We start from the raw sequence: 144,179 nt of genomic DNA, 5'->3' as shown, positions 1-144,179 counted from the left end.
AAGTTACAGGGGCCACTGGTCGAAGAGGGGGTGGAAGATGTAGAGGCACGGCGAGAGGTACTGGCGTGTGTTGCCAGTCCGGTCCGGCCTGTTCCTGATCCCCACGTAGGGCCAGTGGTGTGTGTTCCCAGTACGGTCCGGCCTGTTCCTGCCACTCGCACCAAGTCTACGGTGCGCATCGCCAGCTCGGTCCGGCCCATTCCTGCTCCCCGCACCAAGTCAGTGGTGCGTTTCGTCAGCCCTGTCCGGCCCGTTCCTGCTCTCCGCACCAAGTCTGTGGTGCGGCGTCGCCAGCCCAGTCCGGCCCATTCCTGCTCCCGCACCAAGTCAGTGGTGCGTTTGCGTCAGCCCTGTCCGGCCCGTTCCTGCTCTCCGCACCAAGTCTGTGGTGCGCGTCGCCAGCCCAGTCCGGCCCATTCCTGCTCCCCGCACCAAGTCTGTGGTGCGTTTCGTCAGCCCTGTCCGGCCCGTTCCTGCTCTCCGCACCAAGTCTGTGGTGCGCGTCGCCAGCCCAGTCCGGCCCATCCAAGCTCCCCGCACCAAGTCAGTGGTGCGCCCGTCAGCCCGGTCCGGCCCGCTCCTGCTCCCCGCACCAAGTCAGTGGTGCGTTTCGTCAGCCCGGCTCGGTCCGCTCCTGCTCCCCACACCAAGCCAGTGGTGTGCGTCGTCAGTCCGGCACGGCCCGTGCCTGTTCCACCGGTGGCGGGTCCGGCACCGGTCAGGTGCTGCGTCACGCCGGAGCTAGAGCAATCCGCTCCACCAGTGTTCAGTTCAGCTCTGGTCAGCAGGGCCAGACCGGACCAGGGGTACTTTGGGGGGTTAGAGAAGGAGTGGGGGTCATGTCCGGAGCCGGATCCGCCGCCAAGGCGGAGTGCCCACCCGGTCCCTCCCCCTGTGGTATTTAGTTGGCGCGGTCGGAGTCCGCGCCTTTAGGGGGGGGGGTACTGTCACGCCCTGGCTCTGGGGACACTGTTATGTTGAGCCAGGGTGTGTAATTCTATGTTTGTATTTCTATGTTGGCCTGAGTGACTCCCAATCAGAGGCAACGAGTGTCAGCTGGTTGTCTCTGATTGGGAGCCATATTTAACTGTCTGTCTTTCACTTTGTGTTTGTGGTTTCTTGTTCTTATTTGGTTTGTTTATGTAACCAGAGACATCACGTTTTCGTCTGTTATTTTGATCGTGTGATCATACCCTAATAAATATAAATATGTTCACCTTCAACGCTGCGCATTGGTCCTCCTCCTTAGACGAGCGTGACAAAATGTTTTCACACTTTTACAGTGTTAGTTTCACAGGAGGCTGCTGAGGGGAGAACGACTCATAATAATGGCCGGAACGGAGCAAATGGAATGGCATCAAACACCTCGAAACCATGTGTTTGATCTATTTGATACCATTACACTATTCCGCTCCAGTCATTAACACGAGCCCGTTCTTCCCGATTCAGGTGCCACCAACCTCCAGTGGTTAGTTTAATCAGCTGTTGTACAATGAGATATAACACAGGAAAAACAGAATTTTGACTGCACTGGGCCTTTAAGGACAGCACACCTCCCTCCTCAACAGACTAAGAAACATAGGAAGAGTGGCCTGTGTGGTCCAGTGGGTGTAACCGCTGACCCCGGCACAAATGTATGCCAGAGACAGAATGGGTTTGAATCCTAGCCCACTGCCCTTTGACTCACTCTACCCCCAACTTTCCAATGCCGTTCTGTCTCTTCAATAAAGCTGAAAAATTACAAATGGTGTGGGACTGCCCCACTCCTTAAAAAAGACCTAGGAAGAAACTTAAGAACCTTGTTAAAGAATAGCAACTTTTTATAAGTTTATTCTTAAGTATAAACTTAAGGAAAAAATGGCAATTCAATTTCTTCTTAAGAGGGTTTTGTGAATTTGGGCCCAGGTGCCGCAAATCAGCAGTTGGCTGCACGTCACATCACATATTTTACAAGAAGAAATAATTCCTCAATGAAATATCATTGATAAAAGGTAAGCTACCAGCATTGGTGACCTGTGTACCTTTTTGATCAGTGTGCTTTGTAGGTATTTGTGAAATGTAATCAGATTACAGCAAATGAGGCTCATAGCATTTTATTCCTTCAACGTTGTCAGCAGCTTTCCCTGCTGCCTGTCTTCCCCTCGTTTAGCACCGGAGGCGGGGCCATCGGTGACGTCGCCAAACAGTGTCTCAGACCGGGCGCGATCCAGGACGGGGAGCTGTGCGGATCTGGATATGGCCATACAGAGATGTTTATTTTATTTTGTGGGGATATGGTTCTCGTCGGGCCCTAGAAATCGAGAACTTATCGCCACCCTTTCTATATGTTGTCTTGTCTGTCTTTCCCCCTCCCTATTTTGTGCCATAGCAGTAGAGAGCCCTTTAGAGGGGTTGGCAGAGTAGGGCAGGGCCAAGGGTGGGTCCCATATTGTGTGCAGCACTAGAGCGAGATTGTAGTGCCTTTCACCATATTGTTTGCAGTGCCTTCCCTTAGAATAACTATCTTGTTGCAGTGATATTTTCCTGAGGGAGTTAGGAGGAGGGTAACCTACCTGAGGGGAGGCTCTATTGTGTTGACAGTCCGGGAAATAGTGCAGTCTGCTGTGGGAGGTGGGGAAACGGGCTCCGATCCATGTTAACCCATGATTTTAAAATAAAACTTACCTTGAGCATACTTACCTGTCCTGTTCTTCTGTGTTGGGGTTGTGTGCTGGAGAACATTAAATCCTGTGTTGGGTGGAGTTAAAAGGGGTTCACACTAAATTGTGACAGCTCCTCAAAGAACCAAATTGAAAACAACACTCCTTCAGGCGCTGTATGACAGACTCAGCAGCCAAACTATGTAATTCAACTGTATTATTCTTATAGACTGTATGTTGTAGTTTTTGGGGGAAAATTGACCTAATATTACAGTATGTAGCCTACCATACATAATATGCAATTTTGTACAGGTTTCACTAATTATATAGTTTCCCCCAAGGTATCCTAGCAGCAAACAATAGAGGTTATTTTCCTGTTTGTCACCAGATATCCCTTCATGAAGGTTAAAATGGGATCTGGTTATATAAGTACAGAGAAATACAGTATGTATGTTTCATAATGTACAAAAACTAAATTAATTTCAAAAGCACCAAGTTAACTAGCCCTTGGTTATAGGACGCTTTGTATCAGTCTTTGAAAAATACATTTAAGAAGGAGAGGCGCCCACTGATCGATGACGAGAAGGTGCAAGAAATGAGGGCCAAATTTGCTGTGACAGGGTCTGGCAGGAAGCGCTGCATGTCACATCCGCCGACTGAGCCGAGCCAGCTTGTACTATAACTAGGCCAGCTGTAAGTACACTGAACAAAACTATTAATGCAACATGTAAAGTGTTGGTCTCATGTTTCATGAGCTGAAATAAAAGATCCCAGAACTTTTCCTTAAAAAAATGAAAAACATATTTCTCTCCAATTCTGTGCACAAATGTGTTTACATCCCTGCTAGTGAGCATTTCTCCTTTGCCAAGATAATGGCATATCAAGAAGCTGATTAAACAGCATGATCATTACACAGGTGCACCTTGTGCTGGGGACAATAGAAGGCCACTCTAAAATGTGAAGTTTTGTCACACACAATGTCGGAGGCCTGTATCCTGTGAAGAGTGGGAGTGGGCGGATTTCCTCGTCCTTCTCGCTGCCCGTGATTTTGGGCAGCTCCATGGTAAGGAATGTGACCATTCCGGGTGCAAAAACAATGTCCTATCCCGGAGCTCGAGTAAATTACATTACTAAGCTGCTCCCGAATTAACTAAGTCAGGACATGGAAATCAATTCTATCGTAGTCCATGTGGGTTTTAATGACATTATGAAGGGCAGCTCTGAACAGTTGAAACTGAATTTTAAAGAACTGATTGACTCTCTGTTAGACACTAACAAAAAACCCATCATATCTGGCCCTGTGCCCTCTCTGAATCGTGGCATTGAACGCTTTAGCAGGATTCTAGCTCTTCATAATTGCCTACATGATTAAAGCAGCTCAATGGGTGTAACTATTGTTGACAATTTCTATACCTTTTGGAAACAAAACACGTTTTATAAGGAGGATGGGATCCACCCAAATCATTTGGGTTCCTGGATCCTTTCACAGCATTATAAGGCTGCGTTGAGACAATGTCTTAGAAATGACCCAAGCCCAGCTCAGCTAATCCCTACCATTGTGACGCAGAGTTATCAAAATGCTTCAGCAAATGTACATTACACCAGGGGCGACGGTAGACACAATATAAGTAACCTAATTTATGTCCCTCTAACTGCCCTGAATGCCTCTGCTGATCCTATAGCAATTGTATGCAGTAATCATGTGCCTAAGAACCAGATTTATACTGTTAGCACTGAGCCGGTGTGCCCGATGAGGAAGGCCACTGTGTGCAGCTAACCCTGCACTAACATAAAGAACATGACTACATCTACTGCTGCTAAGCTTCCCAATAAAGCAATAAAAACATGTGAGCATCCCAGAAGAAAAGTGCTCAAAATAGCCCACGTTAACATACAGTGGGGAGAACAAGTATTTGATACACTGCCGATATTTTTTTCCTACTTACAAAGCATGTAGAGGTCTGTAATTTTTATCATATGTACACTTCAATTGTGAGAGACGGAATCTAAAACAAAAATCCAGAACATCACATTGTATGATTTTTAAGTAATTAATTTGCATTTTATTGCATGACATAAGTATTTGATACATCAGAAAAGCAGAACTTAATATTTGGTCCAGAAACTTTTGTTTGCAATTACAGAGATCATATGTTTCCTGTAGGTCTTGACCAGGTTTGCACACACTGCAGCAGGGATTTTGGCCCACTCCTCCATACAGACCTTCTCCAGATCCTTCAGGTTTCGGGGCTGTCGCTGGGCAATACGGACTTTCAGCTCCCTCCAAAGATTTTCTATTGGGTTCAGGTCTGGAGACTGGCTAGGCCACTCCAGGACCTTGAGATGCTTCTTACGGAGCCACTCCTTAGTTGCCCTGGCTGTGTGTTTCGGGTCATTGTCATGCTGGAAGACCCAGCCACGACCCATCTTCAATGCTCTTACTGAGGGAAGGAGGTTGTTGGCCAAGATCTCGCGATACATGGCCCCATCCATCCTCCCCTCAATATGGTGCAGTCATCCTGTCCCCTTTGCAGAAAAGCATCCCCAAAGAATGATGTTTCCACCGCCATGCTTCACGGTTGGGATGGTGTTCTTGGGATTGTACTCATCCTTCTTCTTCCTCCAAACACGGCGAGTGGAGTTTAGACCAAAAAGCTCTATTTTTGTCTCATCAGACCACATGACCTTCTCCCATTCCTCCTCTGGATCATCCATCATAAACTTCTTCCATTTTCGAATAATTGCGGCAACAGTTGTTGCCTTCTCATCAAGCTGCTTGCGTATTGTGCTGTAGCCCATCCCAGCCTTGTGCAGGACTACAATGTTATCCCTGATGTCCTTACACAGCTCTCTGGTCTTGGCCATTGTGGAGAGGTTGGAGTCTGTTTGATTGAGTTTGTGGACAGGTGTCTTTTATACAGGTAACGAGTTCAAACAGGTGCAGTTAATACAGGTAATGAGTGGAGAACAGGAGGACTTCTTAAAGAAAAACTAACAGGTCTGTGAGAGCCAGAATTCTTTCTGGTTGGTAGGTGATCAAATACTTATGTCATGCAATAAAATGCAAATTAATTACTTAAAAATCATACAATGTGATTTTCTGGATTTTTGTTTTAGATTCTGTCTCTCACAGTTGAAGTGTACCTATGATAAAAATTACAGACCTCTACATGCTTTGTAAGTAGGAAAACCTGCAAAATCTGCAGTGTATCAAATACTTGTTCTCCCCAAGTGTGTTTAATTGCACTTTTGTATTCCTGGCTACCAGTCTGTTTAGCTTATACAGTGCCTTGGAAAAGTATTCATCCCCCTTGGCGTTTTTCCTATTTTGTTGCATTACAATCTGTAATTTAAATTGATTTTTAGCTTAAGAAACAAGGTTCATGAAATCAATAATTTGCTAGTAACAGATGACATTCATATTCTGACTATCTCTGAAACTCACTTAGATAATACCTTTGAGGATACAGTTGTAGTAATACAAGGTTATAACATTTACAGACGTGTACTCCGAGCATGCGCTGACCAACTGGCAAGTGTCTTCACTGACATTTTCAACATGTCCCTGACTTAGTCTGTAATACCAACATGTTTCAAGCAGACCACCATAGTCCCTGTGCCCAAGAATACTAAGATAACCTGCCTAAATGACTACCGACCCGTAGCACTCACATCGGTAGCCTTGAAGTGCTTTGAAAGGCTGGTCATGGCTCACATCAAAACCATTATCCCAGAAACCCTAGACCCACTCCAATTTGCATACCGCCCCAACAGATCCACAGATGATGCAATCTCCATTGCACTCCACACCGCCCTTTCACACCTGGACAAGAGGAACACCTATGTGAGAATGCTATTCATTGACTACATCTCAGTGTTCAACACCATAGTGCCCTCAAAGCTCATCACTAAGCTAAGGACCCTGGGACTAAAAACCTCTCTCTGCAACTGGATCCTGGACTTCCTGACGGGCCGCCCCCAGGTGGTAAGGGTAGGTAACAACACATCTGCCATGCTGATCCTCAACACGGGGGCCCCTCAGGGGTGCGTGCTCAGTCCCCTCCTGTACTCCCTGTTCACCCATGACTGCATGGCCAGGCACGGCTCCAACACCATCATTAAGTTTGCCGATGACACAACAGTGGTAGGCCTGATCACCGACAACGATGAGACAGCCTATAGGGAGGAGGTCAGAGACCTGGCTGTGTGGTGCCAGGATAACAACCTCTCCCTCAACGTAATCAAGACAAAGGAGATGATTGTGGACTACAGGAAAAAAAAGAGGACTGAGCACACCCCCATTCTCATCGACAGGGCTGTAGTGGAACAGCGTGAGAGCTTCAAGTTCCTTGGTGTCCACATCACCAACAAACTATCATGGTCCAAACACACCAAGACAGTCGTGAAGAGGGCACAACAAAGGCTATTTCCCCGAGACTGAAAAGATTTGGCATGGGTCCTCAGATCCTCAAAAAGTTCAACAGCTGCACCATCGAGAGCATCCTGACGGTTTATCACCGGCTGGTATGGCAATTGCTCGGCCTCCGACAGAGGGTAGTGCATATGGCCAAGTACATCACTGGGGCCAAGCTTCCTGCCATCCAGGACCTCTATACCAGGCGGTGTCAGAGGAAAGCCCTAAAAATTGTCAAAGACTCCAGCCACCCTAGTCATAGACTGTTCTATCTGCTACGTTACGGCAAGCCGTACCGGAGAGCCAAGTCTAGGTCCAAAAGGCTTCTTAACAGCTTCTACTCTCAAGCCATAAGACTCCTGAACAGCTAATCATGGCTATGGCTTAAAAACTGCATTGTTGGTTAAGACCTGTTGTATTCGGCGCATGTGGCAAATACATTTTTATTTTTATTTTATTTGAAATCTATTTGAAACACATACAAGCGTTATGGACCATCTGTCCTTGCATCCATATGTGTTTATGCATTTGAAAATTGTTACATTTCCCCAGCCCCATGTCCCTTGACTTAGTGCCTAATCTTGGTGGTGTGCTGTCATTGGCACTGTGCTTTGTTGAATGCACTATAGGCAGAAGAGGACATAAACTGTGGGGAGGATGGGAGGAGCATCCAGGCTCATCTTCAAAAAATCTCCACAGAGATGCCTAGGTGCGCCCAGATGTGAAACTTTTACAGTAAGAAATGAACAGGATGAGATTTTACAGGAGAAAGTTCATGGTGGATGCCCAGACTACTGAAATCCTGGAAAGGTTTCCAGCACTTCAGCTTCCAAGCATTCTTTTAATGTGTTTAATTGCACTTTTGTATTCCTGGCTACCAGTCTGTTTAGCTTATACAGTGCCTTGGAAAAGTATTTATCCCCCTTGGCGTTTTTCCTATTTTGTTGCATTACAACCTGTAATTTAAATTGATTTTTATTTGGATTTCATGTAATGGACTTACACAAAATAGTCCAAATTGGTGAAATGAAAAAAATAACTTGTTTCAAAAAATTCTAAAAAATAAATAACGGTAAAGTGGTGCGTGCATATGTATTCACCCCCTTTGCCATGAAGCCCCTAAATAAGATCTGGTGCAACCAATTACCTTCAGAAGTCACATAATTAGTTAAATAAAGTCCACCTGTGTGCAATCTAAGTGTCACATGATCTGTCACATGATCTCAGTATATATACACCTGTTCTGAAAGGCCCCAGAGTCTGCAACACCACTAAGCAAGGGGCACCACCAAGCAAGCGGCACCATGAAGACCAAGGAGCTCTCCAAACAGGTCAGGGACAAATTTGTGGAGAAGTACAGATCAGCCTTGAGTTATAAAAAAATATCTGAAACTTTGAACATCCCACGGAGCACCATTAAATCCATTATTAAAAATGGAAATAATAGGGCACCACAACAAACCTGCCAAGAGAGGGCCACCCAGCAAACTCACGGACCAGGCAAGGAGGGCATTAATCAGAGAGGCAACAAAGAGACCAAAGATAACTCTGAAGGAGCTGCAAAGCTCCACAGCGGAGATTGGAGTATCTGTCCATAGGGCCACTTTAAGCCGTACACTCCACAGAGCTGGGCTTTACTGAAGAGTGGCCAGAAAAAAGCCATTGCTTAAAGAAAAAAATAGTTATGCATGCTCAAGTTCTTTTTTTTGGTCTATTTCTTGTTTGTTTCACAAAAAAAAATATTTTGCATCTTCAAAGTGGTAGGCATGTTGTGTTGTAAGGCAACAAAGTAGGAAAAATGCCAGGGGGGTGAATACTTTTGCAAGACACTGTATTTCACTCTGTAGGAGTGGCTAGCACACTGTATCAGTAAAAAAAAAATCCACCTCCTCTCAGCTTCTATGGGAGATGACGCAAGTCTACCAGGTGGATACCAACCGCAAAATCCTAACAGAGCTGGCACCAATGGCAGCTAATAGCCTTCAGCGGGCACCAAAGGACGAGATGAAGGAGCGCTGCCAAAGTGCAATTGATGACTGTCTGGAGGAATCTGAGAGACGACGTAGCTGCTGTTTGGTTTCAAAATAAACTGATCATAATGTATGTTCTTAAAATATGTTTGTTTGTTTTGGCTGACATGAGGACAAGTGTTATCTTTCATCAGGACTCATTCTGTCTGCAGACATCCTCCTGTTGCCTTAATTTTTTAAGGACGACCTCACCTTTCTGTTCTGCATGGAAAAGGTATTCATAGAATTAGAATGATCATCTCATCATTCTAATGTAATGATCTAAATCATTGTCATTCTCTGTGTGTATTAACACGTGAGGTTTTATTTTTGTTTTATTTGGTGATATATAACACCACTGGTGACTATGTTGTTTGTGCTGTTTCTCAGGAGCCAAATGTACCTACCGCTGTTATGTCCCTGCAGAGGACCAAGGAGGGCAACCCACTGCGGTCTAAGGCACTGCATCTCAGTGCTTGAGGCGTCACTATAGACACTCTGGTTCGATTCCAGGCTATTATCACAACCGCCTGTGATTGGGAGTCCCATAGGGCGGTGCACAATTGGCCCAGCATCGTCTGGGTGTTAAATAAAGATTAAATAAAAAAAGTGTGTCTGACCACTTTGACAGTAGCGAAATGTTCAAGGACAACACCATGGACATACCTATTGCCATTATTTCTATTTATTTAGTTTTTGGAATTAAATATCCAAAGGAGCTGTCAAAAACCCTTATTTTTTGGGGAGATATTTGTTTTTGGTATCAAAGACAACAGCACCATCCTAATATCAGTGAAGAGGCTATATACCTCTGTGGGTCACAAATAGAATCTTGCTTTGCGGCCCGGGAGGCCAGCAACTACCTTGATTTGAAGGATAATTTTTTTTAATGTATATTTTAATGCTACATTATTTCTCAATTGTTTGTATTATATTTTATTTATGGTTTAAGTAACGTGGGGGGAAATTTGTGGTCAGTTAGTATGGGTTTTGAACCTGTCCCAATTGTTTTTATTTTTTTTATTTTGTGCTTTTGTGATGTAAATGAATGAAATCCTCTTGACTAAAACGATTGGTTGTTTATTTAAGTAATAATCCACTAGGAAATCTTTTTTTTAAATTAGTATTTATTTATACAGTCCCAAAAAAGTGTGCATGTCAACAAACAAGTTGTCAAACTAGCACTTTCAAGAAGCAATGTACAGTTGAAGTCGGAGGTTTACATACACTTAGGTTGGAGTCATTAAAACTCGTTTTTCAACCATTCCACAGATTTCTTGTTAACACACTATAGTTTTGGCAAGTCGGTTAGGACATCTACTTTGTGCATGACACAAGTAATTGTTCAAACAATTGTTTACAGACAGATTATTTCACTTATAATTCACTGTATCACTATTCCAGTGGGTCAGAAGTTGACATACACTAAGTTGACTGTGCCTTTAAACAGCTTGGAAAATTCCAGAAAATGATGTCATGGTTTTAGAAGCTTCTGATAGGCTAATTGACATCATTTCAGTCAATTGAAGGTGTACCTGTGGATGTATTTCAAGGCCTACCTTCAAACTCAGTGCCTCTTTGCTTGACATCATGGGAAAATCAAAAGAAATCAGCCAAGACCTCAGAAAAGTCTGGTTCATCCTTGGGAGCAATTTCTAAACGCCTGAAGGTATCACGTTCATCTGTACAAACAATAGTACGCAACCGTCAAACTGCTCAGGAAGGAGACACGTTCTGTCTCCTAGAGATTAACGTACTTTGGTGCGAAAAGTGCAAATCAATCCCAGAACAACAGCAAAGGACTTTGTGAAGATGCTGGAGGAAACAGGTACAAAAGTATCTATATCCACAGTAAAACGAGTCCTATATCGACAACCTGAAAGGCCGCTCAGCAAAGAAGAAGCCACTGCTCCAAAACCACCATAAAAAAGCCAGATTACGGTTTGCAACTGCACATGGGGACAAAGATCGTACTTTTTGGAGAAATGTTCTCTGGTCAGATGAAACAAAAATAGAACTGTTCGGCCATAATGACCATCGTTATGTTTGGAGGAAAAAGGGGGTAGCTTGCAAGCCAAAGAACACCATCCCAACCCTGAAACATGGGTGTGGCAGCATCATGCTGTGGGGGTGCTTTGCTGCAGGAGGGTCTGGTGCACTTCACAAAACAGATGGCATCATGAGGAAGGAAAATTATGTGGATATATTGAAGCAACATCTCAAGACATCAGTCAGGAATTTAAAGCGTGGTTGCAAATGGGTCTTCCTATTGGACAATGACCCCAAGCATACTTCCAAAGTTGAGGCAAAATGGCTTAAGGACAACAAGTCAAGGTATTGGAGTGGCCATCACAAAGCCCTGACCTCAATCCCATAGAACATTTGTGGGCAGAACTGAAAAAGTGTGTGTGAGCAAGGAAGCCTACGAACCTGACTCAGTAACTCCAGCTCTGTCAGGAGGAATGGGCCAAAATTCACCCAACTTATTGTGGGAAGCTTGTGGAAGGCTACCCGAAACGTTTGACCCATGTTAAACAATTTAAAGGCAATGCTACCAAATAGTAATTGAGTGTATGTAAACTTCTGACCCACTGGGAATGTGATGAAAGAAATAAAAGCTTAAATAAATGTCACAATCGTTTACGAACGAGAAGGACCAAGGCGAAGCGTGATAAGCATACATGTTTATTTAACGAATAAACACCACGACAAAACACCAAACGAAACGTGAAGTCCAAGGTAGCATACACACAACATACCTTACACGGAACAAGATCCCACAACCCACAAGTGCCAACAGGCTACCTAAGTATGGTCCCCAATCAGAGACAACGAGCTACAGCTGCCTCTGATTGGGAACCACCCTGGCCAACATAGATCTAAACGATCTAGAAACTAAACATAGAAAACACAACATAGAAACTACACACCCTGGCTCAACATTTAAGAGTCCCCAGAGCCAGGGCGTGACAATAAATCATTCTCTACTATTATACTGACATTTCACATTCCTAAAATACAGTGGCGATCCTAACTGACAGCGAATTGTTACTAGGATTAAATGTCTGGAATTGTGAAAAACTGAGTTTAAATGTATTTGGCTAAGGTTTATGTAAACCTCCGACTTCAACTGTACATCTTAAAAACTTTATATAAATGTTTAAATGGAAGAACCCTTCAAAGATAAAAGGGTTCTTGGACGAACCGTCAGAGGGTTATAGGAAGAACCATTTCGGAGCGTTGTATGAAGAACCTTTAGAGGATAAAAGGGTTCTTGGTAGAACCCTTCATAGAGGGTTCTAAGCAGAACCCTTCACAGATGGTGCTAGGAAGAACCCTTAATAGAGGGTTCTATGAAGAACCCTACATAGAGTGTTCAAGGTAGAACCCCCTGCAAATGGTTCTACCTAGCACCAAAAAGGGTTCCCGTATGGGTACAAACTGAAGAACATTGTTCTACATCGCACCTTTTTTTCGAAGAGTGTACGTGTGCCATTTAGGGGGTGAATGGGCAAGACAAAATATTTAAGTGCCTTTGAATGCGGTATGGTAGTAGGTGCCATACACACCGGTTTTAGTGTGTCAAGAATTGCAACGCTGCTGGGTTTTTCACGCTCAACAGTTTCCTGTGTGTATCAACAATGGTCCACCACCCAAAGGACATCCAGCCATCTTGACACAACTGTGGGAAGCATTGGAGTCAACATGGGCCAACATCCCTTTGGAACGCATTTGACACCTTGTAGTCCATGCCCCGATTAATTTAGGCTGTTCTGAGGGCAAAAGGGGGTACAACTCAATATTAGGAAGGTGTTCCTAATGTTTTGTACACTCAGTGTGCATATTATGTATACCTCACATGCGACCCATGATAAGGCTAAGCAATTAGCCTATTAAAATGTTTATCTGACTCCATAAAGATAATACAGCAATATGCAAGAGACTACAGTTGAGTTAGAGTAATAGGCAATCAAGAAATGTCTGAGAATGGAATTCTAAATACAAGTGTATTTAATTACTTTGTCAAATGAATGATTACATTATACAAGGCATAATCTTAAATTACTGTACAAAGCATTCTACAACGGGTTGGTCAAAACAAACATTGTGATTGGCTAAGATGCATTCTAAGCCATACTAAAAAGCCTGTTTAGCATGGGTAAGCTTATGACGCAAAATGGGCATTTTGTTTTCTGTTCCATCTGAGAAATCCTTCCGCATCCACCGTCCCATCAACACAGCCAGCCAATTCATCTACTTGATCACCACTGTAAAAAGCATCTGGACATTATTTCCTCTTGCTTCCAGCCTAACATTTGGTTTGCAACATCGGGGGTTTGTACAAACGTTCCTGTTTGTCTTTCAACATTTGCAACATTGTTTCAATATTGAAATTCGATCTCCACTATCCTATTGAGAATTAACGAGTCAGGAAGAGATGGACATCTTTTATCAGCCAGTCTAAATCATGAATTAGCATCCTTTTTATGGATATATACAAAGAAATGCCAATAGAAACACAGGTCAAACGAAATGAAATGCAGCTACTTCGCTGTTATTCTATCTGCACGGTTTGACCTGACTGTTAGCCGTAGTTGGCTAGCTAGCAAGCAAGGGATAAGAGCGTTGCCGAACATTTAGAACAAACTACTGGGTCGCGTCCATAGATATAGAATAAAAAGACTTCATGACTGGGTCGCGTCACGTCTCTGGCAACCTAACTGATAGAATGAATGGCCAGCCGGCTTGGCTAGCAACCAAAGATGTGTCGGGACTAGGCCTATATTTTCGTTGAGGGATGAAATAGTAGCCTATGAATACATTTATCAAAATATTTGTATTTATTTAATTGGAAACCCATTGTAGAAAAGCAATTGTACACTCGAGGTTGTGCAAAATGACTTGAGAGAGCTTACAGTGGCTTGCGAAAGGGGGGTTTGTATCATTTGATTTACACAACATGCCTACCACTTTGAAGATGCAAAATATTTTTTTTGTGTGAAACAAACAAGAAATAAGACAAGAAAACAGAAAACTTGAGCGTGCATAACTATTCACCCCCCCCCCCAAAGTCAATACTTTGTAGAGCCACCTTTTGCAGCAATTACAGCTGCAAGTCTCTTGGGGTATGTCTCTATAAGCTTGTCACATCTAGCCACTGGGATTTTTGCCCATTCTTCAAGGCAAAACTGCTCCAGCTCCTTCAAGTTGGATGGGTTCCGATGGTGTACAGCAATCTTTAAGTCATACCACATATTCTCAATTGGATTAAGGTCTGGGCTTTGACTACATTTAAATGTTTCCCCTTAAACCACTAAAGTGTTGATTTAGCAGTATGCTTAGGGTCATTGTCCTGCTGGAAGGTGAACCTCCGTCCCAGTCTCAAATCTCTGGAAGACTGAAACAGGTTTCCCTCAATAATTTCCCTGTATTTAGTGCCATTCATCATTTCTTCAATTCTGACCAATTTCCAGTCTATGCCAATGAAAAACATCCCCACAGGCTGCCACCACCATGCTTCACTGTGGGGATGGTGTTCTCGCGGTAATGAGAGGTGTTGGGTTTGCGCCAGATATAGCGTTTTCCTTGATGGACAAAAAGCTCAATTTTAGTCTCATCTGACCAGAGTACCTTCTTCCATATGTTTAGGGAGTCTCCCACTTGCCTTTTGGCAAAAACCAAACGTGTTTGCTTATTTTTTTGTTTAAGCAATGGCTTTTTTCTGGCCACTCTTCTGTAAAGCCCAGCTCTGTGGAGTGTACGGCTTAAAGTGGTCCTATGGACAGATACTCCAATCTCCGCTGTGGAGCTTTGCAGCTCCTTCAGGGTTATCTTTGGTCTCTTTGTTGCCTCTCTGATTAATGCCCTCCTTGCCTGGTCCGAGAGATTTGGTGGGCAGCCCTCTCTTGAAAGGTTTGTTGTGGTGCCACATTCTTTCTATTTTTTTTATAATGGATTTAATGGTGCTCATTGGGATGTTCAAAGTTTCTGATATTTTTTTATAACCCAACCCTGATCTGTACTTCTCCACAACTTTGTACCTGACCTGTTTGGAGAGCTCCTTGGTCTTCATGGTGCCGCTTGCTTGGGGGTGCCCCTTGCTTAGTGGTGTTGCAGACTCTGGGGCCTTTCAGAACAGGTGTACAGTGAGGGAAAAAAGTATTTGATCCCCTGCTGATTTTGTACGTTTGCCCACTGACAAAGACATGATCAGTCTATAATTTTACTGGTAGGTTTATTTGAACAGTGAGAGAGAGAATAACAACAATAAAATCCAGAAAAACGCATGTAAAAAATGTTATACATTTATTTGCATTTTAATGAGGGAAATAAGTATTTGACCCCTCTGCAAAACATGACTTAGTACTTGATGGCAAAACCCTTCACAATCACAGAGGTCAGATGTTTCTTGTAGTTGGCCACCAGGTTTGCACACATCTCAGGAGGGATTTTGTCCCACTCCTCTTTGCAGATCTTCTCCAAGTCATTAAGGTTTCGAGGCTGACGTTTGGCAACTCGAACCTTCAGCTCCCTCCACTGATTTTCTATGGGATTAAGGTCTGGAGACTGGCTAGGCCACTCCAGGACCTTAATGTGCTTCTTCTTGAGCCACTCCTTTGTTGCCTTGGCCGTGTGTTTTGGGTCATTGTCATGCTGGAATACCCATCCACGACCCATTTTCAATGCCCTGGTTGAGGGAAGGAGGTTCTCACCCAAGATTTGACGGTACATGGCCCCATCCATCGTCCCTTTGATGCGGTGAAGTTGTCCTGACCCCTTAGCAGAAAAACACCCCCAGAGCATAATGTTTCCACCTCCATGTTTGACGGTGGGGATGGTGTTCTTGGGGTCATAGGCAGCATTCCTCCTCCTCCAAACATGGCGAGTTGAGTTGATGCCAAAGAGCTCGATTTTGGTCTCATCTGACCACAAAACTTTCACCCAGTTCTCCTCTGAATCATTCAGATGTTCATTGGCAAACTTCAGACGGGCCTGTATATGTGCTTTCTTGAGCAGGGGGACCTTGCAGGCGCTGCAGGATTTCAGTCCTTCACAGCGTAGTGTGTTACCAATTGTTTTCTTGGTGACTATGGTCCCAGCTGCCTTGAGATCATTGACAAGATCCTCCCGTGTAGTTCTGGGCTCATTCCTCACCGTTCTCATGATCATTGCAACTCCACAAGGTGAGATCTTGCATGGAGCCCCAGGCCGAGGGAGATTGACAGTTATTTTGTGTGTATTCCATTTGCGAATAATCGCACCAACTGTTGTCACCTTCTCACCAAGCTGCTTGGCGATGGTCTTGTAGCCCATTCCAGCCTTGTGTAGGTCTACAATCTTGTCCCTGACATCCTTGGAGAGCTCTTTGGTTTTGGCCATTGTGGAGAGTTTGGAATCTGATTGATTGATTGCTTCTGTGGACAGGTGTCTTTTATACAGGTAACAAACTGAGATTAGGAGCACTCCCTTTAAGAGTGTGCTCCTAATCTCAGCTTGTTACCTGTATAAAAGACACCTGGGAGTCTAATTGAGAGGGGGTCAAATACTTATTTCCCTAATTAAAATGTAAATCAATTTATAAAATGTTTTTCTGGATTTTTTTGTTGTTATTCTGTCTCTCACTGTTCAAATAAACCTACCATTAAAATTATAGACTGATCATTTCTTTGTCAGTGGGCAAACGTACAAAATCAGCAGGGGATCAAATACTTTTTTCCCTCACTGTATATATACTGAGATCATGTGACAGATCATATGACACTTAGATTGCACACATGTGGACTTTATTTAACTAATTATGTGACTTCTGAAGGTAATTGGTTGCACCAGATCTTATTTAGGGACTTCATAGCAAAGGGGGTGAATATATCTTTAGAAAAAAAAAAAAATCACTTCACCAATTTTGACTATTTTGATTATGTCCATTACATTAAATCCAAATTAAAATCCATTTAAATTACAGGTTGTAATGCAACAAAATAGGAAAAATGCCAAGGGGGATGAATACTTTTGCAAGGCACTGTATCTCACCAGCACAGGTCAGGAACAAAGGAAGAGAAAGAGACAACGAATCTAAGACCCTTGATAATATCTGGATTATTATTATTATTTGGATTCAAAATCTGAGTTGTTGACCAATGGCATTATTGGTAACCTCCAATCAGACATAATACCTACAGGGTGTAAAGACAACAGATCCTCTGCTACCGAGAATGGTGCCGGAGGATATTTTAGAATGGCGCCGGAGGAGATGGTTGCCGTTTTACGGGCTCCTAACCAATTGTGCTATTCTGTGTGTTTTTTCGCGTTATTTGTAACTTATTTTGTACATAATGTTTCTTTCACCGTCTCTTATGAACGAAAATAGCTTCTGGATATCAGGACAGCGATTACTCACCTCGTGCTGGACAAAGATTTTTTCTTTAACGAGTCGGACGCAAAATATTTTCTTCAGACACCCAACAAGGCCCAAATCCCTGTCATTCGCATGAGAAAGAGATAGAGATATCAGGGAAGCAGGTCGGGGTGCCTTGTAAGGATCCAACAGCGAGTGGGTAATTTGCCTCTACCATCAGTCCTATTAGCCAACGTACAATCATCGGATAACAAAACAGACATCACTACTACTACTATTATGGTAATATTTTATGTATCATTAAGGAAAATGTTGGGAAATGTCAAAGATAAAATATAGTAAACATAATTGACATTTTATAATCCAGGTGCATGTCTAAATAAGGAATATAGTCAATACAATGTGTAAACATGCTTTGATTAATGTACAGTGGGGAAAAAAAGTATTTAGTCAGCCACCGATTGTGCAAGTTCTCCCACTTAAAAAGATGAGAGAGGCCTGTAATTTTCATCATAGGTACACGTCAACTATGACAGACAAAATGAGAAAAAAAAATCCAGAAAATCACATTGTAGGATTTTTTATGAATTTGTTTGCAAATTATGGTGGAAAATAAGTATTTGGTCAATAACAAAAGTTTCTCAATACTTTGTTATATACCCTTTGTTGGCAATGACACAGGTCAAACATTTTCTGTAAGTCTTCACAAGGTTTTCACACACTGTTGCTGGTATTTTGGCCCATTCCTCCATGCAGATCTCCTCTAGAGCAGTGATGTTTTGGGGCTGTTGCTGGGCAACACAGACTTTCAACTCCCTCCAAAGATTTTCTATGGGGTTGAGATCTGGAGACTGGCTAGGCCACTCCAGGACCTTGAAATGCTTCTTACGAAGCCACTCCTTCGTTGCCCGGGCAGTGTGTTTGGGATCATTGTCATGCTGAAAGACCCAGCCACGTTTCATCTTCAATGCCCTTGCTGATGGAAGGAGGTTTTCACTCAAAATCTCACGATACATGGCCCCATTCATTCTTTCCTTTACACGGATCAGTCGTCCTGGTCCCTTTGCAGAAAAAACAGCCCCAAAGCATGATGTTTCCACCCCCATGCTTCACAGTAGGTATGGTGTTCTTTGGATGCAACTCAGCATTCTTTGTCCTCCAAACACGACGAGTTTAGTTTTTACCAAAAAGTTCTATTTTGGTTTCATCTGACCATATGACATTCTCCCAATCCTCTTCTGGATCATCCAAATGCACTCTAGCAAACTTCAGATCGGCCTGGACATGTACTGGCTTAAGCAGGGGGACACATCTCGCACTGCAGGATTTGAGTCCCTGGCGGCGTAGTGTGTTACTGATGGTAGGCTTTGTTACTTTGGTCCCAGCTCTCTGCAGGTCATTCACTAGGTCCCCCTGTGTGGTTCTGGGATTTTTTGCTCACCGTTCTTGTGATCATTTTGACCCCACGGGGTGAGATCTTGCGTGGAGCCCCAGATCGAGGGAGATTATCAGTGGTCTTGTATGTCTTCCATTTCCTAATAATTGCTCCCACAGTTGATTTCTTCAAACCAAGCTGCTTACCTATTGCAGATTCAGTCTTCCCAGCCTGGTGCAGGTCTACAGTTTTGTTTCTGGTGTCCTTTGACAGCTCTTTGGTCTTGGCCATAGTGGAGTTTGGAGTGTGACTGTTTGAGGTTGTGGACAGGTGTCTTTTATACTGATAACAAGTTCAAACAGGTGCCATTAATACAGGTAACGAGTGGAGGACAGAGGAGCCTCTTAAAGAAGAAGTTACAGGTCTGTGAGAGCCAGAAATCTTGCTTGTTTGTAGGTGACCAAATACTTATTTTCCACCATAATTTGCAAATAAATTCATTAAAAATCCTACAATGTGATTTTCTGGATTTTTTTTCCCTCATTTTATCTGTCATAGTTGACGTGTACCTATGATGAAAATTACAGGCCTCTCTCATCTTTTTAAGTGGGAGAACTTGCACAATTGGTCGCTGACTAAATACTTTTTTCCCCCACTGTATGTATTTAATTTTTTTAAGTGTCTGAGCCATGCCACCAATATAATGAGATAAGGGAAAGAGGAAAAGCGCCTATGGCCGTTTTGAGTAAACAACATGTGTTATTGGACTTTGAAAGATAATAGTGGCGTGGCAGTTAAAGATGTTAATCAGTGATCTTAAGGGGAGTAGCTTTATAAGCTATGTATACATGACTATGCATTTGTGTGTGTATAAAAGAGATCTCTGAGCCAAAGAGAGACAGCCGTTCCATGGAGTGGCTCGGCTTTGTTACGCACTAATAAAGTCAAATTTCTGGATTCACAAGCTCCAGTCTCTTGAGAGATATTTTTTTGTTGACTATTTTTTTGTCAAATATTTCTACGACATATTTGGCGAGCTAGCCAGGAGTTGAAAAAAGGGTCCAGAGACGGTGTACATCTGCAGTTATGAAACGGCTTGGACGGACCATACAAACAAAAGCGGCCGCTTTTAAAAGGTAAGCCAAGTTCTTACTAATATAGTATAAATGTTTGTGTGGTTCGATCCGGGGCACGGCATCAGCTGCAGAAATACCAAGTAGGTCTCTCCAAATTTAAGAACCATAAAATTAGAGACTGGGAGCTTTTGAATTTAAGAATACATGTCGATGTCACTCTGTTGTTCGTCTGAACCGTCTGTTCAATTGATTTGATTCATTTGATTCATTTGATTCATTTGATTCATCCTGCTGATCGCTCTGTCTGGGTCATTTCGGCACGGGTGGTTGTCCATCTGGTTGACCGATCAGACAATAACATGTTAAGTCCTACGATTACCGCTATAAACATGTCGAGGAAGTGTATCGTTTATAGGCTGCTTAGGTAGGCAGAAATCCTGTGCAATACTGATTATTTTCTGTGTCGAGGAAGTGAATCAGAGAAGAAGGGAAGAATTTACAGGTCGCTTAGGAAAGCGTAGGATAGGTAGACGTCCAGGTGTGTCGAGGAAGTGTATCACCTAGGGGGCTAAATAAATAGAAATCGTCTTTCTTGTGTCGGGGAAGTGAATCAGAAAGGGTCGATCAGGTAAAAAGATAGGTCATCCTGAGTAGGTGAACGGGTTAAACAGTCACTAAGGCTTCAAAATATAGAGAAAGTGTTAAATAGAGTAGGTCTGATCATGTGGATGAGTGGTTTGCTTGGGCTACTGTGAGTCATTAAACTGTCTGATTCATTTGGGCACAAGTGGCTGCTCATCTGTGTGAGTGAGAATAATAAGAAATCCTGCAAGTAAATAGCCTTTCTGTAAGGAATGGAAATATATTTGAGGTCGTTTGAAGCTTCTGTCTGATGGAGAAAAGGGCGTGCCCAATCTCACATTAGGAAAGAGAAGAATAAATGGTGCGTGGATATTCATTGACCAACTGAGTGTAGAAAATTCACGTTACCAGGAGGGGTAGAATAAATCCTGTTGGAGGAACAGATCACATGTACCGGTGTGATCATATGAGGTCTATGCATTGTATTTTGATCAATATTTTAGGGTATGTTTCTAAAATTATATTTAGAGGTGATGTAGTATTATGATAAATTGACAACAGTAAAATAATAACTGGGATAGGGTTAACATTCCAAATTTGGGCCCTTTGATAGAATAAAATATTCCTGTAGGTTATACAAATAGTAATTAAGCGCGTTTGAGAACAACATTGTATAAATATGGAATGAGAGTGGTATAAATGGTGTAAATGAGTCGCACTCTGAAGTTTAAATGATGAGATATAGAGGTGTGTATGATAATTATATCTACAGTGGGGGAAAAAAGTATTTAGTCAGCCACCAATTGTGCAAGTTCTCCCACTTAAAAAGATGAGAGAGGCCTGTAATATTCATCATAGGTACACGTCAACTATGACAGACAAAATGAGGAAAGAAAATCCAGAAAATCACATTGTAGGATTTTTAATGAATTTATTTGCAAATTATGGTGGAAAATAAGTATTTGGTCAATAACAAAAGTTTCTCAATACTTTGTTATATACCCTTTGTTGGCAATGACACAGGTCAAACGTTTTCTGTAAGTCTTCACAAGGTTTTCACACACTGTTGCTGGTATTTTGGCCCATTCCTCCATGCAGATCTCCTCTAGAGCAGTGATGTTTTGGGGCTGTCGCTGGGCAACACAGACTTTCAACTCCCTCCAAAGATGTTCTATGGGGTTGAGATCTGGAGACTGGCTAGGCCACTCCAGGACCTTGAAATGCTTCTTACGAAGCCACTCCTTCGTTGCCCGGGTGGTGTGTTTGGGATCATTGTCATCATTGTCAGCCACGTTTCATCTTCAATGCCCTTGCTGATGGAAGGAGGTTTTCACTCAAAATCTCACGATACATGGCCCCATTCATTCTTTCCTTTACACGGATCAGTCGTCCTGGTCCCTTTGCAGAAAAACAGCCCCAAAGCATGATGTTTCCACCCCCATGCTTCACAGTAGGTATGGTGTTCTTTGGATGCAACTCAGCATTCTTTGTCCTCCAAACACGACGAGTTTAGTTTTTACCAAAAAGTTCTATTTTGGTTTCATCTGACCATATGACATTCTCCCAATCCTCTTCTGGATCATCCAAATGCACTCTAGCAAACTTCAGACGGGCCTGGACATGTACTGGCTTAAGCAGGGGGACACGTCTGGCACTGAAGGATTTGAGTCCCTGGCGGCGTAGTATGTTACTGATGGTAGGCTTTGTTACTTTGGTCCCAGCTCTCTGCAGGTCATTCACTAGGTCCCCCCGTGTGGTTCTGGGATTTTTGCTCACTGTTCTTGTGATCATTTTGACCCCACGGGGTGAGATCTTGCATGGAGCCCCAGATCGAGGGAGATTAACAGTGGTCTTGTATGTCTTCCATTTCCTAATAATTGCTCCCACAGTTGATTTCTTCAAACCAAGCTGCTTACCTATTGCAGATTCAGTCTTCCCAGCCTGGTGCAGGTCTACAATTTTTGTTTCGGGTGTCCTTTGACAGTTCTTTGGTCTTGGCCATAGTGGAGTTTGGAGTGTGACTGTTTGAGGTTGTGGACAGGTGTCTTTTATACTGATAACACGTTCAAACAGGTGCCATTAATACAGGTAACGAGTGGAGGACAGAGGAGCCTCTTAAAGAAGAAGTTACAGGTCTGTGAGAGCCAGAAATCTTGCTTGTTTGTAGGTGACCAAATACTTATTTTCCACCATAATTTGCAAATAAATTCATTAAAAATCCTACAATGTGATTTTCTGGAATTTTTTTCCTCAATTTGTCTGTCATAGTTGACATGTACCTATGATGAAAATTACAGGCCTCTTTCATCTTTTTAAGTGGGAGAACTTGCACAATTGGTGGCTGACTAAATACTTTTTTTCCCCACTGTACGTTGGAATAATAAGCTTTTCTTGTAAATTATATCTTGGAGTTTCGTACAACAATGCCTGTCATAGGATTTCGTAAGATCAGTGAATAGTGACCAGCATATACGATTCTGGGAGGATTCTATGACTGAGGGGAAGGATTTGGGTAATTTGTTGTTCGTTCCGCTGAGACTAGATTGTGATTAACTGATTTGTGGCAATAAAGAATCATTAGAAACATGAATGGTTTGGTAGATATGAATATATTGGAATAGAATGAATTTTATGTGAGTGTAATTTAATACGAGAGATTGGATAAAATTATGGGCGTTGACTTGCACGCCCAAACACGTAGACATACGTGGAAATGGGAGAAAGTACATAGGTGTCACGCCCTGACTCTGAGGACTTGTATTTGTTGAGTCAGGGTGTGTATTTTCTGTGTTGTGTTTGCTATGTTGTTTTCTATGTTTCAGATCTAGTATGTGTAGATCTATGTTGGCCGGGGTGGTTCCCAATCAGAGGAAGCTGTAGCTCGTTGTCTCTGATTGGGGACAATACTTAGGCAGCCTTTTGGCACCTGTTAGTTGTGGGATCTTGTTCCGTGTAAGGTATGTTGTGTGTATGCTACCTTGGACTTCACGTTTCGTTTGTTGTTTTGTCGTGGTGTTTAAGTTTAAATAAACATGTATGCTTATCACGCTGCGCCTTGGTCCGTCCCGTTCGTCAACGATCGTGACAGAAGATCCCACCAAAATAGGACCAAGCAGCGTGTTCAGGAGCAAACGCCGGGAATTAAACAGGAGGTGACTTTAGTAGATGTCCTCCTCGGTTGGGAGAGAATTACGAAGGAGGAGGCCATCCGCTACCGGAAGGCGATGAAGGAGGATGCCCAGGTAGGAGAGGTGAAACGGCGCCAACTGGGGGGGCACACGGTGTGGACGACGAGGCAGCAGGAGGCACCGACAGGGCGATTCTGCAGGTTAGGAGAGGAGGCCACCAGGTTACGGGGGCTATTGGTTCAGAGGGAGCAGGAGTTATTTGGTCAGAGGGAGGAGCTACAGGAGGCTATAAGGGAGAAGGAGAGTGTAGAGGCACGGCGAGAGGAGCTGGTTAGGCAGCAGAAGGAGCGGGGGTTTATAAGGGAACCCAGTCCCGCTCCTCGCACCAAGCAAGTGGAGCGTGTCGCCAGTCCGGTCCGGCTCGTTCCTGATCCCCGCACTAAGCCAGTGGTGCGTGTTCCCAGTATGGCCCGACCCATTCCTGCTTCCCACACAAGGCCAGTGGTGTGTGTTCCCAGTACGGTCCGGCCCGTTCCTGTCCCTCACACCAAGCCAGTGGTGAGCATCGCCAGCCCGGTCCAGCCTGTTCCTGTCCCTCGCACCAAGCCAGTGGTGCGCGTCGCCAGCCCGGTCCGGCCTGTTCCTGTCCCTCACACCAAGCCAGTGGTGCACGTCGCCAGCCCGGTCCGGCCGGTTCCTGTCCCTCGCACCAAGACAGTGGTGCGCGTCGCCAGCCCGGCCCGACCTGTTCCTGCTCCCCGCACCAGGCCAGTGGTGCGCATTGCCAGTCCGGTACGGCCGTTCCTGCTCCCCGCACCAAGCCAGTGGTGCGCGTCGTCAGCCCGGTCCGGCTCGTTCCTGCTCCCCGCACCAAGCCAGTGGTGCATGTGTCCAGTCCGGCACGGCCCATGCCTGTTCCACCGGTGCCTGGTCCGGCACCGGTCAGCTGCTCCACTCCGGAGCCAGAGCAATCCGCTCCACCGGGGTCTGGTCCAACTCCGGTCAGCGGATCCACTCCGGAGCCAGAGCATTCCGCTCCACCGCGGTCCAGTCCAGCTCCGGTCAGCCGCTCCACTCCGGAGCCAGAGCAGTCTGCTCCACCGGTGCCTGATCCAGCTCCGGTCAGCGGTTCCACTCCGGAGCCAGAGCAGTTCGATCCACCGTCGGCGGGTCCAGCTCCAGTCAGTGGTTCCAGTCCAGACCCAGACGTCAGCCCCTCTCCAGGTTCGGGGTCTCCCACACCAGGGTCCAGACAGGGCTTGGTACGTCGTGGGAGGAAGGAGAGGGGAAGCAGCGCGCCGAGGTCCAGACCAGACCAGGGGTGCAACAGGGAGGTGGAGAGTAAGTGGTGGTCACGCCCGGAGGCGGAATGCCCACCCGGCCCCTACCCTGTTATGTTTATGTGGCGCGGTCGGAGTCCGTACCTTTGGGGGGGGTACGTACTGTCACGCCCTGACTCTGAGGACTTGTATTTGTTGAGTCAGGGTGTTTATTTTCTGTGTTGTGTTTGCTATGTTGTTTTCTATGTTTCAGATCTAGTATGTGTAGATCTATGTTGGCCGGGGTGGTTCCCAATCAGAGGCAGCTGTAGCTTGTTGTCTCTGATTGGGGACCATACTTAGGCAGCCTTTTGGCACCTGTTAGTTGTGGGATCTTGTTCCGTGTAAGGTATGTTGTGTGTATGCTACCTTGGACTTCACGTTTCGTTTGTTGTTCTGTCGTGGTGTTTATTCGTTAAATAAACATGTATGCTTATCACGCTGCGCCTTGGTCCTTCTCGTTCGTAAATGATCGTGACAATAGGGCATGTGGTAGAATTAAGCATTATAATAAACTATCTATTATTTCAGAAGCAGAGGTGATATAGTCAAGGAATTTTAGGATATTAGGGGAAAATATAATTCATTTGGTTAGGTCGTTAGATCTGGTTCCAAATCAATGAATGTTGGGTTTGACTCGTTGACTGTTAAGTTGTTTACGATGAGCGTGTGAGATCTGTGTCCTTCAAAGCAATTTTCTGATAAAGTGTGGTATGTGCCAGATACTAAAACTACTGACCATTATCATTGGAATAAAGGAGGATTAACTTGTCATTTAAATAAAGCATAGATTCTGCATCGCTGATTAGAGTCTAGGTTTTCTAAGTATAGTTCAGCTATGGTTGTGGGTTGTTTAGATTGAAGGAACAGTCAGGATCAGTCAATTGCCTTCTCTTTTGTGCCTTTTCTCTCAAGAATGTGACAGGAGTCCATGCGGAGTGAGCAGGAGGAGAGAGGTTTATGCAAATGCAACGTTCTTCCTAGTTTGGGTATACTGGTTTGCAAATGGACAAAACAGAATGATGGTGGAGGTGGGGCGGTTCAGGTGTGACATTGGAATTGGGACATTGCCATGGGTAATCCAAGATTAACTATGAAGCTATCTGAAGAACATAATGAAGACGCCAGAAGATTGAGTGCCGGTAGAGGAAGGGACTGTTAGTTGAGGTAGTATGTTGATTAAGGAGGTATTATACACTACTAATTTTATAGTAATTTGGACTAGGAATGCATTAAGATACTGATCTGTTGTAATTCTCGTTATGAGGAAGTTAATGCTAGAATTATTATAATATACATATACATTCTGCCAGTGTCAATATGTGCCAAGGTGAGAGTTTTAACTTTGAATGATGGAACAAAGGTGACTAACTAAGAATTGTCATTCTAAAGTTGTTTTGGGTAATTAATTTGATTATGATTATAAATTATAAGTGGACTGATTGATCTGAATAAGTTATTAATATTAATGCTTAGTGATGTTGACATTGCAATTAATGGATTAGATATTGATATTGATTATTTTGATTGTTATAATACTTGTGATATGGGTGAAAAAGGTTATGTAAGCTAAAGATATTGACACCATTCTTAACATGTCCTAGATATTATTGTTAAGACAAAGTTGCATATGTTGATGTGATAGGATACTAACACATATATGGGAAATGCTATAACTAAACAAAAGTGGGGAGCAATGTTTATAAGAAATACACCCAGTTCAGGGAGCTCCAGGACAGTAGGTAAATGAATATGGGACATTGTGGGAATTTGGGAATCCTGAATGTATGTATGAAGTTGTTCCTGGGGGTGGATGGGCCTGCCATTGTTACAAAGCCTAATAGAAAAACTTGGAGGTTAATTTAGAGGAAAACCTTCCAAACTTGTATCCAATACCTGACTGGGCTCTGGGTCCTCATCAGGATGGGTCAAACAATGAGGAATATATATTGGTTTAAATATATGCATATGAAAAGTAACCACATATGGCAAGGCTAAGAATAAGTAAATGCACAGGCTTACATTCATTTTAAAGTACATCTTTGTATTTTTGGGACATTGTTGGAATGTCCCAAAGAGGGGATATATGGTAATATTTTATGTATCATTAAGGAACATTTCTGGAAATGTCAAAGATAAAATATAGTAAACATACAGTGGGGAAAAAAAGTATTTAGTCAGCCACCAATTGTGCATGTTCTCCCACTTAAAAAGATGAGAGAGGCCTGTAATTTTCATCATAGGTACACGTCAACTATGACAGACAAAATGAGAAAAAAAAATCCAGAAAATCACATTGTAGGATTTTCTATGAATTTATTTGCTAATTATGGTGGAAAATAAGTATTTGGTCAATAACAAAAGTTTCTCACTTTGTTATATACCCTTTGTTGGCAATGACACAGGTCAAACGTTTTCTGTAAGTCTTCACATGGTTTTCACACACTGTTGCTGGTATTTTGGCCCATTCCTCCATGCAGATCTCCTCTAGAGTAGTGATGTTTTGGGGCTGTCGCTGGGTAACACGGACTTTCAACTCCCTCCAAAGATTCTCTATGGGGTTGAGATCTGGAGACTGGCTAGGCCACTCCAGGACCTTGAAATGCTTCTTACGAAGCCACTCCTTCATTGCCCGGGCGGTGTGTTTGGGATCATTGTCATGCTGAAAGACCCAGCCACGTTTCATCTTCAATGCCCTTGCTGATGGAAGGAGGTTTTCACTTAAAATCTCACGATACATGGCCCCATTCATTCTTTCCTTTACACGGATCAGTCGTCCTGGTCCCTTTGCAGAAAAACAGCCCCAAAGCATGATGTTTCCACCCCCATGCTTCACAGTAGGTATGGTGTTCTTTGGATGCAACTCAGCATTCTTTGTCCTCCAAACACGATGAGTTTAGTTTTTACCAAAAAGTTCTATTTTGGTTTCATCTGACCATATGACATTCTCCCAATCCTCTTCTGGATCATCCAAATGCACTCTAGCAAACTTCAGACGGGCCTGGACATGTACTGGCTTAAGCAGAGGGACACGTCTGGCACTGAAGGATTTGAGTCCCTGGCGGCGTAGTGTGTTACTGATGGTAGGCTTTGTTACTTTGGTCCCAGCTTTCTGCAGGTCATTCACTAGGTCCCCCCGTGTGGTTCTGGGATTTCTGCTCACCGTTCTTGTGATCATTTTGACCCCACGGGGTGAGATCTTGCGTGGAGCCCCAGATCGAGGGAGATTATCAGTGGTCTTATATGTCTTCCATTTCCTAATAATTGCTCCCACAGTTGATTTCTTCAAACCAAGCTGCTTACCTATTGCAGATTCAGTCTTCCCACCCTGGTGCAGGTCTACAATTTTGTTTCTGGTGTCCTTTGACAGCTCTTTGGTCTTGGCCATAGTGGAGTTTGGAGTGTGACTGTTTGAGGTTGTGGACAGGTGTCTTTTATACTGATAACAAGTTCAAACAAGTGCCATTAACACAGGTAACGAGTGGAGGACAGAGGAGCCTCTTAAAGAAGAAGTTACAGGTCTGTGAGAGCCAGAAATCTTGCTTGTTTGTAGGTGACCAAATACTTATTTTCCACCATAATTTGCAAATAAATTCATTACAAATCCTACAATGTGATTTTCTGGATATTTTTTTCTCAATTTGTCTGTCATAATTGACGTGTACCTATGATAAAAATTACAGGCCTCTCTCATCTTTTTAAATGGGAGAACTTGCACAATTGGTGGCTGACGAAATACTTTTTTTCCCCACTGTATGTGTTATTTCATAGTGTTGATGTCTTCACTATTATTCTACAATGTAGAAAATAGTAAAAATTAAGAAAAACCCTTGAACGCGTAGGTGTGTCCAAACTTTTGACTGGTACTGTAGATGACGAGTACCTTATACAGAAAATCCCAGGAGTCGTCAGTGCACATCGCCTGACCCATATGGTAAATCGATGGAAGGAGAAAAGCCTATTGATACTATTGTTGTTTGAGGAGACTCTACCTGAACATGTGAAGCTTGGATATGTGAGGTACAGTATGTGGTGAGAGCATTTGTGTCCAAACCACTACAGTGTGGGAATTGTAAAAGATATGGTCCAATGTCAAATGTTTGTAGCCAGGAAACGTATGGTACTGAAAAATCTGTGAATGGAAAATGTTGCAACTGTGGTGGGGATAATACCCCGGACTTCCTTGGGTGCCTTGTTAGGGTGAAAGAGGTTGAGGTGTCAAGGATCTGGGCTGTACAGTAGATCTCCTATGTACAGTGAGGGAAAAAAGTATTTGATCCCTTGCTGATTTTGTACGTTTGCCCACTGACAAAGACATGATCAGTCTATAATTTTAATGGTAGGTTTATTTGAACAGTGAGAGACAGAATAACAACAAAAAAATCCAGAAAAACGCATGTCAATAAATGGTATAAATTGATTTGCATTTTAATGAGGGAAATAAGTATTTGACCCCACTGCAAAACATGACTTAGTACTTGGTGGCAAAACCCTTGTTGGCAATCACAGAGGTCAGACGTTTCTTGTAGTTGGCCACCAGGTTTGCACACATCTCAGGAGGGATTTTGTCCCACTCCTCTTTGCAGATCTTCTCCAAGTCATTAAGGTTTCGAGGCTGACGTTTGGCAACTCGAACCTTCAGCTCCCTCCACAGATTTTCTATGGGATTAAGGTCTGGAGACTGGCTAGGCCACTCCAGGACCTTAATGTGCTTCTTCTTGAGCCACTCCTTTGTTGCCTTGGCCGTGTGTTTTGGTTCATTGTCATGCTGGAATACCCATCCACGACCCATTTTCAATGCCCTGGCTGAGGGAAGGAGGTTCTCACCCAAGATTTGACGGTACATGGTCCCTTTGATGCGGTGAAGTTATCCTGTCCCCTTAGAAGAAAAACACCTCCAAAGCACAATGTTTCCACCTCCATGTTTGACAGTGGGAATGTTTATTTTATTTTTTTTGTCATTAACAGACGCTCTTATCCAGAGCGACTTACAGGAGCAATTAGGGTTAAGTGCCTTGCTCAAGGGCACATCGACAGATTTTTCACCTAGTCGGCTCGGGATTAGAACCAGCAACCTTTCAGTTACTGACACAATGCTCTTAACCACTAAGCTACCTGTTCTTGGGGTCATAGGCAGCATTCCTCCTCCTCCAAACATGGCGAGTTGAGTTGATGCCAAAGAGCTCGATTTTGGTCTCTTCTGACCACAACACTTTCACCCAGTTCCCCTCTGAATCATTCAGATGTTCATTGGCAAACTTCAGACGGGCCTGTATATGTGCTTTCTTGAGCAGGGGGACCTTGCGGGCGCTGCAGGTTTTCAGTCCTTCACGGCGTAGTGTGTTACCAATTGTTTTCTTGGTGACTATGGTCCCAGCTGCCTTGAGATCATTGACAAGATCCTCCCATGTAGTTCTGGGCTGATTCCTCACCGTTCTCATGATCATTGCAACTCCACGAGGTGAGATCTTGCATGGAGCCCCAGGCCGAGGGAGATTGACAGTTATTTTGTGTTTCTTCCATTTGCGAATAATCGCACCAACTGTTGTCACCTTCTCACCAAGCTGCTTGGCGATTGTCTTGTAGCCCATTCCAGCCTTGTGTAGGTCTACAATCTTTTCCCTGACATCCTTGGATAGCTCTTTGGTCTTGGCCATGGTGGAGAGTTTGGAATCTGATTGATTGATTGCTTCTGTGGACAGGTGTCTTTTATACAGGTAACAAGCTGAGATTAGGAGCACTCCCTTTAAGAGTGTGCTCCTAATCTCAGCTTGTTACCTGTATAAAAGACACCTGGGAGCCAGAAATCTTTCTGATTGAGAGGGGGTCAAATACTTATTTCCCTCATTAAAATGCAAATCAATTTATAACATTTTTGACATGCGTTTTCTGGATTTGTTTGTTGTTATTCTGTCTCTCACTGTTCAAATAAACCTACCATTAAAATGATAGACTGATAATTTCTTTGTCAGTGGGCAAACATACAAAATCAGCAGGGGATCAAATACTTTTTTCCCTCACTGTAGAGGCGGTGAAGAAAGTCAAAGGGGCAAGAGGCCACAGTGTTGAAGAAGATATGGCGGTGGATGCATCGCAACCAGTTGCTAATGTTTTAAGTCAGTCAAGTGATATGTGAAGGTGCATTTTGTAGCATTTATAGCCAGTGATTAATTGTACTCCAAGGCAGAAGCACTGCAATGACTATTGTCGCCAGGAAATGTCCCACCCTCACAGGAGTCTTCTGAGCCTGTGTAGGGACCTGATTAGCATTTGGTATTTAATTATTTTACAGAAAAGCAGGTTGATTTTGTTTAGTTAAAACCATTTTTTGATAGTTTGTATGATATGTTATTTATTTTTGGGAACCTTATTATCCACCCGCACAGTATGTGGCAGAATGCACATCCAATTGTGAGGAATGCCATTATACCATAGAAGAAGAAAAAAACAAAACCGCAGTGTTGTCAACTATTTTGCAAGGAAAGTAGCATTTGGTTGCTCCATTTGTCATGAAAGCTAACCATCATACTCGCATGAGTTGAATGTTTGAAGAACAAAAAGGAACCGATTTTTATAATTAAACAGTACATAACAGTAAGGTAGGTAACTTTTTTTGTTGTTGAAAAAAGTTGTATTTTGTTTTATTTATGGCTCAGAGAGCTGTGTTATCATTTAACAACAAGGAATCGATGTAATAAATTCACTTCACTCGCTGTATTGAAGAAGCAGGGAGAGAACGGAGGGGCTAGAGCAGAGATAAGTGGGGTAGGGAGCAAGTAATGGTGCACACACACGCAGGAGGAGACTGCAGAGTAACACTGCTGAGCGGGCACACACACGTTAACAAGGAAGTCGCTAAATCAACCAAAAGTCGCTGGGGCAGCCTTAAAAAGTTGCAAAATTTGTCGAAAACTCGCTATATAAGGCAACACTGGAAAATGGTTGAATTGTTGCTCCTTGCATGCGATTGGCTGTAGTCTTGTGGGCGGCACGCAGCCTGGGAGACAGAGCTGTCAGAGGGGTTTCGGTCCAGAGCTTAAATATTGACCACAATCAAAACCGAAAGGCAGTCGGGACTCGGAAGGAGGCAAGATCAGGTGGGACCGTTCTAGCTAATGAGAGGACAGATACACTGTGAATAACAGGCACAACTCCGACATAAAGTGAGTTTTCTCAAAGTTGCCGGTATGTCACGTGTGCTACTTATATCAGTAACAACATAAGCATTACAAAACGTATTTTCGATCAAATAAGCCACACGTCGCAAACAAGTCATTCAATGTATTTGTTTTACCAAATGCGACAATCTCTGACCTTTATACAAAAACTCCTCGCTTGATGAGCGAAAAAAAACTAAGCGCCACCTGCTGGAGAAGACAGATTCTGGACCCAGTTATCCGTCTCGCTTCGCCTTTTCCTCTCTGTCTTAACCCTCCCGTTGTCCTAGGGTCAAAATGACCCGCCACTGTGTTGAACCAACTTTATTTAATTTTTATATTTTTGGGATAATTTGTGAGAAGGAGGCAGTGAGACTTTAAAGAAAGTATCACTGCCTCCTTCTCACAAATGATCCAAAAAATATAAAAATTAAATAAAGTTGGTTCAACACAGTGGCGGGTCATTTTGACCCTAGGACAACGGGAGGGTTAAATGCCTAATGAGCCAGTGGCACAGACCCACAGGAAGTGCGTTTAAATCATCCAATCATCGAGCGCATCCCACCACTTTCATAACCAATCCATGGGTAAGCTTTGTGGAACTGACATTTTCAAATGAAATAATTTTTCTGCGCTAGTGGGTGTTCAGCCAGGGCAGCTGTCGTGCAGAGAAATAATACATGTTTTCTTGCCTTTCATTTCGTAAACGACTAGCTACATATTGCAGAGGCAAGTGAGGTAAGATTTGCATTGCTTGAATGAATGTCCCTAGTTAGATTGGTTTTTCATTATACGTTTAGCTAGCCTGGTAAAGTCGAGCCGCTAGTATACGTTAGCTAGTCATCTACCTAGCTACTGTTGCTAACAAACTAGCTTAGCCTAAGCTAGTTTGTTAGCTAACAGTAGCTAGGTAGATGACTAGCTGTGAAGTGTCAATGTTACAATACACAACTTGCGAGCTAGCCCTACTGTTGTCTAACGTTAATAGGCTACTTAAGTTAATTAGCTAACGTTACGTTTGTTAACAACAGCACATAGTTACCGTTAGCTAAAGTTCTCAACAATGGCACTCTAAAGCAAGCCAGGAAAACAATCGAATTTGCTAATATGGATTATTGTCATCGAACCGTGGTTGGGACAATCTAGAAAAGGGTTTTCTCCCTGTTGGTGCTGTCATCTTCAGGACAGGAATACCGGCTTACTTAACGGAGGAATAAACACACATGTTCGTTGTTGGTGTTTCAACCAGAACGCGGGAATGCCCTTTCTTTATTTTCGCACATGCGCAGTTGTACATCTCTCATAGGGCATAACTGTACCAGTGTAAGAACACAATTTATAACATATTAGTCTATATGTTAACACCCCCACTTGCTCTTATACTGTACAAGTCGTATTCAACCTAACTATCAACACATTTAGCTTACAGTTATACATCTCACAAATGTCAGTTTACATTCCAAACATATAACCCAATAATTTTTCATTTTTGAACTTCGTTACAGGTTTAGTCAAAACATCTGCAACCATGTCTGCCGTTGGACAATATTCAATACTTATTTTGCCATCACTGAGTGCAGATCGAATGAAATGATAACTGATGTCAACATGTTTACATCTCTGACGACATACTGGGTTCTTTGACAGAGCAATTGCACCTTGGTTATCTTCAAAGATTGTTACTGGTGCATATTGGCACTCACTATCCATCTGGCCCAATAACTGTACAAGGTACAAACTTTCTTGTGTAGTAGCAGCCAGTGCCATGTACTCTGCTTCACATGTAGATAAAGCTACTGTTGGCTGCTTCTTAGACCTCCATGAAATAACAGGTCCACATTTAGTTAAACTAAAACAATACCCTGTTATGCTTCGTCTGTCACTTTGATCTGCTGCCCAATCAGCATCACTATATGCTACGAGGTTGAGTTTTTCCACCCCCTTTTTGTAACACAACTCCTGATTCATTGTCCCCTTCAAGTACCTCAACACATGTTTAGCTGTTATCCAGTGTTGCTCTTTTGGTTCTGATAGGTATTGTGACAGCTTGCTGACAATCCAACTGATATCCGGTCTTGTACATGTCATAACATATATCAAGCTGCCTATCACTTCACGATACCTTTTTGAATCAATAGGTTCACCATCACCATCAAAGTTTTGTTTTTGTTCACATGGTGTTGACCTTGTTTTACAGTCTGACATACCAAACCTTTCCAGTATCTTGGTTATGTACCTTGTTTGGTTCATCTTTATTTTCCCTTCACTTTGTGTAAAATCAATGCCTAGGAAATGTCCAAGCCTCCCAAGACCTTTCATCTTAAATGTTTCACTTAACATTTCTTTTACACTTGTGAGTGAGTCACTATCACTAGCAGCGATAATTAGATCATCGACCCAAATTATCAAAATGATCCTTTCTGTTGCAGTTTGTTTGTTATAAACACAGTGATCAGCTGGGTTCTGTGTAAAACGATTTTCACTAAGGTGATCATGCAACATTTTGTTCCAGTTCCTTCCTGACTGTTTCAGGCCGTACAGTGACTTGTTCAGTTTGCAGACTAGTTGCTCACCTGTATCTGACCTGACTTCAAAACCCTCTGGTTGCTCCATGTACACTTCAGTCAATAGGAGCATGTAGATATGCTGTTTTGACATCCATCTGATGTAACTAAGTCATACTGAGCTGCTAGCTGCATCAAACAACTTACTGATGTCATATTTGCAGTTGGAGAAAAAGTCTCCTTATAGTCTATTCCTGCCACTTGACTATACCCCTTTGCAACATATCTTGCCTTGTATGTCTCAGTCTCATCTGAATTGTTTTTGACCGCATAGACCCACCTGCCCCCCACTGCATTTTTACCCTCTGGCAGTGTGGTCAATGTGAATGTATCATTTTCCCTAAGGGAATCCATCTCCTCCTTCATAGCAGTAGCCCAAATCTCTGATTTTGGTGAAATCATTGCTTCTTTGAAGGTTTGTGGTGCATTGCACATTACTCTGTAGCAGTAGTCAACACTAGGTGGTCTCTGGTCATCACACTTCACTTTACACTCATAGTCTTTTAAGTACTGGGGCTTCTTCCTCGCTCTGTCTGGATAGCGTGGACTCTGACTATCTGAAGTCTCGATTTGCACATATTGTGTCTCTTTGGAATTTTGATCTGCCATCTTGGCTTTTGGCATGGGGGATTCAAATCTCTCCCCATGAAGATCATCACTCATTTCCAAATCTGTCTGAGTTTGGCGTTCGACTACACCTTTTGTAACGAACTTGACTAATCTGTTTTTAAGAACTTTTCCAGTGTCTGGGTAGTAGACTAGGTATGCTGGACTATTTTTATCATACCCGACAAAAATACCCTTTTTACATCTTGAGTCCAACTTTTTCTTGTTCTGTCTGTATGCATAGCAAACAGATCCAAATTCTTTCATCTTTGAAAGATCAGGCTTTCTCCCAGTAAACATGTAGTGTGGAGTCTGTCCTACACGCTTATTGTAACACCTATTGCGAATTACTGCAGCAGTCATTACAGCATATGTCCACAATTTCTTTGGTAGGTTGCTTTCAAGTAGCATGCATCTTGCCATTTCAAACAGTGTTCTCCAATTTCTCTCAGCGGTCCCATTTTGATGGGGTGAGTAAGGGGCTGAAGTTTCATGTCTTATGGCATTCTTACTGAGCAGTGACTGGAACTCTTTGGCTGTGTACTCTGTGCCATTATCTGACCTGACACACTTTATTTTTCCTTAAGGGGCCACATCGGCAATAAACTTCTCAGTAGCTTTTACAGTATCACTCTTTGCTTTTAGGAAATACACAAAAACTGCCCCTGAATAATCATCCGTAAATGCTAGAGTATATCTGAACCCATCTTTCGCCTCTGGCTCAATAGGGCCAGCCATATCAGTGTGCACAAGCTCAAGAGCTGCTTTTGCCTTTTCATCAGGCTCTCTGTTTCTGCTCTGAACAAATTTTCCCTGTGTGCAGATTTCACAGTTGAGTGTAGATTTGTCAATCTTACCTGTGATTTTCATTCCCTCTGTCACATTTTCTAACTTTGACACATCCTCAAAATTACAGTGGCCAAGAATTTTGTGCCATGTGTGAATATCATAGCACCCATGACATCATCATCATTTTCATCACTTACAGTGTTAAGATAGTAAAGTCTATCGTACTCCTCGATGTCAAAAGTGGTACCGTTCTTGTGGATGAGCTTGTTACACCCTTGTCGAAAGTTGACTGAAGCTCCTTTGGCTGTCGCTGCTTTAACAGAGAAAATGTCCTGTGGAAACAACGACACGTACAGCGCCTTCGTCAGCGTTGTTTTCACCCGACGACCCGTGTTGTCTCTCAGGTAAACCTCCGCTGCACCTCTCCTCTCTGCGACACCATTCGTTCTTGTTCCGTCAGCCAGCTCCACTGAATGTTTTTCCGGTTTGAAAGTCTCGTCAAACTCCTTAAACTTCCCGATGTCCGTGACTATATGTGACGTTGCTCCCGTATCAACCATCAGCCCTTTTTGTTTCAGTCCAGAAACCTGACAGTCACTTATTCTGAATGCAAATGTGTGGCCTTCAGCATCTGTTGCTTGTTTCACATTGTCTCTTCTTTTTCGTCTGCAATTTGCGTCAGTATGAGTGGAGCTCTTGCAAAAACTACACCACTGTCTCCGTTCTCTGCGCTCTCCAGTAACGGTACATTCCCGGGCCTTGTGCCCTTTCTGGCCACAGTTGAAGCAGGTTATCTCGGTCCCTTTATCTCTTCCTCTTGGCCAGCTAACTTTAATGTTACTTGCCTTCATCACGTTGTCGTCAGTGGAAATGGCGCTAAACTTCTCGGTGCTTTCATAGCTCCTCAACTTGGTTTTGAACTTGCCATAAGTTGTCGGCTCGTCACTCTGCGTTATGTGGATGGCAAACGGCTTAAATGATTCGGGCAAACCTTTCAGAATCATTGCAATCAACAGCCCATCACTTAAAGTCTCTTCAGCATTCCTCAGTGCTGTAATAGCCGTCTCAGCACGAATGATATAATCCGTAACACTTTTGTCAGCAGCTTTCTGAAGAGAAGTTAGCTCAGTGTAGAGGCTAATCACACGTGGCTTCCCTTTACCTGCATAATGTTCCCTCAATATCTTCAACGCTTTTCTCCCATCATCTGCTGCCTCTCTCATTATCAGGGAAATACTTTTATCATCCAAAACCTGTATCAATTCGGCGTAGGCTTCTTCATTTTTCTCTCCGTCTTCTTCATCTTCATCCACGCTCAATATGGTGGCCTTTAGCCCTAGCAAACCCAAGTGCCCCAAAAACTTTGTCTCCCATAACTCGTAGTTTTTTTTCATCTCCGTCGAAACATAATCTATTCCATCGGCTTCCATGTTCCCTCCTGGGCCCATAACCTGTTGGTGCTGTCATCTTCAGGACAGGAATACCGGCTTACTTAACGGAGGAATAAACACACATGTTCATCGTTGGTGTTTCAACCAGAACGCGGGAATGCCCTTTCTTTATTTTCGCACATGCGCAGTTGTACATCTCTCATAGGGCATAACTGTACCAGTGTAAGAACACAATTTATAACATATTAGTCTATGTTAACACTCCCGTTTCTTTTGTTCATTAGACAGCTCTGCAAGCGTTGTAATTAACATTTACATCATTTAGCAGACGCACTTATCCAGACCGACTTACAAATGTCAATACGTTCGTTTCTCACCAAATATGGCGTTTCGCTTAAACTATCTTTATTTACTCTCGTTACGGCAGGTATGTAACGTTACTTCCAAAAAAAGGTCTAAATCAAAATGTACACGCAACCGAAAAAATTGCTATTCGGACCTCCAAATCACTTATTACTGCCACCCACAGGTTGGAAATCTACAACGGTTCAATACATTGGAGGTGCATGGTACGCAGCTATAATTGTCTTTCTCAAACCGAACGTGCTGACCACACAGTGCGCGAGCGTTGCAAAATAAATTTACACGTGATTGGGAGTCCCGTAGGGCAGCGCACAATTGGCCCAGCGTCGTCCGGGTTAGGCCGTCATTGTAAATAAGAATTTGTTCTTAACTGACTTGCCTAGTTAAATAAAGGTTAAGTAAAACATTTAAAATTCAATTATTGCACCCACACTGCTCATGCGCATCAACTTGCATCTGTGTAGCCAGTTGCTAAAATAGAACTTCGTTCTATTTGTGACGCTTGACCCGCTGCAAGTCCCGCCTCTCCCATCTCCTCATTGGTTTTTAGAAGCATATACCCACGTGGGTGATTGAAAGATGAACTGAGCTCCACACTCCAGTCCAGTTGGTGGTGATAATGCACCTTAAAGTTAGTTGCCAACCGCCATATAAAGTCCAAAGAAGAAGCTTGACGGAGGAGAGATTCCTAGAAATGAACTCTGTTTACTCTTTTATCTGTGGATTAATTGTCGGAGTAGAGGACTTAGCATTTCAGGTAAAATAACAACCCCATGTTTATATCCCAGGACAAATTAGCTAGAAACAGTAAGGTAGCTAAATTGCCATAAATGTTTAATGCTTTTCGTCCTGTCCCCAAATTGAATATAGTTGGTTCAGAGTTCATTTTGATATTTCAACCTGCGTTTCCTGGTGTGGATGGACAAAATCAACATGCGAGCGATCTAGTCAGCATGTAATTCGGGGAGGTCTCTTAAAGTTGCTGGCCATCACCAACATGGGTTTGCCCTGCCTACTGACAGCCACCGGGGTCCATTTTTAGTAAGCAGGGCAAACCCGTTTTGGCGATTTTCTGCTATATCATCAAAATAAATAAATCGCAGCACGTTTTTTGACATTCAGCAGTTTTTGCCTGATAAAGTACAATGCCATTGGAAATTAATGTTGAGAGTTCAATTTACTCTGAACATACAGTGCATTCGGAAAGTATTCAGACCCCTTGACTTTTTCCACATTTTGTTACGTTACAGCTTTATTCTAAAGTTGATTAAATTGTTTCCCCCCCCTCATCAATCTACACACAGTACCCCATAATGACAAAGCAAAAGAAAGTTTTTAGAAAATGTTGCAAATGTGTATAAAAAAAAAAAATATATATTGGAAATATCACATTTTACATAAGTGTTGAGACCCTTTACTCAGTACTTTGTTAATGCACATTTGGCAGCGATTACAGACAACTCTTCTTGGGTATGACGCTACATTCTTGGCAGACCTGTATTTGGGGAGTTTCTCCCATTCTTCTCTGCAGGTCCTCTCAAGTTCTGTCAGGTTGGATGGGGAGGGTCGTTGCACAACTATTTTTCAGATCTCTCCAGAGATGTTTGGTTCAAGTCCGGGCTCTGGCTGGGTCACTCAAGGACATTCAGAGACTTGTCCAGAAGCCACTCCTGTGTTGTCTTGGCTGTGTTCTTAGGATCGTTGTCCTGTTGGAAGGCGAACATTCACCCCAGTCTGAGGTCCTGAGCTCTCTGGAGCAGGTTTTCATCAAGGATCTCTCTGTACTTTGCTCCGTTCATCTTTCCCTCGATCCTGACTAGTCTCCCAGTCCGTGCCGCTGAAAAGCATGCATCACAATTGATCTTGTTAACTTTCGCTTGTAAATGTCCACACTCACAGAAAATGACATTCGATAGCTACTAGCTATGCTTGTATAACGTTATGAGCTGGGTTTGCCGGTCTTTGCAATTAGTTTGTTTGGAGGTAATAGAGGCTTTTCTTGCGTTTTTAGTGCCCCCTTGTGTGATATGCTGCTAATACTGTAAATCCTAGGATGCGTGAAGGACGATATGACGATATGAAAATCTGGATACCGCCCAAGCCTACTTTAAACATTAATTTCCAATGGCAATGTACTTAATTGGTTAACTGCTGAATGACTCCAAAAACGTGATTTGATTTTGATGACATACTAGAAATCCTCAACTGGTTTGCCCTGCGTACAACTGTTGGCCAGTGTTGGAATCTGGCTAGTTTTTGTCAAACGACAAAGTGCATGCAGACAAGTCTGATACGTCTTCATACTAGCAAGGTCAGAGAACTGAATATTTCTAGCTAATGTTAGCTAACTATTCTAGCTAAGACCCTCACAATTCTTTTTGTTGTTGTTGTTGCAATGAATATGTGCCAGTGTTTTCTCCTTTCAACAGTATCTAGCTTGGCTATATCGTTTTGAAGTGAATCCACACAAATCATCATGGGAGATGACAGTGACTGGATGAAGTTACCAGTCGATCAGAAATGTGAACATAAGGTGATTCTCATTTGTTATACTTTGGCTCCTGTAGGGTCCCTTTTTGTGATGCAGGTTGAAGGGTAGAATTCAGTTGGTTGTGGGTAAAACACCATAAAAGCAAATTAACAACATTAGCTATATAGCTAACGTTACTCTAGCACTGTTCCGCTTTTAACCCCTTCATTGTCCCTCCTTGCTGTCCCAGGTATGGAAGTCCAGGCTGAATGGGTATGAGGAGGCCCTGAAGCTCTTCCAGAGGATTGACGATAAGAGTCCAGAATGGGCCAAGTACCAGGGAATCATCAAGAAGTTTGTGACTGACTCAAACGCAGTGGCCCAGCTCAAAGGACTGGAGGCTGCTCTGGCTTATGTAGAGAATGCACACGTGGCTTCTAGGTAAGGGGATGAAAAAATATATAACAGTTAGACATGGGCTGAATACTAAATATTGTGTAGGACTAGATTATTATGAATTAATAAAATAGAAATATCAAAACTCCACTTTCAACAACTCCAAAGAAATGACCTGTCTATGGTGCGGGAACCGCTGACTCGCTGCCTTTTTTCTATTATAAAGACATCTGCTGGTAACTCTAACTGTTTAGGACAGCTCATGAGGTCTCCTAAATATCTGTCGACTAGGACTGCTATGACTAAAGAGGCTTCATGCATAGCTTTTATTTTTACAAATAAGAGTAGGAGTAAAATTGACAAATGTTCTACTGTGAGACGCTTTGTGGATACGGCCCCGGGAGTTTCTTCTGACCAACTAGACCTATGGCCTGGATTATTTCCTTCTGGTCATATGGTCAGGTAGAACTCCTGGATCCTAGTCCTTGCAAAAGAGAATTGATTCTTAATCCCACCTGTTTGAATGAACATTAGATTAGCTATTCTTGTTGTATAACCTACTATCTGTTGTTGCTCTGCAGGACGGTGGGTGAGGTGGTGTCAGGTGTGGTGTGTAAGGTATTCAACCAGCCTAAGGCGCGGGCCAAAGAGCTGGGCTCAGACATCTGCCTCATGTACATAGAGATTGAGAAAGGCGACACTGTACAGGAGGAGCTCATTAAAGGATTAGAGAACAAGAACCCGAAAATAGTCGTTGCTTGTGTGGAGACCATACGCAGAGCACTCTGGTGAGACAGAGCTGGAGCAGTAGAGAAGGAAGTGTCCTTCTCCCTTATCCTAGATAAGTACTAAATACTGGTACTTTTAAATACTGTTAATGATTGCGAAGATGTGACATGTTGGGTCTTTTACCAAAGACAACACACACATGCCCAATTTTGGGATTAAGACCTGCTCATGTCTTGCATGTACAACCTGCTTTGATTTAAGTGTAACTCAAAACAAAAATGAAACTTAATTAATATGCTTATCTGCCTCCCCAGTGAATTTGGATCCAAGACTGTGACCCTAAAGCCCATAGTTAAAGTGTTGCCAAAGCTCTTTGAGTCCAGAGAAAAGGCAGTCCGAGATGAGGCCAAACTGCTGGCTGTGGAGGTCTACAGGTGGATCAGGGACTCACTAAGACCTCCTCTTCAAAACATAAACTCTGTACAGGTGAGGGTTAAGGGTCGATCCAAAACATGGTATTTCATCATTACCTGAATGCGAAGAGTGGACCAGCGTTGTCGCTGTATATTGGAAAGTCTTCTAAGATGTCTTTGAACAGTATTTTGGATAGAATCTCTCAGGACATCTTTGCTGTAGGGCAGGGTTTCCCAAACTCAGTCCTGGGGCCCCTCCTGGGTGCATGTTTTGGTGTTTGCCCTAGCACTACACAGCTAATTCAAATAATCAAAGCTTGATGGAGAGTTGGTTATTTGAATCAGCTGTGTAGTGCTAGTGCAAAAACCAAAATGTGCACCGGGGGTGTTTAAAGCTGCAATATTTAACTTTGTAGGTGACCCGACCAAATTCACATAGAAATGTTAGTTATAGATCTGTTCTGTGCGCTATTTATGTTTCCCGTTTTAAGTATCGTTTTTGCTTCTTACTTTCGGTATTGTACACCAGCTGAAAATACAATATTTTTGGTTATGGAAAATACATTTCACAGTGTTTAGATGGTGTAAGGATTTTCTACACAATGACTACTTGTTTCAATGACTACTATTTTGAATTTTAGCAACCAGGAAATTGTGATTTTTGCATACTGCACCTTTTAATAAGTTTTCGTCTTGGTTACTCACTATGCTGGGGAATTCAGAATCCTTTCCTGTGAAGGCCCTTTTGCTTTTGACAAACTTGATAATTGTTGTGAGTGGTGTTTTTATACAATAGCCCTTTTTTGTAACTATGTATCTGCAAACAAGCATGCACCACTCTGCCTGTGTTGTATATGTCCCCAGTTGAAGGAGCTGGAGGAGGAGTGGGTGACGGTGCCGTCGTCGGCCCCCAGACAAAGTCGTTTCCTACGCTCCCAGCAGGACCTGAGGGCCAAGTTTGAGGAACAGCAGGCCGAGGCAGGGTCCGACGGAGACTGTGAGGACGTAGCAGACTCTGCTCCTCAGGTCGACCCCTATGAGCTTCTGGACCCAGTGGAGATCCTCTCCAAACTGCCCAAAGACTTCTACGAGAAGATTGTAAGCACCTACCTTACTGAACATGTTGGATGTATTACAAGGTGCCTATGGCCGTTAGAGTTGGGCGGTATCCAGATTTTCATATTGTCATACCGTCCTTCTCTCATCCCGGCATTTACGGTATTATCGGCTTAGTACACAAGGTTTGCGCGGTTATATTTTGTTTGCTGACCCCATAGGCCCGAAGTGCTGACCGTAGTCTAAGATATAGAAGAATGACGACCCTTGCAAATCAAGATGAAGTTCCTGAAAACTAAGAAGAGCCTTTAAGTTGAATATGTCCCCTAGATTATTGACCCCTTTTCCAGACCAGGCTCTAGACTCAAAAGGTTTATTACCGGAAGTAATTTCCAGTTACCACCTACTCACTTCTCAACCTTCCTAAAATTCTCTGTTGTATTAGAAATAATAGGACCAAAATATAGCATGCATTTCTTATTAGATATACCAGAAAATAGCATATCCTGCAATCTAGTAGGTGAAACAAGTTATTTCTCAATAGTTCTCCAAGAGACTGATGTAGACTGATCAAACCATGCTCTAAGTGGGCGTAACTGGAAAGACTGGTGGTAAAAAGGTAATGCAAGGAAGGGCACCATTACACTTCTGTCATTGTAACACCTCAAACCTAATCTTTGGATGTTTGCCATTCCAAAGGTATTTACGTATTCGTTTATCAATCATTCCCCAATAGCCTACTGGTTGAGGGAGTGGGATCATCATGCTCAGGAAACTAAAGCTCTGTCAGGTTGGATGGGGAGCGTCGCTGCACAGCTATTTACAGGTCTCTCCAGAGATGTTTGATCGGGTTCAAGTCCGGGCTCTGGCTGGGCCACTCAAGGACATTCAGAGACTTGTCCCGAAGCCACTCCTGCGTTGTCTTGGCTGTGTGCTTAGGGTTGTTGTCCTGTTGGAAGGTGAACCTTTGCCCCAGTCTGATGTCCTGAGCGCTCTGGAGCAGGTTTTCATCAAGGATCTCTCTGTACTTTGCTCCGTTCATCTTTGCCTCGATCCTGACTAGTCTCCCTGCAGCTGAAAAACATCCCCACAGCATTACACTGCCACCACCGTGCTTCGCGGTAGGGATGGTTCCAGGTTTCCTCCAGACGTGATGCTTGGCATTCAGGCCAAAGAGTTGAATCTTGTTTTCATCAGACCAGAGAATCTTGTTTCTCATGGTCTGAGAGTCTAGGTGCCTTTTGGCAAACTCCAAGCAGGCTGTCATGTGCCTTTTTTACTGAGGAGTGGCTTCCATCTGGCCACTCTACCATAAAGGCCTGATTGGTGGAGTGCTGCAGAGATGGTTGTCCTTCTGGAAGGTTCTCCCATCTCCACAGAGGAGCTCTGTCAGAGTGACCATCGAGTTCTTGGTCAACTCCCTGACCAAGAACCTTCTCCCCCGATTGCTCAGTTTGGCCGGGCGGCCAGCTCTAGGAAGAGTCTTGGTAGATCCAAACTTCTTCCATTTAATAATGATGGCGGCCACTGTGTTCTTGGGGACCTTCAATGCTGCAGAAATTCTTTGGTACCCTTCCCCAGATCTGTGCCTTGACACAATCCTGTCTCGGAGCTCTATGCACAATTCCTTCGACCTCATGGCTTGGTTTTGCTCTGACATGCACTGTCAACTGTGGAACCTTATAGACGGGCGTGTGCCTTTCCAAATCATTCCCAATCAATTGAATTTTCCACAAGTGGACTCCAATCAAGTTGTAGAAACATCTCAAGGATTATCAGTGGAAACAGGATGCACCTGAGCTCAATTTCGTGTCGCATAGCAAAGGATCTGAATACTTACAGTTGAAGTCGGAAGTTTACATACACTTAGGTTGGAGTCATTAACTCGTTTTTCAACCACTCCACAACTTTCTTGTAAAGAAACTATGGTTTTGGCAAGTTGGTTAGGACATCTACTTTGTGCATGACACACATAATTTTTCCAACAATTGTTTACAGACAGATTATTTCACTTATAATTCACTGTATCACAATTCCAGTGGGTCAGAAGTGTACATAAACTAAGTTGACTGTGCCTTTTTTAAACAGCTTGGAAAATTCCAGAAAATGATGTCATGGCTTTAGAAGCTTCTGATAGGCTAATTGACATTATTTGAATCAATTGGAGGTGTACCTGTGGATGTATTTCATGGCCTACCTTCAAACTCAGTGCCTCTTTGCTTGACATCATGGGAAAATCAAAAGATTTCCAGACCTCAGAAAAATTATTGTAGACCTCCACAAGTCTGGTTCATCCTTTGGAGCAATTTCCAAACGCCTGAAAGTACAATGTTCATCTGTACAAACAATAGTATGCAAGTATAAACACCATGGGACCACGCAGCAGTCATACCGCTCGGGAAGGAGACGCGTTCTGTCAAAGTGCAAATCAATCCCAGAACAACAGCAAAGGAACCTGTGAAGATGGTAGAGGAAACGGGTACAAAAGTATCTATATCCACAGTAAAACAAGTCTTATATCGACAACCTGAAAGGCCGCTCAGCAAGAAAGAAGCCACTGCTCCAAATCAGCCATAAAAAAGCCAGACTACGGTTTGCAACTGCACATGGGGACAAAGATTGTACTTTTTGGAGAAATGTCCTCTGGTCTGATGAAACAAAAATAGAACTGTTTGGCCATAATGACCATTTATGTTTGGAGAAAAAAGGGGGAGCATGCAAGCTGAAGAACACCATCCCAACCATGAAGCATGGGGGTGGCAGTATCATGCTTTGGGGGTACTTTGCTGCAGGAGGGACTGGTGCACTTCACAAAATAGATGGCATCATGAGGAAGGAAAATTATGTGGATATATTTAAGCAATCTAAGACATCAGTCAGGAAGTTAAAGCTTGGTCACAAATGGGTCTTCCAAATGGACAATGACCCCAAGCATACTTCCAAAGTTATGGCAAAATGGCTTAAGGACAACAAAGTCAAGGTATTGGAGTGGCCATCAAAAAGCCTAGACCTAAATCCTATAGAACATTTGTGGGCAGAACTGAAAAAGCGTGTGCGAGCAAGGAGGCCTACAAACCTGACTCAGTTACACCAGCTCTGTCAGGAGGAATGGGCCAAAATTCACCCAACTTATTGTGGGACGCTTGTGGAAGGCTACGCAATACGTTTGACCCAAGTTAAACAATTTAAAGGCAATGCTACCAAATACTAATTGAGTGTATGTAAACTTCTGACCCACTGGGAATGTGATGAGAAATAAAAGCTGAAATAAATCATTCTCTCTGCTATTATTCTGACATTTTCACATTCTTAAAATAAAGTGGTGATCCTAACTAACCTAAGACAGGGAACTTTTACTAGGATCAAATGTCAGGAATTGTGTAAAACTGAGTTTAAATTTATTTGGCTAAGGTGTATGTAAACTTCCGACTTCAACTGTATGCATTTCTGTTTTTTTATTTTTAATAAATATGTAAACATTTCTAAAAGCCGGTTTTGACTTTGTCATTGTGGGGTACTGTGTGTAGATTGCTGAAGATGTTTTTTTATTTAATCAATTTTAGAATAAGGCTGTAACGTAACAAAATGTTGAAAAAGTCAAGGGTTCTGAATACTTTCCGAAGGCACTGAATACAGGAGGAAAATATCTGCGTATGGCGCAGTGGTCTAAGGCACTAGCAGTGCTAACTGTGCCACTAGAGATCCTGTTTCGAATCCAGGCTCTGTCGCGACCGGGAGGCACATGGGCGGCGCACAATTGGCCCAGCGTCGTCCAGGGTAGGGGAGGGAATGGCCGGCAGGGATGTAGCTCAGTTGATAGAGCATGGCGTTTGCAATGCCAGGGTTGTGGGTTCGATTCCCACGGGGGGCCAGTATAAAAAAAATATGTATTCACTAACTGTAAGTCGCTCTGGATAAGAGCGTCTGCTAAATGACTAAAATGTAATGTAATGTAAAATGTAGTGGCAGGTGGTGGTAAATTGCGTCACTGTCATTGCACCACACTTCACCAGAGGGAGTTAGAGCGCTGATCTATCGGTAGTCTAAACTGTGGCACAAGTTGACTGTCTTTTCGTAAATTAATGGAATTGTTTTTTGTCCTTGAGTCTCTCTTCTCTGGCACTAGAGTCCTGCATCAGGCAAAACATATATACACTGCTCAAAAAAATAAAGGGATCACTTAAACAACAGAATGTAACTCCAAGTCAATCACACTTCTGTGAAATCAAACTGTCCACTTAGGAAGCAACACTGATTGACAATAAATTGCACATGCTGTTGTGCAAATGGAATAGACAACAGGTGGAAATTATAGGCAATTAGCAAGACACCCCCCAATAAAGGACTGGTTTTGCAGGTGGTGACCACAGACCACTTCTCAGTTCCTATGCTTCCTGGCTGATGTTTTGGTCACTTTTGAATGCTGGCAGTGCTTTCATTCTAGTGGTAGCATGAGACGGAGTCTACAACCCACACAAGTGGCTCAGGTAGTGCAGCTCATCCAGGATGGCACATCAATTCGAGCTGTGGCAAGAAGGTTTGCTGTGTCTGTCAGCGTAGTGTCCAGAGCATGGAGGTGCTACCAGGAGACAGGCCAGTACATCAGGAGACGTGGAGGAGGCCGTAGGAGGGCAACAACCCAGCAGCAGGACTGCTACCTCCGCCTTTGTGCAAGGAGGAGCAGGAGGAGCACTGCCAGAGCACTGCAAAATGACCTCCAGCAGGCCACAAATGTGCATGTGTCTGCTCAAACGGTCAGAAACAGACTCCATGAGGGTGGTATGAGGGCCCGACGTCCACAGGTGGGGGTTGTACTTAAAGCCCAACACCGTGCAGGACGTTTGGCATTTGCCAGAGAACACCAAGATTGGCAAATTCGCCACTGGCGCCCTGTGCTCTTCACAGATGAAAGCAGGTTCACACTGAGCACATGTGACAGACGTGACAGAGTCTGGAGAAGCCGTGGAGAACGTTCTGCTGCCTGCAACATCCTCCAGCATGACCGGTTTGGCGGTGGGTCAGTCATGGTGTGGGGTGGCATTTCTTTGGGGTCCGCACAGCCCTCCATGTGCTCGCCAGAGGTAGCCTGACTGCCATTAGGTACCGAGATGAGATCCTCAGAACCCTTGTGAGACCATATGCTGGTGCGGTTGGCCCTGAGTTCCTCCTAATGCAAGACAATGCTAGACCTTATGTGGCTGGAGTGTGTCAGCAGTTCCTGCAAGAGGAAGGCATTGATGCTATGGCCCGCCCGTTCCCCAGACCTGATTCCAATTGAGCACATCTGGGACATCATGTCTCGCTCCATCCACCAACCCCCCGTTGCACCACAGACTGTCCAGGAGTTGGCGGATGCTTTAGTCCAGGTCTGGGAGGAGATCCCTCAGGAGACCATCCGCCACCTCATCAGGAGCATGCCCAGGCGTTGTAGGGAGGTCATACAGGCACGTGGAGGCCACACACACTACTGAGCCTCATTTTGACGACATTACATCAAAGTTGGATCAGCCTGTAGTGTGGTTTTCCACTTTAATTTTGAGGGTGACTCCAAATCCAGACCTCCATGGGTTGATACATTTGATTTCCATTGATAATTTTTGTGTGATTTTGTTGTCAGCACATTCAACTATGTAAAGAAAATAGTATTTAATAAGATTATTTCATTCATTCAGATCTAGGATGTGTTATTTTAGTGTTCCCTTAATTTTTTTGAGCAGTGTATGTAGCTGGCGGTGGTCCTGGAGTTGAGAGAGAACTTGGGTAAATACAATGGGGGAATTAAAGCTAACATGTGGACTGATGATTTTTGAAAAATAGGCACGTGGGCTTTTGGTTTCTCTCCCTCTAAAAACATAAATCATTCTAAATAACAAACTGGCTTAATTTACCACAGTGTGAAAGACTGATAGCCCCTCTATATAAAGTGAGTTTCTGAAGCACGGAGTCCTTCTTTGCTGATGTGAAGAAGAAACGTAATGAAAGAATCCAGCGAGGATTTGTCAGCATAAAGCTGAGTGACTCACTCATGGTGATATTAGAGGAAGATTTAATCATTATAGGAGAAGAAATTACATTCTGCCTTAGATGTTGTGCTGAAGGCTCTAGCGACAAAATGAAAAACTTTGGGGATAGGCAGTCTCCTTGTCTACATCCCCGAAAAATAGGGAATGGACTTGAGTGTATGCCATTTAGTAAAAACCATAGCAACAGGGTTAGCATATAACAGAGACCATATCGCTAAAATTATTTCCCAAACCAAATTAATCCAAGACCACAAGTACTGCCATTCAAGCCTGTCAAAATCCTTCTCGGCATCTAGAGACAGCACACTGTCCAGCTGTTTTGTTTCATGTACACTACCGTTCAGAAGTTTAGGGTCACTTAGAAATGTCCTTGTTTTTGAAAGTAAAGCAATTTTTTTGTCCATTTTAAAATTACATCAAATTGATCAGAAATACAGTGTAGACATTGTTAATGTTGTAAATGTATATTGTAGCTGGAAACGGCAGATTTTTTATGGAATATCTACGTAGGCGTACAGAGGCCCATTATCAGCAACCATCAGTCCTGTGTTCCAATGGCATGTTGTGTTTGCTAATCCAATTGTATCATTTTAAAAGGCTAATTGATCATAAGAAAACCCTTTTTCAATTATGTTAGCACAGCTGAAAACTGTTGTGCTGATTAGAAGCAATAAAACAGCCCTTCTTGAGACGAGTTGAGTATCTGGAGCATCAGCAATTGTGGGTTCAATTACAGGATCAAAATGGCCAGAAACCAAAAACTTTCTTCTGAAACTCGTCAGTCTGTTCTTGTTCTGAGAAATGAAGGCTATTCCGTGCGAGAAATTGCCAAGAAACTGAAAATCTCATACAACGCTGTGTACTACTCCCTTCACAGAACAGCGCAAACTGGCTCTAACCAGAATAGAAAGGAGTGGGAGTACCCCCCCCCCCCCTGTTTCTGAGAAGCGTGACATCCACACAACCCAGCTCTATAGGTCTCCAGAACTCGGCCCTATCCCTCCTAAATAAAATCTATTCCCATCAGGTTATCCAAAACAAAAAAAGTAGAAAGTAGAAAAATTAAAGGTGATATAACCAAGAGAAATTACACTTGTGAAGCTGTGCAGCCAGACTTGAAAACACAACCTGGCTACAGTGGTTTAGGGAAATAGGGACACAATGTAGTGATTTTTAAGGTTAATCACCCCAAAAGCTAGCAACATCAACCCGTACTGATCACGTTCCAACTTCAACATACCTCCATTTTAAATATCGTTGAAACATTAGGTATTCCGATTGCTGCAAATCCATGCGTTCAAACAGTGATAACATTACCATATTTGTTGCTTACTGCATAAATGTTTACTAAACAGTACATTCTAAATAATATGTAGTAGTACACAGTATGTAATTTAGTTGTAGTAAACAAGACATTTCGGACACTGCCTGTCTTCATAAAATCTAATCTTTCCTGCTAAGATAAGAGCTTACACAATAAACTAAAGCTATAGAGCCGATACTCTATTTGTCATTGTTGTGTATTGGGCCTGTGGCTGAGCCTCCCTCTCTCTGTCACTGCAGGAGGCAAAGAAATGGCAGGAGAGGAAAGAGGCCCTGGAAGCCTTGGAGAAGTTGGCTAAACACCCCAAACTGGATAATGGAGACTATGGAGATGTGGTTCGAGCACTCAAAAGGGTAGGCAACTCTTTGGTTAACTCTGAGTGAGTGAAGTTACAGTATGTGTACAGTGCACTGAATAGCCACTTAAACTCTGTTTGCCTATTGTAGGTCATTGGTAAAGACACAAATGTCATGCTGGTGTCTCTAGCTGCAAAATGCCTGGCTGGATTGGCCTCTGGTCTCCGGAAGAAGTTTGGGACGTATGCCGGCCAGGTAAGTTCTCCCTTTAGACAGTGACTGAGAAACTAGAGATACTTAAGATTATTGCTTTATTGTGCAAGACTCTTCTACAATGGAAACTGTTTGCTAATCTCCAATTTTGACTGATTTGGTTATTTAAAATGTTTATTTTCCTCAAGGTGGTGCCAACTATTTTGGACAAATTTAAGGAGAAGAAACCTGCTGTGGTCCAGTCCCTGCAAGAGGCCATCAATGCAGTCTTCCTGACAGTGAGTAGGCCAATTTTATTCCCACTGATGATCCTTTTGGCTCATAGCTTGCAATGCACTTTAAATCTGTGTCAATGCTGTGTGAGCCTGTGTTATTGGAGAAACTGCACCAGTATCTCTTTGGCCGTGGATCTCAACACAATGTGTAATTTACTGTTATAAGGTGAAATATCTGTTTATTTAGCAGATCTCTCCAGTCCTTTGTATAGGCCTTGTGCTAATCAATAGTTCCTGTTTCCTTTCTATAGTTGCCATTTGAGAAGCAGATGTATGCTAGTCTAGATGGTCAATGCATGTGATTCTCTGTGGGCATGTACACCTATTACTGCATTTCCTTCACTTAGAATTTACTACAGCTTTTTAATGTGGATAGATGTTTATTTAGTCAAATGTAATTCAAGACTCCATTAGAGGAGCAAATCCACCCTTGATTGATGGACAGTGGTAAGAGTGAAGATATTTGCTTTTTGCATGGGTCTGAAGTTGGCCAAGGGTAATTTGTGTGATTTCCAAGATGACAAACAAGCCAGCATATCTTTCATATCACTTTATCCACAACAAATTGTTGAATGGTAACAACAACAAAAAAGTAAAATAGAAAAACAGGGTAATGGCCTAGTTTGTTCTCCCCCCCAGACCACTCTCCAGAACCTGAGCGAGGACATGCTGGCCGTGATGGACAACAAGAACCCGTCCATCAAGCAGCAGGCCTCTCTGTTCCTGGCCAGGAGTATCCGTCTCTCGACCCCCTCCACCCTGCCCAAGAGCCTGCTCAAACCCCTCTGTGTTGCCCTGATCAAGGTTGGTCTGATCTCAACCATCCTATAGGCTTCTAACTGTACATGTCCACTGGGGGAAAATATTATGTAAACACGCAATGATCAGAGTTAAACATGACAAATGTTCACAAAATAAAGGAATATTGAGGTTATTGGTCGGTCGGGTGAAGTATTATACACCCAGTGGGGAAAATAAGTATTTAGTCAGCCACCAATTGTGCAAGTTCTCCCACATAAAAAGATGAGAGAGGCCTGTAATTTTCATCATAGGTACACGTCAACTATGACAGACAAATTGAGAGAAAAAAATCCAGAAAATCACATTGTAGGATTTTTTATGAATTTATTTGCAAATTATGGTGGAAAATAAGCATTTGGTCACCTACAAACAAGCAAGATTTCTGGCTCTCACAGACCTGTAACTTCTTCTTTAAGAGGCTCCTCTGTCCTCCACTCGTTACCTGTATTAATGGCACCTGTTTGAACTTGTTATCAGTATAAAAGACACCTGTCCACAACCTCAAACAGTCACACTCCAAACTCCACTATGGCCAAGACCAAAGAGCTGTCAAAGGACACCAGAAACAAAATTGTAGACCTGCACCAGGCTGGGAAGACTGAATCTGCAATAGGTAAGCAGCTTGGTTTGAAGAAATCAACTGGGAGCAATTATTAGGAAATGGAAGACATACAAGACCACTGATAATCTCCCTCGATCTGGGGCTCCACGCAAGATCTCACCCTGTGGGGTCAAAATGATCACAAGAACGGTGAGCAAAAATCCCAGAACCACACGGGGGGACCTAGTGAATTACCTGCAGAGAGCTGGGACCAAAGTAACAAAGCCTACCATCAGTAACACACTACGCCGCCAGGGACTCAAATCCTGCAGTGCCAGACGTGTCCCCCTGCTTAAGCCAGTACATGTCCAGGCCCGTCTGAAGTTTGCTAGAGTGCATTTGGATGATCCAGAAGGGGATTGGGAGAATGTCATATGGTCAGATGAGAAAACCTTGTGAAGACTTACAGAAAACGTTTGACCTGTGTCATTGCCAACAAAGGGTATATAACAAAGTATTGAGAAACTTTTGTTATTGACCAAATACTTATTTTCCACCATAATTTGCAAATAAATTCATTTTTCCTCATTTTGTCTGTCATAGTTGACGTGTACCTATGATGAAAATTACAGGCCTCTCATCTTTTTAAGTGGGAGAACTTGCACAATTGGTGGCTGACTAAATCCTTTTTTTCCCCACTGTGTGTGTGTGTGTGTGTGTATATGTGTATATATATATATATATATATTTAAAGGTGTGTATATACAAGTTCTAAATTTGCTTTGAGTAGTTTGTGACCCTAGGGTGGCAACGCATACATTCTAAGTGGTTTCAATGGGTCTTTCTACATTCTGATTGTTTTATACTGTTCAATTAAACTTCAACCAAAAATAATTTATTTCTGCATTTCCTGCACTCATTTGAGATGATTTCCACACTGCCACGTAGGACTGCATGATATGGGCAAACAATATAGGCCTTATTTTTACACTTGGGTGAATTGTTGGAATCATGGAAATAGAATGATTATTACTTTGAATTCAGTGTCTGACATGACAATGAATGAAAATGCCATGGAGGAGTTATTGTGACAGGGTACGAACCTAGGTGAGCCTATAATCTTTGGCTACATTCAATGTTTTCTCTTAGCTACTTCATATCGGTAACATATTCATGCTTTGTGTATTCCTCTTTGATTTAGAAGATACTCTTGCACAAACATGCAGATTTAGGTCTACACCATCACTGATATTATCATGCTGTATAGCTAATTACGTTTGCTCTGACTCAGTACGTTTATTAGCTAGCTAGCAATTAGTATTAGTGGCTAACACAATTTAGGTCCGACTTGCTAAGAAAATACATACTAGCTGTTTGCAGATGTAAGAAACACGAACTAATAGTGTAATTATAGAACGCTAGTGGATTTATATTAAGAAGCAAAGTGAATAAAGCATTGTTGTCATCAACATTGTTGCATGTGCTTCATTGACCAGACTGAACACAAGTCTCGTGGTCGAGGAACAACAAATGCGCTCCTTGAGTGACGGGGCGGGGCTAGGTCTGTGTGGAAAGCGGCATGGTGGGAGCGGAGAGAGATGACTCGAGTAGTGAAGTAAACTATAAATATGGACGTTACACACCGCGTATCCCATTTTAACAAACCAAACATTCAAATACCGTTATAGAAGGTAAAGTAAAAACCCAAACCAGTCAGTGCATCAATACTGGTATATCGTAAAATACTTATTTTACACTTATTTCTATAAATCCCCATTTGAATATGGATATGGCTCTGTCTGATTGTATGACATATTGTTGGTTGTTTCTTCTTCATGGCAGCAAGTGAATGACCCTGCCCCAGAGGTGAGAGATGCTGCGTTCGAGGCTCTAGGCACGGCCATGAAGGTGGCGGGAGAGAAGGCTGTTAACCCCTTCCTGGCAGACCTCGACAAACTCAAGCTTGACAAGGTGAGGGTGTGTGTGTGTGTGTGTGTGTGTGTGTGTGTGTGTGTATACACTACCGTTCAAAAGTTTGCGGTCACTTTGACATTTCCTTGTTTTCAAAAGAAAAGCAATTTTGTTGTTTATTTAAAATAACATCAAATTGATCAGAAATACAGTGTAGACATTATTCATGTTGTTAATGTCTTGTAGCTGGAAACGGCAGATTTTTTATGGAATATCTACATAGGCGTACAGAGGCCCATTATCAGCAACCATCAGTCCTGTGTTTCAATGGTACGTTGTGTTTGCTAAACCAAGTTTATCATTTTAAAAGGCTAATTGATCATTAGAAAACCCTTTTGCAATTATGTTAGCACAGCTGAAAACTGTTGTGCTGATTTAAAGAAGCAATAAAACAGGCCTTCTTGAGACGAGTTGAGTATCTGGAGCATCAGCAATTGTGGGTTCGATTACAGGCTCAAAATGGACAGAAACAATAACTTTCTTCTGAAACTCGTCAGTCTATTCTTGTTCTGAGAAATGAAGGCTATTCCATGCGAGAAATTGCCAAGAAAATAAAGATCTCGTACAACGCTGTGTACTACTCCCTTCACAGAACAGCGCAAAATGGCTCTAACCAGAATAGAAAGAGGAGTGGGAGGCCCCGGTGCACAACTGAGCAAGAGGACAAATACATTAGTGTCTAGTTTGAGAAACCGATGCCTCACAGGTCCTCAACTGACAGCTTCATTAAATAGTACCCGCAAAACACCAGTCTCAACGTCAACAGTGAAGAGGCGACACCGGGACAGACGAATCGAAGTTTGAGGTGGTCGGATCACAAAGAAGAACATTTGTGAGATGCAGACTAAATTAAAAGATGCTGGAGGTGGTAATATATATATATGTATGTATGTATGTATGTATGTATGTATGTATGTATGTATGTATGTATGTATGTATGTATGTATGTATGTATGTATGTAATGTATGTATGTAATGTATGTATGTATGTATGTTATGTATGTATGTTATGTATGTATGTTATGTATGTATGTATGTTATGTATGTATGTATGTATGTATGTATGTATGTATGTATGTATGTATGTATGTATGTATGTATGTATGTATGTATGTATGTATGTATGTATGTATGTATGTATGTATGTATGTATGTATGTATGTATGTATGTATGTATGTATGTATGTATGCTGGCTGGCTGGCTGGCTGGCTGGCTGGCTGGCTGGCTGGCTGGCTGGCTGGCTGGCTGGCTGGCTGGCTGGCTGGCTGGCTGGCTGGCTGGCTGGCTGGCTGGCTGGCTGGCTGGCTGGCTGGCTGGCTACGCTGGCTGGCTGGCTGGCTGGCTGGCTGGCTTCTGGCTGCGCTGGCTGGCTGGCTGGCTGGCTGGCTGGCTGGCTGGCTGGCTGGCTGGCTGGCTGGCTGGCTGGCTGGCTGGCTGGCTGGCTGGCTGGCTGGCTGGCTGGCTGGCTGGCTGGCTGGCTGGCTGGCTGGCTGGCTGGCTGGCTGGCTGGCTGGCTGGCTGGCTTTGGCTGGCTGGCTGGCTGGCTGGCTGGCTGGCTGTCGGCTGGCTGGCTGGCTGGCTGGCTGGCTGGCTGGCTGGCTGGCTGGCTGGCTGGCTGGCTGGCTGGCTGGCTGGCTGGCTGGCTGGCTGGCTTGGCTGGCTGGCTGGCTGGCTGGCTGGCTGGCTTTGGCTGGCTGGCTGGCTGGCTGGCTGGCTGGCTGGCTGGCTGGCTGGCTGGCTGGCTGGCTGGCTGGCTGGCTGGCTGGCTGGCTGGCTGGCTGGCTGGCTGGCTGGCTGGCTGGCTGGCTGGCTGGCTGGCTGGCTGGCTGGCTGGCTGGCTGGCTGGCTGGCTGGCTGGCTGGCTGGCTGGCTGGCTGGCTGGCTGGCTGGCTGGCTGGCTGGCTGGCTGGCTGGCTGGCTGGCTGGCTGGCTGGCTGGCTGGCTGGCTGGCTGGCTGGCTGGCTGGCTGGCTGGCTGGCTGGCTGGCTGGCTGGCTGGCTGGCTGGCTGGCTGGCTGGCTGGCTGGCTGGCTGGCTGGCTGGCTGGCTGGCTGGCTGGCTGGCTGGCTGGCTGGCTGGCTGGCTGGCTGGCTGGCTGGCTGGCTGGCTGGCTGGCTGGCTGGCTGGCTGGCTGGCTGGCTGGCTACTTGGCTGGCTGGCTGGCTGGCTGGCTGGCTGCTTCTGGCTGGCTGGCTGGCTGGCTGGCTGGCTGGCTGGCTGGCCTGGCTGGCTGGCTGGCTGGCTGGCTTTGGCTGGCTGGCTGGCTGGCTGGCTGGCTGGCTGGCTGGCTGGCTGGCTGGCTGGCTGGCTGGCTGGCTGGCTGGCTGGCTGGCTGGCTGGCTGGCTGGCTGGCTGGCTGGCTGGCTGGCTGGCTGGCTCTAGTAAAAATGAAGACACCACTGCACATTTTTCTTCAATCACCATCTCTACATGTATGACTTCCATTCCAGTGTCTGTTGAATTCCAACACAGGCACACCTCATTCTACTGAATTAGGTACTGATTAGGTGATCACCTGAACCAAATGTTATTTAACGAGGAAAAGTATAAAAACCACTGCTGTGGTCATCACTGTCCTCTTGCAATAGGACCAGCTGGATGGCAAAACAGTGCTAATAGTACCTCAAATGGAATATTAATCAAAAAATAACTATTGACCATGCCAAAAGGGTTGAAAAGGAAAGTTTTGAGGTAGGAAAAGAAGGGTTCAATTCTGTCTTTACTGGCAGAGAGATACAGTGAGCGTCAGGTTGCTTCCATCCTTAAAATGTCAAAGACGGCGGTTCATAAGAACAAGGTCAAGCAGCAGACATTGGGGACAACAAAGCTACAGACCGGCAGAGGGCGAAAACGACTCTACTGACCGGGATGACCGCCAACTCATTCGAATGTCACTCAACAACCGTAGGATGACATCGAGTGACCTACAAAAAGAATGGCAAACGGCAGCTGGGATGAAGTGTATGGCGAGGACGGCTCGAAACAGGCTCCTAGGGGCAGGGCTGAAGTCGTGCAAAGCTAGAAAAAAGCCCTTCATCAATGAGAAGCAAAGAAGACCCAGGCTGAGGTTTGCAAAAGACCATAAGGATTGGACCGTAGAGGACTGGAGTAAGGTCATCTTCTCTGAGGAGTCCAATTTTCAGCTTTGCCTAACACCTGGTAGTCTAATGGTTAGACGGAGACCTGGAGTGGCCTACAAGCCACAGTGTCTCGCACCCACTTGAGATTTGGTGGAGGATCGATGATCTGGGGGTCCTTCAGCAATGCTGGAATCAGGCAGATTCGTATTTGTGAAGGATGCATGAATCAAGCCACGTACAAGGTTGTCCTGGACGAAAACGTGCTTCCTTTTGCTCTGACATTGTTCTCCAACTCTGAGGATTGTTTTTTCCAGCAGGACAATGCGCCATGCCACACAGCCAGGTCAATTGAGGTGTGGATGGAGGACCACCAGATCAAGACCCTGTCATGGCCAGCCCAATCTCCAGACCTGAACCCCATTGTAAACTTCTGGAATGTGATCAAGAGGAAGATGGATGGTCACAAGCCATCAAACAAAGCCGAGCTGCTTGAATTTTTGCGCCAGGAGTGGCATAAAGTCACCCAACATCAATGTGAAAGGCTGGTTGAGAGCATGCCAAGACGCATGAAAGCTATGATTGAAAATCAGGGTTATTCCACCAAATATTGATTTCTGAACTCTTCCTAAGTTAAAACATTAGTATTGTGTTGTTTAAAAATGAACATGAACTTAATTTATTGGCATTATTCGAGGTCTAACAACACTGTATCATTTTTGTTATTTTGACCAGTTTTAATTTTCTGCAAATAAATGCTCTAAATGACAATATTTTTATTTGGAATTTGGGATAAATGTTGTCAGTAGTTTATAGAACAGAACAAAACAAAAATGTTAATTTCACCCAAACACATACCTATAAATAGTAAAACCAGAGAAACTTACATTTTTGCTGTGGTCTCTTAATTTTTTCCAGAGCTGTGTATGTGTGTATATACACACACACACGCTCGCTCGCACTCACTCACTCACTCACACACATTGCCTTTGGAAAGTATTCAGACCCCTTGACTTTTTCCACATTTTGTTACGTTACAGCTTATTCTAAAATTGATTAAATTCTTTTTTCCCCTCATCAATCTACACACATTACCCCATAATGACAAAGCAAAAACAGGTTTTTAGAAAATTTTAGCAAATGTATTCACATTTACATAAGTATTCAGACCCTTTACTCAGTACTTTGTTGAAGCACCTTTTTGCAGCGATTACAGCCGCGAGTCTTCTTGGGTATCACGCTACAAGCATGGCACACCTGTATTTGGTGAGTTTCTCCCATTTGTTCTCTGCAGATCCTCTCAAGCTCTGTCAGGTTGGATGGGGAGCGTCACTGCACAGCTATTTACAGGTCTCTCCAGAGATGTTTGATCGGTTTCAAGTCCGGGCTCTGGCTGGGCCACTCAAGGACATTCAGAGACTTGTCCCAAAGCCACTCCTGCATTGTCATGGCTGTGTGCTTCGGGTTGTTGTCCTGTTGGAAGGTGAACCTTTGCCCCAGTCTGATGTCCTGAGCGCTCTGGAGCAGGTTTTCATCAAGGATCTCTCTGTACTTTGCTCCGTTCATCTTTGCCTCGATCCTGACTAGTCTCCCAGTCCCTGCAGCTGAAAAACATCCCCACAGCATGATGCTGCCACCACGTGCCTCACGGTAGGGATGGTGCCAGGTTTCCTCCAGACGTGATGCTTGGCATTCAGGCCAAAGAGTTGAATCTTGTTTCTCATGGTCTGAGAGTCTAGGTGCATTTTGGCAAACTCCAAGCAGGCTGTCATGTGCCTTTTACTGAGGAGTGGCTTCCGTCTGGCCACTCTACCATAAAGGCCTGATTGGTGGCGTGCTGCAGAGATGGTTGTCCTTCTGGAAGGTTCTCCCATCTCCACAGAGGAGCTCTGTCAGAGTGACCATCGAGTTCTTGGTCACCTCCCTGACCAAGGACCTTCTTCCCCGATGGCTCAGTTTGGCCGGGCGGCCAGCTCTAGGAAGAGTCTTGGTGGTTCCAAACTTCTTCCATTTAAGAATGATGGTGGCCACTGTGTTCTTGGGGACCTTCAATGCTGCAGAAATTATTTGGTACCCTTCCCTAGATCTGTGCTTCGACACAATCCTGTCTCGGAGCTTTATGGACAATTCCTTTGACGTCATGGCTTGCTTTTTGCTCTGACATGCACTGTTAACTGTGAGACCTTATATAGACAGGTACAGTGAGGGGAAAAAAGTATTTGATCCCCTGCTGATTTTGTAAGTTTGCCCACTGACAAAGAAATGATCAGTCTATCAATTTAATGGTAGGTTTATTTGAACAGTGAGAGACAGAATAACAAAAAAAATATCCAGAAAGCGCATGTAAAAAATGTTATAAATTGATTTGCATTTTAATGAGGGAAATAAGTATTTGACCCCCTCTCAATCAGAAAGATTTCTGGCTCCCAGGTGTCTTTTATACAGGTAACGCGCTGAGATTAGGAGCAGACTCTTAAAGGGAGTGCTCCTAATCTCAGCTTGTTACCTGTATAAAAGACACCTGTCCACAGAAGCAATCAATCAATCAGATTCCAAACTCTCCACCATGGCCAAGACCAAAGAGCTCTCCAAGGATGTCAGGGACAAAATTGTAGACCTACACAAGGCTGGAATGGGCTACAACACCATCGCCAAGCAGCTTGGTGAGAAGGTGACAACAGTTGGTGCGATTATTCGCAAATGGAAGAAACACAAAATAACTGTCAATCTCCCTCGGCCTGGGGCTCCATGCAAGATCTCACCTCGTGGAGTTGCAATGATTATGAGAATGGTGAGGAATCATCCCAGAACTACACGGGAGGATCTTGTCAATGATCTCAAGGCAGCTGGGAGCATAGTCACCAAGAAAACAATTGGTAACACACTACGCCGTGAAGGACTGAAATCCTGCAGCGCCTGCAAGGTCCCCCTGCTCAAGAAAGCACATATACATGCCCCTCTGAAGTTTGCCAATGAACATCTGAATGATTCAGAGGAGAACTGGGTGAAAGTGTTGTGGTCAGATGAGACCAAAATTGAGCTCTTTGGCATCAACTCAACTCGCCGTGTTTGGAGGAGGAGGAATGCTGCCTATGATCCCAAGAACACCATCCCCACCGTCAAACATGGAGGTGGAAACATTATGCTTTGGGGGTGTTTTTCTGCTAAGGGTACAGGACAACTTCACCGCATCAAAGGGACGATGGACGGGGCCATGTACCTTCAAATCTTGGGTGAGAACCTCCTTCCCTCAGCGAGGGCATTGAAAATGGGTCGTGGATGGGTATTCCAGCATGACAATGACCCAAAACACACGGCCAAGGCAACAAAGGAGTGGCTCAAGAAGAAGCACATTAAGGTCCTGGAGTGTCCTAGCCAGTCTCCAGACCTTAATCCCATACAAAATCTGTCGAGGGAGCTGAAGGTTCGAGTTGTCAAACGTCAGCCTCAACCTTAATGACTTGGAGAAGATCAGCAAAGAGGAGTTGGACAAAATCCCTCCTGAGATGTGTGCAAACCTGGTGGCCAACTACAAGAAACGTCTGACCTCTGTGATTGCCAACAAGGGTTTTTCCACCAAGTACTAAGTCATGTTTTGCAGAGGGGTCAAATACTTATTTCCCTCATTTAAAATGCAAATAAATTCATAACATTTTTGACATGCGTTTTTCTGGATTTTTTTGTTATTTTGTCTCACTGTTCAAATAAACCTACCATAAAAATTGTAGAATGATCATTTCTTTGTCATTGGGCAAACGTACAAAATCAGCAGGGGATCAAATACTTTTTTCCCTCACTGTATGTGCCTTTCCAAATCATGTCCAATCAATTGAATTTACCACAGGTGGACACCAAGTTGTAGAAACATCTCAAGGACGGTCATTGGAAACAGGATGCATCTGAGCTCAATTTCGAGTCTCATAGCAAAGGGTCTGAATACTTTTGTAAATAAGGTATTTCTGTTTTTTATGTAATACATTTGCAAAAATGTCTAAACCTATTTTCGCTTTATCATTATGGGGTATTGTGTGTAGATTGCTGAGAAAAATATTTAATATATTTTTGAATAAGGCTGTAACGTAACAAAATGTGTAAAAAGTCAAGGGGTCTGAATTCTTTCTGAAGGCACTATTATCTCCACTGCTAGTATGGATAAATGGTTTTACACTTTTCAGGGCTCCAGACTTTTTCCTCTGGTGCCACTAACATTTTCAGATGGTGGCACCAGCCCATGATTTGGCCGCACCAAAATTGATGCGGCGTCACTTAATAAAAGGGCATTAATTTTACGATGTTATTCACTGTGCTACTGAGACGGTATGATTCAGGGTAGTGGGTTCGATCCCCGAGACCACCCATACACAAAAATGTATGCACGCATGACTGTAAGTCGCTTTGGATAAAAGCGTCTGCTAAATGGCATATTATTATTATTAAGAAATAAGTTGATTTAAACAAGCAGGAATGCGTGATCAATTTATTCTGATGTGCAACCTAAACCAGTGATTGTCATACATTTCTGGGTTGACAATTAGGCTATTGTTGATATATTTTAATCTCAAAGTAGGGCTCCAGAATCGCAGATTTCTTTTGTTCAATAGAGATGAATTTACTTAACTTTTTTGTACAAAAGTTGGGGCTAGTTCACCATCTGGGGAAGTTGAGACACAATACACATTAGCTAGATCACTAAATATAATATGTTGCTTGTTAGCCATGTAATTTATTAATCTAACAGTACATTTTATGTCCTAAAAACAGACTCATGCTTCCTGCGCTCCGTATATCTCAAAGCCACCAGATACTTTGGTTTAAAACTAAATGCATGCTCTTCAATCGAACGCTGCTGGCACCCGCCCACCCGACTAGAATCACTACTCTCGACGGGTCTGACCTACAGTATGTGGACAACTACAAATACCTAGGTGTCTGGTTAGACTGTAAACTCTCCTTCCAGACTCACATTAAGAATCTCCAATCTAAAGTTAAATCTAGAATCGGCTTCGTATTTCACAACAAAGCCTCCTTCACTCATGCTGCGAAACATGCCCTCGTAAAACTGACTATCCTACTGATCCTTGACTTCGGCGATGTCATTTACAAAATAGCCTCCAACACTCTACTCAGCAAATTGGATGTAGTCTATCACAGTGCCATCCGTTTTGTCTCCAAAGCCCCATACACTACCCACCACTGTGACCTGTACGCTCTTGTTGGCTGGTCCTCACTACATGTTCGTCGTCAAACCCACTGGCTCCAGGCCATCTATAAATCACTGCTAGGCAAATCCCCGCCTCATCTTAGCTCATTGGTCACCATAGCAGCACCCACCCGTAGTCTGCGCTCCAGCAGGTATATCTCACTGGTCATCCCCAAAGCCAACACCTCCTTTGGCCGCCATTCCTTCCAGTTCTCTGCTGCCAATGACTGGAACGAAATGCAAAAATCTCTGAAGCTGGAGACACTTATCTCCCTCACTAACTTTAAGCATCAGTTGTCAGAGCACCTTACCGATCACTGCACCTGTACTCAGCCCATCTGAAATTAGCCCACCCAACTACCTCATCCCTATACTGTTATTTATTTTGCTCTTTTGCACCCCAGTATCTCTATTTGCACATAATCTCTTGCACATCTAGCATTCCAGTGTTAATACTAATTGTAATTATTTTGCACTATAGCCTATTTATTGCCTTACCTCCATAACTTGCTACATTTGCACACACTGTATATATATTTTCTACTCTGAGCGCACAGGGAGAAACTGGCACAGGGGCAGACCAGACACTTTCATGCAGAAGTCAGAATATTATTGCACTGAAGGCTACTGTTTGACCAAATCATAGTTTTAGCCACCCCAAAAATATAACGTTTTGAGTGAAGTGACCAACTAGAATTTGCAGCTCACACTGACCCACCCAATTAAAACATTAAGCAAAATAATCACTCTGGATCCCTGCTTTTGGTCACTTCCTACCTGCCTTTATTCAACTTCAAATAAAATAGCTGTTGCAGTGCTTTCAGAGCGAGTTTCTTGTGGAAATATATAGTGTTAGTATTGTTGACATATTTCTGATTTGTTATCTTTGTTTTAGAGATATGTCATTGTTGTTGCCCTCAGGCCATCTTGTTGCTCAGATGGATAAAATCCAAGTGTGTTTTCTTAATGCTATTTTCCTCTCAAAGATTAAAGAAAGTGCAGACAATGTGGAGCTGGCTGGAGGAAAGAAGGGAGGAGGAGCGGAGAAAGTGAAACTTGGTTCCAAGGCGCAGCCACAGTCCGAGGCCCCAGCCAAACCCTCAAGGCCCCCTAAAAAGGCCCCTGTGTCTAAGGTGAGAGGGCGTGACTCTTATTGTATGTTTTGTCTCTCCGTAGTGTGTTTGCATGCCATGGTGGTCCTTGTCAGGTTTGTTGCACAAAATGTTTCAATGTGTCTTTGGAGGGGTTCAATTGAACTTTAACTTTTAAAGTTCATTGTAATCATTTTGACTATATACAGTACAGTAGAGCAGCTTGTTTTTCACTCTAACCAATAGAGCTTGAAAACCAGTGAACAATCCATGGGAAAGACGCTAGGAGGTATTTGCATTAATGCTTTTCAACACGTTCTTGTGTGATCCACTAAACCAGTGACCACAGAGTACCCAGAGCCCCAGGGACAGTGTTTCTTTAGCTAAGCACAGAGCTGAGATGCTTGTAGGGTCTCCTCTTCATTAAAAGGCTTTGGTCAAAACCATGATAGGTGGGGGGTTTAATGTTGAAGCTGGACATATGGACAACCTGCTGGTAATATTAGTGCAATGAATGCAGTGTGGGACAATGTAATCTCTGCTGACTCCCAAAGCATCTATGTGGTCATCTATGCTGTTTTATTCTACAGCAGTGGCTCCTCAATGGTGGGTTGCAGCCAGTGTTTGGTCATGGCTAAAGGCTGGATTGTGGTTTTCCTGTTTTTTAAAATTGCTCTCAATATACGTTTTAAAAATGTTTCCCTAATGTGTTATAAAAATACAAGGATCTGTTTGTTCAAAAATCTGGTTTGATCTGTTGTCTAGGAGGTTAGCGTTGCTAAGAAAGGGAAGCCTGGGGCAGCAGGAGGACCAGGAGCCAAGAGTAAGAAGCCTGCCGAAACCAAAGAGATCATGGAGACTGAGCTCTCGGTGAGTACTCACATCTTACTGATTTTGAAGTGTCTATATAGTCATCAATAAATTACTCAATATTAAATAGATACAAGTCTCAAATGACAGCCCATTCCCCCTATAGTGCACTAATATTTAGCTCTGGAATAGGGTGTCATTTGATACGGCTCAGGTCAAAAGTACGTATTAACTGTGTTCTCAGGTGGAGGTGTGTGATGAGCTGGCCGCAGCGGTGCTGCCTGCCTCCTGTGTGAAGATGCTGGACAGCTCCAACTGGAAGGAGAGGCTGGCCAGCATGGAAGAATTTTACAAGGTCAGCAGTATTTATGTATTCACTTTCTCGTCGTTGTTTCTACAGCTACTCTCTTACAACATTCGTTCTCGCAGCAAAAGTCTGCCTAAGAACAGCCCTTGAGTAGCCTTGCACCAGCCTTGGCTTGTGTGAGAGTAGGAATGGCTCATAGGAGCAGGAGCATATCGCCTGTTTCTGTATCGTGAGGCAGCTAGACGTACAAGTACACCACCTGGACAGGACGCTGATCTATCGCAGGGCCTTACCCCCAATCTATCTCCTTAATGCTGAGTGTCATCAGGTCTAGGGTTGAATATTTTCCTGGTATTTTACAAATGTTCCATCCCGAGAATAAATCCCATTTCTCCTGGGTACCCCGGTATTTCCCGCCCAAACCCAAAGTGTCATTCTTCTAAAGCATATAAATATATATACAAATATTTTACTGAGTTACAGTTCATATAAGGAAATCAGTCAATTGAAATCAATTAATTAGGCTCTAATCTATGGATTTCACATGACTGGGAATACACGTACCTTAAAAGGTAAGGGCGTGGATCAGAAAATCACTCAGTATCTATTTTTTATTTTTTATTTTTTTTTTCTCAAATTTTTTGTTTTGTTTTTGTTTTTATTTTATTTTTTTTATTTTATTTTTTTTATTTTTTGTCATTTAGCAGACGCTCTTATCCAGAGCGACTTACAGGAGCAATTAGGGTTAAGTGCCTTGCTCAAGGGCACATCGACAGATTTTTCACCTAGTCAGCTCGGGGATTAGAACCAGCAACCTTTCGGTTACTGGCACAACGCTCTTAACCACTACGCTACCTGCCGTATCTGATGTGACTAGGGTTTTGCCGGTCATGAAATTTTGTCAGCCGGTGATTGTCAAGCAAATAAATGCTGATTTCAAGGTAATTTACTATTAATTAACATAAATAGTGGGCTCCCGAGTGGCGCAGCGGTCTAAGGCACTGCATCTCACTGCTTGAGGCCCCCTGGTTCGATTCCAGGCTGTATCACAACCGGCCGTGATTGGGAGTCCCATAGGGCGGCGCACAATTGGCCCAGTGTCGTCCGGGTTTGGCCGGTGTAGTCCGTCATTGTTAATAAGAATGTGTTCTTAACTGACTTGCCTAGTTAAATAAAATACAAAATAAAATAAACACATTTAGCGTCTCCTGGCTTCCACCCATAGCCTACAGACCTTTGGAACATTAAAAAGTCTAATAAATCCTTTTAATATAGCCTACACCATCACAATAAATCCATTATTTTAGACAGGTCTAAAGAAACATATGAAGAAAATGTAGTCTATTTCAGAAGAACGGAATAGCATACTCTGAGTTGTCCTTATGTTAGGCCCTGATCCGGCTATGCCATATAGCTGTGGGCTACACTAGTTAATTTAGCAGACAAGATTTGCTTAGAATTCCGTGGCATTATTTTATAGTATGAAGGATGAAAAATGTATGCACTCACTAACTGTAAGTCGCTCTGGATAAGAGCGTCTGCTAAATGACTAAAATGTAAATAAAATAATACAATTAAACAGCTAAATAAAATAGAAATAATGTTTTCTCATTACGATTTGAGGTAGTGCGTACATGCGGCGATTCTGTGAGCGGTTAACAAAAAAACAGGTCCTCCTATATGCTTAATTTAGAGTTATGTATGCAACTTTAGTTGTGATACAAACGTTGGGCTATATGTTTGGATTTTCAATACATTCTAAGGCTGCATGATGCGACTAGTGACTATTTGAAAAAAGTTGCATGAAAGGCATGAGCTCTGCTTTGTTTCTTCCACGTACTTCATCAGTCTCATTCACAATTTGACAAGCACTTGATAATGCCTCGAATTTCCCAGTGGCATCCCCCTAGTGTGGCTGTAATGCCCTTTAAAAAAATCCATGCCTTTTGCGGCCAGTGGCCGTTGTGCCCTTGGGCTGAAAATAATAATTCCCTTCTCCCGGCTGCATTTTCCGAAGCGCCTCTCACTCACATGGCTCTCTCAGATATCTCAATTCTTAGTAGCCAATGCCCGTCACGTGATCGGGTTCTTCTCACAGGCATCTATCTCAGCTCCGAAGAAGGCTACAAGTGAAGACTGACACATCGGGGACGCAACTAAGTGCGTCCTTATCAAATTCCGAGGTTCATATTGAAGATGTTAGAACTGTCCACATTTTACTTTTCGTCAGCCAACAAGATGAGTAGGCCTAACGAACAGCAAAAGCACTAGCCTATGTCAATCTACTATCCCCCATAGTACAAAAGTTGACCTATTCTATTGGTCAACTTGTCCTTCTGTACGAGAAATAAATATTCCAAACATACTCTGGGACAGTTGTGGGATGTGATAGATCCCTAAATTAATACAACCACTCGCATCAAAAAAGCAATGAAGCTGATGCAGGTAGCTTAGTGGGTAAGAGCGTTGTGCCAGTAACCGAAAGGTCGCTGGTTCTAATCCCCAAGCTGACTAGGTGAAAAATCTGTCTGTGCCCTTAAGCAAGGCACTTAACCCTAATTGCTCCTGTAAGTCGCTCTGGATAAGAGCGTCTGCTAAATGACAAAAATGTAATGTAAATGTAATGCAACAGATCAGAATGTTTAGCTTAAATGTTGATAAACTATTAAGCTATTTCTTCACGTAAGTGCAGCAATGCGCACGCAGCAGTAGACTACAAGAGCTAATGTTCCATAATACAATCAATTAGCGGGAAAACGCCATTCTCAAAGTGACCGCAAAAGCGATTTATGCATGTAATGCTTTATTATAAAGGTGCATTTTATGGTGAAAATGATCTTAACCAAACATGAAACTCACGCTCCGCCTATGTCTGCCAGTTAGGCTCTACACCGGTTGTAAAGCGGGTTAATGTGCTTCCATTTTAGAAGTAATTTGGCCACTTTAGTTGTGATACAAACCTTATCAAAACATATAAGCCTATGGGCTAGGCAACATGAGGTGTTGGGTTTATGATAAAAAAATAAAAGGCATGCGCCGTTTCTTGCCTTACTGCATACAAGCTGGGCATCATTCACAAGTCATAGGCTAATATTGTCACCCATCAGACGATTCTTGATTTAATCTTGTCTTTACATATACTAAGTAATATATGTGTGAAATCAGTTTTGATTTAAAGTAGACCATTATCATGCCGCTGTCTCAGAACAGGGGCAGGGGAACAAAATAGTGAATAGAGGACACTTTTCCCGTGGTTAATATTCATGCTGGCCAGGTAGGCTATACTCCTGTTGTAAAGCGAAGCAGTGTGCTTAATATTAGGAAAGTTGAGAAATAAAGGTAGTAGGCCTAGCCTATAGAAAGTTGATGGGATCCTCTTTTTTTTAATAGAGGCCATCCAAAACTGTTTTCTCGCGCAATTGCATAGCCTATAGAAATGTTGCTCAACATGAGCTCAAGGGCTCTCATGAAGTGATTTGATTTAGATTTTCGATAACATCTGCATTGATGTCAGAGTGATTAGAGGGACAAAAATTAGTGCTTTGTACAAGGCAGTTAGCAAGTTTTGTAGGCTACTAATGACCATCAATAGCATCAGAGCTTGTAGAAGCCTAGTTACCGTGACTAAACGGTCACGTGGAATTTGACTGGGGTCATGACTCTTGACTGCCGGTGTAGTGGTAATACGTTCACTGTAACAGCCCTAGGTGGTACCACCATTTGACTCATGCAGCGCGACACATCTCCTTCGTATAGAGTTAATCAGGCTGTTGATTGTGGCCTTTGAAATGTTGTCCCACTCTTCAATGGCTGTGCGAAGTTGCTGGATATTGGTAGGAACTGGAACGCTCCGTCGATCCAGAGCATCCCAAACTTGCTCATTGGGTGACAAGTCTGGTCTGTATGCAGGCCATGGAAGAACTGGGACATTTTCAGCTTCCAGGAATTCGGTACAGATCCTAGCGACAATCTTAGTAACATGATACAAAAATACCCATCAAAATCCGTCAGTTTAAGCTAAAATGTATTTTTTTGTATGAGCTCCGTCTCAATCCACCGCATCCGCCTATGTCGCTGCATCTGCGGTGGAAAATGCATTATCATGCTGAAACATGAGGTGATGGCGGCGGATGAATGGCACGACAATGGGCCTCAGGTTCTCATCACGGTATCTCTGTGCACTCAAATTGCCATTGATGAAATTCAATTGTGTTCGTTGTCAATGGCTTATGCCTGCCCATACATAACCCCACCGCCACCATGCGGCACTCTTCACAATGTTGACATCAGCAAAAGTGTATGCAATACACGTGGTCTGCGGTTGTGAAGCCGGTTGGACATGCTGCCAAATTCTCTAAAACGGTGTTGGATGCGGCTTAAAATGAACTTTAAATTATCTGGCAACAGCTCTGGTGGACATTCCTGCAATCAGCCTGCCAATTGCACGCTCCCTCAACTTGAGACATCTGTGGGATTGTGTTGTGACAAAATTGCTAATATTAGTGGCCTTTTGTGCCCAGCACAAGGTGCACCTGTGTAATGATCATGCTGTTTAATTAGCTTCTTGATATGCCACACCTGTTAGGTGGATGTATTATCTTGGCAAAGGAGAAATGCTCACTTAATAGGGATGGAAACAAATTTGTGCACAACATTTTAGAGAAATAAGCTTTTGGTGCGTATTTCAACTCATGAAACATGGGACCAACACTTTACATGTTGTGTTTATATTTTTGTTCAGTGTATGTCTGGATTTGATTAGAGCTTTGACCGTCATGAAATGAAAGCGTGATGCTACATAAGTCCGATGATCCATATATTAACCCCCTAGAGTCTGACGCACCAGTGCGTCAATCTTAGTAACATTATACAAAAATACCCATCAAAATCCGTCAGTTTAAGCTAAAATGTATTTTTTTGTATGGGCTCCGTCTCAATCCACCGCATCCGCCTATGTCGCTGCATCTGCGGTGGAAAGTGGCAGAGCTACAGCGCTGTTTGTCAGACCAGGAGGTGTCCCGAAAATGTGTCTTCTCACAAAAACGTCTGTAGCTTCGAACGGTTTGGCCTACCACTCTATACGGAAGACTCTCACGATGGTGTTCTCCGTTTTGCTCTACGACCCCCACAAGTGTCACGGGACTTGTCTGAAGGTAACCCATACAAATGAATGGAAGTCGTTTTGTGCCAACAAAAATAAGGGGTTAAATATGTTAAAACATACATAATACTTATTGTGCCTAGGACAGACACATTCATAAATGGCAGTAAGAAAATCATGTTTTGAAGTGTCTGTCCTAGGGCCAAGAAGTATTTTTATTTTATAGATTTTTTTTACACTTTGTTTTTTTTGCCATTTTTGAATATGTTATTTAATGCGTTTCTATGGGCTACAGTAATAAAGGCCAAATTGAATATTTTATCCCAAAACATTTTTGGGATGCCTAAAGGGTCCTAAAATAAAAAATCAAATAGCTAAATGATCCATGGTATGACCTTAAAACAATTCCATATGTCAGCTTAAAACTGCATCTGCAGTTTAAAGATGCACTATGCAGAAATCCCTCCGCCATTTCCTGGTTGCTAAAATTCTAATAGTTTGCCTAATTTCAGTTCTTGTGACACAACTAGCAAGTATAGTGCAGTCATTGTACAATCTAAACCGATGTGAAATATCTTTCCCATAACTGAAAATATTGTGTTTTCAGCTGTTTTCAAGCTGGTGTACAAAACCGAAAGTAAGACGCAAAAATGAAACTTAAGCAGGGGAAGCATTGAAATATAGCACACACAGAACATACAGTTGAAGTCGGAAGTTTACATACACCTTAGCCAAATACATTTAAACTCAGTTTTTCACAATTTCTGACATTTAATCCTAGTAAATATTCCCTGTCTTATGTCAGTTAGGACCACCACTTTATTTTAAGAATGTGAAATGTCAGAATAATAGTAGAGAGAATGATTTATTTCAGCTTTTATTTCTTTCATCACATTCCCAGTGGGTCAGAAGTTTACATACACTCAATTAGTATTTGGTAGCATTGCCTTTACATTGTTTAACTTGGGTAAAACGTATCGGGTAGCATTCCACAAGCTTCCCACAATAAATTTGGTGAATTTTGGCCCATTCCTCCTGACAGAGCTGGTGTAACTGAGTCAGGTTTGTAGGCCTCCTTGCTCGCACACGCTTTTTCAGTTCTGCCCACACATTTTCTATAGGATTGAGGTCAGGGCTTTGTGATGGCCACTCCAATACCTTGACTATGTTGTCCTTAAGCCATTTTGCCACAACTTTGGAAGTATGCTTAGGGTCATTGTCCATTTGGAAGACCCATTTGCGACCAAGCTTTAACTTCCTGACTGATGTCTTGAGATGTTACTTCAATATATTCACATAATTTTCCTTCCTCATGATGCCATCTATTTTGTGAAGTGCACCAGTCCTTCCTGCAGCAAAGCACCCCCACAGCATGATGCTGCCACCCCTTTGCTTCATGGTTGGGATGGTGTTCTTCGGCATGCAAGCCTCCCCTTTTTCCTCCAAACATAACGATTGTCATTATGGCCAAACAGTTCTATGTTTGTTTCATCAGACCAGAGGACATTTCTCCAAAAAGTACAATCTTTGTCCCCATGTGCAGTTGCAAACCGTAGTCAGGCTTTTTTATGGCGGTTTTGGAGCAGTGGCTTCTTCCTTGCTGAGCAGCCTTTCAGGTTATGTTGATATAGGACGCGTTTTACTGTGGATGTAGATACTTTTGTACCTGTTTCCTCCAGCATTTTCACAAGGTCCTTTGCTGTTGTTCTGGGATTGATTTGCACTTTTCGCACCAAAGTATGTTCATCTCTAGGAGATAGAACTTGTCTCCTTCCTGAGCGGTATGACGGCTGCGTGGTCCCATGGTGTTTATACTGGCGTACTATTGTTTGTACAGATGAACGTGGTACCTTCAGGCATTTGGAAATTGCTCCCAAGGATGAACCAGACTTGTGGAGGTGTACAATTGTTTTTCTGAGATCTTGGCTGATTTCTTTTGATTTTCTCATGATGTCAACCAAAGAGGCACTGAGTTTGAAGGTAGGCCTTGAAATACATACACAGGTACACCTCCAATTGACTGAAATGATGTCAATTAGCCTACCAGAAGCTTCTAAAGCCATGACATTATTTTCTGGAATTTTCCAAGCTGTTTAAAGGCACAGTCAACTTATTGTATGTAAACTTCTGACCCACTGGAATTGTGATACAGTGAATTATAAGTGAAATAATCTGTCTGTAAACAATTGTTGGAAAAAGTACTTGTGTCATGCACAAAGTAGATGTCCTAACCGACTTGCCAAAACTATAGTTTGTTACCAAGAAATGTGTGGAGTGGTTGAAAAACGAGTTTTAATGACTCCAACCTAAGTGTATGTAAACTTCCGACTTCAACTGTATCTACCCCCTCTTAGACTTGCTTTAAATGAGAATGACAGATCTATAACTCACATTTCTATATGAATTTGGTTAGGTCGCCGAAAAAGTGACACATTGCAGCTTAAAAATCTTTATAATAAATAAGGTGACCCCCGAAAGCCAGATAGAGATGTGTAAATTAGGCCTTATATTACTGTTGCATAGGCTATGCTGCAGCAAATTTAGGCCTACCTATCACAGATTGTTTTTGCCATGATGCATTGTGAACTGTGCTCCCTATGGAGATGCTCTGTCTGTCCCCTCCCTGATTAATCATGCAAATAGCAGAGAGAAGGCTGTAGAGAAGCCAGCACAACATTTTAAGTACCATTTCACGTCATGATGTTCATAGAAATAATTTACTGGATCTCAAATATATTTATCCTGGCAAATGGTAGTGGGTTTGGGCGGGAAATCTCAGTAACCCGGTTCCTGCTATTCAACCCTAATTGGGTCCCATTTTTACTATCTTTGCAATGACTCTGGATCGAACTCCCAACCTTCCAATCTCAGGGTGGACACTCTACCCACAAGGCCACTGAGTTGGTACAAGAACAGCCCTTAGCCGTGGTGTACAGTATATTGGCCATATACCACACCCTTAATGCTTAATTGAGACACACACCAGGCGTTACACATTCAAAGACATCCTGTATGAGTACATGATGCTAACCCATCTGTTCTAACCTCTCGCCTCCAGGTTGCGGAGCAAATGGACATCAGTGAGATGCCCTGTCAGGCTCTGGTCCGCCTGCTGGCCAAGAAACCTGGCTGGAAGGAGACCAACTTCCAGGTACCTAACATGCCTACCACATTCAACTGGGGGTTGTCCAGAGAGAGTAGATTTCTGCCTAAATGTTTTGGGTCTCTATAATAGTTGATGGTGCCTCTTGCCAATGAAAGATGCTATTTAATGGTCTAGTAATTGGCTAGTGATAAGACCAACTGCAGGCGAGCAAAACAAACTATTTTATAATAGAGTCACAATATCAACTGTGTCCAAACATGTCAACAGGATGATTTCACCTGCATACTGTATTTAAAATTAGTTGGTTGAAGTGTGCTTAAACAGCCTACAAAATGTTCAGTGTTGTGACATGCCTCCAGGTGATGCAGCTAAAGCTCCAGGTGGTGGCAGTGGTGGCCCAGAGGGGCAGGTTCTCTAAGACGTCTGCCTCTGTGGTGCTGGATGCCCTGGTGGAGAAAGTGGGAGATGTCAAGTGTGGAGGGAAGGCCAAGGACGCCCTGACGGCCATAGGAGAGGCCTGCTCTTTGTCCTGGATTGCTGAACAGGTAACAGACTGGATACACTGAACATGGCCAGGGTCATGTTCATTAGGGAACACAACAGAAAACAGTTTGCAACTGTAAAGGAAAATTAATGTATTGTACAAGTCCAGGTCTGTGAGTGCCAAGTAGTTGAACTGGAACCCATGGCTTGCTTCAAAATGTGCTTTTGTTTTGGTCAGTTATTACTTAAAGAAAAGAGGGAAGGATGCGTGTGAACATTCCTTGGATATCACATACTGGTGCAGTTTGTCGATTGTTTTTGTTTTTTTTCTCACTGAGATTACCTGACACCATTGATTTACTTTGTGAACCAAACTGCAGACAATCCACTAACCGCTCTGACCACTCCAGGTTGTGTCATTGGCCTTTTCCCAGAAGAACCCGAAAAACCAAGCTGAGACACTGAATTGGCTGGCCAATGCCATGAAGGAATTTGGCTTCACAGGGTAAGTTATCATCACAGGTCAGGTCTTATATTCCATTGGAGTGTTGTCAGCGCTTTCTTGTCTCATTAATTGCTATTGAATCAATCAAGCATGTCCTCTCCTTTTCCAGAATCAATGTGAAAGCTTTTATCAACCACATCAAGACTGCTTTGGGTGCCTCCAATCCTGTGAGTGTTACTGCTGCTCGAGCTGATATCTATTTGTTGAGTGTCTGGCTTTATTTGTCTGCTGCTATTTGGAATTTGTCAGTCAGCTTGTATGCATTATGGTTAAAAACATTTGTACTTTGCTATGTTTCCTTAGATTGACATTTCTGGGTCTTCATTCCTTGCTCTTATAGAGCTCTGTGGTAGATGGATTGGTTGACAATTTGACTGGTGTAGTTATTTAAATAACGGTGAAGAAACTAATGAGTCTCTGCCTTTTTAACGTGTGTTTCTACCAGGCTATACGAACAGCAGCCATCTCTCTGCTGGGGATGATGTACCTGTACATGGGCGCCTCACTGCGTATGTTCTTTGAGGACGAGAAGGCTGCGCTGCTCGCTCAAATCGACGCAGAGTTTGAGAAGGTAGGATTTTAGTTGACACATCTTCATACATCTCTCTCAAGCTTACTTGATACTTGGAGTACCTAGTATGTTGATGTATCTATCCTTAAATGTAGCTTCTAAATAATGTGCCTTTCGATCAAATACTTTTCTTATTGTGAAGTAAGTAACCTATTGTGAAATAATTGGATTATAGCCTCTTAAATGCCTATAAATGAATTTCACATTAAATATTATCAGTGCAAGAATGCCTACTTGTTTTTTTTTTTTTTTCTTTGACATTGTTGCCAGGCGTAACTTTGTTTCCATATTGGCTCTGTGATTGACTCCATCTTGGTTCTGCTGTGTCACAGATGCAGGGCCAGACTCCCCCTTCCCCCACTAGAGGGTCCACCAAAAGGACAGGGGGGCAGGAGGAGGGAGAAGAGGCCAAGGAACAGGAGGAAGAGGGGGGTGCCGGTGACATGGACTTCCTGCCTCGCACTGATATCAGGTTAGCACATACAGTACCAGTCAAAAGTTTGGACACACCTACTCATTCCATGGTTTTTCTTTATTTTTACTATTTTCTACATTGTAGAATAATAGTGAAGACATCAAAACTATGAAATAACACATGGAATCATGTAGTAACCAAAAAAGTGTTAAACAAATCAAAATATATTTTAGATTCTTCAAAGTAGCCACCCTTTGCCTTGATGACAGCTTTGCACACTCTTGGCATTCTCTCAACCAGCTTCACCTGGAATGCTTTTCCAACAGTCTTGAAGGAGTTCCCACATATGCTGAGCACTTGTTGGCTGCTTTTCCTTCACTCTAACTCGTCCCAAACCATCTCAATTGGGTTGAGGTCGGGTGATTGTGGAGGCCAGGTCATCTGATGCAGCACTCCATCACTTTCCCTCCTTGGTCAAATAGCCCTTACACAGCCTGGAGGTGTGTTTGGTCATTGTCCTGTTGAAAAACAAATGATCGTCCCACTAAGCGCGAACCAGATGGGATGGCGTATCGCTGCAGAATGCTGTGGTAGACATGCTGGTTAATTGTGCCTTGAATTCTAAATAAATCACAGACAGTGTCACCATCAAAGCACCCCCACACCATCACACCACCTCCTCCATGCTTCACAGTGGGAACCACACATGCGGAGATCATCCTTTCACCTACTCTGCATCTCACAATGACACGGCGGTTGGAACCAAAAATCTCACATTTGGCTCATCAGACCAAAGGACAGATTTCCACCGGTCTAATGTCCAATGCGTGTGTTTCTTGGCCCAAGCAAGTCTCTTCTTCTTATTGGTGTCCTTCAGTAGTGGTTTCTTTGCAGCAATTTGACCATGAAGGTCTGATTCACGCAGTCTCCTCTGAACAGTTGATGTGTCTGTTACTTGAACTCTGAAGCATCTATTTGGGCTGCAATTTCTGAGGCTGGTAACGCTAATGAACTTATCCTCTGCAGCAGAGGAAACTCTGGGTCTTCCTTTCCTGTGGTGGTCCTCATGAGAGCCAGTTTCAGATTGACTGACCATGTTGTAAAGTAATGCTGGACTGTTGTTCTTTTTGCTTATTTGAGCTGTTCTTGCCATAATATGGACTTGGTCTTTTACCAAATAGGGCTATCTTCTGTATACCCCCCCACACCTTGTCACAACACAACTGATTGGCTCAAATGCATTAAGAAGGAAAGAAATTCCACAAATTGAAATGCATTCCAGGTGACTACCTCATGAAGCTGGTTGAGAGGATGCCAAGAATGTGCAAAGCTGTCATCAAGGCAAAGGGTGGATACTTTGAAGAATCTCACATAAAATCTATTTTGTTTTGTTTAACTTTTTTTTTTTGGTTACTACATGATTCCATATGTGTTATTTCATAGTTTTGATGTCTTCACTATTAATCTACAGTGTAGAAAATTTTAAAAATAAAGAAAAACTCTGGAATGAGTAGGTGTATTCAAACTTTTGACTGGTACTGTAGATGTACTAGAGCTGTACTTCCAACCCTCTCCTCTGGGACCACCAGACCTTTCACCTTTTTGAGTAAGCGCTTAACTGGCGCTTCTGATTCAATTAGTCAAGGGGTTGATGATGAGTTGGTTATTTGAATCGGCTGTGTAGTGCTAGGGCAACAATACTAAACATGCACCAGGGGGGGCCCCAGGACCAAGTTTGGCAAAACCGTGTACTAGAGCAGTTCTTCCCAACCCTCTCCTCAGGGGCCACCAGACGTTTCACCTTTCACATTTTTGTTGCTGCCTTAAATTGGCAGACCGGATTATATTAGTCAAGGGGTTGATGATTAGTAGACCAATTGAATCAGGTGTGCCAGTTTAAGGCTGCAACAAAAATGTGAAACATCTGGGGTTCCTGATGAGAGTGTTGGTAAACACTGTACTAAAGAGCTTATCTCAAGCTTTGCAATGGCTGCTTCTGTGAGTGCATGGGCAGCACAATTGAGAGCTATCTCCCTTTATCCCAAACCTCACGTGTACCCTTTAACTCTATGGGTTAGCATCACACTGGACGCCCCCATCTAAAATTAGGTGGTGCACCTGAGTTTTTTTCTGTTAAGCAAACATAAAAATAGAAAACTTCCCGGGTAGAATGATACCAAGACTGTCAGCGGTATTATCCTTCAGGCAGCCATTGTTCTGAGGTTAAAGTAATGTACTGGCATTTGTACTGTATTGCTTTCACAAATCCAATCTGGTCAGATCAGTGCTTAGATGAGAACTGAAAGAACTGGATGCATTTCATCATGGCCAAAGAAATGGCTCTTCTAACACCTCAGTTTTCTCTCTTTCGCTGTAGTGATAAGATCACAGAGGACATGGTGTCGAAGGTGGGCGATAAGAACTGGAAGATCCGTAAGGAGGGTTTGAATGAGGTGGCTGCAGTGCTCTCCGAGGCCAAGTTCATCAAGCCCAGTGTGGGAGACCTGCCCATCACACTGAAGGGACGCCTCAGCGACTCCAACAAGATCCTGGTGAGTGTTACATCCTGAGTGTGTTTCTCTAAATGTGAGTGAATGTTTAGGTGGGTTTACATTTCAGAGATGCGGGACGACTACCGTACCGTCGCTTAGGCCTATATGTGGATTATTAATCGCACTGGTATAAATTGCATGTCAGACATGTGTACAAAATTTTAAATAAAATAGTACTGTCGAAGCTGGGACTGTCATTTCCACGTCTCCAGAATTGACACAGGAACAGTGATTTTTTTTCCAGTGCTTTGTCATTACTGCCTTGATGTGATCATCATGTGACCAGTTAAGTGATTCTACATATACAGTGGGGAGAACAAGTATTTGATACACTGCCGATTTTGCAGGTTTTCCTACTTACAAAGCATGTAGAGGTCTGTAATTTTTATCATAGGTACACTTCAACTGTGAGAGACGTAATCTAAAACAAAAATCCAGAAAATCACATTGCATGATTTTTAAGTAATTAATTTGCATTTTATTGCATGACATAAGTATTTGATCACCTACCAACCAGTAAGAATACCGGCTCTCACAGGCCTGTTTGTTTTTCTTTAAGAAGCCCTCCTGTTCTCTACTCATTACCTGTATTAACTGCACCTGTTTGAACTCGTTACCTGTATAAAAGACACCTGTCCACACACTCAATCAAACAGACTCCAACCTCTCCACAATGGCCATGACCAGAGAGCTGTGTGAGGACATCAGGGATACAATTGTAGACCTGCACAAGGCTGGGATGGGCTACAGGACAATAGGCAAGCAGCTTGGTGAGAAGGCAACAACTGTTGGCGCAATTATTAGAAAATGGAAGAAGTTCAAGATGACGGTCAATCACCCTCGGTCTGGGGCTCCATGCAAGATCTCACCTCGTGGGGCATCAATGATCATGAGGAAGGTGAGGGATCAGCCCAGAACTACACGGCAGGACCTGGTCAATGACCTGAAGAGAGCTGGGACCACAGTCTCAATGAAAACCATTAGTAACACACTACGCCGTCATGGATTAAAATCCTGCAGCGCACGCAAGGTCCCCCTGCTCAAGCCAGCGCATGTCCAGGCCCGTCTGAAGTTTGCCAATGACCATCTGGATGATCCAGAGGAGGAATGGGAGAAGGTCATGTGGTCTGATGAGACAATATAGAGCTTTTTGGTCTAAACTCCACTCGCCGTGTTTGGAGGAAGAAGAAGGATGAGTACAACCCCAAGAACACCATCCCAACCGTGAAGCATGGAGGTGGAAACATCATTCTTTGGGGATCCTTTTCTGCAAAGTGGACAGGACGACTGCACCGTATTGAGGGGAGGATGGATGGGGCCATGTATCGCGAGATCTTGGCCAACAACCTCCTTCCCTCAGTAAGAGCATTGAAGATGGGTCGTGGCTGGGTCTTGCAGCATGACAACGACCCAAAACACACAGCCAGGGCAACTAAGGAGTGGCTCCGTAAGAAGCATCTCAAGGTCCTGGAGTGGCCTAGCCAGTTTCCAGACCTGAACCCAATAGAAAATCTTTGGAGGGAGCTGAAAGTCCGTATTGCCCAGCGACAGCCCCAAAACCTGAAGGATCTGGAGAAGGTCTGTATGGAGGAGTGGGCCAAAATCCCTGCTGCAGTGTGTGCAAACTTGGTCAAGACCTACAGGAAACGTATGATCTCTGTAATTGCATACATAGGTTTCTGTACCAAATATTAAGTTCAGATTTTCTGATGTATCAAATACTTATGTCATGCAATAAAATGCTAATTCATTACTTAAAAATCATACAATGTGATTTTCTGGATTTTTGTTTTAGATTCAGTCTCTCACAGTTGAAGTGTACCTATGATAAAAATTATAGACCTCTACATGCTTTGTAAGTAGGAAAACCTGCAAAATCGGCAGTGTATCAAATACTTGTTCTCCCCACTGTATGTGATCACCTCGTATGTGTCTCTCTGTTTCAGGTCCAGCAGACCCTGTCGATCATGCAGCAGATGGCCACTGCCATGGGCCCGTCCCTCAAACAGCATGTCAAGACCCTGGGCATACCAGTCATCACTGTGCTGGGGGATATTAAGGTACACACACGTCACAAACACCCCTTCTCTCTATCACAGACTGAAATGCGCACAAACGTATGGTCAAACCCACACACTTCTCACTGTCTTTCCCCAGAACACCGTGCGTGCTGCAGCCATGGCCACCCTGAACTCCTGGGTGGAGCAGACTGGTATGAAGGAGTGGCTGGAGGGAGAAGAGCTGTCTGAAGAGCTAAAGAGGGAGAACCCTTTCCTCAGACAGGAGGTGTGTGTGGGGAGGGGGGTTGTTATGGATAGGGTTTGTGATTAGACTTAGATACACATTATCAGGATATCAATATAACTGTTACATTTGTGGCCCTGTATTTCTTATTTGCTGCAGGTCATCTCAAAGGGAATGGTCAGAGGCGCCCTCTAAAATAGTCTGTTATAAAAATTGGCCAAACTCTAATTTTATGGCTTTGGTGACACCTGGTTCAATCTCCCGCTCGTCCCTCCCTAGGTGCTTGGCTGGCTGGCAGTGCATCTGCCCACCATGCGCTCAGTGCCCTCCGACCTCATGCTGTGTGTACCCCCCCTGTTCGGCTGCCTGGAGGACCGCAACGTTGACGTAAGGAAGCGAGCCCAGGATGCCCTGCCTGTCTTCATGATGCACCTGGGCTTCGACAAGATGAACAAGGCCACAGGCAAACTGAAGGTAGGGGACTAAGGAGAGCTACTGTGCATACCTTGTTTTTAATCTACTGTGCATTTTCCTGGCATGGTTTAGGTCCACTCAACCCCTTAGAGGGCAAGGTAAACGCCAATAAATACACAGCTATTGTGAGTGATCATCTTCAACCTATGGTGAATCATTTCCTGTGCTGATGGGAGTGGTCTCTTCCAGGATGAAAATGCCCCCATCCACAGGGCACGAGTGCTCACTGAATGGTTTGATGAGCATGAAAATGATGTAAACCATATGCCATGGCAGTCTGTCACCAGATCTCAACCCAATTGAACACTTATGGGAGATTCTGGAGTGGCACCTGAAACGGCATAGGGCTGGGAGATATTTTGAATTGTTTTTACGAGATATTCCAAATGCCTGTATTGCAAGAATCAAGGTTTTGTTATTTTTTGTTTTTATGAGCGTTTGTCCGCTTGTTCTAGTTGTATTTTTGGTCTCGTCTCCTTCACTTCTCTGTGCTGTGTGTACCTTCCCCATTTACACCAGAGATCTGTATATAATGACGAGATGTACGTCTCCGCCCTAACAATGGGAATTGTTGTCCCAAAAACGGAAAGGCAGGCGACAAGCTTAGGTCCAAAATAAGCCCATAGAAACGCATTGGCCTTATTTTGGACATATGCCTATTCCTCTATGGTTTACACACACACCCCAAGCCCCTCCCCTTGTCTCTCACGCCAACAAAGTTCCTCTCTGGCAAGTGGTTTCAACTCGCAATTTGCATTTGAGGTTTGGTCCAACAGAATCGGCAATATGGACACAAACACATTGAGACATTATTTTACTGTAATAGAGAAGTTAACTTTTCAGACGATACCCTTTTTATGTCTCAACTTCTCAAATTGCGCGCAGAGCAGACACTACTAAAAAGATAGTATCAATTAACATTGATTCCTGAAAATGAATGCTCAGTTTGTCGCGTGCTGCATTGTGGTACCAGGTACCGCTAGCAGCATTTTAGCGAAAGACTGTTATACTAGCTGTCTAGTCAGTTTTTATAAATGTGCAATAAGCATAAAACACAATTATATAAGGAATTGGCATCTCGTTCTCATTCTGAGAAATAAGGTAGGCCACTTGATTTCAACATCTGAACAAGTGGAAAGGCTAATATGCTTTCAAACAGTTGGAGACAGAAGGTTGTGTTCATAACAATTCAACTGTTCAACCTTGTTGGCTAGCAAATAGATCCAAGTTGGCTAAACTATAAATATAAAGATTAGCTGGCTAATCACTAGCACGTGTGCTTGAGAGGTTGTTTAGATCTGTGTTAATTTCTATAGCCTAATGCCTGCAATAAGAAGTTAGTCATTATTAGTGAATGTGCATTATGCATGGTTCTAGTTACATTTTTAACAAAGAAATTGCATTTGTATAGACTGACTTGAAAGCCAGATCAGTGATTTTATTGCAACAACAAAAAAAGCAAGGTAAACTATTTTGATAAAATAATTAAATGATTAGGGGGTCTTATGGTTGTAGAAGGCTTATATTTAACCTAGGTATAACTTCACAAGCCATGAATGCATTAGATTATTGCTGTCTGTTTGAAATGCAGTGTATTTGACCTTTAATTGTACAACGCTTATTTAGGAAACATTTTTACAAAATCGAGATGTATATATTGTGAATCACCCATAAGTGTTTTGTTTTTTTATTAAGATTTTTAGGCTATATCGCCCAGCCCTAAAACAGTGTTTTCCATCAACAAAACACCAAATTATGGAATTTCTCATCGAGAATGACACTTGTAGAATCTATGCCAAGGCACATTGAAGCTGTTCTGGTGGTTCATGGTGGCACAACACCCTTTCAAGACACTTTATGTTGGTGTTTCCTTTATTTTGGCCATTACCTGTATCTTTTAATCCACTCCCAATATGCTTGCAATAAATACTGTCTTGAAGTTAATTGATAATATAATTCTTGTCTAGCCTGCCTCTAAGGACCAGGTGGTTGCCATGCTGGACAAGGCCAGGGCTGTGATGCCTGCTAAATCAGCTGGTCCTGCTAAAGCTGCCCCCACCAAGCCTGTTGCCAGCGTCCCCCCAGCCAAAGCCCTTGCAGGTGGGTTCACATACAGCACTACTAAAGGCATTATATAGTCCAGGGAGGGCCAACAGGTGGACGAAATGCGGCCGCGGTGGATTATGTGATTGTTAATTTTTTTAATGCTGCCGTACAGTTGAATTACTAAGTCCTGATGTGGCCCTCGAGCATTGATGTTGGCCATCCCTGAGCAATAAGTAGAAATTGATTAGCTTTCATTTCTTCAATCCTGACCTCAAATATAGCTAGCATCGCTAACACTAAAAGCAAACCAACTCAACTTGTCTCCTGACCCATAGGCATCTCTAACAAACATGCCATATTTTTGTACGAAAAGCCTGTGTTCTTAAAATCCATGTTTCTCTCCGTCGCATCCCCTCAGCTCTGAGCAAAACCCAGGCTCCCATTGAAGACTCTGCAGTCGCCGACCCAAAGAAAGCCAAACCAGGGGCACTACCGGCCAAAGGAAAGGTGAGTGAGTCAAAGCTGTTCTCGTGTTTTCCTGCATCTCAATAGGAGCTTCACCATTTTAAGAGCTTCACCAATATCCATATTTGTGTTACATGTACTGTACCGCATGGCTCAGATAGTTGGATCATGGTGCTAGAACATGCCAAAGTTTCACTTTAATTCTCCCTTTGATGACGGCCACCTAGGCAGTGTGCTCGTTTTATATTGATCACAGATACAATTATTAATCGTCTACAGGTGAATTCAGAACAATGTAACTTTTCTTTGATGAATCAGTCACTTAAGACTGTGGTCATCCAGAATGGAGGGAGTTTCTTTACAATCCGTGTGATTCAAATGGACTGTTTATTAGGGCATGCTGTAGCAAAACCAACTGAAAGCAAGCGTTTGTTGAACTACAAGTACAGGTGCTCCCTCCGTCTATCAGTTTTGTTCCGTTTCATGCCAAATGAACACGACCCTGGTGTTTTGTGTGGCTAGTGGAGGTCTCAGGAGCTGACTCCAGCCTAAGCAGCAGGAGCTCCAACGGGGGCATTAACACCAGTCTGGACAAGGAGCCTAGTGCCAGTCAAGCCAAAGGCTCAGCCAGGGGAAAGAACCGTAAACAGCAGGTGGCTCTGCCTGAAAGGGAATGCACTTGGAAGGGGACTCGGACTATCTGCTACTGTGGATGACATGCACGTTTCTTTTCCAGTTGATGACACGCACAGTGTTTTCTTTTAACGGAATTGCACACAAATTGAGGTGTAAAAATTGGGCTTAGCTGTGTTTCTTCTCTAGGAACTACCTATGGTCCAAGTCTACACCACTCTCACCCATCTCTTTTTCCAGGCACACGGCGTTAGAGGTGACTCACAACGGTGCTTATCTGGTGCATTCTTGCCTAATTGGTCACTGTTCTCATCTACCCCCCATTCCCTCATTCATTTGATAAGGGTCAATTTCCATTCCTCCATCGCTCTGCTTTGATGCTCCTTTGAACCTATATCCCCCACCTCTCTCCAGGCTGTTGCTGGGAAGAAGCCCTTGGGTAAGGGCAAAGAAGAGGAGGACAAGTCTGGTCCCATCTTCACCCTGGTGCCCAATGGCAAGGATCTACGTGTCAAAGACGAGAAGAGCTTGAAGGTGTGTGTGTGTGCAATAGGGCTAGTCCTCAACCAATCGATTGGTGGAATTTTTTTTACATATTTGTCCATAGACACACCCTATGTGTTTTTTTTATAATAAACTATATGTACTGAGCTTGTCTGATGCTGTTTGATGAAATAATTAAGACCCACAAATAACTCGGGAGCCAAAGATTAAGATAACCAGAAGAATAACAAAGTAGGCAAACTTACTGTTCAAGTGGTTTGTCATATTCGTTATCGAACTATTGTATGCAAACCGCTGTTTGCATTCCATTTTATTTGACGTAATCCTTTACAACAATGAAATGCTGCTGTACTGCAGACTTTTTTACATTTTGTCTTAAGTAGGCCTAATAAGTAGCTACCGTATGTACCGATAGGTATGTCTTAGGCTACAATTAGGCTTGTGTGTGTGTGTGTGCCGTCTGCAAACAAAAAAATCAGCGACTCAGCGAAAGGACGTTGCCACGAGCAGCGCCACAGATATTGAGATGAGCGAGATGCATGACTCTCACACAGTCACTCACAGTATCACGCTGTTACAGCTTGGTTAGCCAGGGCACCAAAACAGCAGAGAAGTTGAGCATCGTGCCCACTATGCCGTTTGCTTTCTGCATCTACATCATATCGCTGAGAGCTTATTTCTCAATTTTTTTTAACAAATTTGTTTACATCCCTGTTATTGAGCATTCCTCCTTTGCCAAGATAATCCATCCACCTGACAGGTGTGGCATATCAAGAAGCTGATTAAACAGCATGATCATTACACAGGTGCACCTTGTGCTGGGGACAATAAAAGGCTGCAGTTTGGTCACAACACAATGCCACAGATGTCTCAAGTTTTGATGGAGAATGCAGTTGGCATGCTGACTGCAGGAATGTCCACCAGAGCTGTTGCCAGTGGATTTAATGTTAATTTAAGCCACTTCCAACGTCGTTTTAGAGAATTTAGTAGTGCGTCCAACCGGCCTCACAAACGCAGGCCACGTGTATGGCGTCGTGTGGGCGAGCGGTTTTCTGATGTCACCGTTGTGAACAGAGTGCCCCATGGTGGCGGTGGGGTTATGTTATAGGCAGGCATAAGCTACTGTCAGCTAACACAATTGCAATTTGAATGCAGAGATATTGTGACGAGATCCTGAGGTCCATTGTGAGGCCCGTTGTTTGTGACCAACAGATGCATATCTGTATTCCCAGTCGTGAAATCCATAGATTAGAGCCTAATGAATTTATTTAAATTGACTGATTTCCTTATATGAACTGTAACTCCGTAAAATCTTAATTGTTGTTTTATTTTTGTTCAGTATAGTAAACATACAATTCTGAAAACACAATTTATAAAATAATATACCTTTTATTAGTTTTGCACCACTGTTCTTACATAATATAACCATATACAATTTCAATAGCACATATGTCTTAGTGATGGACTGTGCCATCCCTTCGTCCTCTGCAATGGATTAGTCAGTCCGCTAATAAGGCGCAACTCAGATGGGTGTCTCGTGTGCAAAACCCTCCCCAAAAATAATATATTTGCGACGCTCCCCCAAAATAAATCTGGGTACCAACTAAATGGGGTCAGCCCTAGTGTGTGCACATCTATGGGCAAAAGTGCTTGGTGGTGCAGATTCGGAAGTGTAGTTCACTTTTGCTTGTTGAGTAAACACTGTTTGAGTTAAATGTATCCCCTGTGTGTTGTAGGTGCTAAAGTGGAACTTTGGGTCTCCTCGCGATGAGTATGTGGAGCAGCTTAAAGTTCAGATGGCTCCCTGTGTGGCCAAGTGGCTTCAGGAGGAACTCTTCTCCCACGACTTTCAGCACCACATCAAAGCCATCAACTCCATGATAGAGGTGAGATCCTACGCATACATAGACTTCCAGCACTAACTCGGAGCTTTCACCGCCATAACAGGTAAGCTACATACTGACCCAGATGTAGTGAATTGGTGAGGGATGAGTTGCACCCTCAGTCAGAGGGCTGGTTGCAGTGGCACAGGTGTCCCGTACCTCTCTGGGGACACACCAATATGCACATGGGCCATCTGACTCACCCCCCCACACACACCACCACCAAAACACAGACTTACTCCAGCATCACGATAAATCAATCAATGAGTACAATTACATGCACAGTAGGCTTGGGCGATATACCGTATACCGGGGTACACTATATATACAAAAGTATATGGACACCCCTTCAAATTAGTGGATTTGGCTATTTCAGTCACACTCGTTGCTGACAGGTATATAAAATCGAGCACACAGCCATGCAATCTCCATAGACAAACATTGGCAGTAGAATGGCCAATACTGAAGAGCTCAGTGAATATCAACGTGGCACCGTCATAGTATGCCACCTTTCCAACAAGTCAGTTCGTCAAATTTCTTCCGCGAAGTGGTAGGCCACACAAGCTCAAAGAACGGGACCGCCGAGTGCTGAAGCGCGTAAAATCGTCTGTCCTCGGTTGTAACACTTAATACCGAGTTCCAAACTGCCTCTGGAAGCAACGTCAGCACAAGAACTGTTCGTCAGGAGCTTCATGAAATGGGTTTCCAATGCCAAGCAGCTGCACACAAGCCTAAGATAACCATGTGCAATCCCAAGTGTTGGCTGGAGTGGTGTAAAGTTCGCCGCCATTGGACTCTGGAGCAGTGGAAATGCGTTTTCTGGAGTGAGGAATCACGCTAAACCATCTGGCTGTCCAACGGACAAATCTGGGTTTGGCGGATGTCAGGAGAACGCTACCTGCCTGAATGCATAGTGCCAACTGTAAAGTTTGGTGGAGGAGGAATAATGGTCTGGGGCTGTTTTACATGGTTTGGGCTAGGCCCCTTAGTTCCAGTGAAGGTAAATCTTAACGCTACAGCATACATTGACATTCTAGACGATTCTGTACTTCCATCTTTGTGGCAACAGTTTGGGTAAGGCCCTTTCCTGCTTCTGCTTGACAATGCCCCTGTGCACAAGGCGAGGTCCATACTGAAATGTTGTTTTCGAGATCGGTGTGGAAGAACTTGACTCTCCTGCACCGAGCCGTGACGTCAACCCTATCGAACACCTTTGGGATGAATTGGAACGCCGACTGCGAAACAGGCCTAATCGCCCAACATCATTGCCCGACCTCACTAATTCCCTTGTGGCTGAATGGAAGCAAGTCCCCACAGCAATGTCCCAACATCTAGTGGAAGACCTTCCCAGAAGAGTGGAGGCTGTTATAGCAGCAAAGGGAGGACCAACTCCATATTAATGCCTATGATTTTGGAATGAGATGTTCGACCAGCAGGTGTCCACATACTTTTGGTGATGTAGTGTATTTCGAAATGCCAACGGTATAATTTTCAATATAACATTTAAAAACGTAGTGCACCGCCACTGCTAATAACTATGAAGTAAGTATAACTGTAAGACCTCTAAGTGTGTCAAATTGCATCCAGCTCAGGGCTCCAGCTTTGCATTTGGTTTGCTAACTTGCTAGCTAAGTGGCTAGATGTCAAGATCAAGCTTCTTGGTTACAGCAGAGACATTCTAGCCTGAGCACCAGTCTCTTTAGCTAACTTTCTACTCCTTCTCATTGTCAAAGAGACTGGCCTTTCTGCCATCTTCAAATATGAACATTCTATCATTAATGAGCTCGGAGTTGATCCTGATTCGATAATCCTCACCGCTATCCTCCAATCACAACGATTATCAAAATATTGGAACGCTCACTTTTTCTCTCTCCATAGAACATGTTGATATCCGGTTGCTATGCAAGTTTTTTGTTTGTTTGTCCAGTCTGTCAAAAATAGCTGGCTTGTGTAAATTCCCAAACTAAATACATACTGCAAATCCAGCCACAAAAACTCTTTGCTTTGATTTTAAGCCTCAAAATACGACTTGCCTAGCTAAATGTTTATTTTTGACTTTGTTATAATTGGAATTCTATTTTCGTGGCTCCACATGTCATGGATATGGATAATGTTGTTCTTTCCAATATTAATGTTATTACCAACAAGCAACTCCGCAGTAAATCCAGCTGCATATTGAACGTTGAGATTGCTGAAAGGCCAGTCTCTTTGGCAATGACATGGAGTGGAATGTTAGCTAAAAAGACTGGTACCCAGACTAGACATTGAATCCCTTCCAGGATCAAGATCCCTTTGCCTAAATTGTTTGTGCGTTTTCTAAAATTATTTTTTTGAAATGGCACCCCTTGTGCGCACTTCCGGTAATACTGTATACCCCGGTATGGTACAGAAACGGTATGAAAATCTGGATACATCCCAGCCCTAATGCACAGTAATAATTTGATATAAAATTTATGGCAGTAGGTAGATTATGCAATAGTCACGTAAACACATTACTCTGCTTATCTTAATCAGCGTAAGGTCAGAATCAAAGTAAGCATACGCCGATTAAAAACCTTGTTTTCTGAGCAATCGTTAAAATTATTAGGACATGTAAACACCTTAAACGGCGTTCCAGCTGTGTATTTGATCTGCACGTATGCTAGCACCAGCCGAGCGAGCCTCCCTCTTTAGCACGAGTGAAGTGAGTTCAGAAAACTGAATGTATACGTTTTAGAAGTAGTTTTCACATAAACTTTATGTCCAAACTCAGAATCAGACATGGGGTAGAACGTTTATTTTGATTGGCTAGGTAGCCTGATTTCAGATGTGTCCATGTAAGAAGGAATATTAGGGAAATCTTTATTTTTGCAAAGCATGTAAACGTTTTAATCTGACTATCCACAATTGCATTATTGTGTGCATGTAACCGTACTCGATGATGTGTACGAGGTGAGACGGACTTCTCTTGCAATAAAAGCAAAATCCCATAGCTAGCCCTTTTAATACTAAAATATGCCATTTAGCAGGAACTTTTATCCAAAGCGACTTACAGTAGTGAGAGCGTACCTTTTCATACTGGTCCCCTGTGGGAATCGAACCCACCACCCTGGTGCAAGTGCCATGCTCTACCAACTGAGCCACACATGATTTCCATAGTACTTGATGAATAGTAGGAAATAACCAGTATAAACATCATGGTGACCCTACCTTTAACTCGGTAGCAATCCTACATGTATGAATGAATAAAGTTCACCCTCTCCCCTTCTCTCTCCTCCCATCATCCCTTGGCTAGTGTCTGGAGGAGGAACACGAGGCAACGGTGGCCTGCCTGGACCTGGTCCTGAAGTGGTACACGTTGCGCTTCTTCGACACAAACACCAGCGTGCTGATGAAGGCCCTGGAGTATCTGAAGCTCCTTTTCCTCAGCCTCAGCAAGCACAACTACCACCTGAGTGAACAGGAGGCCACCTCTTTCATCCCCTACCTCGTCCTCAAGGTCTGTCACTGGGGGATCAAGGCTACGTCCCAAATGACATCCAATACCTATATAGTGCACCACTTTCACCAGAGCACTATGGGCCCTGGTCAAAAGTAGTGCACCACATGGGGAATAGGGTGGCGTTTGAGACTCGACCTGTGTTTCACTGATACCTTTTTCACTCCGAGCTGAGCTCTACTATGCTGGCCTGGGTATAGATTTGTTATATACGATAATAAGGAGTTGTTTATTCGCTAGCAACATGTAATTAGCTGTGGTGGGGTGTGAGAGTGATGAGTTGCACTCTGTCGGGGCGCTGGTTGCAGTGGCACGAGCGTCTCGTCCCGCACTTCTCTGGGGACACACCATGTGCACAGGGGCCATCTGATTCACCCCCACCAAATTTTTTTTCAAGTTAATCAACTCTAATCTGACAAGTATTACCTACAGTAGGAGGGATGGAAACAGTCCCAGATTGCAGTTGAACTGCCCTGACTGGTCTATAACTCTAGCCCTCCTGAGGGTTTACTTATTTGTTTGCTCTGTGTCCCCCCTCAGGTGGGTGAGTCTAAGGACGTGGTTAGGAAGGACGTGCGTGCTATCATGGGCATGCTGTGTAAGGTCTACCCTGCCAGCAGGATCTTCCCTTTTCTCATGGAGGGAACCAAATCCAAGAATTCCAAACAGAGAGCCGGTGAGATGACACAATACTCTGGGCATGGGATGAGAGCATCACCCCTTGTATTAGAATGTTTCTATCGCTTTATCTGTATTTTGGTCTTGTATTTTGGTCTTTTTCTAAAATATATTAAGACCCTGTGGCAGGGTATACAGACAATCACAGATTACAAAGGGAAAACCATCCACGTCGCAGACACCGACAGCTTGCTCCCGGACAAGTTAAACATCTTCGCCCGCTTTGATGATAACACAGTGCCACCGGCACGGCCTGCTCCCAAGAACTGTGGGCTCTCGTTCTCCGTGGCTGACGTGAGTAAGATATTAAAGCGTGTTAACCCTCGCAAGGCTGCGATGGCATCCCTAGCCGCGTCCTCAGAGCATGCTGGAGTGTTTACAGACATATTAAATCTCTCTCTATACCAGTCTGCTGTCCCCACTTGCTTCAAGATGTCAATAATTGTTCATGTACCCAGGAAAGCAAAGGTATCTGAACTAAATGACTATCGCCCCGTAGCACTCACTTTTCTCATCATTAAGTGCTTTGAGAGGATAGTTAAGGATCATATCATCTCTATCTTACCTGACACCCTAGACCCACTTCAATTTGCTTACCGCCCCAATAGATCCACAGACGATGCAATCGCCATCACACTGCACACTGCCCTATCCCATCTGAACAAGAAGAATACCTACATCAGAATGCTGTCCCTTGACTATAGCTCAGCCTTCAACACCATAGTACCCTCCAAGCTCATCATTAAGCTCAGGGCCCTGGGTCCTGGACTTCCTGACGGACCTCCCCCAGGTGGTGAAGGTAGGAATCAGCACCTCCACCTCGCTGATCCTCAACACAGGGGCCCCACAAGGGTGCATGCTCAGCCCCCTCCTGTACTCCCTGTTCACCCATGACTGCGTAGCCACGCACGCCTCCAACTCAATCATCAAGTTTGCAGACGACACAACCGTAGTAGGCTTGATTACCAACAATGACGAGACAGCCTACAGGGAGGAGTTTATGGCCCTGGCGGAGTGGTGCAAGGAAAATAACTTCTCCCTCAACGTCAACAAAACGAAGGAGCTGATCGTGGACTTCAGGAAACAGCAGAGGGAGCACGGCTCTATCTATAAGTTAACTGTGCCTTTTAAACAGCTTGAAAAATTCCAGAAAATGATGTCATGGCTTTAGAAGCTTCTGATAGGCTAATTGACATCATTTTAGTCAATTGGAGGTGTACCTGTGGATGTATTTCAAGGCCTACCTTCAAACTCAGTGCCTCTTTGCTTGACATCATGGGAGAATCCAAAGAAATCAGCCAAGACCTCAGAAAAATAAATTGTAGACCTCCACAAGTCTGGTTCATCCTTTGGAGCAATTTCCAAACGCCTGAAGGTACCACGTTAATCTGTACAAACAATAGTACGCAAGTATAAACACCATGGGACCACGCAGCCGTCATACAGCTCAGGAAGGAGACGCGTTCTGTCTCCTAGAGATGAACGTACTTTGGTGCGAAAAGAACAACAGGAAAGGACCTTGTGAAGATGCTGGAGGAAACATGTACAAAAGTATCTATATCCCCAGTAAAACGAGTCCTATATCGACATAACCTGAAAGGCCGCTCAGCAAGGAAGAAGCCACTGCTCCAAAACCGCCATAAAAAAGCCATACTATGGTTTGCAACTGCACATGGGGAGAAAGATTGTACCTTTTGGAGAAATGTCCTCTGGTCTGATTAAATAAAAATAGAACTGTTTGTCCATAATGACAATCGTTATGTTTGGTGGAAAAAGGTGGATGCTTGCAAGCCAAAGAACACCATCCCAACCTTGAAGCACGGGGGTGGCAGCATCATGCTGTGGGGGTACTTTGCTGCAGGAAGGACTGGTGCACTTCACAAAATAGATGGCATCATGAGGAAGGAAAATTGTGGATATATTGAAGCAACATCTCAAGACATCAGTCAGGAAGTTAAAGCTTGGTCGCAAATGGGTCTTCCAAATGGACAATGACCCAAAGCATACTTCCAAAGTTGTCAAAATGGCTTAAGGACAACATAGTCAAGGTATTGGAATGGCCATCACAAAGCCCTGACCTCAATCCTGTAGAAAATGTGTGGTCAGAACTGAAAAGATGTGTGCGAGCAAGGAGGCCTACAAACCTGACTCAGTTACACCAGCTGTGTCAGGAGGAATGGGCCAAAATTTATGCGCTCACCTGTAAGTCGCTCTGGATAAGAGCGTCTGCTAAATGACTAAAATGTAAGAAATAAATAAATAATGAAACATGGAACCAACACTTTACATTTTGTGTTTATATTTTTGTTCAGAGTAGATAGATATTACGCTTATTGTGGTAGTGTGTAGAGCAGCCAAGAACTTTTAAAATATATTTAAAAAGGAACTGCTTCTTTCTTCAACCTTGTAGACAAACACACTGCTACAAATAATCATATATATATATATATATGTATTAGGGGTGTAACGATCCATCTACTACATCGATGTATCGATTTATATTCCTATGATCCAACTACATCGATCTGTGCTCGGCGAGTTGGCCTTTTGGACAACATATATCAATCTAACATCGTTTTAAAATGTAATAAATCGATTGTATCGATACTAGGAAATAACCCATTGGATTTAAGCACGTCAGACTTTATATGGATGTTTTTTTTTAGCACTTTTAACGATAAAGGCTTTAAACATTACTCGATTCAGTCTGCCTATCCGTGACGTCATCGCCCCGCGCCAGCAGCGGCGCAAAGACAACAAAGCATGGCGGACGACAGAGGAGAAGCCGACGAGCGAGAAATTATCAAGCCACCATTGCGGTCCTTACAAGAAACAGGAATCTAGGAAACTTCACCTGCACTGTCCAGTATCCAGGTATTTATTTCAGTCACACTGGTTGAATTTTTGGCTAAAAGGTTACTGAATCGATTTCAAGTCACTGAATCGTTTCGGATCGTATCGTTCTAAATGAACCAATATCGTCCTTGAATCGTATCGACAACCACGAATCGTGATACAAATCGAATCGTTGTTAAAACGAATCGTTACACCCCTAATATGTATATGTGTGTGTGTGTATATATATGTATATATATATATATATATATATATATATGACTTGTTTCAGGAGACAAGGTGTATGTCGCACGTCACTACTTCACAGGAGCGGCATTTGAATGTAAACATAATATTTTTTAAATCAAAATGCATTTTTTGGCAGAAATGCCTTCTGGAACGTAAACTTTCATGTGCCTTAATAACAAACTTGTTAAATTGCTAGCCTAGTTGGTTTTGCCATGGAAAAAGACAGGAACCTTCCCGCTAGCCATGATTGGCTGAGATAATGGAGGGGCTGGACATGCCGGGATATGAGTTTGGATTGGTCTGCCATGTAGCAAGCTTCTGTCTATAACGTGAGCTGTTCAGTATGTGTCCTTTCTACCCCGCCATTTTTGAAAGATATATAACGTTAGCCATCAAGAACTACAAAAGTTTTTCTACTTTTCTCAAAAACATTGAAGCCCTGAATTTTGCACGCGCTATCGACAGATCAGTTGGGAAAAGTGATGGGCTACTTTCTGCACACGCCATGGTCAGTGTGAACCGGAGTGACTTGACACAACGCTGGCCAAACAAGATGTAGCTACAAACAAACCTGAGTTAAATGGTTCCAGTCTGCCGTGAAACATTGATCCATGTATACGTGTGAGAGTCTAGCTATATTTTCAGATATACGTTTCTGATTTTGTCAGTCGTTTTTATTGCAAGTTAAAAAGTACTGTTAGTTAGCTTGCAAACGTTAGCTTGCTGGCTCCCTAGCTAATGTTACATGTATGATCTGTGTAGTAATATTATTCGAATCAGAAATTTGCATTGCTAGTTATAGCCTAATGTTAGCTACATAACATTGAACCTAGTTTGTTAGCTTTAGCAACCTGCAGATTCATACTACAGTTATGACGATGTTTGTATTGGTGGTAGTAGTATGAGTTGGGATAATGCCGGTTCATTGTTTAGCTAGCTACATGTCATGCTGTGGGGATGTTTTTCATTGGCAGGGACTGGGAAACTGGTCAGAATTTAAAGAATTTAAGGAATGATGGATGGCGCTAAATACAGGGACATTCTTGAGGGAAACCAGAGATTTGAGACTGGGACGGAGGTTCACCTTCCAGCAGGACAATGACCCTAAGCATACTGCTAAAGCAACACTCCAGTGGTGTAAGGGGAAACATTTTTAAATGTCTTGGAATGGCCTAGTCAAAGCCCAGACGTCAATCCAATTGAGAATCTGTGGTATGACACCAGCGGAACCCATCCAACTTCAAGGAGCAGTTTTGCCTTGAAGAATGGGCAAAAATCCCAGTGGCTAGATGTGCCAAGCTTATAAAGACATTCCCCAAGAGACTTGCGGCTGTAATTGCTGCAAAAGGTGACTCTACAAAGTATTAACCCTTGTTGGCAATCACAGAGGTCAGATGTTTCTTGTAGATGGCCACCAGGTTTGCACACATCTCAGGAGGGATTTTGTCCCACTCTTTGCAGATCTTCTCCAAGTCATTAAGGTTTCGAGCCTGATGTTTGGCAACTCGAACCTTCAGCTACCTCCACATATTTTCTATGGGATTAAGGTCTGGAGACTGGCTAGGCCGCTACAGGACCTTAATGTGCTTCTTCTTGAGCCACTCCTTTGTTGCCTTGGCTGTGTGTGTTGGGTCATTGTCATGCTGGAATACCCATCCACGACCCATTTTCAATGCCCTGGCTGAGGGAAGGAGGTTCTCACCCAAGATTTGACGGTACATGGCCCCGTCCATGGTCCCTTTGATGCAGTGAAGTTGTCCTGTCCCCTTAGCAGAAAAACACCCCAAAGCATAATGTTTCCACCTCCATGTTTGATGGTGTTCTTGGGGTCATAGGCAGCATTCCTCCTCCTCCAAACACGGCAAGTTGAGTTGATGCCAAAGAGCTCGATTTTGGTCTCATCTGACAACAACACTTTCACCCAGTTCTCCTCTGAATCATTCAGATGTTCATTGGCAAACTTCAGACGGGCATGTATATGTGCTTTCTTGAGCAGGAGGACCTTGCGGGCGCTGCAGGATTTCAGTCCTTTACGGCGTAGTGTGTTACCAATTGTTTTCTTGGTGACTATGCTCCCAGCTGCCTTGAGATCATTGACAAGATCCTCCCCTGTAGTTCTGGGCTGATTCCTCACCGTTGTCATGATCATTGCAACTCCATGAGGTGAGATCTTGCAAGGAGCCCCAGGCCGAGGGAGATTGACAGTTCTTTTGTGTTTCTTCCATTTGCGAATAATCGCACCAACTGTTGTCACCTTCTCACCAAGCTGCTTGGCGATGGTCTTGTAGCCCATTCCAGCCTTTTGTAGGTCTACAATTTTGTCCCTGACATCCTTGGAGAGCTCTTTGGTCTTGGCCATGGTGGAGAGTTTGGAATCTGATTGATTGATTGCTTCTGTGGACAGGTGTCTTTTTATACAGGTAACAAGCTGAGATTAGGAGCACTCCCTTTAAGAGTGTGCTCCTAATCTCAGCTCGTTACCTGAATAAAAGACACCTGGGAGCCAGAAATCTTTCTGATTGAGAGGGGGTCAAATACTTATTTCCCTCCTTAAAATGCAAAACAATGTATAACATTTTTGACATGCGTTTTTCAGGATTTTTTCGTTGTTATTCTTTCTCTCACATTTCAAATAAACCTACTATTACAATTATAGACTGATAATGTCTTTGTCAGTGGGCAAATGTACGCCCGCTCAAGTTTATTATTTTTTTGTCTTATTTCTTGTTTGTTTCACACCAAAAAATATTTTGCAGCTTCAAAGTGGTAGGCATGTTGTGTAAATCAAATGATACCAACCCCCAAAAAATCCATTTTAATTCCAGGTTGTAAGGCAACAAAATAGGAAAAATGCCAAGGGGGTCAATGTGCGGGGGCACAGGTTAGTTAAGGTAATATGTAAATGTAGGTAGAGTGACTGTTTACAGATAATAAAAAGAGAGTAGGACCACTGTAAAAGAGGCAGGTGGGGTGGGGGGGACAATGCAAAAATTCCGGGTGACCATTTGATCAGCTGTTCAAGAGTCATGTCTTGGGGGTAGAAGCTACACAGAACCGTGTACTGCCTGTTTTTATGAAATCGTTTTTAAACATAGCTAAAGTTTGCATTGCTACTGATTCCGCGACGCGGTCAGCCTTTACGGCTGGGACCGCAAGTTTGTGTCCCAGATTCCTGGTTACCAACAAAGACGAGACGACCTACAGAGAGGAGCAAGCTGAAAGTTGGATGTCTCTCATGTCTTCGCTCACCCCTGGATGTACCACCTGCCAGTACCTGAGCCAGAGAGTCGCTGAGCTGGAGGGGAGAGTATCTGTCTTGCGCCAGATCAAGGAGGACGAAGAACTCCTGGACTCCATGGTTGCACAAACCACCTCCACAATCGACGACGTCACCTGCCCCTGGCCCGGCACCTCCACTTCTGGGGAGCCTGTAACAGAGAAACTCCATTCGGTTCCCTTAAATGAGCCATGGCCCAGGCTAGGAGCTAAACCGAAGGGCCCGGTCTGTTCCACCTCTTCTGCTCCGCCTCAGGATTTCTGGATTGCTGTCCGGGGAGTGAAGCACTCCAGGAAACGGAATCCATCAAATGTTTCGGAAGTGCTACAATTGGGGAGGAGATTCAAGGTCCTGGAAGAAACTGGAAGTGCATTCCAATCATACTGTACAGGGTCCCTCCGCTACATCTCTACTGCTGCCGTCTCACTCTCAGGTGGAAGTGCCCAAGCACACTCATCTGCGCTCCTTGCCTACCGCTAGGTCATCAGTCTCAGCTGCTAGCCCCCCTCAACCTGCTAGGAGGCAGATCACCCGGGAGAGGCCCCGTCATTTACCCAATAAACCCATCTGTACTCCTTCCATTCTCGTGGTGGGTTCACCCATGGTCCGAAACGTTTCAATCCGGAAAGCTGAGACTTTCTGCTACCCTGGCGCTAGAATCCCTGACCTAAATTCCATGCTACCGCTACTTATTAGCAAGCACTCTGCCGCTTCAACTGTCATTGTCCATGTTGGGTCAAATGACATTAAACTCCAGCAGTCAGAGAAATTGAGACGATTTTAAAACCTTGATAAATACGCTTCTGGGAAGCAGTGTGTTGTTTCCGGTCCTTTTCCATCCCCACGCTACACGGATATGGTTTTTAGTCGTATACGCCAATTAAACACCTGGCTTAAGGGATACTGCTGCACGATGGGAATTCCTTTTGTGGATAACTTTGCAGCTTTTACAGACCGACCAGGTCTATTTCTTCGGGACAATTTACATCTTAACAGGTATGGCTCCAGCGTCCTCTCCACCAACATGTCTCTTACTCTTGCCTCATGTAGAGCCTTTGATACCTGACGTTGTGTATTTTCGGGGGTTGACTTTTGGGATTGTACGCTACCCTATCAGACTATGTTCAATGCTCCTCTCCCAGTTTCATTAATTAGTCCCTCAATTGCAAATATGGAACAAACTTCAGCTAACAACCTTTCTGCAATTCCTAGATTATTGTCCAATCACCGTATTGCGAATACTACTTACATGCAGAGAGGTATTGTTAGTAGTAATCTTGTCCCCATAAAATTGAGTTCTGTCAATAGCTCAAATTGTTTATTGCTCAATCAGTGCAGCTTCAGGTGCTACCTTGGATACTCCATCTGATATGAATTCCCGTAGCAATGGCATTGGAATAATTCCTTTTGAATGCTAGAAACCTGATCCAAAAATTTGACTTTATTGAAATGTTGGTCTCACAATCAAATGTTGACGTACTGATTGTAATCGTGGCTGTGTGATTCTGTGCCTGATTCAGATGTTCAGTTGATTAGGTACAATATTTATAGAGCTGATAGTTGGTAGAGGTGGTGGTATCGCGATTTATGTAAAATGCTGCTTAAATGTTTGTGTCCATATCAACCTCTGTCCCAAAGCAATATGAATGTCTAGTTTTAAATGTGGTACTTGGTAATAATGCTCATTTAACTCTAGCAGGGGTATATTGCCCCCCCTCAGCTCCTCTTGTACTCTATGCAAATTATCTGATATACTGTCTAATTATGCAAACTCTGAATTACTGATTTTGGGAGATTTTAACCTGGATTGGCTTTCACCAGTATCCGATAAATTAAAAGATATTTGTACTGAGCTAAATCTAACTCAGCTTATAACTAAACCAACCCGTCCCAACTTTAAGAATCCAGTCAAATCTACTCTACTAGACATTATTCTAACAAAGACCCCCCCCCCCATAAATACACAGCCAGTGTTTTTTTTTTTTTTCAAATGATATCAGTGACCACTGCTCTATTGCTTGTATTAGAGATACCAGGCTGAAACACTCTGATCCCTGTATAATCTCTAAGAGAAATTATAAACATTTCTCACAGCAAGCTTTTACCCTTGACTTATATCACTCTGAGCTTTTATCCACTTGCTGCTTTCTGGACCCGGTTTTAGCCCTTGCTTTTTTCTCTTCTATTGTTACCTCTATGTCTGATAAACATGCCCCGTTTAAGAATCACAGAGTAAGAAACCGAACCAGTTCTTGGTTCTCTCCTGAATTGTCAGGTCTTTTTCTGCAAAATAATTGGGCCTGGGCCTTGGCGAGGAAAACAGGTACTCCAGCTGATTGGCTGTTTTTTAGGCTATTGAGAAATAAATGTACTGCAGCTGTCAAAAAGGCAAAATCAAATTATTTCCTTAATGCTATGACAGATTCTGCAGGAGATCCTGCAAAATTCTGGAAAACCGTTAATTCACTGAAATGGGGGAATTCTGCTGTTTCTCTTCCTAAGCAAATTATCTCAGACTCCTGTATTCTAAGTGAAAAAAATGATATTTGTGATGCTTTTAATAAGCATTTCATCTCTGCTGGTTTTTTATTTGAAAAGAAAAGTGCCTATTGTGGTACTGCTTATTTTTCGTCTTGCTTTTCAACCGTTACTCTGAAAAATGGTAACCCTGTTTTTAGTTTCCAGAAAATAACTGAAGCAGTGGTTCTAGCTGCCCTGTGTGCCATTGATACTAAGAAATCCTTAGGCGCTGACAATTTAGACCCGTACTTAAGTGTGCTGCACCTATCATTGCTGGTTCAGTGACACACATTTTTTATCTAACATTAAGCACAGGAAATATCCCTAAGGTGTGGAAAGCAGCTTTTGTTCTGCCATTACATAAGGGAGGTGACGGTAGTGATTTGGATAACTATCGACCCATCTCTAGGCTCCCTTGTCTGGCAAAGATCCTAGAATCTATAGTCAACAAACAGTTACAATCTTTTCTTTCTGTTAACAGTATTTTTAGCACCAATCAATCTGGTTTTAGATCTAAAAACAGTACCACATCGGCCACTATGCTTGTTGTAAATGATATTGCAAATGCCTTAGATGATAGAAAGCACTGTGCTGCGTTGTTTGTAGATTTGTCAAAAGCTTTTGACACTGTAGACCATGCTATCCTTTTGAGTAAGCTGTCATCTATAGGACTGGGCACTGATGCCTGTCGATGGTTTTATGACTATCTTAAAGATAGAACTCAGGCCGTCATGGTCGACGGGGTCAAGTCTGACCCCTTAGTTACTTAAAGGGGTCCCTCAGGGTTCAATAATTGGCCCACTATTGTTCTCACTTTATATAAACAACATTGGTGATGATGTCAGATATTGTAAATTCCATGTATATGCAGATGACACAGTGATGTACTCTATTGCTCCAACAGCAGACCAAGCTTTAATGCAGTTGGAGTCTGATTTTAGGATACTACAGGGGTCTCTTTTACAGCTTAAACTTGTTTTAAACGCGAAGAAAACAAATGTCATGTTTTTTTCTAGGTCTAAACTCTCAATTAGAAACACTTTTGTAATCACTAGCTTGGATGGTACTCAAATCAAACAGGTCTCTGCATATAAATACTTAGGGGTATGGTTAGATGATAGGCTTTCTTTTAAAAAACATGTTACTGAATTGGGAAAAAAGCTTAAATTCAACATAGGGTTCCTTTACAGAAACAGGGCTTGTCTGTCCTCCGTAAATAGAAAACAAATAGTGCAGGCTACTTTTATGTCCGTTTTAGATTATGGTGATATTATCTATATGCATGCATCGGCAAACACATTAAAACCACTGGATGCTATTTACCATTGTGCACTCAGGTTTATCACGGGTGATAGTTACAAAACTCATCACTGTTTCCTATATCAACATGTGGGTTGGGCCTCTATCTGTGAGGCGAGAGCAACATGCTCTCTTGTTTATTTATAAAGCACTTCTTTTAAAACTACCTCCATATATATCATCATTAATTTCCACTAGATATACTAATTTTAAAACCAGATCACAGATGTGGATTACATTAGAGATTCCTTTGCACCTTATTTATGGAACAAACTGCAGATCCAACTTAAGTTAGACACTCTGGTGTCCCTTGGCCATTTAAAAAATGTTATGGAGGATCAATATGATGTTGTCTGTGATTGTTTCTGTTGAATTGTGTTTTTGTTTTGTATGTTTGAAATGTTCTTGTCTGTATGTCTAAAACTGTACATGTCAACATGTTTACACAGGGCACAGCCGTAAAAGAGATCCAGGTCTGTCTGTTTTTCCCTGTTAAAATAACGATTAAAAAAGAAGCCTTTTGGACCTAGACTTGGCGCTCCGGTACTGCTTGCTGTGCTGTAGCAGAGAGAACAGTCTGACTAGGGTGTCTAGAGTATTTGACAATTTTTAGGGCCTTCCTCTGACACCGCCTGGTATAGAGGTCCTGGATGGCAGGAAGCTTGGCCCCAGTGAGAGTGAGAGAGAGAGTGAGAGAGTGCGAGAGAGAGAGACTACCTTGTCATAGCTAGGTTATTTATCATCCAATATGATTAATTAATACTTGTCTTGACTGCATCAAACCGAGAGAAGCTAGTTGGTTAATCGAGTCTGCATGCGCTTTTTTCCTGATCTACAGTTACAAATAACACCTCCATTCAGATTTATTAAATAGCAGCCGACCGGTTGGCTCTTGGTCGTTCTACCATATACTTCGAATAACCTTTAATTGTATCTTCCGTTGATTAGATACACACAGGCAAGTCTCCCAGCTTGCTTTGCCATACACTGAGGCTCTGCCTGTAGTGGCACTTTCATGACTTGTAATTAGCCGACCACAAGCTACACGCGCCACTCTGGGCTATTCTCGTTGAGCAGTGGAGAACATGCTATTTACGTTTTATCCACAACTCTGTCCATCGCCGTTGTAATCGACTGTGAAGCCAAACTGTTCCCAAACTGGAGACTTTAAACAATGATGGAGGATCCTCCAATTCTGATTTATCAATCCCACCACTCGATATCTGCAGAGTTCCCGGCTGCACCACACAAAAGGATAATTTGAAATCTGCCAGTTAAGGTTAGGATATTGATTACAACGTCCGCATAGGTTTTAACGGGACAGCCTACTATGTTTTTTCAGCTCAGATTTACTCACGAAGCAATGGCATACAACGCAGCGTAGGCATAGCCTATAGGCCTAGTGTTTTTTATTTTGAAAAATATTTTGTGTTCATTTGGGGTCAGTGTGGACCGACCCGAGCTCCCTGTACCGAAGGGATAGGTATGAATACGTGAACCTTTTACAGCCCTATTTCAAATCCAAAGTGCTGGAGTACAGAGACAAAAAAAGCAATGTCACTGCCCCAATAATTACGGGCACTGTATATATATATATTAATTTTTTTTGCATGCTTTTTTTTTTGCATACATTTTGTGTAATCGTCCTACATCTTTTTCTTTGAAAGCACACGCCTGTGCTTGTAACTGGAAAAACTTGGCATTTTGTCAAGGATGTAAAAATGTGTCTTGAATTTTGTCAAGGATGCATGCAAATACATTTGTCCAGCCCTCGTTTTCAGACCTGTGGAAACAAGCTAAACTTTGAATATGGAGGTTTAGCTATCTCTGATGCGCAAGTTGACCTATATTAAGAACTTTGATTGGTTGGTGCACTATTTCTCCCCGGAAATATAACTGCGCACGTGTGACTCATGGTAGCAAGGCTGCTACTTGTTTTCCTATGGGAAAAGCTCACAGCTGCTGCAGATCTTCCAAAATGTTTAAGCAGAGGGTTAACCCAGAGTTTGAAACTATGGACCCACCTTGATTTGAGTAAGTTGTGCCTGTTTCCATTTCTGCCATTGTCTTGTTTTATTAGACCTATGTTAATAAATCAGTTATTGATCTGTTCTCTTGCTATAGCCATATGTCAACACTAGGCTGCTAATAGGCTTTGGCAGTATCCAGATTGTCATACTTTCATACAGACCTTGTGCCATACTGGGATTTTCGGTAATACTGGCACTGAACACATAGGGGCGCTGTTTTCAAACCCCACAGATACTCTGTAATCCAAAGGTTAGCAATGTTAACAAGTACATGTAAAATCCCATAGAGAATGCTTACTAAATGCTAATGACTGCATTGCGAACATCTGATACAGTGTCTGACATAAACGATACAAGTAACTCAAAAATGCTACTCACAGTTTGCTTCACGGACATAACAAATATTAGCCAGCAAGGATCCAAGAGGGGATTCTCTGCTGTCACCAAGCGAATGCTTGATTTTGGAAGAAGCTTAGCTAGCTAGCTACTAAATTAGCAAACCAAATACACAACTGCAGAGCATTTAGCACATTTTAGACAATTAACTTAATAGGTATAAGATATCTTGCTGGCAAACATTTAGTTGTGAATTCCACATTGTAATTAGATCACATGGCGCATGCTGCACAACAGTGAGTTGGCTACCTGCAGGATTTTAAGTACAATTCTTCTGTAGCTTATTCTTTAGATGTTTGGGGCTGCTGGTGAACCATGCTGTGCAGGCATAATCAAAGTGACACTGGACTAGCGCACTTGCCAGAGTCTTTAGGGTGTCATTGTCAAGCCATTTTGAGGTCTGAGCTAGGAATACAAAAATGGGTTTACCTTTGTTAAGCCCTTCACGGCCCGCCAGGTACTTATCCAATTCACACCCAAGCTGACTGATGTTGTTGGTGTAACCACTAACTTGCACTCTGTCGGGGTGCTGGTTGCAGTGGCACAGGCGTCCCGTATACCTCTCTGGGGACACACACGTGTACAGGGGCCATCTGACCCCCCCCTCCACACACACACACACACAAAGTGTTAAACAAGGATTTTTTGTCACAAGTACTATTAAAACTGACTAACAGCCCTAACCTACCCAGGACTACCTACCACAATGTTTATCTTCAAAGGCAACATTAGCTCATTTTATCACAAATATTGATAGTGTTCTCTATCTAACTCCCTGGAATTATCCCTCTCCCGTCCTCAGAGTGCTTGGAGGAGCTGGGTTGTCTCATTGGCTTTTACGGCATGTCTGTCTGCCAGCCGACTGCCGCCAGGTCCCTCAAAGAGATCGCTGTACACATCGGAGATCGAGACACGTCCGTCCGCAACACAGCCCTCAACACCATGGTGACTGTCTACAACGTCTGCGGGGAGCAAGTCTACAAACTCATCGGCAATGTAGGTTTCACGCCTCAGTCTATCACTCTTTAAATCGTTATGTGGGTGTGGTTTGTATCTAGAGACATGAGGCAACACACACGCACCACATACACATTGTCACTTCCAGCACCACATCTATCAACAGCATAACGGAGTTGAGGTAGATACTAACCCAGATACACAGGCCATCTGACCCGCCATCCACCATCAGATACAGACTTGTCATGTTAAAGATGGGGCCCGCGGCCACAAGTCGATTCAATGTTGGTGGTTTGAGTAAAAAAATAAATAATAGAAATGTTGGTCCATTATCATTTCTACATGGCAATTTTGAGTGCCTTGCTTTGAAAATAACAGCACTCCTCCAGCCTGACTTAACTGTCTCTCCCTTGTATGTTTAGAGAAGCCATTGCCCATGTGCAAACAAATACATGCCAACATTGATCACACTGTCCATTTTATGTTCCTGTGTGGATGTTTTGTATTCTGTTAAATTCTTGCCATTCAAATTAGGGGTGTGAATGTTAAAACAAAATTGGGATCCTTAACGTTCAGAAAAATCCCTAACAGAAAAACAATATTTTTACATTTACATTTTAGTCATTTAGCAGACGCTCTTATCCAGAGCGACTTACAAGAGCAATTAGGGTTAAGTGCCTTGCTCGAGGGCACATTAACGTCATTTAGCAGACGCTCTTAGCCAGAGCGACTCGCAAATTGGTGCGTTCACCCTATAGCCAGTGGGATAACCACTTTACAATTTGGGGGGTTAGAAGGAACACTTTATCCTATCCCAGGTATTCCTTAAAGAGGTGGGGTTTCAAATGTCTCCGGAAGGTGGTGAGTGACTCCGCTGTCCTGGCGTCGTGAGGGAGCTTGTTCCACCATTGGGGTGCCAGAGCAGCGAACAGTTTTGACTGGGCTGAGCGGGAGCTATGCTTCCGCAGAGGAAGGGAGCCAGCAGGCCAGAGGTGGATGAACGCAATGCCCTCGTTTGGGTGTAGGGACTGATCAGAGCCTGAAGGTACAGAGGTGCCGTTCCCCTCACTGCTCCATAGGCAAGCACCATGGTCTTGTAGCGGATGCGAGCTTCAACTGGAAGCCAGTGGAGTGTGCGGAGGAGGGGGTGACGTGAGAGAACTTGGGAAGGTTGAACACCAGACGGGCTGCGGCATTCTGGATGAGTTGTAGGGGTTTAATGGCACAGGCAGGGAGGCCAGCCAACAGCGAGTTGCAGTAGTCCAGACGGGAGATGACAAGTGCCTGGATTAGGACCTGTGCCGCTTCCTGTGTAAGGCAGGGTCGTACTCTCCGAATGTTGTAGAGCATGAACCTGCAGGAGCGGGTCACCGCCTTGATGTTGGCGGAGAACGACAGGGTGTTGTCCAGGGTCACGCCTAGGCTCTTCGCACTCTGGGAGGAGGACACAGCGGAGTTGTCAACCGTGATGGCGAGATCATGGAACGGGCAGTCCTTCCCCGGGAGGAAGAGCAGCTCCGTCTTGCCAGGGTTCAGCTTGAGGTGGTGATCCGTCATCCATACTGATATGTCTGCCAGACATGCAGAGATGCGATTCGCCACCTGGTTATCAGAAGGGGGAAAGGAGAAGATTAGTTGTGTATCGTCAGCATAGCAATGATAGGAAAGGCCATGTGAGGATATGACAGAGCCAAGTGACTTGGTGTATAGGGAGAAAAGGAGAGGGCCTAGAACTGAGCCCTGGGGGACACCAGTGGTGAGAGCACGTGGTGCGGAGACAGCTTCTCGCCACGCCACTTGGTAGGAGCGACCGGTCAGGTAGGATGCAATCCAGGAGTGAGCCGCGCCGGAGATGCCCAGCTCGGAGAGGGTGGAGAGGAGGATCTGATGGTTCACAGTATCAAAGGCAGCAGACAGGTCTAGAAGGACAAGAGCAGAGGAGAGAGAGTTAGCTTTAGCAGTGCGGAGAGTCTCCGTGACACAGAGAAGAGCAGTCTCAGTTGAATGACCAGTCCTGAAACCTGATTGGTTTGGATCAAGAAGGTCATTCTGAGAGAGATAGCAAGAGAGTTGGCTAAAGACGGCGCGCTCAATAGTTTTGGAAAGAAAAGAAAGAAGGGATACTGGTCTGTAGTTGTTGACATCAGTGGGGTCGAGTGTTGGTTTTTTGAGAAGGGGAGCAACTCTCGCTCTCTTGAAGACGGAAGGGACATGGCCAGCGGTCTAGGATGAGTTGATCAGCGAGGTGAGGTAGGGGAGAAGGTCACCGGAGATGGTCTGGAGAAGGGAGGAGGGGATGGGGTCAAGCGGGCAGGTTGTTGGGCGGCCTGCAGTCACAAGTCGCAGGATTTTATCTGGAGAGAGAGGGGAGAAAGAAGTCAGAGCATAGGGTAGGGCAGTGTGAGCAGGACCAGCAGTGTCATTAGACTTAACAAACGAGGATCGGATGTCGTCAACCTTCTTTTCAAAGTGGTTGACGAAGTCATCTACAGAGAGAGAGGAGGGGGGGGAGGGGGGGTGGGGGGGAGGATTCAGGAGGGAGGAAAATGTGGCAAAGAGCTTCCTAGGGTTAGAGGCAGATGCTTGGAATTTAGAGTGGTAGAAGGTGGCCTTAGCAGCAGAAACAGATGAAGAAAATGTAGAGAGGAGGGAGTGAAAAGATGCCAGGTCGGCAGGGAGTTTAGTTTTCTTCCATTTCCGCTCCGCTGCCCGGAGCTCTGTTCTGTGAGCTCGCAATGAGTCATCAAGCCACGGAGCTGGAGGGGAGGACCGAGCCGGCCGGGAGGATAGGGGACACAAAGAGTCAAAGGATGCAGAAAGGGAGGAGAGGAGGGTTGAGGAGGCAGAATCAGGAGATTGGAGGGAGAAGGATTGAGCAGAGGGAAGAGATGATAGGATGGAAGAGGAGAGAGTAGTGGGAGAGAGAGAGCGAAGGTTGCGGCGGCGCATTACCATCTGTGTAGGGGCAGAGTGAGTAGTGTGGGAGGAGAGCGAGAGAGAAAAGGAAACAAAGTAGTGGTCGGAGACATGGAGGGGAGTTGCAGTGAGATTAGTAGAGGAGCAGCATCTAGTGAAGATGAGGTCAAGCGTATTGCCTGCCTTGTGAGTAGGGGGGACGGTGAGAGGGTGAGGTCAAAAGAGGAGAGGAGTGGAAAGAAGGAGGCAGAGAGAAATGAGTCAAATGTGGACATAGGGAGGTTGAAATCCCCCAAAACTGTGAGGGGTGAGCCATCCTCAGGGGAAGGAACTTATCAAGGCGTCAAGCTCATTGATGAACTCTCCAAGGGAACCTGGAGGGCGATAGATGACAAGGATATTAAGCTTAAATGGGCTAGTGACTGTGACAGCATGGAATTCAAATGAGGAGATAGACAGATGGGTTAGGGGAAAAATTGAGAATGTCCACTTGGGAGAGATGAGGATTCCTGTACCACCACCCCTCTGACCAGATGCTCTCGGGGTATGCGAGAACACATGGTCAGACGAGGAGAGAGCAGTAGGAGTAGCAGTGTTTTCAGTGGTGATCCATGTTTCCGTCAGCGCCAGGAAGTCGAGGGACTGGAGGTTGGCATAGGCTGGGATGAAGTCAGCTTTGTTGGCAGCAGAACGGCAGTTCCAGAGGCTGCCTGCGACCTGGAACTCCACGTGGGTGGTGCGTGCAGGGACCACCAGGTTAGAGAGGCAGCAGCCACGCGGTGTGGTGCGTTTGTGTAGCCTGTGCAGAGAGGAGAGAACAGGGATAGGCAGAGACATAGTTGACAGGCTGTAGCAAATGGCTACAAAAATGCAGAGGAGATCGGAATGAAATGAGCTAAGCATCTGGGAGCGGAGAGAGCAGGGCCTCCCTCACCAAAAACGTCTACCTCAGAAACTAAAATTGTTTCACTGAACCACCCGAACAAAAACTCTCCCAACTTCCGCCTTTAGAAATCAGAATTGTTGTGAACCACAGCGGTTCAATGTTTAAAGGAATAGACTCAACCCACTTTATTCAGCTAGCCAACTATGACACCATAGCTAACTAGCAAGCTAGCATCCAATAACAATAACACACCGTTTAGCACCAACACTTGGTCACAACAAACCACCAATAGTGTGATAACACACTAAACAGATCATTCGTGTCTGTGTCAAGTTCCTTTCATGACGCAGCAATGATTAGACGTTGGCTAGCTAGGACAAGTATATTGTATTTAGCTACTACCGTACAGTTAGCTGGTCGTGTTGGGTAGCTAGCAATGGCCACTGTGTTGACTTTGTTTGAAGAATGGCTAGCTAGCTAGCTTCGTGCTACACCCGGCACACAATGGCTATTGTGTTGACTCTGACTCTGTTCGAAAAAACGGCTAGGTAGCTCGCCGTGCTACAGCCGGCACTGCCAAGACACAGTAACTACACACAACAACCCACGATGCCTAGCTATGACGCCCGTAGCTAACTTGCAAGCTAGCATCCATTAACACACAATTTAGCATCAATACTTGGTTACAACAAACTGCCAAGAGTGTGTTAGCACACTAAACAGATAATTCAAGTCCGTGTCTAGTTCCTTTCATAACGCATAACGCAGCAAAAAATTAAACGTTGGCTAGCACTACATTAACATTGGAACCAGCTCTCCAGCGTTGCTAATCGTTACCAGTAGCTACCCGCTAGCTAGCTAGCCTCGTGCTTCGATACTAACCTACAATTACCTACGGAAACCTACAATAACAACAATACTAACCTATAATAAATACAATACCTAACTACGGCTAACTACCTACCTACGATCTAATACATGGTTAAGCAAAAATTAAACGTTGGCTAGCACTACATTAACATTGGGACCAGCTCTCAAGCGTTGCTAATCGTTACCAGTAGCTACCCGTTAGCTAGCTAGCCTCGTGCTTCGATACTAACCTACAATTACCTACGGAAACCTACAATAACAACAATACTAACCTATAATAAATACAATACCTAACTACAGCTAACTACCTACCTACGATCTAATACATGGTTAAGCTTTACTCAACACCATATGAGAAGCTTACCTCCTGCTTACCTCCAGCTAGAGAAGGCCAAAAATATATATATATATATATTTTTTTTATCACAGTGCAGCTGGGCTCGCCTGCGCTTTCTCTTCACTAATGATACGAGAGTGTGTTTAATCTTCGGTCTGTTGCTTGTAGAATATCATAGCCTATTCATTGATGATAAGCCTTCCTTTACTGAAGTTGCAGGACATTGCAAGCCAAGAAATCTACTGTGCCCCTCTCCTCTCTCTGTCCCTCGCTAGCTCGCTATGAAAGATGTTGTTCTTGGAAGTACTAATCACTCTTCTCCGTTCCAAAAATACTGACTCTTAGGAGTCGATTCCTAGCAGAAGATGTTTTCTTTATACTAAATGTCTTGGTAAGTCACAGTATTTAACAAACTTTAAAGTACTTTCTTAGGAGAGAGTGGTATGGTCGCCTAGTGATGGACGTTAATGCCGCTTCTGAAGTGGGACTCCTTTACAGACAAGTAAAATGCCTGTTCATCTCAGAAGGTTTCATGTCGGCATTTAAAAAGTCATAGTGTACCCTTGCAGACAAACATGACGTAGTCAAGGCATTTTCAAGGATCTATGACTGCGGTCGATATAACTTCATTGCCTGGCCCTAGCGGTCATATACGTAATGGGACCATTATTCTGCATTGTGAATTGACATGGAATTTTATGGCGGTTTAAACCTTAAGCACAATTGTAAATTTGTCACATCCCTAATTCAAATTATGTGCATACAAGTGTTGGTGTCGTTTCATCCTACTAAGTGTTTGAGGGGATCGGTTGGTGCAAGGCTCTGCACAGGTTTGTCAATGATTCAGCGCAGTCCAACTGCTCTGTAGTCATTGTCGATCAGTCCGACTGCGCAAAATCACTGCTCTACAATGACTACACTACAGTCGGACTGTGGAGTCTGACTGCAGTGTAGTACATCTCAAACACGCGCTTCGTCCTCTTTAGCTGTCGGAGAAGGACATGAGCATGTTGGAGGAGAGGATCAAACGCTCAGCAAAGAAGACTCCAGCCTCCACAGCCCCTACCCCCAAACAGGGGGAGGAGAAGGCTCTGCCTGCTCACTCCAATGCCAGCCTCCTACTGAAGCCCTCCAACAGAGTGCAGCCCCCTATAAAACTCAGGTACGCAACGTTCCCCTCAATTAATCTGTACCAAGAATACATTACTTATATCTCGAACTGTATTCTCTTCACCCACCTTTTCACTTACATTTTCTACTACCTTATTTGACTGCATTCCTTTAACATTGAAATAAAATAATTTCACAAAAAGATGAAAGCTTTGAGTGGGTCAATTTAAGTAATACTGGCACAGACATGATTTTAAATGTTTTGCTTTTTTGCAACTTATATTCTCCTCCCCCTTCCAGTCAGATCCGTCTGAATACCCTGGTCCAGTACCAGCAGGCTGAGCCCTCCCATGTTATCCCTGTTGGGGAGTTCCATCTGGACCTGGAGCTGCTGGAGCAGCTGGAGAGTGACCACACCTCTGATGAGCTGCCTGACCTGGTGCAACACCAACTAGATAACCTGCTGGACCCCGTTATCATCCCAGAGCCCAAGTAAGAGGTTACCACACAAACACACCTCTGTCAGCATGCTGCCTGACCTAGTGCAACATAAACACACAGGTATTCGGACACACCTTCAAATGAGTGGATTCGGCTATTTCAGCCAGTGCCCAACCTCACTAATGCTCCTGTGGCTGAATGGAAGCAAGTCCCAGCACCAATGTTCCAACATCAAGTGGAACGCCTTCCCAGAAGAGTGGAGGCTGTTAGAGCAGCAAAGAGGGGACCAACTCCATATTAATGCCCATGATTTTGGAATGAGATGTTCGACGAGCAGGTGTCCACATACTTTTGGTCATGTAGTGTAGCTCATAGCCCAGGTCTGAGTTGATAACCTCTGCAACTCAGCAAGCAACTCTTGCCCAAGCAAGTAACATACGCATTCACCCACTGCATGTCAGAGCCCAAGCACTTCAGCACTGTGCCTCTGTCGTCCTGTGCCTCAGTGATGATGTACTTCCTCCCCAGGCTCCGCCCAGTTCCCGCCAACTTTGATGAGCTGCACGCAGGCCCCCCCTCCACCATCAACCTGGTTATCTCCCAGGTGGCCTCTGGAGATATTAACACTAGCATGCAGGCCCTTGCACAGGTACACACATAGTTAATCTCTCTTCTACAACGCCAGTGTCCAACTCCAAAGTGTATTAGTGTATTTGTATACACAGATGTGCTATGGTGTGTGTGCGCTTGGATGCAGCTATACACTCATGAATGCACCCACATGCTCACCTATCTCTCTTCTCTTCTTCCTCATCCTCTCACCCTCACTCACGCAGTTGTATTTCCATTACCTTCTCTCCTCTCCCCCTGTAGATAGATGAGGTGCTTCGTCAGGAGAGCAGGGCGGAGGTGATGGTTGGTCACATAGACCAGTTCCTCATCGCTACCTCCCTCCAGCTCCGTCTGGCCCACAGCACACACATGGCTGACACACGCCTTCCCAAGGAGGACATCTTCAAACTCTACAGCTGTGCCATTGGAAACATGCTTACAGTGAGTACTGGATGAAAGGTGTGTGTGTTAGGGATGTCATACGATATAAAAATGAATTCCATTAATAGCATGATTTGCTGTAATTGAGAAATCTTAATTTGAGAAATAGCTAATATTTGGCCCTAATTAAAGCTGTTTCAATTAAACATTTTCCGTTGGGTTGTAGGTACAATATACACTATATATGCAAAAGTATGTGGACACCCCATCAAATGGGTGGATTCGGCTATTTCAGCCACACCCGTTGCTGACAGGGGTATAAAATCGAGCACACAGGCATGCAGTCTCCATAGACAAACATTGGCAGTAGAATGGCCTTACTGAAGAGCTCAGTGACTTTCAACGTGGCACCATCATAGGATGCGACCTTTCCAACAAGTCAGTTTGTCAAATTTCTGCCCTGCTAGAGCTGCCCCGGTAAACTGTAAGTGCTGTTATTGTTAAGTGGAAATGTCTAGGAGCAGCAGCTGCTCAGCCACAAAGTGGTAGGCCACACAAGCTCACAGAATGGGACCGCCAAGTGCTGAAGAGCATAGCGCGTAAAAATCGTCTGTCCACCGTTGCAACACACTCAGTACAGAGTTCCAAACTGCCTCTGGAAGCAACGTCCACGCAATAGCTGTTCGTCGGCAGCCGCACACAAGCCTAAGATCACCATGCGCAATGCCAAGTGTCGGCTGGAGTGGTGTAAAGCTCACCGCCATTGGACTCTAGAGTGATGATTCACGCTTCACCATCTGGCAGTCCGACTGACGAATCTGGGTTTGGCGGATGCCAGGAGAACGCTTACCTGCCCGACTGCATAGTACCAACTGTAAAGTTTGGAGGACGAATAATGGTCTGGGGCTGTTTTTACATGGTTCGGGCTAGGCCCCTTAGTTCCAGTGAAGGGAAATCTTAATGCTACAGCATGCAATGACATTCTAGATGATTCTCTGCTTCCAGTTTGAGGAAGGCCCTTTCCTGTTTCAGCATGAAAATGTCCCCGTGCACAAAGCAAGGTCTATACAGAAATGGTTTGTCGATCGGTGTGGAAGAACTTGACTGGCCTGCACAGAGCCCTGACCTCAACCCCATTGAACACCTTTGGGATGAAATAGAACGCCGACTGCGAACCAGGCCTAATCTCCCAACTTCAGTGCCCGACCTCATAATGCGCTTGTGGCTGAATGGAAGCAAGTCCCTGCAGCAATGTTCCAACATCTAGTGGAAAGCCTTCCCAGAAGAGTGGAGGCTGTTATAGCAGCAAAGGGGGTACCAACTCCATGTTAATGCACATGATTTTGGAATGAGATGTTTGACGAGCAGGTGTCCACATACATTTGGTCATGTAGTGTATTTTTATTATAGGGGAAGAAAACAAAATAAACTGTATTCTAAGACATCTCAGCCAGATCTGATAGAAAATATCATACAGCTATTATAGGTTATCCATGTTCAACTTGTACTAGTTACAAGGTCCTACTGTACTACAATTGGAATCATTTGCCTAAAGGGTTGAAGGTAGAGGAGGCCTCTCCCTCTCTTGTTGCTTGGGAGTGGAGCTCTGGTTTTGCACAAGGGGAATTAGTGATTTACTGAAGCCTTGCATCACGACAGGGCTCCTGGCTGCTCTCCCTCATCCAGCCTTCACACGTCCGCATCGGTTATCGCCTGCTTTTGTCTGGCCACTGTATGGCCAAAGGCTCACCCCATGTTGTTTGCGTGCTGTCCTGCTGTGCTCTGTAGACCTAGTGAAGGAAAAGCTGCCGAAAAGTGCTCAACATTTACATTTTAGTCATTTAGCAGACGCTCTTATCCAGAGCGACTTACAGTTAGTGAGTGCATACATTATTTTTTTAATTTTATGTGGGAACTCCTTCAAGACTGTTGGAAAAGCATTCCAGGTGAAGCTGGTTGAGAGAATGCCAAGAGTGTGCAAAGCTGTCATCAAGGCAAAGGGTGGCTATTTGAAGAATCTCAAATATAAAATATATATTTTGATTTAACACTTTTTTTTTGGTTACTACATGATCCCATATGTGTTATTTCATAGTTTTGATGTCTTCATTATTATTCTACAATGTAGAAAATAGTAAAAAATTAAGAAACCCTTGAATGAGTAGGTGTTCTAAAACATCATAAAAAAAATATACAGTGAGGGGGAAAAAAGTATTTGATCCCCTGCTGATTTTGTACGTTTGCCCACTGACAAAGACATGATCAGTCTATAATAAATAATGGTAGGTTTATTTGAACAGTGAGAGACCGAATAACAACAACAAAATCCAGAAAAACGTGTGTCAAAAATTTTATAAATTGATTTGCATTTTAATGAGGGAAATAAGTATTTGACCCCCTCTCAATCAGAAAGATTTCTAGCTCCCAGGTGTCTTTTATACAGTTAACGAGCTGAGATTAGGAACACACTCTTAAAGGGAGTGCTCCTAATCTCAGTTTGTTACCTGTATAAAAGACAGCTGTCCACAGAAGCAATCAATCAATCAGATTCCAAACTCTCCACCATGGCCAAGACCAAAGAGCTCTCCAAGGATGTCAGGGACAAGATTGTAGACCTACACAAGGCTGGAATGGGCTACAAGACCATCGCCAAGCAGCTTGGTGAGAAGGTGACAACAGTTGGTGCGACTATTCGCAAATGGAAGAAACACAAAAGACCTGTCGGTCTCCCTCGGCCTGGGGCTTCATGCAAGATCTCACCTCGTGGAGTTGCAATGATCATGAGAACGGTGAGGAATCAGCCCAGAACTACACGGGAGGATGTCTCCCGAGTGGCGCAGTGGTCTAAGGCACTGCATCGCAATGCTAGCTGTGCCACTAGAGATCCTGGTTCGAATCCAGGCTCTGTCGTAGCCGGCCGCGACCGGGAGACCCATGGGGCGGCGCACAATTGGCCCAGCGTCGTCCAGGGTAGGGGAGGGTATGGCCGGCAGGGATGTAGCTCAGATGGTAGAGCATGGCGTTTGCAACGGCAGGGTTGTGGGTTCGATTCCCACGGGGGGCCAGTATGAAAAAAATTAAAATGTATGCACTCACTAACTGTAAGTCGCTCTGGATAAGAGCGTCTGCTAAATGACTAAAATATAAAACATTTAAAATCTTGTCAATGATCTCAAGGCAGCTGGGATCATAGTCACCAAGAAAACAATTGATAACACACTACGCCGTGAAGGACTGAAATCTTGCAGTGCCTGCAAGGTCCCCCTGCTCAAGAAAGCACATATACATGCCCGTCTGAAGTTTGCCAATGAACATCTGAATGATTCAGAGGAGAACTGGGTGAAATGTTGTGGTCAGATGAGACCAAAATGGAGCTCTTTGGCATCAACTCAACTCGCCGTGTTTGGAGGAGGAGGAATGCTGCCTATGACCCCAAGAACACCATCCCCACCGTCAAACATGGAGGTGGAAACATTACGCTTTGGGGGGGGTTCTGCTAAGGGGACAGGACAACTTCACCACATCAAAGGGACGATGGACGGGGCCATGTACCGTCAAATCTTGGGTGAGAACCTCCTTCCCTCAGCCAGGGCATTGAAAATGGGTCGTGGATGGATATTCCAGCATGACAATGACCCAAAACACACGGCCAAGGCAACAAAGGAGTGGCTCAAGAAGATGCACATTAAGGTCCTGGAGTGGCCTAGCCAGTCTCCAGACCTTAATCCCATAGAAAATCTGTGGAGGGAGCTGAAGGTTCGAGTTGCCAAACGTCAGCCTTGAAACCTTAATGACTTGGAGAAGATCTGCAAAGAGGAGTGGGACAAAAATCCCTCCTGAGATGTGTGCAAACCTGGTGGCCAACTACAAGAAACGTCTGACCTCTGATTGTCAACAAGGGTTTTGCCACCAAGTACTAAGTCATGTTTTGCAGAGGGGTCAAATACTTATTTCCCTCATTACGATGCAAATAGATTTATAACATTTTTGACATGCGTTTTTCTGGATTTTTTTGTTGTTATTCTGTCTCTCACTGTTCAAATAAACCTACCATTAAAATTATAGACTGATCATGTCTTTGTCAGTGGGCAAATGTACAAACTCAGCAGGGGATCAAATACTTTTTTCCCTCACTGTATTTCTCAAAGCTAAGGATCCGGATCACGTTCTGCGCATGTGTTATTACGTAGCTGCTGCACACACTCCCACTCCCTTTGTTTCTCTTTACTCACCCTCTTCTGAACCATGATGGTGTAGCCTATATGTATGTCTCTGCCTCGTATTTCTGAACAGTTGAAATAAAAACCTTGTGGCGATTTGAACAAGCATTCCAATATATAGATGGATAGATCGATTATATTATGAAGGCTATACAACCAGTCTGTTGTAATGGATATTGCCGTTGCACAAGCAGGACACTGTCCCTACACATTGCATTGGAGCAAAAACAGTCAATCAACTCCAATTTTGTTTGTCACATACACATGTTTAGCAGATGTCATTGCAGGTGTAGTGAAATGCTTTTTTTGTGGTGTAGGCTAATCTTTATAGTTGCTGCCATATCGTAGCCACTAGCCAGAGTTCCTGAAAAATGAACACTACTACTTTGACTGCATGTCTGCCTCCTGCTAGTCAATGGTTGCAATGATGATAAAAAAATAAAATTAAATCGCTAATTATACTGTGTGTCTGTGTCTCGCTTATGTTTGATATCCTGCCTAGATAACTGCATGTAACGCCCCACTTGAGTTTTGCAACTGCGTTTTAACCACACACGGGCCCTACTATCTGCTATTTCGCTTCTCAATGATCATGCAAGTCCCACACGAGTAGGCTACCTAGCTGTTCCACCTCTGGGCAGCCGAACATGTATCCGGACCTATAACCAGTCTGACAATGGGCAAGTTTGTTTTGCATAGCCCTGTGCACTATTATTCCCTATGTCGTTTGTCACCTACTGCTTTAACCTGCCTACTATTTGTGATGATTATCTTAATAGTATGCTGCCATATCATAACGAGAGTTGCTGAAAAAAGAACGAGCCAATGCTTGCAATGATGAGAAAATAACATTGCATCGCTATTTTGACTGCCTATCTGTTTTGCTTGTTTGATATGCTTGCCTAAATATCTACATGTAACTCAGCAGCTAAGAAGAACATAATCGCTAGACTGCCTGTGTGTCGTGCTTATGTTTGCAATACTCGGGTTAAAGGTCTCCATCACTGCAATGGATTTCTGTCATGGATTCTGGAAGTTGTTTTTGAGACCAGTGTAGATCTGCAATGAAAATCTCAGGGGGGGTGGTGGCTGGTTTGACAGCCTAATACCGAAGCATGACTGTTCTACTAAATTTATTCCCGAAGTCAATGTGCGGGGGCACCGGTTAGTCGATGTAATTGAAGTCATATGTACATGTGGGTAGAGTTAAAGTTACTATGCATAGATAATAAACAGAGTAGCAGCAGCGTAAAAGATGGGGTGGGGGGGACAATGCAAATAGTCTGGGTAGCCATGATTATGGCTTGGGGGTAGAAGCTGTTAAAAATCAGTTTGGACCTAGACATGGCGCTTCGGTACCGCTTGCTGTGCGGTAGCAGAGAGAACAGTCTATGACTAGGGTGGCTGGAGTCTGACAATTTTTAGGGCCTTCCTCTGACACCGTCTGGTATAGAGGTCCTGGATGGCAGGAAGCTTGGCCCCAGTGATGTACTGGGCCGTACGCACTACCCTCTGTAGTGCCTTGCGGTCGGAGGCCGAGCAGTTGCCATACCAGGCGGTGATGCAACCAGTCAGGATGCTCTCGCTGGTGCAGCTATATAACTTTTTGAGGATCTTTGACCCATGCCAAGTCTCCTGAGGGGGAATAGGCTTTGTCATGCCCTCTTCATGACTGTCTTGGTGTGTTTGGACCATGATAGTTTGTTGGTGATGTGGACACCAAGGAACTTGAAGCTCTCAACCAGTTCCACTACAGCCCCGTCGATGAGAATGGGGGCATGCTCAGTCCTCTTTTTTTCCTGTAGTCCACAATCATCTCCTTTTTCTTGATCACGTTGAGGAGAGGTTGTTATCCTGGCACCACACGGCCAGGTCTCTGACCTCCTCCCTATAGGCTGTCTCATCGTTGTCTGTGATCAGGCTTACCACAGTTGTCGTCGGCAAACTTAATGATGGTGTTGGAGTCGTGCCTGGCCATGCAGTCATGGATGAACGGGAGGGGACTGAGCACGCACCCCTGAGGGGCCCCCGTGTTGAGGATCAGCGTATCAGTATTGTTACCTACCCTATAGTAGAATAGTTACCTAGTCAGCTTGTGTGTTCTATGCAAGATAAATAATCCTCTAGAGGCGCATTCAAGTTGCGAGAGCCATGGGGAGGGAAACGTATTCTGACAAGCAGTCAGGGGAAACAAATCGTAATGCATTCGTGGGAAAACACTTCAAAGCAGTTTGGACTTTTGTTAAAAAGAGGGAGGTCCCAGTTTTCCATTGCTGACTTATTGATTTACTCCTTCAATTGTGCGAGTGGCATTGTTTTACGAATGCAGTTAGAATTGGAGTTTCATGCATGGTTTAGACTTAGAGATTGTAGTTGAGTGGGCAGCAGTTATGTACGGGAAAAAAATCCTGCACATGCAGAGAAATCTCTCATTAGCTATGGCAAGAAAATCCGGAACTGCAGCCACTTATTTTTATTAAACTGCAACATAGATAGCCATGAATTTCACAAACATGGTTGTAGCTATTTAAATCATTGCCCATTCCTGTTTTTTGTTTTGTTTAGTTCATCTTTAAGATTTAGAAATTGGTCTGTTTAGGTCCTTCACAGATTTAAAGAGATTGTAGTTGAGTAATATGGACTGTGTTCTGCCACACAAATGAATACACTGCTTTTAAGATGAATGAGAGTAAGACAAAAATAACTTATTTGCACCTTATTTCCATCAGGGGCTGCTTATATAATAGTGTACATTATACCATCTCTCCCTAGTTGTTTGGTGTGGCACGGCTGGCGAGGGAAGCCTCCATGGGGGTGCTAAAGGACCTGGTCCAGGGTCTGGTGACAGTTCTGCTGGACCCCCGGATAGAGGAGAGCCAGGAGGGACAACAGCTCATCCGCTCTGTTAACATGCTGCTGAGACGACTCTTCGAGGGCTCAGACCAGACCAACATACTCAGGTGTGTGTATGTGTCAGTGAAGGAAGGGGAGGACAATCAGTGAATTTCATAAAAATAGTGAAACATTAAAGGTATCCTTTTTAGTTAAAACTACTAAATATATTCACGTCAACAAATGACTGATTTAAAAAACTGTTTTGCAATGACGGTCTACAGTAGCCTCAACAGCACCCTCTAGGGTAGCACCATGGTGTAGCTGGAGGACTAGTTTCCGTCCTCTGGGTACATTGACTTCAATACAAAACCTAGGAGGCTCATGGTTCTCACCCTCTTCCATAGACTTACACAGTGATTTATGACGACTTCCGGAGGATGTCCTCCAACCTCGGAGCTCTTGCCGTATGAACTGACATGTTGTCCATCCAATCAAATGATCAGAGAATGAATCTAAACTCAGCAGAAAAAGAAACGTCCCTTTTTCAGGACCCTGTCTTTCAAAGATCATTTGTAAAAATCCAAATAACTTCACAGATCTTCATTGTAAAGGGTTTAAACACTGTTTCCCATGCTTGTTCAATGAACCATAAACAATTAATGAACATGCACCTGTAGAACGGTCGTTAAGACACTAACAGCTTACAGACGGTAGGCAATTAAGGTCAGCGTTATGAAAACTTAGGACACTAAAGAGGCCTTTCTACTGACTCTGAAAAACATCAAAAGAAAGATGCCCAGGGTCCTTGCTCATCTGCGTGAACGTGCCTTAGGCATTCTGCAAGGAGGCATGAGGACTGCAGATGTGGCCAGGGCAATAAATTGCAATGTCCGTACTGTGAGATGCCTAAGACAGCGCTACAGGGAGACAGGACGGACAGCTGATCGTCCTCACTGTGGCAGACCACGTGTAACACCTACACAGGATGGTTACATCCGAACATCACACCTGCGGGACAGGTACAGGATGGCAACAACTGCCCGAGTTACACCAGGAATGCACAATCCCTCCATCAGTGCTCAGACTGTCGGCAATAGGCTGAGCGAGGCTGGACTGAGGGCTTGTAGGCCTGTTGTAAGGCAGGTCCTCACCAGACATCACCGGCAACAACGTCGCCTATGGGCACAAACCCACCGTCACTGGACCAGACAGGACTGGCAAAAAGTGCTCTTCACAGACGAGTCGCGGTTTTGTCTCAACGGGGGTGATGGTCGGATTCGCGTTTATCGTCGAAGGAATGAGCGGGATCGATTTGGAGGTGGAGGGTCCGTCATGGTCTGGGGCGGTGTATCATCCTGATATGACCCTCCAGCGTGACAATGCCACCAGCCATATTGCTCGTTCTGTGTGTGATTTCCTGCAAGACAGGAATGTCAGTGTTCTGCCATGGCCAGCGAAGAGCCCTGATCTCAATCCCATTGAGCGCATTTTTGGACCTGTTGGATCGGATGGTGAGTGCTAGGGCCATTCCCCCCAGAAATGTCAGGGAACTTGCAGATGCCTTGGTGGAAGAGTGGTGTAGCATCTTACAGCAAGAACTGGCAAATCTGGTGCAGTCCATGAGGAGGAGATGCACTGCAGTACTTAATGCAGCTGGTGGCCACACCAGATACCCCCTCCCCCCTTTGTTCAGTGACACATTATTCAATTTCTGTGGAACTTGTTCAGTTTATGTCTGTTGAATCTTGTTATGTTCATACAAATATTTACACATGTTAAGTTTGCTGAAAATAAACTAATTTGACAGAGAGGACGTTTCTGTTTAGTACTAAAAGCATAAGCTACAGCTAGCTAAGTGTGGTGAGTAGTTGACTCAAAGAGAGCGAGACAATAGTTGAACAGTTTTTAACAAATTAATTTCTTCAAATATTAAGGACAAGCAGCAGCAAGAGCTAGCTATATATATATTTTTTTTTTCCTTCGTTCATTTGGCCTACTCAACAACCTGACTCTGAGAGGAATGATATACAGTACCAGTCAAAAGTTTGGACACACCTACTCATTCAAGGGTTTTTCTTTATTTTTACTATTTTCTACATTGTAGAATAATAGTGAAGACATCAAAACTATGAAATAACACATTGAATCATGTAGTAACCAAAAAAAGTGTTAAACAAATCAAAATATATTTTATATTTGAGATTCTTCAAATAGCCACCCCTTGCCTTGATGACAGCTTTTCGCATTCTCTCAACCAGCTTCATGAGGTAGTCACCTGGAATGCATTTCAATTTACAGGTGTGCCTTCTTAAAAGTTAATTTGTGGAATTTCTTTCCTCCTTTATGTGTTTGAGCCAATCAGTTGTGTTGTGACAAGCTAGGGGTGGTATACAGAAGATAACCCTATTTGGTAAAAGACCAAGTCCATATTATGGCTTGAACAGCTCAAATAAGCAAAGAGAAACGTCAGTCCATCATTACTTTAAGACATGAAGGTCAGTCAATCTGGAAGATTTCAAGAACTTTGAAAGTTTCTTCAAGTGCAGTCGCAAAAACCATCAAGCGCTATGATGAAACTGGCTCTCATGAGGACCACCACAGGAAAGGAAGACCCAGAGTTACCTCTGCTGCAGACGATAAGTTCATTAGTTACCAGCTTCAGAAATTGCAGCGCAAATAGATGCTTCAGAGTTCAAGTAACAGACACATCTCAACATCAACTGTTTAGAGGAGACTGCGTGAATCAGACCTTCATGGTTGAATTGCTGCAAAGAAACCACTACTAAAGGACACCAATAAGAAGACGCTTGGGCCTTGAAACACGAGCAATGAACCTTAGACCGGTGGAAATCTGTCCTTTGGTCTGATGAGTCTTGATTTTTGGTTCCAACCGCCGTGTCTTGTGAGACGCAGAGTAGGTGAACGGATAATCTCAGAATGTGTGGTTCCCACCGTGAAGCATGGTTGTGTGATGGTGTGGGGGTGCTTTGCTGGTGACACTGTCTCTGATTTATTTAGAATTCAAGGAATACTTAACCAGCATGGCTACTGCAGCGATACGCCATCCCATCTGGTTTGCGCTTAGTGGGACTATCATTTGTTTTTCAACAGGACAATGACTCAGCCCACCTCCAGGCTGTGTAAGGGCTATTTAACCAAGAAGGAGAGCAATGGAGTGCTACATCAGATGACCTGGCCTCCACAATCACCCAACCTCAACCCAATTGAGATGGTTTGAGATGAGTTGGACTGCAGAGTGAAGGAAAAGCAGCCAACAAGTGCTCAGCATATGTGATAACTCCTTCAAGACTGTTGGAAATGCATGGTTTAGAGAATTCCAATAATTTTTTAAGCTGTCATCAAGGCAAAGGGTGGCTACTTTGAATAATCTAAAATCTAAAATATATTTTGATTTGTTTAACACTTTTTTAGTTACTACATGAGTCCATGTGTTATTTAATAGTTTTGATGTCCTCACTATTATTCTACAAAAATAAAGAAAAACCCTTGAATGAGTAGGTGTTTCCGAACTTTTGACTGGTACTGCATATGTTGGCTTGCTATCAAGCACTGCAACTTCCAAGTCAATGTAAGCTTCCGGTTTTATTAATTATTGTCACCGGGGCTGGCCAGTGTAACTGCTAAACTACACAGATTGGATTGTGGGTTTACTAACACGTTTAGTTCTAGTTTGTTGGCTAACAATATGGTGACAACAATTTAGGCTGGTTAGCCATTATGATATGAAGGTTTGGCTTGGATAGGTTTTTGCGACTGGTCAGACTGTTGATTTGATTTGTTGTGTTGTGCACTGAAGTCCACAAGCGAAGGGAAAAGGTGAGGAGGAAAGCGCGTAGATGCAAGAAGTAATTATACAATAAGCAAAGTGATAATGCTGGATGTGGCTGCTATGGAAGTGAACTGTGTGCGGGTGATCAGAGCTAAACGGATTCTATAGCTAAACGGAAGCAAACAAAATGTGGAGGGACCTTACCTGAATTTGTCCAATAGAAACTCTTGTTTTGCAACTGTTTGAACAAATGATTACACCTCAGATCAGCTAGATGCAGGCAAGCGTGTTCAAGCCGGTATTGAATGTGTCACTGTCGGTCACCTTGACTACTCCAATTTGTCTCTCGACCTGTGAACCTACGTTATAACATTTCATTTGTAGGCTAGGTTGTAGCAATCTCTTGATTGGTTTAGGGCAAATTTGAGTATGATGTAGTAGCCTAAACCTATCGCTGTTACTTTGAGCTGGGTGAATCGAATATGAATGACAGTTATCCAATATGCTGTAATGGAAATGAGGCCATGGTCCCTCCCCCAAAAAAAAAAATGTGTCCTCCCTAATCTTGAAAGGCACCAAATGCTCTGTGTGTACTGCACGCTGGAGAAAGCAGACCTGTAAGCATCAAATAATTGTATTAGTTTATTCATTTGTATAATGTAGTATTGGAGAGGACTGATCAGATGGTCTTCTAGCAGGTACTGTTATGTTTATTAATGTGCTGTCACCGCTTTTTCTCCAGTGCTCTTCTGGTGCTACTGCAGGACAGCCTCCTGTCCTCCGCTGGCTCCCCAAAATTCTCTGAACTCATTATGAAGGTAAAAATGTTTGGTCCAATTTGTGAAAAACTGTCATTTAATATCGCTTCCCTTTTTGTCCACTGTCCTGTGTTTCAAGTTATTGTCACGTGCACTAGTACATTGAAATGCCTTTCTTGCTTGCTCTTTCCCAACAATGCAGTAATCAAATATCAGTAGTACTATAAAACATAAGTCAAGTAGAACAAAAACACAGGGTCAGTTCCAGGGTCAGTGCCAATACCGTATTTACAATGTGCAGGGATACTGGAGTGGTAGGGTAGATATGTATAGGGGTAAGGTGACTGGGCATCAGGGTATACGCTGTGTGTACAAAACATTAAGAACACCTGCTCTTCCCATGACATGGTTTTCACCTGGTCAGTCTATGATCCCTTATTGATGTCACTTGTTAAATCCGCTTCAATCAGTGTAGCTGAAGGGGAGGAGACAGGTTAAAGAACGATTTTTAACCCTTGAGACATGGATTGTGTATGTGTGCCATTGAGGGTGAATGGGAAAGACAAAATATTTAAGTACCTTTTGAATAGGGTGTGGTAGTAGGTGCCAGGCGCACTGGTTTGAGTGTCAAGAACTGCAACGCAGCTGGGTTTTTCACGCTCAACAATTTCCATGTGTATCAAGAATGGTCCACCACCCAAAGGACATCCAGCCAACTTGACTCAACTGTGGGAAGCGTTGGAGTCAACATGGGCCAGCATCCCTGTGGAATGCTTTCGACACCTTGCAGAGTCATGACCTAACAAATTGAGGCTTTTCTGAGGGCAAAAGGGGTGTGTGTGTGGGGAGGGGTTGCGCGCACAACTCAATTCAGTGTTAGGAAGGTGTTATTAATGTTTTGTATACTCAGTGTATGATAAACAGAGTAGCAGCAGTGTATATGATGATTGTATGTCAGTGTGTGCGTGCGTGTTGTGTCAGTATGAATGTGTGTGTGTGTGAGCAAATTAAGTGTGTGTGTGTAGAGTGTGCATGGAGTGTGTGTGTGTGCGCAAAAAGTGCAAAAATTAAATGGAAAGGTCAATGCAGATGTCAATGTAGCCATTTTGTTAGCTATTTAGCAGTCTTATAGCTTGAGGATAGAAGCTGTTCAGGGGTCTATTGGTGTCAGACTTGATTCACTGGTACTGCTTGCTGTGTGGAAGCTGAGAGAACAGGCTATGGCTTGGGTGGCTGGAGTCTTTAACAATTTTCTGGGCCTTCCTTTCACACCTCCTGATATAGAGGTCCTGGATGGCAGGGAGCTCAGTCCCAGTGATGTACTTGGTGGTGCGGACAGCCCAGCACATCACTGGGGCCGAGCTCCCTGCCATCAAGGACCTGTGTATGATTTTGTGTATGTAATCTAAACCTCTCTCTCTCTCTGTGTGTAGTGTCTGTGGCGTATGATCAAGTTCCTGCCTGATACCATAAACCGTCTTAATCTGGACAAGATCCTGCTGGATGTGCACAACTTCATGAAGCTCTTCCCCAAAGACCGCCTACGGCAGCTCAAGACTGACATGCCCCACCGCACACTCAAAACTCTGCTACACACACTCTGCCGCCTGGCAGGGCCCACGGTGGGAACACATACACACACACACACATACCATTAGATTCCCCTTTGCATCCTCATACACTCTCTATCTATCTATATACACACACACAAAAGTATGTGGACACCCTTTCAAATTACTGGATTCGGCTATTTCAGCCACACCTGTTGCTGACAGGTGTATAAAATCGAGCACACAGCCATGCAATCTCCATAGACAAACATTGGCAGTAGAATGGCCTTACTGAAGAGCTCCGTGACTTTCAATGTGGCACCGTCATAGAATGCCACCTTTCCAACAAGTCAGTTCATAAAATTTCTGCCCAGCTAGAGCTGCCCCGGTCAACTGTAAGTGCTGCCGTTGTGAAGTATAAACGTCTAGGTGCAACAACTGCTCAGCTGCAAAGTGGCAGGCCACACAAGCTCACAGAACAGGACCGCTGAAGCGCTTAGCGCATAAAAATCGTCTGTCCTCGGTTGCAACACTCTCTACCGAGTTCCAAACTGCCTCTGGAAGCAACGTCAGCACAATAACTGTTCGTCGGGAGCTTAATGAAATGGGTTTCCATGGCCAAGCAGCAGCACACAAGCCTAAGATCACCATGCGCAATGCCAAGTGTTGGCTGGAGTGGTGTAAAGCTTGCCGCCGTTGGACTGTGGAGCAGTGGAAACGCATTCTCTGGAGTGATGAATCGCGCTTCATCATCTGGCAGTCCGACGAACAAATCTGTGTTTGGCGGATGCCAAGAGAACGCTAACTGCCCCAATGCATAGTGCCAACAGTGTTTTTCATGGTTCGGGCTAGTTCCAGTGAAGGGAAATCTTAACACTACAGCATACATTGACAATCTAGACAATTCTATGCGTCCAACTTTATGGCAACAGTTTGGGGAAGGCCATTTCCTGTTTCAGCATGACAATGCTTCTGTGCACAAAGCGAGGTACATACAGAAATGGTTTGTCAAGATTGGTGCGGAAGAATTTGACTGGCCTACATAGAGCCCTTACCGCAAATCCATTGAACACCTTTGGTATAAATTGGAACGCCGACAGCGAACCAGGCCTAATCGCCTGTCAGTGCCCAACCTCACTAATGCTCTTGTGGCTGAATGGAAACAAGTCCCCATAGCAATATTCCAACATCTAGTGGAAAGCCTTCCCAGAAGAGTGGAGACTGTTATAGGAACAAAGGGGGTACCAACGCCATATTAATGCCCATGATTTTGGAATGAGATGTTCGACGAGCAGGTGTCCACATACTTTTGGTCATGTAGTGTAATTTGCTTATTTAAACACCATTGGATTCTCCTTTGCTCCTCATAATTTGCTTATTTTATATTACACCCAACCACACTGGGCGTGTTGCGAGCGTTGCAAAATAATTTAACGTGTACATGTTATTCATTGCATGTACACTGCTTGCGCGTGTCAACGACCGTTTGTTGCAAAACGCTAAAATAGAACTTGGTTCTATTTGAGACACTCGGCACAGCTTCTCCCATCTACTCATTGGTTTTCACATTGGTGCTTGGAAGATGACCGAGGAGAGATTAATCAAAGATAACTAACTAGGTTTCCCCTTTTATCTGTGGCTTAATCATCAGATTAGAGAAACGCATGATTTTGTATGACTCTGGGTCAAATCATACAAAGATCCGGCCACCAAAAAAAGGACCATATGCATTTCAGGTTAAATAACACCCCACTGTTAATCTCCCAGGACACAAACTAGCTAGCTAAATGTCCATTAACGTTTCATGTGTTTCTCCAGCTGCCCCCAAATTAATATAATTGATTCACAGTTGGTGTAGATATTTTAACCTGTGTATCATTATCATGTCTGGTGTGGATGGACAAAATCAACATAAACGTGATGGTGCACACGCAGCCAGTTTACTCAGGTTGTTGGCTTTCATGACAGACCCATTATGTCATGATTATATGCATGTTCACTGACTTGGCGCGATACATTTACTAAAACTTGATTTAAACATTTATCCCAATAGTTTTTGTTTGTTTTGAGTATTTGTCTTTTCCACAAACAGATCCTGGATCACCTGTCACTTATCGAGGACAAGAGTGAGTCTGAGTTGGAGGCTCATCTGAAGAAGGTTGTCAAGTCTGCCAAGACGGAAAGAGAGACTGCACACACGGTACACTCCTACCCATCTAGTTTGTTCACGGGCTCTGTTTCCATCATGACAGAAATGGTTCTACATTTCCATCAAGGACACTCTGAATGCTGCTTGTTACTGAGTATAAAGCCTCATATCTTCTATCTGTTGTCTCCTAAAAGGTTCACAAATCAAAGGATGCAGAGGTGTTGGGGGAGATCTTCAAAAATATATCTTCCAAGGTGAACAGCAAAGAGGTGAGGTTCAGATTCCATGTAATTACTGTCAGACAATCTAACCCAATGGCAAACTGCACCCTAGAACGTTATCTACAAAATATGGGCCTTAGGTTAGGGATGAGAGGTTTGGCATCAGCCGTGTGTGTGAGTGGGTCTTCCTACCCAGTGTGATGGGTCTGGGTTTTTCCATGCTCTGCCATAGTGTTTCCCTGACAGCATGACTCTCTTTAATTGTGTGTGTGTGTAGGGTCTGTCTAAGCTGTGGGAGTTTAAGCAGAGACACCCTGAGGTGGACCTTGCCTCCCACCTGAAGAAGCTGCCACAGACCTTTCAGACCTTTGTAGAACACAGCCTGAACACACTCTGCACAGAGAGAGGAGACAAGGCCAGGATACCATCGCCCACCACAGGTACACACACAACAGTCCCCTGTAGGTCATTTGGTAGAGCATGGCGCTTGCAACGCCAGGGTTGTGGGTTCGTTTCCCACGGGGGGCCAGTATGAAAATGTATGCACTCACTAGCTAAGTCGCTCTGGATAAGAGCGTCTGCTAAATGACTAAAAAAAGAGGGGAGGCATAGCGGATACAGCCCCTCACAATAGGTGCACACAAATGCTTCTCAACACCACCTGTTCTAACCTATTATTTATCCTCATTAGGTGTAGGTCTGGACCCTACTCCTGGCAGAGAGGAGCTCAGACCCTCAGTCTACCAGGAGAGACTCAAGATACTCCGACAGCTGCACGGCCTGGAGAACACCACCAAGGTACAGTATTTGTAGGAAGGGATGCAAATTCTGGTCAATTTTGCTGCCGACTAACCGACCCCCATTAACTGGTGAATTCTTTAGTCTAAGACGATGGGGGAGGGTGGGTTGCTAAGCTGACATGTAGTTGTTTTAAGACGGTCGTACTATGAATCATTTAGCTATTTGATTTAGAATTGTATTAATAATAATATAATAATATGCCATTTAGCAGACGCTTTTATCCAAAGTGACTTACAGTCGTGTGTGCATACATTTTTAGGTATGGGTGGTCCCGGGAATCGAACCCACTACCCTGGCGTTACAAGCGCCATGCTCTACCAATTGAGCTACAGAGGACCACAATATTGGTTTTGGCCTTTACAACTAAAGCCCATAGAAACGCATTCAACACATTCATAAATGGCAAAAAGGACACCAAAAATTGTGTAAGAAACAAGGTGTCTGTCCTAAAACTAGTAGATATATATATTTTTTAAATCTGGAAAATTATTTTTTTTACACATATTTAACCCCTTTTTTTGGCTAGGCATAAAATACCTTCATACTTCCATTTGTTTTTTTAAACCGGTACCGGTTACCTTCAGACGAGTCCCATGACACTTGTGGGGGTCGTAGATCAAAACCGAGAACACCATGTTTGTGAGAATCTCCCCTTTCCATAGAGTGGTCATAATAGTTTTTATGTCAAACCGTTCGGACGCTACAGACGTTTTTGTAAGAAGACCAATTTTTGGGATGTCTCGTGGTCTGACAAACACCGCTCTTGGCTCTGCCAGCTTCCACCGCAGATGCAGAAGGCGGAGGCGGTGGGTTGAGACTCATCCAATGCAAAAAAAATCCTTACACTGATGGATTTGTATGGATTTTTTTTTGTTATGTAACTTAGATCAACTCTAGGGGTTAACAACTGGATAAACTCGTTCCAACTAGTAAAATGACGTGACCCACAGAAAATACTAATGCATGCGTACAAGGAACTTAAATTTTTCATTAAGAGCTGAAACGTGACAATAGCAAGCCTATCATCACAGTCAAGAGGCTATATTATTGAACATTCATTCAACTACTGAAATGAAATAGCCAATGTAAAAAAAAAAATGCCTATTGGCAAATTTTACACAATCAGCTTGTCCAACAACTGGAAAAAATATTGTATCATAAAACAAATGAATGTAACGGGGGGGTGTGAGTTGTCTATTTTCAGAGTGACAATGTTGTCTGTCTTATTCCCCACCGTATTGCCTATGCACTGGAATGGCGAATGGAGGATGCACATCCCGTGGTTCCTTTTTAATATAAGCCATGCCAGATAAGCTACTCAGGTTATAAAACAGTGCAATCTGCTTGATATTACAAGTTGAGAAATAAATATAGTAGCAATGGAAAGCAGTGATCCCCCCTTTTTTTAATGGTGACCATCAAAACTGTTTTCTCACGCGATTGCATTTAGAAATGTTGCGCAAGGACCAGGCTTAAATAGCAACCAGCTATTTGAGGAGCTGCGAGCTCTCGCTGCTGACCAGGTGATGTTCCGCTTAAACTTTGCTCTGTATGCGGTGGGTGTGTGATAATTAAGATGTATAGTGAATTATACAAATACACACACTTATTTAATTTTACTACATTATTCAAATTCACCTATAATCCGACAAGCATGACTGGTTACATGTATTTAGGCGGTTTACAGTTAACAATTAACATCCCTATTTGCAAGCAACATCCTCTGACGAACCTGATTATGCGAATAATCTAGAATCCTCAAAGGAAATATCAGCATTTTCCCACCAGTGGTACAGTGGGGAGAACCATTATTTGATACACTGCCGATTTTGCAGGTTTTCCTACTTACAAAGCATGTAGAGATCTGTAATTTTTATCATAGGTACACTTCAACTGTGAGAGACGGAATCTAAAACAAATCCAGAAAATCACATTGTATGATTTTTAAGTAATTAATTTGCATTTTATTGCATGACAAGTATTTGATCACCTACCAACCAGTAAGAATTCCGGCTCTCACAGACCTGTTAGTTTTTCTTTAAGAAGCCCTCCTGTTCTCCACTCATTACCTGTAACTGCACCTGTTTGAACTCGTTACCTGTATAAAAGACACCTGTCCACACACTCAATCAAACAGACTCCAACCTCTCCACAATGGCCAAGACCAGAGAGCTGTGTAAGGACATCAGGGATAAAATTGTAGACCTGCACAAGGCTGGGATGGGCTACAGGACAATAGGCAAGCAGCTTGTTGAGAATGAAACAACTGTTGGCGCAATTATTAGAAAATGGAAGAAGTTCAAGATGACGGTCAATCACCCTCGGTCTGGGGCTCCATGCAAGATCTCACCTAGTGGGGCAACAATGATCATGAGGAAGGTGAGGGATCAGCCCAGAACTACACAGCAGGACCTGGTCAATGACCTGAAGAGAGCTGGGACCACAGTCTCAAAGAAAACCATTAGTAACACACTACGCCGTCATGGATTAAAATCCTGCAGCGCACGCAAGGTGCCCCTGCTCAAGCCTGCGCATGTCCAGGCCCATCTGAAGTTTGCCAATGACCATCTGGATGATCCAGAGGAGGAATGGGAGAAGGTCATGTGGTCTGATGAGACAAAAATAGAGCTTTTTTGTCTAAACTCCACTCGCCGTGTTTGGAGGAGGAAGAAGGATGAGTACAACCCCAAGAACACCATCCCAACCGTGAAGCATGGAGGTGGAAACATCATTCTTTGGGGATGCTTTTCTGCAAAGGGGACAGGACGACTGCACCGTATTGAGGGGAGGATGGAAGGGGCCATGTATCGCGAGATCTTGGCCAACAACCTCCTTCCCTCAGTAAGAGCATTGAAGATGGGTCGTGGCTGGGTCTTCCAGCATGACAACGACCCGAAACACACAGCCAGGGCAACTAAGGAGTGGCTCCGTAGAAGCATCTCAAGGTCCTGGAGTGGCCTAGCCAGTCTCCAGACCTGAACCCAATAGAAAATCTTTGGAGGGAGCTGAAAGTCCGTATTGCCCAGCGACAGCCCCGAAACCTGAAGGATCTGGAGAAGGTCTGTATGGAGGAGTGGGCCAAAATCCCTGCTGCAGTGTGTGCAAACCTGGTCAAGACCTACAGGAAACGTATGATCTCTGTAATTGCAAACAAAGGTTTCTGTACCAAATATTAAGTTCTGCTTTTCTGATGTATCAAATACTTATGTCATGCAATAAAATGCAAATTACTTAAAAATCATACAATGTGATTTTCTGGATTTTTGTTTTAGTTCCGTCTCTCACAGTTGAAGTGTACCTATGATAAAAATTACAGACCTCTACATGCTTTGTAAGTAGGAAAACCTGCAAAATCGGCAGTGTATCAAATACTTGTTGTCCCCACTGTATGTTTCCACCAAATAAATTTGTTGCAGATAAAAATCAGTGTGTGATGATGTAGTGCACACAATGTACTATTTCGCTTAAGGTTTCATGTACCGAATAAAAATCTGAAGTTCAATGTGTTTCCATCGCATTTTCAACTCTACCGATTTAGTTTAGTCACAAACTGTTGCGTTAAATAGCAAATGTGCCTGCTCTGGTCTTGGCACCTGCGTTCTAGCCAACAGCTCACAGGTAGGCTGTGCGGATTGGCTAGTCTACATGAGATTATTATGGATAAGAGCGAAAATATTTTTTATTTGTCAAGCATCGATTCACCAGAATAAGACCCTTGATTTATTGGAAATCAGCATCAAGCTCATCACTGTGCACTTTCACCACCCTGTGGAGTTCATCATCATCATTTACTTAATCCGTAGTTTAATTTGAACTGCATGGTTTTCTGAGTCATAGTGGGAGGACCACACACCATATCATCGCGTGACTCCAAATTTACTTCGATATAATGGTTATTTTATCAATATTTGCGCATAAAGGCGTTTCCCCTGCCATTTACCGCGTACTTTAATTTTACTGACACAAAAAGACCCCACCATGACGAACAACCAAATCATCCGTCGGGATTTTTTAAATTACACCAACATTTTTTTATGTACATTATGACTTTACTCGCATAAAAACTGTGGATGGAAATGTGGTTACTGAATCATATTTTTCGTTCTAGTAGTTTGATTGTTGCTGTGATTGTAAATAGTGAGTGGATTTACTTTCTCTCCTTTATCCCCTCTCCCGTGTAGCCCCAGCAGAGGGAGGATGAGGATAAGCGCGCCACTCTTCTCTCCAAGCCCCCCATGACCCCTTCCTCCTCTATGGTCGTGCTCCAGAGCAAAATGTCCCAGATCCTCCACAACCGCCAATCACAGGACCAGCCCCGCCCACAGAGCCCCTCCCGGCCCACTAACCCCGACTCCGCCTCCACGGGCAACCTAGCCGACCTCATGAAGAGACTACAGAAGATCAAGGGCAACCAACAATAAATTAGCCTGGGTGCCTGGGTCGGTTTCTGCTCTTGCCAACTCCTTATGAAATTGTCACGTTTGGCTTGATGATGACAAAATAGTTCAATAAGGGTGCAATCGTCAAAAAACAAATGGCTGCTCTCTTTCTCATGGGATGCTGGTGGCGTAAAGGACAAATGCACATAGTATAAATGGAGTGTTTGAGAGGTGTATGCAATCAGTTATTCCCGATGAAGGTGAGGGGTGTGTGATGAATGTGTGATGTAATGTTTGTATGGATTATACATGTTTTGTATTATATAAATAAAGTTTGACATATCTTGAATTGTTCTTCATGTACAAGGCTGAAAATGGTAGGGTAAAGGTCCAGTTCCTCATTGAGACCCCCTGATGCTATGTTGGGTGGGTGGGGGTTTGTAGCAAGAGCTCTTACATTTTCAGCTGCATTTGACCACATTCTTAGTTCTTTCATAAGCGCCATCAGAGCGCGCAGTGGGCAATTCCAAAATAATTATGTGCAAAGGAATTTGAATGTCTCAATTTTAGTTGTGAAAGGATCAACTTGGGCGACGGACAAATGATCGACCTTTAGGCAACAGTGGGGTTTGTGCATCAGTCTGGGTTTTGCTAGACATTTTGGTGGTGTGCCCCTGCATAGTAGTAAAGTTTGGCTTGTTTTACTGACTCTGATCTTTGACTCGTTCAGTCAAAAGAACAAGTCTTCGACTCGTTTCATTAGAGTCCGTAATGCCCAGGACCCCGTACCGGCTAGCGATGAACTGAAAACTTTAAAAAATAATGTACTAGTCTCTCATTCATCATAAGGGGCTTGTAAACGCGTGCTTTAAACTACACTGCTCAAAAAAATTAAGGGAACACTTAAACAAAACAATGTAACTCCAAGTCAATCACACTTCTGTGAAATCGAACTGTCCACTTAGGAAACAACACTGATTGACAATACATTTCACATGCTGTTGTGCAAATAGAATAGACAACAGGTGGAAATTATAGGCAAATTATAGACACCCCCAATAAAGGACTGGTTTTGCAGGTGGTGACCACAGACCACTTCTCAGTTCCTATGCTTCCTGGCTGATGTTTTGGTCACCTGGCGGTGCTTTCACTCTAGTGGTAGCATGAGACGGAGTCTACAACCCACACAAGTGGCTCAGGTAGTGCAGCTCATCCAGGATGGCACATCAATGCGAGCTGTGGCAAGAAGGTTTGCTGTGTCTGTCAGCGTAGTGTCCAGAGCATGGAGGCGCTACCAGGAGACGTGGAGGAGGCCGTAGGAGGGCAACAACCCAGCAGCAGGACTGCTACCTCCGCCTTTGTGCAAGGAGGAGCAGGAGGAGCACTGCCAGAGCACTGCAAAATGACCTCCAGCAGGCCACAAATGTGCATGTGTCTGCTCAAACGGTCAGAAACAGACTCCATGAGGGTGGTATGAGGGCCCGACGTCCACAGGTGGGGGTTGTACTTAAAGCCCAACACCGTGCAGGACGTTTGGCATTTGCCAGAGAACACCAAGATTGGCAAATTCGCCACTGGCGCCCTGTGCTCTTCACAGATGAAAGCAGGTTCACACTGAGCACATGTGACAGACGTGACAGAGTCTGGAGAGGCCGTGGAGAACGTTCTGCTGCCTGCAACATCCTCCAGCATGACCGGTTTGGCGGTGGGTCAGTCATGTGTGGGGTGGCATTTCTTTGGGGGGCCGCACAGCCCTCCATGTGCTCGCCAGAGGTAGCCTGACTGCCATTAGGTACCGAGATGAGATCCTCAGACCCCTTGTGAGACCATATGCTGGTGCGGTTGGCCCTGGGTTCCTCCTAATGCAAGACAATGCTAGACCTCATGTGGCTGGAGTGTGTCAGCAGTTCCTGCAAGAGGAAGGCATTGATGCTATGGACTGGCCTGCCCGTTCCCCAGACCTGAATCCAATTGAGCACATCTGGGACATCATGTCTCGCTCCATCCACCAACGCCACGTTGCACCACAGACTGTCCAGGAGTTGGCGGATGCTTTAGTCCAGGTCTGGGAGGAGATCCCTCAGGAGACCATCCGCCACCTCATCAGGAGCATGCCCAGGCGTTGTAGGGAGGTCATACAGGCACGTGGAGGCCACACACACTACTGAGCCTCATTTTGACTTGTTTTAAGGACATTACATCAAAGTTGGATCAGCCTGTAGTGTGGTTTTCCACTTTAATTTTGAGGGTGACTCCAAATCCACACCTCCATGGGTTGATAAATTTGATTTCCATTGATAATTTTTGTGTGATTTTGTTGTCAGCACATTCAACTATGTAAAGAAAGAAGTATTTAATAAGATTATTTCATTCATTCAGATCTAGGATTTGTTATTTTAGTGTTCCCTTTATTTTTTTGGGCAGTGTATGTACATTTGTTGATTGCTTGGCATACAAATAAGATTACTTCTTGGTACATTAGAAACGAGGTCTAGTTGTGGCTGCAACCGGACTAGATTGTACACTGAACTAAAATATTAATGCAATGTGAAGTGTTGGTTTCATAAGCTAAAAATGTTCCATACGCACAAAGTTTCTCATTTTGTGTGCAAATTTGTTTACATCCCTGTTAGTGTTAGTGAGCATTTCTCCTTTGCCAAGATAATCCATCCACCTGACAGGTGTGGCATATCAAGAAACAGATTAAATGGCATGATCATTACACAGATACACTTTGTGCTGGGGACAAAAGGCCACTAAAATGTGCAGTTTTGTCACAACAATGCCACATGTCTCAAGTTGAGGGAGCGTGCAATTGGCATGCTGACTGCAGGAATGTCCACCAGAGCTAATGCCAGATAATTGAATGTTATTTTCTCTACAATAAGCCGCCTCAGTCTTTTTAGAGAGTTTGGCAGTATGTCCAACCAGCCTCACAACTGCAGACCACGTGTATGGTGTTTTGTGGGCGACAGTTTGCTGACGTCAACATTGTGAACGGAGTGCACCATGGTGGGGTTATGGTATGGACCGGCATAACCTACGAACAACGAACACAATTGCATTTTATCAATGACAATTTTAATGCACAGAAATACTGTGATGAGATCCTGAGGCCCATTTATTTAAAGGTATCTGTATTCCCAATCGTGAAATCCATAGATTAGGGCCTAATGAATTTGTTTAAATTGACTGATTTCCTCATGTAAAGTGTAACTGAAATTGTTGCGTTTTATATTTTTGTGTAGTATTAAAGTATTGGCAGAATTAATTGCTTGACTGCCCTGAGGCTGATGAGCACCATATCGTTTGCCAACTGCAGCACCCCAAATGATTCATTCTCGAGTTCAAGTTTGAGTAGAGGCTGTATGTTTTGGTTCTACATCACATTCAATAATCAATTAATTGCATTAATTATTGCACCATGCGATCAATTATCAGTTCTAAACATCTATTTTTCTAATCTATTTTGCCTGCGTGCATATATGACAGTTGTTTGTCGGAGCATGTCACCGGAGCAGCGCGTATTAATCATACTGTAGAATTCATTCAAGCCAGCAGGTCAAACGAACGACTAAAATAAATTAATCATGACTCTCGAGTCAGTAAAAAAAAATCTAACTCGTTTGCGAACTGCACATCTATGGTAGGCCAAAAGGTTAAAATCGTCTTACCCGGAAGACGTCTTAACACTTGTAATGATCATTTTTCACTTGCTTTTTTCAAGTGTCAAATGTCATTTTCTTTACATGTTTTTTTTTCACTTTTCGCATTTACAGGTGATTTGAATGCTTGTAATGATCATTTTTCACTTGTTTTTATAAAGTGTCAGAAGTTATATTTACATGTTCATTACACCTGTTTAGTGTGCATTTACAGGTGTAGCAAACGCTTGTTTTGGTCATTTTTACACGTGTTCATTACACCTGTTCAGTGCGCATTTACAGGTGATGTTAACGCTCTAACCCAGAGACTCTGTCTAGAGTCTCGCTCGAGACTAGGTGGGCCGACGGCCAGGGGGGGCGACCCTTCGCCGCTGGCCAAGGCCACCAGGGGGCACCACTACATCCAGCCAGCTCCCTTCCCCAGGGATATGGGAGGAGAGGGCCAGAGAGGGGAGATGCTGACCTAGTGAGGGTGGGCCTGACCCCCGGAGAGGGGTGCCTACCCCTGCCGATGGCCACCAGTACATCCAGCCAGCTTCCTGCACCAGGGAGATGAGGGGAGAGGGCTGAGGTCGACAAAGGGAGGGGAGACCGTCCCCCGCCCACAGCAACCGGGGGCACCAATACTTCCACCCAGCTCCCTTCCCCAGGGAGGTTGCCTGACCCCCGCCAGCAGGGGGCGCCACTACTTCCAGCCAGCTCCTTGCCCCAGGGATATGGGGGGAGACGGCCAGAGAGAGCTGAGGCTGACCCAGGGAGGGGTCCGACCCCCCCACCCAGGGCCACCAGGGTGCGCCACTACATCCACCTAGCTCCCTGTACTAGGGAGATCGGGGGAGAGGGCTGGGCCAACCCCTGCCCGTGGCCACCAAGGGGCGCCACTAAATACACCCAGAGAGGGCTGGGGCCGACCCAGGGAGCGGGAGCCGACCCCCGAACAAGGGGGGCTGACCTCCGCCACTTCATCCAGCCAGCTCCCTGCCCCAAGGAGTTGGGGGTAGAGGGCCCAGTGAAGGGGGGCCAACCCCCAGAGGGGTCTTAACCCCTGCCCTGTGCTTTATTATTACATGGTACCCTAGATAATAACTACACCAAACTTCCCACAGAACAAGGAGACCCATTGGAAAAGTTTCAGAGTCATCATAGATTTAGTGTAAAATCAGTCACAGCAGCCTATTTTCAAGTTGGCTGCCATTCATTTCAATGTGGAGGAACTGAATAGATTTTTCAAAACCATAAATGGGTCATTCCAAAGCCAATTTATTCTGGAACAGAGTAATACATCAAATCAAGCTTTATTTATATAGCACATTTCAGACATGAATGCAACAATGCACTTCACAGGAAAAAATTATGAAAATAAAAACGTTAATATTTACTACACAAGAAACAAAATAACTATTTTAAACTAAAAAAGCACCCTAAGATCCCTTTTAAATATGTCCACAGTTTTTTTACCTGGTGTTTTATCTTTATTGGCTGTGAATTAAAATGTGCGGCCAGATTCTCTGTGCTTTGGCTCCAATAATAAGTACCTCGGTCTTGTCTTGATATAGCTGGAGGAAGTTGTGAGCCATCTAAGTATTTAAATACTGTGTGTGTTGCTTTATCAACAAAGTAGCATAACCAAATTATTCAAGCCATTGCACAAAATAAATATCCTATTTAAATAGGAAATAGGCATTTTTTATTATTTGTGGGTGACTAATAAGCCCAAGCAGTAGGCTAGGCCATGATATGTTATACAATACTTAAAATGTACATATCTAAAAATGTTTCACTACATTGGGGAAAATAAGTAGTGTGTACACTTTGTCACTGGTGTAAAATTCCAAATGCACTTTGATATGCTAAACTTTGTACTTATTTTATTTGATCACTATTTGAAGCCCCCATTGCCACAACAATTGAAGTGTAATTTAATTTAAAACGGACATAAAATTGCTTTTTTTATATAGTCAGCCACCTTGCATACATCATTCACAAATGTAAACAAAAATAAAGAAATCATAGCAATTTATAATATCCCAATCCAAATAATGTTGAACATATCAATACACTAGATATTAATTTCAAGAACACTAATGGCTAAGCAAAGGGAGCTAGGAAAGGTAGAGGCGCTAGAATAGAAAAGGAGGAAAGGAAAGGGAGATGGCAAAGAAAATAAAGAAAGGGAGCTTGGATATGAGGAAAATAAATGATGACAGGGAACCGGGAAAGGAGAAAAGGAAAGGAAGCACAAACAATAGGAAAGGAAGCTAGGAAAATGAATAGTAGAGGAAAGGGAGTTCAGAACAAAACGGAACTGAACAGCATTTGCAGTAAACATTTTGTGACAGACTAAATGTTTTGCAATAGAATTTGTGTAATGAATACACCCCTGATTGGACCCCTCTATTTCCTGGGGCACTTTCAGTAGGCTAAAGTTGTGGAATGTTGCAGATAGAAATGCCATGAATAGAGCTGACATGATTTGTTATTATATAGTCAGCGAGGCATGTTTGTTCCACACAATACATTTCTATATAAAGGTTCCACAAAAAGTGTCAGGATAAGGTAAGGAAAATGGATTTTAAGACAAAGCAATTCATAATGACAGACTAATGCTGATTCTGATACAGAACATGGTCGTGACTGGATATCAAAGTATCACTCAAAGTGTTGGCTTGTGTGAACAGCCCATTTGTATTTCCCAGGTGAGGCTGCTTCCCAATTTCAGACAAACCCCAGGTCAGGACATACTGCATGGTGACTATTTGTGCATTTCCCTGTGAAAAAAAGCAACACAGAAAACACAGAAAAGTTTAGAATAATTCCTGTTTTTCAGTAGTGGTTGATGTTTATTATGTAATGTAAAATAATAAGATAAATCATTCTTCATACTCTACATTCATACTTGAATGTCCCTGCAGATTCTTCTAAACACTGGACCCTGGCCAGTATTCATCTTCATCTTATATTACTGAATGGCATGTTAGTGGGAAGACAAATAAGCCATATTGAACAACTGTGTGTGTGGCAGCACTGGATGAGCCTGAGGCTGCAGGGGAAACACTGCTGGACTATGCTGACCCCTGTCTCCCATCCAATTTACCAGAATTGTGCTATTGTCAAGGACATTCTCACCTTTTCTGGTAATGTGAGACCTGAAGTAAGAAAAAAAGTTAAAGAATGTAGCACTCTGGTGCACTGCAAACCATACAGTGGGGGAAAAAAGTATTTAGTCAGCCACAAATTGTGCAAGTTCTCCCACTTAAAAAGATGAGAGAGGCCTGTAATTTTCATCATAGGTACACGTCAACTATGACAGACGAATTGAGAAAAAAAAATCCAGAAAATCCCATTGTAGGATTTTTTATTAATTTATTTGCAAATTATGGTGGAAAATAAGTATTTGGTCACCTACAAACAAGCAAGATTTCTGGCTCTCACAGACCTGTAACTTCTTCTTTAAGAGGCTCCTCTGTCCTCCACTCGTTACCTGTATTAATGGCACCTGTTTGAACTTGTTATCAGTATAAAAGACACCTGTCCACAACCTCAAACAGTCACACTCCAAACTCCACTATGGCCAAGACCAAAGAGCTGTCAAAGGACACCAGAAACAAAATTGTAGACCTGCACCAGGCTGGGAAGACTGCATCTGCAATAGGTAAGCAGCTTGGTTTGAAGAAATCAACTGTGGGAGCAATTATTAGGAAATGGAAGACATACAAGACCACTGATAATCTCCCTCGATCTGGGGCGCCATGCAAGATCTCACCCCGTGGGGTCAAAATGATCACAAGAACCGTGAGCAAAAATCCCAGAACCACACGGGGGGACCTAGTGAATGACCTGCAGAGAGCTGGGACCAAAGTAACAAAGCCTACCATCAGTAACACACTACGCCGCCAGGGACTCAAATCCTGCAGTGCCAGACGTGTCCCCCTGCTTAAGCCAGTACATGTCCAGGCCCGTCTGAAGTTTGCTAGAGTGCATTTGGATGATCCAGAAGAGGATTGGGAGAATGTCATATGGTCAGATGAAACCAAAATATAACTTTTTGGTTGCATCCAAAGAACACCATACCTACTGTGAAGCATGGGGGTGGAAACATCATGCTTTGGGGCTGTTTTTCTGCAAAGGGACCAGGACGACTGATCCGTGTAAAGGAAAGAATGAATGGGGCCATGTATCGTGAGATTTTGAGTGAAAACCTCCTTCCATCAGCAAGGGCATTGAAGATGAAATGTGGCTGGGTCTTTCAGCATGACAATGATCCCAAACACACCGCCCGGGCAACGAAGGAGTGGCTTCGTAAGAAGCATTTCAAGGTCCTGGAGTGGCCTAGCCAGTCTGCAGATCTCAACCCCATAGAAAATCTTTGGAGGGAGTTGAAAGTCCGTGTTGCCGCCCAGCGACAGCCCCAAAACATCACTGCTCTAGAGGAGATCTGCATGGAGGAATGGGCCAAAATACCAGCAACAGTGTGAAAACCTTGTGAAGACTTACAGAAAACGTTTGACCTGTGTCATTGCCAACAAAGGGTATATAACAAAGTATTGAGAAACTTTTGTTATTGACCAAATACTTAATTTCCACAATAATTTGCAAATAAATTCATTAAAAATCCTACAATGTGATTTTCTGGATTTTTTTTCCTCATTTTGTCTGTCATAGTTGACGTGTACCTATGATGAAAATGACAGGCCTCTCTCATCTTTTTAGGTGGGAGAACTTGCACAATTGGTGGATGACTAAATACTTTTTTCCCCCACTATCTTATACACTGCCAAATGTAATGGTGTGTGTTGAATGGTTGGTGTTCATAAAAGTTTTTTTTATACAGATAGACATGACCACCTCAATGACCAGATAGACATGACCACCTCAATAACCAGATAGACATGACCACCTCAATAACCAGATAGACATGACCACCTCAATGACCAGATAGACATGACCACCTCAATGACCAAATAGACATGACCGCCTCAATGACCAGATAGCCACTGAGGTGAGAAATGTAGCCTCACCAACAGCAAACACACCTGGCTGCCGTTTTACAGCCCTCTAACCAATTGTACTATTATGTGTGTTTTTCCGCGTTATTTGTAATTTATTTTGTACATAATGTTTCTGCCATCGTCTCTTATAACCAAAAAGAGCTTCTGGATATCAGGACAGCTATTACTCACTTCGTATTGGACGAAGATTTTTTCTTCAACGAGGCGGCCGCAAAGGATATCCTACAGACACCCGACAAGGCCCAAATCCCTGTCATTCGCATGAGGAAGAGACGGAGATATCGTGGATGTAGGTCGGGGTGCCTTGTAAGGATCCGACGGCGAGCGAGTAAACTGCCGCTCCCATCAATCCTATTAGCCAATCTTCAATCATTGGAGAACAAATTGGATGACCTAAGATTACAGTTATCCTACCAACGGGACATTAAAAACTGTAATATCTTATGTTCACCGAGTCGTGGCTGAACGACGACATGGATAACATACAGCTAGCGGGCTATACGCTACATCGGCAGGATAGAACGGCTGACTCCGGTAAGACAAGGGGTGGCGGTCTGTGTATATTTGTAAACAACAGCTGGTGCACAAAATCAAATACTAAGGAAGTCTTGAGGTTTTGCTCGCCTGAGGTAGAGTATTTTATGATAAGCTGTAGACCACACTATTTACCAAGAGAGTTTTCATCTATATTTTTCATAGCTGTCTATTTACCACCACAAACCAATGCTGGCATTAAGACTGCACTGAATGAGCTGTATAAGGCCATAAATCAACAGGAAAACGCTCATCCAGATGCAGCGCTCCTAGTGGCCGGTGACTTTAATGCAGGGAAACTTAAATCCGTTCTACCTAATTTCTACCAGCATGTTAAATGTGCAACCAGAGGAAAAAAAACTCTAGACCACCTTTACTCCACACACAGAGACGCATACAAAGCTCTCCCTCACCCTCCATTTGGCAAATCTGACCATAACTCTATCCTCCTGATTCCTGCTTATAAGCAAAAACTAAAGCAGGAAGCACCAGTGACTCGGTTAATAAAGAATTGGTCAGATGACACAGATGCTAAGCTACAGGACTGTTTTGCTAGCACAGACTGGAACATGTTCTGGGATTCTTCAGATAGCATTGAGGATTACACCACATCAGTCACTGGCTTCATCAATAAGTGCATCGATGATGTCGTCCCCACAGTGACCGTACATACATACCCAAACCAGAAGCCATGGATTACAGGAAACATCCACACTGAGCTAAAGGGTAGAGCTGCCGCTTTCAAGGAGTGGGACTCTAACCCGGACGCTTATAAGAAATCTCGCTATGCCCTCCGACGAACCATCAAACAGGCAAAGAGTCAATACAGGACTAAGATTGAATCATACTACACTGGCTCTGACGCTCGTTGGATGTGGCAGGGCTTGAAAACTATTACAGACTACAAAGGGAAGCACAGCCACGAGCTGCCCAGTGACACAAGACTTCCAGACGAGCTAAACCACTTCTATGCTCGCTTCGAGGCAAGCAACACTGAAGCATGCATGAGAGCACCAGCTGTTCCGGATGACTATGTGATCACGCTCTCCGTAGCCGATGTGAGTAAGACTTTTAAGCAGGTCAACATTCACAAGGCCGCAGGGCCAGACGGATTACCAGGACGTGTACTCCGAGCATGTGCTGACCAACTGGCAAGTGTCTTCACTGACATTTTCAACATGTCCCTGACTGAGTCTGTAATCCCAACATGTTTCAAGCAGACCACCATAGTCCCCGTGCCCAAGGACTCTAAGATAACCTGCCTAAATGACTACCGACCCGTAGCACTGACATCTGTAGCCATGAAGTGCTTTGAAAGGCTGGTCATGGCTCACATCAACAGCATTATCCCAGAAACCCTAGACCCACTCCAATTTGCATACCGCCCCAACAGATCCACAGATGATGCAATCTCTATTGCACTCCACACTGCCCTTTCCCACCTGGACAAGAGGAACACCTACGTGAGAATGCTATTCATTGACTACAGCTCAGCATTCAACACCATAGTGCCCTCAAAGCTCATCACTAAGCTAAGGATCCTGGGACTAAACACCTCCCTCTGCAACTGGATCCTGGACTTCCCTGACGGGCCGCCCCAAGTGGTAAGGGTAGGTAACAACATCTGCCACACTGATCCTCAACACGGGGCCCCTCAGGGGTGCGTGCTCAGTCCCTCCTGTACTCCATGTTCACCCATGACTGCATGGCCAGGCACGACTCCAACACCATCATTAAGTTTGCCGACGACACAACAGTGGTAGGCCTGATCACCGACAACGATGAGACAGCCTATAGGGAGGAGGTCAGAGACCTGGCCGTGTGGTGCCAGGACAACAACCTCTCCCTCAACGTGACCAAGACAAAGGAGATGATTGTGGACTACAGGAAAAAAAAGAGGACTGAGCACGCCCCCATTCTCATCGACGGGCTGTAGTGGAACAGGTTGAGAGCTTCAAGTTCCTTGGTGTCCACATCACCAACGAACTATCATGGTCCAAACACACCAAGACAGTCATGAAGAGGGCACGACAAAGCCTATTCCCCCTCAGGAGACTGAAAAGATTTGGCATGGGTCCTCAGATCCTCAAAAAATTATACAGCTGCACCATCGAGAGCATCCTGACTGTTTGCATCACCGCCTGGTATGGCAACTGCTTGGCCTCCGACCGCAAGGCACTACAGAGGGTAGTGCGTACAGCCCAGTACATCACTGGGGCCAAGTTTCCTGCCATCCAGGACCTCTATACCAGGCGGTGTCAGAGGAAAGCCCTCAAAATTGTCAAAGACTCCAGCCACCCTAGTCATAGACTGTTCTCTCTGCTACCGCACGGCAAGCGGTACCGGAGTGCCAAGTCTAGGTCCAAAAGACTTCTCAACAGCTTCTACCCCCAAGCCATAAGACTCCTGAACAGCTACTCATGGCTACCCTGACTATTTGCACTGCCCCCCCCACCCCATCCTTTTACGCTGCTGCTACTCTGTTAATTATTTATGCATAGTCACTTTAACTCTGCCCACATGTACATATTACTTCAACTACCTCAACTAGCCGATGCCCCCGCACCGGTACCCCCCTGTATATATAGCCTCCCTACTGTTATTTTATTTGACTTTTTTCTCAACACTTTTTGTTGTTGTTTTATTTTTACTTTTTTGTTTAAAATAAATGCACTGTTGGTTAAGGGCTGTAAGTAAGCATTTCACTGTAATGTCTGCACCTGTTGTATTCGGCGCATGTGGGCAATACAATTTGATATGATGATGATGTTTGTGGTTTCCTCTGTACCAAATACAACAAATATTGTTATTGGGGGAGTGGGCTGCTCATTTCACTATTAAATGGATCAGGCCTTTGCTGACAAGCATCTGAAATACCATAACCTTGTATCACGCTCGGACAGCCTTGGATATAAGTGCAAGTTGATGGCGCTGATATTTGGCCGTCTCGGCCACGTACATAGGCTTACGGTATGTGGCCTTCAGATTGCAGGCCTGTCTAAGAGTAGAGCAAAGCAACTGGTGAAGTACTGCTCTATTTCAGCTGTTATGGGCAGCCTTGCTGTGTGGTAGAGAAGGTACTGCTCTGTTTCAGCTGTTATGGGCAGCCTAGCTGTGTGGAGAAAGGGGATTTTTGTATCCTTGTCCTTTTATCCAAGACCTTTTGAAATGTTTTAATAATTGTTAATGTTATTTGTGGATTCAAATAAAGTACCGGTATTTAATGTAATCTTAAATGAAATGTTTGCATGCA

At 43.8% G+C, this 144,179-nt stretch overlaps 1 protein-coding gene and 2 non-coding genes across 4 annotated transcripts; all 3 read left to right on the top strand.

The window, feature by feature from the left end:
- The first annotated feature begins 31,423 nt into the window (after nt 1–31,423).
- LOC121582245 (cytoskeleton-associated protein 5-like) lies at nt 31,424–132,067 on the top strand. Of its 2 annotated transcripts, none has more exons than XM_041897921.2 (43): nt 31,424–31,497; nt 40,198–40,301; nt 40,489–40,679; nt 41,216–41,422; nt 41,678–41,849; nt 42,641–42,874; nt 50,419–50,532; nt 50,626–50,730; nt 50,877–50,966; nt 51,603–51,767; nt 54,148–54,276; nt 63,540–63,686; nt 64,410–64,514; nt 64,699–64,809; nt 72,921–73,013; nt 73,328–73,513; nt 73,862–73,956; nt 74,066–74,123; nt 74,402–74,527; nt 74,860–74,999; nt 77,320–77,494; nt 79,441–79,554; nt 79,652–79,780; nt 80,018–80,212; nt 82,180–82,312; nt 82,677–82,765; nt 83,771–83,890; nt 85,597–85,746; nt 89,018–89,221; nt 89,762–89,897; nt 103,308–103,501; nt 109,458–109,633; nt 109,882–110,073; nt 110,551–110,671; nt 110,896–111,075; nt 118,008–118,195; nt 122,603–122,678; nt 124,052–124,240; nt 126,261–126,368; nt 126,512–126,586; nt 126,816–126,978; nt 127,230–127,336; nt 131,521–132,067. In XM_041897921.2, exons 2-43 carry the CDS (start codon nt 40,245–40,247, stop codon nt 131,758–131,760), a joined length of 5,979 nt encoding a protein of 1,992 aa, XP_041753855.1. In that variant the 5' UTR covers nt 31,424–31,497; nt 40,198–40,244; the 3' UTR covers nt 131,761–132,067. The 2 variants fall into 2 exon arrangements, with proteins under 2 accessions (XP_041753855.1, XP_041753854.1); XM_041897920.1 differs by lacking the exon at nt 31,424–31,497 and adding an exon at nt 32,686–32,793.
- On the top strand, nt 85,839–85,947 carry LOC121583732. The gene has a single exon (XR_006003589.1). It is a non-coding gene; the product is annotated as a small nucleolar RNA SNORD67 (small nucleolar RNA).
- Nucleotides 89,487–89,597, top strand: LOC121583731. Its single transcript, XR_006003588.1, has one exon. It is a non-coding gene; the product is annotated as a small nucleolar RNA SNORD67 (small nucleolar RNA).
- Nucleotides 132,068–144,179: the final 12,112 nt, after the last annotated feature.

Source organism: Coregonus clupeaformis, unplaced genomic scaffold (genome assembly GCF_020615455.1).
Source record: "Coregonus clupeaformis isolate EN_2021a unplaced genomic scaffold, ASM2061545v1 scaf0407, whole genome shotgun sequence".
Classification (NCBI taxonomy): Eukaryota; Metazoa; Chordata; class Actinopteri; order Salmoniformes; family Salmonidae; genus Coregonus; species Coregonus clupeaformis.
This window is presented reverse-complemented; position numbering and strand designations above follow the sequence as displayed.

Coding starts and splice junctions, on each gene's coding strand:
- LOC121582245 (XM_041897921.2), top strand. CDS start 40,245: ATGGGAGATGACAGTGACTGGATGAAGTTACCAGTCGATCAGAAATGT. Junction 79,555..79,651: donor CTGTGCTGGGGGATATTAAG/GTACACACACGT, acceptor GTCTTTCCCCAG/AACACCGTGCGTGCTGCAGC. Junction 118,196..122,602: donor GACCAGACCAACATACTCAG/GTGTGTGTATGT, acceptor CTTTTTCTCCAG/TGCTCTTCTGGTGCTACTGC.